General features: G+C 45.6%; 1 protein-coding gene across 1 annotated transcript; it reads right to left on the bottom strand.

The window, feature by feature from the left end:
- Positions 1 to 26118: 26118 nt before the first annotated feature.
- On the bottom strand, positions 26119 to 97976 carry UBXN10 (UBX domain protein 10). The gene is made up of 3 exons (XM_078643009.1): positions 97837 to 97976; positions 34408 to 34509; positions 26119 to 27112 (listed from the first exon to the last, which is right to left on the bottom strand). The coding sequence occupies exon 3, from the start codon at positions 27095 to 27097 to the stop codon at positions 26246 to 26248; it is 852 nt and encodes a 283-aa protein (XP_078499135.1). The 5' UTR covers positions 27098 to 27112; positions 34408 to 34509; positions 97837 to 97976; the 3' UTR covers positions 26119 to 26245.
- Between the last annotated feature and the right edge of the window lie 46203 nt (positions 97977 to 144179).

Below are 144179 nucleotides of genomic sequence, written 5' to 3' on the forward strand. Positions count from 1 at the left end.
CACGCAAGTGAAGCTGGCCACTGTCTATTAATCAAACTTCTTTTTCCCAAAAACATCAAAGAGCAAAAGTTTGATCAAAATTTGATTTAATCAAAAATGAATAAAATATTCTTTATATTAAAAAATAGAAAAATTCATATTTGTCTCCAACGCTAGGAAGGGATTTTTAATTCCTAACTATTGAGACTGCATGGAAACGGCTAGATAACATTGTATATACCGGTCACTGTACACATGAGCACCATTACCTACTTAATAAACACACCCTCATCAGGTCTCAACATAGTTCTAAGACAAATTCCTCTCAATTCCTGGTCACTGTGGCACAAATAGCTGGCAACACTCCAGAGAAATGCATGTTAAGTTCAAGTAGAACCAACTACCTCAGGGCAAGCTTCTAAGCACAAGGTTTCGCTCCAGCCAAAGCTACTGCAGTGTACAGTCTTCATCTGTCAGTTGGGCCTTCTTGGAGTTAGGAATCCTTCAGCTTTTTGTGTCCATGTAGCAAGTAACAACAAGGAATCTCCTTGACCCTTGGTGATGTGTTCCAGTTCCTGTGTACCAGCAAGAGCCAGTAATCCATAGTTAATCTTTTTCCATCTTTCAGAGTCATTTTTCTTCTAGGTGTTTTCTGCCCCAGTCAGGAATTTTCTGGAGAGGTGGTGGTGAGGTGTCAGTTTTACCCTGTGCACAGTCAGAGACTGGAGAATTCCAACATTCAATCCAGACTTCTTTCCCACAGTATCTTCAGCACTTCCTTTCTTGGTTTACTACAAACACTTCTCAAATCCCTAAAAGAAGATAGCTCAGACCACCATCCACCTGGAGGTGTTCTGATTGTATCCTAGCCATTCACCTATTGAGACAAGGTGCCCTCCCCAGTCTGTAGAGGCTGAAAAATATTTTCATCATGCTAGGGATGAAGCTAGAAAGTCTTTGGTGGCCAATAGATTGAATGACAGCAGTTACTGACAGCCCCATTTGGAATCTCCAAGTCAAAGGAAGAACTGTAAAAGCTGCCCTTTGTTCTGCCAGCTGTCTGTTCCGCTTCCTAGATGGCTAATCCTTGCTATGTGACCACTTGTTGAAAACATCCCTTTCTTCCATCTCCCCAAGGGCAAGCCCCTTTCTTCCAGGAATAGTGTCGCTAGCAAGCCAGTCAAGGATGGTTATTGTATCTCTAGAGTATGTCTGAAGGCAAACCTTTTCTACTAAAAATCTCAAAATCTCCTTTATCCTTTCAATTAGATGTTTGAAACTATGTGAAATATAGTTCAGGTACTGATTTTATTCATGTATAGGCCTGTTACTCTTAACTATTCAGGACCATATTGCAGGTTTTTTTTGCCCACCATGTGACCTCAGAAAGAAACCAGACATATGCAAAGAGGCGTTGGCACTGTTGAAAACAAACACTCTAGCCAAATTGCTAGGATTAGTCACATTTGAAAGGGAACACAAGCACTACCAGACTGGATTCACCCTATGTGGGCCCAATCAGCAGGATGCAGCTCATGCGTTTGGCACAGTGAGCATGGCAGGTCTCGGTCTAGGGTAGCATAAAGGGCAGAACAACTAGAATCCGGCCTTAGCAATTGCCAGTGGTTAAGGATAATTAAAACATTCCTTCCATCACCTTGTTGTTTGTTGTAGTAGATGGCATAAGTGCAATGGGTATGTCATGGCATGGGTCAAAGGTCACTGCGCTACTCAACACAAGCTGTGGTGCTTAAATAAGCCATACCTGGCCTAAGGTTGCTTCAGTTCCCCTCTTAAGGAGACCTGGCTTGGTAATTTGGGCTAAACCGTTCCTACTGTGACAGGACCAAGACTGATTTGCTTATGGGAGGTCTCATTCTAGTGTGGTACATTGGGTGAAAAATGATGGATGGAAAGTAGCCCAGAGCTATTGCCAAGGGCTAAGAATAATTCAAGCATTCTGTCCATCATCTTGTTTGTTTCTGTAAGCTTACAAGGCACACTTTAGGGGTGACCTAGTGAGTATATAAAATAGGACATAGTACAGGTACTTGTCCATGTGCTACTGCAGTGTTTTTAAATTGTAGCCCAGCCAGAGCACATTAGTACTTCCTGAAACCATTTATTTTTGTCAAATATGTTCCACACCACTGGTGCATTTCTTCCATGGGCTTACAGGAAAGTTAAAAAAGCCAATGAGGTGAAACCAATGCACAGTACATGTTTTGGGAAGACACACGCATTGTGCCACATTTTAGTAGTGGCATAGCACATGGTCCCAAAGCCATCAAATCTAGACAGGAAAAATGTGGGGTTACTGCAACAAAAATAATTTCCTTGTTAAACTATGGGAACATGTGTCCTCTTTATTAGGACAGGGGACTAGATAATATTGCAGAAACCTAGATTGACCATCAAAGATCTGATAGCTTTTAGGCAGAGGGTAGTGGTGACATTGGAAATGCATGCCTTCTATTTGGGCAATGGAAATGTGTGAAATATCAGCAAAAGTACAATGGTAGTGACTAAATAAATAAGGCATGGATCAGGTTAAGATGTGGGAAGCATGTGAAAGACCAGATATAATTTTCATTAATCTTATAGAACCTAACCCCAAGCTCCTGAGTGTTTCAAATACTGCAATCCTTTTGGAGATAACAAAGAAGGTGAACCAAGTTCTGAATAGCTAAATTGGAGTCATGAGATTGTGTGAAAGGAGAGTACCACAAAGACCTATTGTCTCACATGATATGGATCTGTTTGTTCCCCAAAAAGAAAGTCTTGATACATGGAATATATAGAACAGGATGGAACTCACAATGAGGATGATTTAAGAGTCTTAGAGGGAGGATTATATTTGGAGAATATCAATGGAAGCTGGGATGGTATACAGAAGATGCTTACAAAAATGAACATTGAACAAAGGTTGAAAGACCTCTTCCTAGGTCACTTTTCTTACTCTTGTTCATATATACAGTTATAGTGTTTGTTAACAGTACATGAATCTATTTGAGATCAAATGCCGACCTGGCCAGTGCTAAATGTTTTGTAATAATACAATGATTTTGCAAAATGCTCATATATTTATGAAGGCTTCTTGACGCTGAGCAGAAAGAGATGAGAAGTTGAAAGGCAGTGGTGATTTTCCAGGTTTTTAGAAAAGTCAAGTCTTTAGGTGTGTCCTAGAAGACAGTAGATGAGAGACATGCTGTAGCTCTAATTTAATCTATTCCATAGGACAGGTGTTAGACCAGAAGAAGTTGTTCCTCCAAATCTGCTTTTTTCTCAACTGAGGAAATTCAGGAGTGAATGTAAAGAGTACCTGTATACTCTCTTGCTCAGAAATATTTTTGAAGTCATACACAAGGATCTGTGTCCAAGGCACAGAGCATTTAAGGAAAATTTGGATGCAATGGGAAGCCAATGCAGTTTCATCAGTATAGCTGAAGCTTAACTAAATCTATGAGCAATGATAACCATCCCTATTCAGTGATCAGCCAACTTAAGATTTGCTAGGCTTGAAATCTTACTCATGATGCCCGAGATCGCACAATCCTATTTCCCATCCATTCCAGCACCAAAGCTTAAGCATTTTCTCCAACGAATGATTCCTGCAGAGCTGTCCGGCGCTCTTTCCACTACAGTCTAAATAATTCTCAGATGTCACCGTACCTTAAATTGTGCTGATATCCTGGCCAATCAAGCTTTCATCTTAAGTTTTTTTTTTTTTACTTCAGTTAAACTAAATTATTTACAGATTTTGGCATTGTTGCCTTTTTGAATAAAAACCTCCACAAAGTATAGCAAGTAAGGCCCGGTTGCTTGCCGTAGGTGAGATTGAAAATCCACCATAAGGGAGTTCACAGATATTCAGTCTTTCTCAGAGTCCAGCTATACCTCAGATGCCTGTCGACTGGATTCCAGACCAGGAAACCTCATCAATGGGCCTCTTCTGGGTGTCATCACGATAATATTTTGCAGATAACGTCTCAGTTTCTCGTTTATCTTACTGGGACAACAAGTAGCCTGAAGCACACACATGCACAGCAGCTTCATGCAATGCCCAGCAACTGAAGTCACCAATATATTTTGAATGGATCAAATCATCGTTTCCCAACAGATAGCATTGTACCATGTTAGCCTTATTGTCCACGTGGTTCCGTGGTCACAGCATCTCTGCACACAACAAATATTGCTCAGGATTGTCTAAGGATATCAACATTTGCATTCACACTATGCGGATGATGCAAGTCTACGTGTTAGCTGCTCTCAAGATTACAGTCCCTCAGGGCTCTTAGTATGCTATAGGGGTAGCAGAGGAATATTGGATTTAAGCTGAAGGGTACTAAAACTGGAATTGCATGCTACAAGAGTGTAATGGCTTAAAAGGACGACCCATGTGTCTTGTCAAGTTTGTATTTAGATTCCTGGGTGGCACTGGAATTCTTGAATTAAGGCTATGACATTAAGGTCTTCATTATAGTTATTTCGGAGAGGCAAACGTTCTCGGCTCTTCATAAATGCTGCCACAGCAGCTAAGTGTAAACGGATAGAGGTGTATGCCAATCCGACCTTCTGTAAATTAAGTAAGCAGCAAAGGATGCCTTGAACAGATGCTTTGACAGAGTCTAGGTGTTTCCCTAAGCATTAACAGGTACGTTTTCCACTTTGCAGCACAGCCAGCATGTATGGTGAATTTGTGTGCCTCAAACAGCATTTCCATACCCCACTGATAGTTTAAGGTAACCAAACTTCAGGAAAGAGGTGCTAGAATGCTAGTTTCAAATGACTGAGGGCTAAGTGTATGAGCTGACCTTGATTCTGTGTCAAGAGATCTGGTCTGAGCAGTAGTTCTTCATGCATTTATACAAACATGTCCAAGTTGGGGTCACCAGAAAGAGGGTCATAGATGCTTATTTCATTTTCATCACAACTTATCATATCAGAGGGAGAAAACCATAAGCACATATTCCAGACCAATGTATCCATGGTGCATTGCCCATAGACTGCAGGTGTGGGTCCCTGAAGATGAAGCTATGGCATATTGCTCAACAGTGAATAGATCAACTCTAGAAGTGTGCCATTTGTTGAAGTAATTGTAGATCATCCCTCACTCTGTGACATGAAGTCCATTCCTGACAGATTCTGTCCTAGAAGCTGAATGTGACTGCCAATGCCCCAATTCCATCTATTTTGGGATAGTGCTAACAGCGAAGATGAGTAAGTCCCCCCCCCCAATCCCTTGCTGTCCGTCTTTACCAGGACTGTTTTGCCTTGAATAAGAATGTAAAATGCTCCGAATGCCAACTGGATTGCTGTAAGCTCCAGGAAGTTAATAGGACAACCCTGTTGCTCCTGCATCTGAGCACTCCAAACAGTCATGTGGTTGAGATGTTCTCACCACCCCATAAGAGAGGCGTCTGTGGTAATAGTCACCTGCAGTTGAAGTTCCAGAAAAGGCCTGCACAACAACAAATTGTGTGGTTCCACCATTGAAAAGTGTGCTAATTACTGGGCTCTACTAACACTAGCTCCTCCACCTATGACCATGGTCTCTCTAGACACACTTACAGTGGACGCATGTATAAACCTCCCGAGGCTCAGCCGGGAGTTGATTTAGATCGTATCACTTTTTAAAAATATTGCTTGGAACTGCATAGAATTTTAATTCACTCACTTGCCTCCTGGCACCAGATCTTCCTGGGCAGGCCACTCCACTTACAGCGGATTTAGCGCTGCAAACCCAGTCTTGCTGACATTCTCGGCCGCCATTCCCATCGCAAGCCACGGGACACGCCCACTTGCGAGGCCACGCCCCCATACAGGTATAAAGCGCGCCGACTGATGAGCGTCGCCTGTTAGACTGTAGAACCTCCTGAGGCTCAGCCGGGAGTTGATTTAGATCGTATCACTTTTTAAAAATATTGCTTGGAACTGCATAGAATTTTAATTCACTCACTTGCCTCCTGGCACCAGATCTTCCTGGGCATGCCACTCCACTTACAGCGGATTTAGCGCTGCAAACCCAGTCTTGCTGACATTCTCTGCCGCCATTCCCCTTGCAAGCCACGGGACACGCCCACTTGCGAGGCCACGCCCCCATACAGGTATAAAGCGCGCCGACTGATGAGCGTCGCCTGTTAGACTGTAGAACCTCCTGAGGCTCAGCCGGGAGTTGATTTAGATCGTATCACTTTTTAAAAATATTGCTTGGAACTGCATAGAATTTTAATTCACTCACTTGCCTCCTGGCACCAGATCTTCCTGGGCAGGCCACTCCACTTACAGCGGATTTAGCGCTGCAAACCCAGTCTTGCTGACATTCTCGGCCGCCATTCCCCTCACAAGCCACGGGACACGCCCACTTGCGAGGCCACGCCCCCATACAGGTATAAAGCGCGCCGACTGATGAGCGTCGCCTGTTAGACTGTAGAACCTCCTGAAGCTCAGCCGGGAGTTGATTTAGATCGTATCACTTTTTAAAAATATTGCTTGGAACTGCATAGAATTTTAATTCACTCACTTGCCTCCTGGCACCAGATCTTCCTGGGCAGGCCACTCCACTTACAGCGGATTTAGCGCTGCAAACCCAGTCTTGCTGACATTCTCGGCCGCCATTCCCCTCGCAAGCCACGGGACACGCCCACTTGCGAGGCCACGCACCCATACAGGTATAAAGCGCGCCGACTGATGAGCATCGCCTGTTAGACTGTAGAACCTCCTGAGGCTCAGCCGGGAGTTGATTTAGATCGTATCACTTTTTAAAAATATTGCTGGCTGTTCACGCAATAACTCCTCTTGGACTAGTTCTTTCACTCAGCGCCGAGACACCCACGGGTAATTGAGCGCTTAACAAATCGCCTAAATAAAAATAAATAAACCTGCGTGCTGCACTATCACTATGAATGTATAAACTTGCGTGCTACACTATCACTATGAAAGAGGACATCATCGCCTACAGTTTCCTTATCACATACACTAAAAAAGGACAGTCTGAAAAAGAGACAGCAGCCAATTGAATGCCATCACCCTAAGGTTCAAAGGTTCAAAATAAGCTTTATTCGATATTCAAAAAGAAATATCATATAAGCATACATAGTTATAACTGTTATAAAAATAGACATAAAATTTCGGTTTAAAATCATCAATTACACAGTTAAAAAGTTTAAAATTCAGAAGTAAGAGAGGACAAAAGGCAATATTAAAAAACAGCATCAATATCACACAGATCATTCTAAAAATTGTTTGTAGCACACAGTTCATGGCATCCCCTTTTACCAAAATTTATAGTTCCATGTCGCTTGCCTTAGGGACGGGTAGGGTCGGGGGCCGGGATAAAAATCGTGCAAGTCCCATATGCGAATGGGACCATCTCCCTCTTTGGGTTGGGAGGATCGCAAAAAGGGGACAATATTCATAGTTTTGAATTTAATTAAAATAAGGCCGCCCGGGATGTCTTTGGCCGACGTACCAAGCCACCCCACCCTCCTGACCCTCAAAATGCCGCCATCTAAAGCAGGTGGCAACGGTCTGTGTTGTTTTAGCCAGGAGATGGTTTTATTTAACAAGTCCTGATGGGATTCAAATTTGCCCTGAATCGGTGCAGGGACCCCAGAAAGAACAGTCACGTAGGGGGCAGCTTCTGGAGGTAAATTGATCCAATTCCTGTGTTCATGTGCAAACCTGGGTAGTCTATGGGGTGCAGGTACGGAGTTAGAAATAATGCTGTTCTGGCCTCTTGGATTGGGTGGAGAGATGAGAGGTTCAGGGATTCGAGCTTTCATAGGTGTCGTGGGTTTGAAGTTTTCTTTGTTGCAGGGGAGAATAGAGTGAATGGGTGCGGCAGTTGTTTCAGTGGCGATAGGATTTCTAGATAATTTATTTTCAATACTAGTCAGCCTGTCTCCCAGCTCATTGATTTTTGTAATCAAAGGTGATAGTGTGGTTGTTAACAAAAGTTAAATCTGTGCCAGTAGGGTCAATTGAGGTGGTGAGACTGGGTCGGGTGTTTTATTCATCGCCTCGGTTGGAAAAATTATTAATGGTAAATTGGAGGGTTGTGGTGAGGGACTAGTGCACATTTTGTCTGTATTCACAATGTCAATGTCATTTACCTCATCGGCATCTCTGTCCAATATAAGGGGAGTAGATACATTCTGGGCGTAGTTCGTGCCACACAGGGCGTTCAACTCCTCCCAGATGGACATGATGTGTGAACAGTGCAATGTCAGAATCGGTATGAAAAAATACAGTACCTCCAACTTTGTAACAGCCAAATGGGGTGGCCCGTCCCGGCCTCTTCGTGCCTCTGAGGGCCACAGAGGGCTTAGCCCGGCGCCGTCCCGCGTGCGTCCCGCGTTGCGGGAGGTGTTCCGCGGTCTTGAGGCGCCTCCAGGCGCAGCGGGAGCGTCACGAGCGCGCCAGGACCCGGGGCTGCTGGGAAATGTAGGCGTTCACTGCCCGCCTTGGCCAGGAGAGTCCCAGGTGAGTCCCCGTGGCTCTGCTTGGTCCGTTGCCTTTGCCGTTCCCCTCACGGCTGGATTAGTGGAGGGATTGCCCGGCCGTTCCCCTCACGGCTCCCCGCCACTGCAGGTGAGTTCAAAGAATGCCCCCAGGCCCGCTCGGCGCTCCGCGGTCTTGAGGCGCCTCCAGGCGCAGCGGGAGCGTCACGAGCGCGCCAGGACCCGGGGCTGCTGGGAAATGTAGGCGTTCACTGCCCGCCTTGGCCAGGAGAGTCCCAGGTGAGTCCCCGTGGCTCCGCTTGGTCCGTTGCCTTTGCCGTTCCCCTCACGGCTGGATTAGTGGAGGGATTGCCCGGCCGTTCCCCTCACGGCTCCCCGCCACTGCAGGTGAGTTCAAAGAATGCCCCCAGGCCCGCTCGGCGCTCCGCGGTCTTGAGGCGCCTCCAGGCGCAGCGGGAGCGTCACCATCACCCAACTTTTGGCCTGGGTAGGTTCCCCCACCAAAGGCCTACCCAACAGAAACGTTTTGTGTTTCCATCATAGAAATGCATGTAAATTTCTGGGTTCTACCAATACTAGATGCTTCCAATGGCCCTCCCCTGTGACTATGACCTCGTCAGACACAGCTGCAGTCAAGATAAATGTAGACTTGCAGTCTGAAAAAGAGACCACAGGTACTCAAATCCCATGACCCTCTCTTGGTTTGGGTGGTTTTCCCCCACAATCTAATTTAATGTAGCCCATAGAAAAGGTTGGATCTTTGTGAAAAGGTAGGGCCGAATTCGACCAAGAACCCTTCAGTATTTGCCCGGCGTTAGCCGCCTCTCATACCATTCGAGATTACCAAAACAAAGAGGCAGGCGCTGGAGACGGAAGGCAGGAAACAGGAGTTTATTCCGACGGAGCAGAACACGTCAAATCAGACAACAGGGTATCTTCTCGAGGTGCTCTAACCGCATCTCTGAGGCCTGGCCTCTTATACGCAGGTTTATGGCTTTATTACATACACTGCATCCGTAATGTTTCTTTGAAGGACAGGAAAGACATCCTCGGAATCCCCGGTCCAGGCCCGTTCCCACACATATCTACAGTAGAGTTCCCACCCCGATCTCAGCATGTGGTGGTTTTGCGCAGCTGGACATTCCGCTGGGAACGGGGATGTGTGTGATCAGTCGGATCTTCGGGGTGCGAAAGCATTGATTAATCCCCGCTCCTTTGATGTGAGGCGAGGTCCTACTGTAGGGGGCAATAAACTGCATCTGTTGGGCTAGGTGATGGCCTGGGATCAGGCCGGACAATCGGGCAGGGAGGAAGAGGTTATCAAAAGGGCCTGTTCTTTGAAATGAGATGAAAGAGCGAGGGGGGTTCAGCACGGGATGTGGCTCGGAGACAGGGTTGCGTTAGAGGTGTGTTTATGGCCCAAGCAGGAGAGACCGGGGGCTGTCGGGGCGCGGGGGAATGCTTGCGAGGCCGGGGAGTGAGGGGGAGAGACACGCAGGCTATTGGCAGTGGGCAGAGAGGCCACGACACACAAAATGGCTGCCACTTACATGCATGATGGGGCCTAAAAGGGACAAGATGGCCTGGCCACTGTTTCACGATTCTCACTTTACTTTCAACAGTGGCTGTGGTGAACATAAATGAACGCCGCTTATATATACCTAATTTTAGTCATTTTCCACAGTCCCCAGTTTTTATCATAAGTTAGTTCATTCCTGTTCATGTCACAGGGGAGGATGTACAAGCTGACATTAGTTATACAATTCGCTTTGGTAGCCCATATGCATTACAGGCAGATGGAAATAATTCTGCTATCAATGCAGACAGAATCGTACATAACCATATGTAGTCAATGTGATGGGCGGGGAGACAGTGCATACAAAATTACATTAGCTGCGTCATACGTTAGACCTTGGAGGCGGGGACATTACATTAGACGATGTAGGAGATTCGTTCGAATATAAACATGATGTCATACAAAAATGTTCTGGCAGGATAGGGGCTATTATCACTTGAGGTCTGGACTCCATGGGGGTCAAAACTAGACAGCATGTTCATGTGCATAACTGGTGTTCTACAATCATCAAGATACAGAGTTAACGCCTTCTTAGTTATCCATGTACAGTTGGAAGTGACCGATGTAAGGTTTCGAAAGCTCAATTGGGTGATAATCAATACAAAGCGGTTGGGAGAGGAATTCAACTTAATACAAGGGACAGTCAAGGGGTGGCAATGTTCAAAAAAAGGGTTTGTCTTTCCAGTGTCTTATTACAGCGAGCCATCACTGGTAGGCTCTCATTGTTTTTCTTCTTTCGTTGGCACTGTTGAGCACCGGCGGTGGAGCTATGCGTCCAGCTCGGATTCAGATTTCGCGTTGCAGGGTGTGGCCACTCTTTGCTCTCGGACCACAGTCCTGTTTGTCCTGTTACCTAACTAATCTACCATAGGTACTTTAGCCGGGGTACCCGTATTCCGTTCTTCTTTCGGGACAAACCCTATTCTATCTTTTGTGCTGTGTTTCTTCTTTAAGTCAAGTTCAAAAACTCCATATGGAAAAAGGGGTGATGGGGGCGTGCTTTGGGAGGCCGAGGGAAAAGAGGGTGGAGTGGGATCAGGTCTGAAACGGACCAAGGAGGGCAGAAATTTCAAGCAAGTGTGCCCATCAATCGGGCACAATGGGCTGGGACTTTCGGCACGAGCTCATCAACATGTAGGGGCTTCTGGACAGCCCTTCTTTCCTTCACTTTCCACGTTGAGAATGGTGCCTTGTCCCGCAACTCTTTGCTCTGTGGCTCCACCTTGGTCGAGGTCATAGATATTCCCCGATCTGCAGCCAGGCTGTGCGTCACGTCCGGCCCCTCTCCTCCGACGACCGCACGTTATCTTTAAATGAGTACAAAAAACAAGTCTTAGAGAACTGGCAGGGGAAGATGTTTACACACTTTAATTTCTCTCCCAACCCCAAGTAGTTGGGGAAACGTTTATTGGTCACGATAGGGTGGATGCTTAGTAATCCTTACATCGGTGTATGCTGTTAACTCATGCATCATTGCTGTGGTGCAGGTCTGCAAGTATCTTTCTATTTTCAAACATCATGTCTGTCTGGTGTTTATTCCTGTTACATTCGCGAGCGTGGCAAGAAGTCTGATATCCAACAATTACATGGTTCACCGAATTCAAACCGGCTCCTCTAGTAGAGACTTGTGTTTTTCTAAAACAAATCCTGTTGAGCTATATTTTTCTTCAAAGTCTGCTAATTCATAAAAAGTGTGAAGTGCTTATTATCATGGGCTTACAGCTACCTTTTCCAGGGAAGGACATACGTTAAGCATTTTTTTCTCTTTTCTGACAGCAACGGCTAACTTTTATCAGTTTTTGGACGATTTATCTTTAAAAACAAGGTCATCAGCTACAGTCTTTAAGATTTTCTGGGACGGCTGGTTACAGAACTGGGACCATTCTGGAAAAACGGGGACGTTTCGGACATTCTACTTTTGTGCAATGGGCGGTGGTAATCCAAATGATGAGGGTGGTGTTACTAAAGCACTAAAACAAAAGCCACTGACATATAGTTCCCTTTTAAGGGTCAGATTAGGGGACATTAGTCGTCTTACCTGTCCTTTCTTTCTCAGCCAATTAAGTTCCATCATTTTACAGAAAGGAGAGGTAGTAATATGGCAAAATACGATCGTTTTGTTTCTGTCAATTTGTTCAAACACTGTCGTGTCTAAAGCCAATTATACCTGTGCCGGCGAGGTACAGTGTCGTCATTTATTCAAAAGGGAGCAAGGGAGCCCTCAGAGGGAGAGAGCGTCGTGTGCACCAAATAGGCTATTAGTACACGTACAACATAAAGAGAGAGAGAGAGAGAAACGTGTATAATATTAGGTTATTCAGTGCACACACATATAGACCAGTACGGGTCGGTTTCACGTATAAAACACAAGCTGAGGGAAAACATAAATTCATAGTTTACGTACACACAAATACCAGATAGGGTGCGACAGCACATACATCAAGTACGGAAACCTAAGACAGAACACAGAGCTATTTTGGGCAAAAGGACTTGTCATGCATGTTGCGTATTCTCAGTATTCCCTTTAATTCATTCTTATCTTATCTTATTGTTTTGGTAAAGCGCTACAGCTGCCCCGGCAATGAGGCGTCCCGGCGCTGGAACCCGGATCAGATCCTAAGCGTGGAGAGTCCATGGATAGAGGAAGGATTACAGGCAAGGGAATAGAAAAGTTTTCACTGCTTTCCGGAAAGCTGATAAGTTGTCTATCGAGCGAATGTGATGTGGTAGTTCATTCCACATCTTGGCTCCCAGGAACCTAAAGGAGCGGCCGCCCATGCGACAGAGTTTTATGCGTGGGACGCATAGAAGGTTTTGGTTGGACGACCTTAGGTTCCGTGACGGCGCGTAGGGAGTAAGAAGGGGTTGAAGCAGAGGGGGGGTGTTGAGTTTGAGGATTTTGAAGGTCATGATGAGGGTCTTGAACTTGATTCTGGAGTCTACAGGGAGCCAGTGCAGTTTTCTGATGGTCGTTCTGGCTGAGCATCTGCGGGGGAGGCCGACCAGAGTTCTAGCCGCAGAGTTCTGCACGCGTTGGAGTCGTGCTAACTCACATTTGTTGGCACCAAGAAGGAGCACATTGGCATAGTCTAGGCGCGAGAGGATGGTGGCTTGGATGATGAGTTGGCGGGTCTTTGCGTCAAAGAAGCCTAGTATGTGGCTGAGGCTTCTCAGTAGGCCAATACAGGTGCCGGCAACTTTTTTGGTGTGGGCTCGAAAGTTGAGTGAGTCGTCCATCCAGACACCTAAGTTTTTCACTAGAGTCTTGGGGGGAGGGATGGTACCGAGGGAGGACGGCCACCAGTGCTCGTTCCAAAGGCTGGTGTTTTTGCCAAGGAGGAGCACCTCTGTTTTTCCGCCATTAAGTTGTAAACAGTTCGTTGTCATCCATTGGGCGACCGCAGAGAGTCCGTTTTTGAAATTAGAGGAAAAGTTGGAAGGACCATCTGAGAGAGCGATGGCCAGTTGTGTATCGTCAGCGTACGATACTAATGTCAAGCCCCATTCTTTGGCCACTGCCGCCAGAGGCTGAACATAAAGATTAAAAAGAGAGGGGCTTAACGCAGAGCCCTGCGGGACTCCCTGTTCAATAGGGTGGGGCTTAGATAGAAAGGGGGGGGCAGAAACTCGAAAAGACCTGTTCTCGAGGAAGGATCTAAGCCACTCCAAGGCATGACCGGTTACTCCAAAGGTCTCCAGACGTTTAAGAAGGATGACATGGGATACCGTGTCAAATGCCGCGCTGAGATCCAGAAGGATCAGCGCAGCACTTTGACCGGCATCTAAGATCGTACGGAGGTGCTCTGTGGTGGCTAAGAGAGCAGACTCAGTGCTATGGCCTGGTCTGAACCCATTTTGTGATGGGTCCAGAATGTTGTTTTTGACCATGTGCTGGGATAGAGTGCTGTTAACATGCGCTTCAGCGAGTTTGGATAGCCATGGGAGCAGGGAGATTGGACGAAAATTCTCCGGTTTAGATGGATCTAGGGTGGGTTTCTTGATGATAGGCGAAACCCACGCTTGCTTCCAGGCAGATGGTACACACGCTGAAGTGAAGGAGAGGTTCAGGATGGCGGTTAGCGCTGGTAGGAAGAAGTTGAGTGACTCCAGGAATTGAGCCGGGCGCATGGGGTCTGCGGGGGAGCCAGATTTGACTCTATTACATAGTCTGATGAGGATGTCTTTGGAGATTTCTGGGATGTAGGTCAAGGTCGAGTAGCTAGGAGAAACTGAAGGATTGCTGATGGTACTAGGGTCGTGTTGGGGGAAGGAGGTGTAAATTTTCCGTACCTTGTCAACGAAGAACCTGGCAAGTTCTTCACATTGTTGCTCGTAGGAAATAGTAGGGAGGGGTGTTTTGCTGCTCTGCAGTTCTTGTACCAGTTTGAAGATTTCTTTAGCGGGAGTGGGACTAGATTCGATTTTGTTGGCGTAGAAAGCGGTCCGTGCAGCACGGATGGCTTTGTGATAGGTTTTCTGTAACAGAAGGTATTTAGCTTTGTCTTCTTTGTTGTATTCCCTACGCCAGAGGCGTTCTGCCTTTTTGCACTCTTTCCGTAGATTTTTGAGTGTGTCGTTGTACCAGGGGTTGGATGGAGAGTTACGACCTTTTGTCCATTTTGCTGGGATAAGACTGTCTAGTCCACCCGTAATCCACTCGTGAAACGTGCTATAGTTGGCGTTGATGTCAGAGTTGTTGTCAAGGTAGAAATCCCCTAGGGTCTTGTGAAAGTCCTCTTGAGACAGTTTATGCCATGGTCTTTTTAGGCGGCTGGTCGATGCCGTCTTGAGCCTGCTTTTATTGACCGGAATGGTCATTTTAATAAGGGAGTGATCTGTCCATCCCATAGGAAGGGGTGGCTCTGAGGTGAGTTCTTCTAAATTTGAAAAAACTGGGTCTAGGATGTGGCCAGCTAGGTGAGTTGGAGTGGAGATGAGAGGGTTGAGTTGTAGTGCGGAGAGGTCTGCAAGGAGTGTTTTGATCGTAGGGTCATTAAGTAGATCAAAATGAAGATTAAGGTCTCCCAGAATGGTAAAATTGGGGCTTTTGGTTATTAGAGAAGTTGTTGACTCAAGGAGGGCCTCAATGAATTTTGAAGAGGGGCCAGGTGGGCGGTAGATGTAGAGACCCGACACGGTAAAGTTAGGGTTTATGGTGATTTTGAAGAGGGCGCTTTCGGAGTCTGACAAATCTTCCTTAACAAAAGAACAGGAGAGCGGTTTTTTGTAGATTATAGCGAGACCGCCTCCTCTTCTCCCTCTGTTGATGGCCGACATCAAATAGTCGTCTGGTAGCATAAGGTTGGGAATGGTGGAGGTGCCATCGCGAAGCCATGTTTCACAGAGGAAGAGGATATCTGGATTTTCATCCAGGATTAGGGTATTAACCTCAAGGTGATGTTTGGCTAATGATCTTACATTGATGTGAAGTATCGTAATGGAGGTGGTTTTGTCCGGACCTAAGAGCTGTCGAATGGCGTGGGGTTTAGTAGTGGAGAAATTGCAGGTTTGGCATTGTAGGCAGGTGAAGCCGAGCTTACCTGTAATGTTAGCGCAATTTCTTCCGGGGTTCCAGCTATAGAGTGTCTCACTGTCGTATGCAAGGGGCGGTGACGGAATAAGGCCAGGGGGTTGAGCTCTTTGTTCTCCTTCCTTCCTAATAGTAGACAATTTTTGTTGGTAACCTCGCTTCAAAAATACTTACTCCTTCTTAATTGGTCGGACACTAGTCCAGTCGCGCTTATACTCACGGTGGGGTCTTCCAACATCTAGCAAATGATGATCCAAGCTGAGGTAAAGGAGGGGTGTCAGTCGGACGTGCGATGGTACAATTCTGACTTTTCTAGGAGGGTGGAAGAAGAAGGGGTGAATCTAAAAATAACAATATCCCTAATATCTGGGCTGAGGGGGATTTTGGATGAACCCCAACCCGGGGTACTCTTAACTTTTCTTATTTAGTCAGCACATAAATTGACTCACTGGTGCGCATTATTTTGGGTGTACATTTGGGATATTGGTTGGGGTTGGGTTCGTCGTACTGAAATAAGCCTTCGAGTTTCTGGTGTAGGCCACTCTCCCATTCGCTAGCTCCAGAGAGAGTCGTTCCTAAGTAAGGAAAGTGCTATATTTTTATTCGTCTTTCACATGCAGGTACCATGTTCGGGCTTAATTTTTCTATCCCATTAGCCGTTCGATCAACGCCTCAATCATACAAAAAGCATTCTTTTATTGACCCAGACGTGTGCCACACATACGCATTCATACCGTACAAATCAGGGCCCATGCGCACATTCATACCATACAATTTTTTCACGCTCCCAGAGATAGCTCCTACATATAATGTATCGTCTCACAGAGCTAGCCTATTTTCCTCGCGTGGAACACGATGCGATTTTAGGTCTTCTCCATACTTCAGCTGAAATTCCGATGTAACCTGCAAAAAAAAGAAAAAGAGAGGGGGGGCAGCGTTCAAAGCACATCAGCGCGCATAAACACGAAAATGTTTTTACCTACCACGTACTTGACTTATCTCTCTGGGATGCAGTCCCTCATGTCTCGGCATTGAAGCCCAGAGGAACTGGTAGTGCGGCAAAGATAACCAATGGTAGTCTGTTCATTACATAGATCGCCCGAGGGCGGTAGTACAGACCGCGTGTAAGAGAGGGTCAAAGGCCAGGGGTATTCAGTATAAGGTGGGGGGGTGACGGATTCATGTTTTCATTCGAGGAAAGGAAAAGGTTTACGGTGGTATAGGGTCGTTCCTGTTCGCAGATGATCTACCTCTAATAACGGTCCGGGCTGAACCAACTACTGAACAATGGGGAGAAGATAGGCATGACGGGTTACAATGGGGACAAAAGTCTGCACTACCTATCCTTCACTATCCGCAAAGACTAAACAGAGTATTGCGACTCTGTGCTTATTTGTGAATAACCCAAAAAGAACCAATTCCGAACGATCAATGTTCGGATAAACAATCAATCAAATGAGGGATAAAAATAGGCACGACGGATTACAACAGGGGCAAAAGCCTGCGTTACCTATCCTTCACTATCTGCAAAGACTAAACAGAGTATTGCGACTCTGTGCTTGTTTGCAAATAGAGAATGATCCAAAGAGAACCAATTCCAAAACAGTAAATGCTTGGATAACAATCAATCAAATGGAGAGGGAAGCAGGCACGACGGATTACAACGGGGGCAAAGGCCTGCATTACCTACCCTTCACTATCTGCAAAGACTAAACAGAGTATTGCGACTCTGTGCTGATTTGCAAATAAAGAATCTCTCAGAAACAATCAAATGAGTAATACTAGTATTTTCAAACAATCAAACAATCAATTCGCAATTTGTCGTGTTACATGACCTTACCCGGACCGCATGGACAGTTTCTCGTCTTCCGCTTCCAGCACCTGATCGTCCTCTATTCTCCGTAATTGCTGTGGCACTCCTGATGGTTCCCAGTCAGGACCGTAGAGCACTCGAGAGAGGTCTGCTCGGAACCAGTGAAGTTCGGATGATCGGCTGCCAGACGAGGGTCTATCGGGCAGGTGCACTTCCCGATCGTTGCAGTCGTTCACTCTGTCGTTGGGACCTCTCCCACTGGATCCACGTGTCGCTGATGGGCCCCACGTTTGGGACGCCAATTGTGAAAAGGTAGGGCCGAATTCGACCAAGAAACCTTCAGTATTTGCCCGGCGTTAGCCGCCTCTCATACCATTCGAGATTACCAAACAAAGAGGCAGGCGCTGGAGACGGAAGGCAGGAAACAGGAGTTTATTCCGACGGAGCAGAACACGTCAAATCAGACAACAGGGTATCTTCTCGAGGTGCTCTAACCGCATCTCTGAGGCCTGGCCTCTTATACGCAGGTTTATGGCTTTATTACATACACTGCATCCGTAATGTTTCTTTGAAGGACAGGAAAGACATCCTCGGAATCCCCGGTCCAGGCCCGTTCCCACACATATCTACAGTAGAGTTCCCACCCCGATCTCAGCATGTGGTGGTTATCGCGCAGCTGGACATTCCGCTGGGAACGGGGATGTGTGTGATCAGTCGGATCTTCGGGGTGCGAAAGCATTGATTAATCCCCGCTCCTTTGATGTGAGGCGAGGTCCTACTGTAGGGGGCAATAAACTGCATCTGTTGGGCTAGGTGATGGCCTGGGATCAGGCCAGACAATCGGGCAGGGAGGAAGAGGTTATCAAAAGGGCCTGTTCTTTGAAATGAGATGAAAGAGCGAGGGGGGTTCAGCACGGGATGTGGCTCGGAGACAGGGTTGCGTTAGAGGTGTGTTTATGGACCAAGCAGGAGAGACCGGGGGCTGTCGGGGCGCGGGGGAATGCTTGCGAGGCCGGGGAGTGAGGGGGAGAGATGCGCAGGCTATTGGCAGTGGGCAGAGAGGCCACGACACACAAAATGGCTGCCACTTACGTGCATGATGGGGCCTAAAAGGGACAAGATGGCCTGGCCACTGTTTCACGATTCTCACTTTACTTTCAACAGTGGCTGTGGTGAACATAAATGAACGCAGCTTATATATACCTAATTTTAGTCATTTTCCACATCTTCTGTGGCACAAATGCGACTTTTTGGCATGTACTGTGAATTCTAACCTGTGTAACAGGGATACTATTGTATGTGTGTGTGTGTGTGTGTGTGCGTGCTAGGTATTATTCACAGCTTCCACTCTATCAGCCAGCCACCAGGTAAGGGAAGACATGAATGATGTTTCTGCACCTATGTGCAGATACCACCACTAGAAATTTGGAAAATACCCTTGGGACTCTTGTGACCCCAAAGGTTAGGACTTTGAATTGGTGCATTGCCCAGTTACCACAAACCACAGGTAGCGATGATACACTGTATGTATGGGCATGTGAAATATGTATCCTTTAGAGAGACGCTCACCATGTGCAGAGCACTCGAATGACGTCCTCCAGGGTAGTAATTCTGAAGTGCTCCGACAGGATGTACCGGTTCAATGGCCTGTGGTGTGGCATAGACCACAGAATTCTATTCTTTTTGGGATAAGGAAGTACAGGGAGTAGAATCCTTGGCTTCACTGGTGTGGGGGGCATCAGCTAAATTGCATCTTTAGCAAGGAGTGCTTGTACACCCTGCTGCCATAATCGTAGATGATCTTGGCTCATTACTTAGCAAAAACATGGTATATTTGGTGCTATGATGTGGGATTAAGGGCAGTACCCCTGCTGTCCCACCAAGAGAATCAATTTGTCTGAGGGTACTTCCTCCCATTGTTGAAGGAAGAACGTAAATCTTAACAGGTATTGTGCGATCAGTGGGGATGGTGGGTGAGTCAATATGTGTAGGTAGACGCGCAGTTTTGCTGGAGCCACCACTACCCTTGCCTCTGCCATTTCCACAGCATCCACCTTTGCAGAAAGACTTGTGTCACTGGTAATATGTAGTTGAAATCCCTACCGTGGATAGAAGTAGAAGGCTTGCCACTTTCTCTTGCCTACTGCTTGCAAAAGGCAGACCTGGGTGTTTGGGTCTACACAGGACTCAAGCCGTTCGTAGTCTCTGTATCATTTTAGTTTGTTTGAAGCATACAGTCAACTTGATTACCAAACAAATGTTGGCGATTGAATGGGATGCTAATGAGGTGCTGTTCAACCTGTTTTGCAAAGCCAGACACTTTTAACCAACGTGTGGCGCTGGAACAGGATGCTGGTGTTTATTTCTTTAGAAGCAGTATCAGCAGAGTGCAGGGTACATCAAGTAATGGTGATGAAGAAGGGGTTCCCCTCCATGACATGTTCTTATCCCTCTTGGTATACGTCTCAGGGAGGTGCTTGACCAACTCCTCCATTTCTTCCCAGTTATAGTGATCATATCTACAGAGCTGTCCAACTGAACTGGTGATTCTTCACTGAGTGGCACTTTTTTCCTAGACACATCAATCTTCTTGCTCTCGTTGTCTGGAGAAACACCAGTTGCCTGAGCAAAAACTCTCTTTCTGCCAGTCTGTACCACCAAAGAGTACTGTAGGGTATAGCCCTGATGTAGACCAGGGCATCTAGCGCTGCCTGTATTTTTTCTCAACCTCTAGCATGGGTTATTACTGGACAGACCTCTCAGCTCAGAAAGGGTTTTGAATAAGAAGTCGCCATTCCACCACCAGCCCTGAGCTTATGTTTATGGTGTTGTGACACCCTCTGGATAGCTGGGCGATTCCCAGTGGTATTGTCTGGGGAGAGCCTTAATAGGAAGGAGCTCTAGAAAGGCATCCTTCTGAAATTCCATATGATTATCTTCCCAAGGATCAAACCCATCCCCGGGTCGCATAGGGTCTTGCTGTGTGTCATGAATATCTTTGTGGCTGCCGTGAACCATATGAGTGTGGCCAAGGGAACAGGCAGGTGTAGTTACTGAGGGGGGCGGGGGGGCGGGGGGTGATAAGAATTCATGGATGAGATTGAGGGCTAGTGAGAGGGAGCTGTGGTACGGGACTAGTGACCTTGTCCCTATAATTTTTCGGGATTGGAAAGAGCTGCAGTTCCTCCGATATTTACTCTTTAAAAGTGAGTTCCTCTTCTTTTTATCTGACTGTGAGGCATGGGTCTCTTCCTGCGGGATTGGACGAGCTAGTAGCTTTCGGTGGAGAAGGGCATAAACAGCTTTTGCTGCTTAACAATTGTGGCTCGTCTAGGAGCTTGAGGATGAGAAGGGGCTCAAGTATGATCTCTGTGTAGAGGCCTTGCTCAGAACAGCCTTTGGGGTTGGGTCAGAGTCGGCTTCCAAGGCTGTTTCTCAGAGACTCCAGGTCAAGCCAGAGCAGATGAGTTCGGAGGTTTGCGGCCCTACAGCAGAGGCTTTCCTAGACCAGAGAGAGTTTCTTGCTGCCAAAAGCCAGCCTGAAGGGGTTGTGTCTTTTGGCTCATCTCAGGGCTCACAGCACTCAGCTTGGCCTCAGTATGAGAACACTTTCGAGGAAGATGCTCGAGTGATTGTGGCGGAATGGAGGCTCTTGCAGTTGTTTCCGTCCAGGGCCCTGTGCACTGGAACTATGTGTGTACCACCACCGACATGTGAGGAAAAGACTTTGACATTTCGGTCTCTCTGAGCCGGCTGAATAGCTAGAGGACTTCCCTCTTCGTGCTTGGCACCTTTACGGCCCTAGGTCTGGGGCAGCAGATGGGTCGTGACTGTGTATTTTGTTTGGGGGGGGGGGGGGGGTCTGTGGAATTCACTGCAATATCAGATTCTTTTTTTCTCACTTTAATGCCTTACACAATGAGCAGGCCGACTCCTAGCGCTCTGAAGACAGGCAGGCTAGAGACCCAATGCTGACAGATCCATGGAAATTTGCAGATCCATTTAAGACTATATATTGATACATTTTCACTGCAATTCTCACGAATGGGATTAGTTGCAGATCTGCATTGCCTTAGGTGCTATTCATCACAGGCCTCCTTAATACACCTAGCATAGCATTGCCCTAAGGTTGCGGACCTCTGGAAGAAAGTCTTCTCCATCATTCTTACCATCACAGGTCACTCTCCCATCTGTTGTTCAGTGGTGGGCCTACTGGGATACATCCAGGATTACCCAACAAGTGCACACCGGCTCTCCGCCATGCTCCTTCTTATGACAAAAGAGCGAGTGGTGATTCACTAGGGCGGGAGACCTGTTCCCACGATCAAAGCCTGGTTACAGGATGTCACATACTGCAAAGAACAGCTTTCACACTTCAGGGAATTGATGCCCCTAAATTCTTGTCCGAAAGACATCTAGGAACCCTTCATGGCTTACATGCGCTAGCAAACCGCTATCCTATCCTCAACTATTGCAGCACACCCACAGATGAGCCCCACATAGTCCCCCACCCACTTTCAGAACAATATCTCCACTGGTGACTCCTAACCCTTCACATTTATCTAACTAGCAACCTGGTCGCCTCCATCTTGCGGTTTATGTTGCTGTATTTACATGTATCGACTGTCAACCTGATACTTGCCCCTTCTGGGGTGTTGTAACTGGGGACATTATGCAGAACCTGACTTAATTTACTGTGCTAAGCTATATTGTTCTGCCCTCCTTCCCTTCTTTCTTCATCCTCCCTCCCTTTTCTCAACTCTCTCGCCCCTCCTTCTCTTTCCTGTTTTCTTATTCTGTTTGAAGTTGTATAACAGTTCAACTTTGACTTAAAGCCAATAAATATATATATTTTTTTTAAAAGGCTAAATTGGAAGGGAATTTTTTCCATCAAATTCTCCTCCACAGTTATTCTAGATACAACCTGATTTCTGCTGAAGAAGCCGCGGCGAGGAACTGAATCCAAAACAGTCACCAATGCCTTACTACAGTCTTCCATCAGTAAGCCGAGTCCTTGGCGACTGGCACCAAAGGTCCCAGAGAAACAGTTGATGTTCCCATACCTGGAACTGGAACACCCGAACCAAAAGACATAAAAAAAACATTCTGAGTCTTTGTAATGGTGCATTGTTGTACGAAATCTGCCTTTTCTGCGTGGTCATCCCAGATTGTTTACATTTTGCTAGCTTTAGAACTCTGTGCACTTTACCCCTGCTAACTTCTAACTGGTATATTTAATTGGTTACAAGTTTCCTAGTATATGATGCTAATGCACCCAGGGGCTAGAAGGTAAATACTACTAGTGGATTACAGCACCTGTTGTACCTTCCACTGCAGTGGCAGTGTAAACACGGCCAATAGCCTGACTGCAACAGTGTAAATAATGGAATTTGACCTGTCAAAATAATCTCCTGTGACAGGTAAAAACCTCCCTTTTAAATAATAAGTCACCTCAAGTAAGTCCTGTAGCCAAAAGGGCAGGGTGCATGGTATTTAAAACTGGAACATGCAAAAATGTAATGTAAACTAATCCTTAGAGAGACTAGCACCCGTATGTTATTTTCATTGTCGGAAGGCAGGCTGGCTCATAGTGAAACACTAGGGAGCAACATTAAATACTAATATTGTATCTCTGGAAATGGACCACCTAAAAAAATAATTTAACTGTTGTTATTAGTTAATAAAAATCCAATTGAATGATAATGAGATTTTTTATAAATATTAAGGAAAAGTAACTTTCTAAAAGTTACCTTTTCCCTGCCTGAAGTTTCGGGATCCTAATCTCCATTTGGCTTGCTGGCTTTCCCAAGCCAGTAACTAGCCTTCAATAGGTGTGAAATTCTTCAAAGGCGCAAATTAGGCTGACCTGACTGGGCAGAGATGACTCCTCTGAACGCCACATAATATGCAGGGTTGGGACTGGGGGCCTTCCCTGCGGTCATGGATGCAGTAGAAGTGTACTCATGCAGTGGATTGTCTTACAGGACTATGTAAGAAGGCACAATGTTTCACCAGGATAAACCTGGTTGGTGTATTTGACCTATGCTACATTATAGTCAGCCTCAAATTGCACCTAGTCCTGGTCTACCATTGGAGCTTTGGGATATTTGGCGCTACTTCTACTTCAGAAGGATTTGAATTGTTCCATGAGGTGGATAGTCACTCACCCAAATAATAATCCACTTTATTACAATTATGGGCTAAGGGAGAACATCACAAGAGAATCTGGTGACAGAAGCTGCTTCAAACAAAACCAACTTGCAAATGTTCACTTCCAACACTAGATGGCAGGAGTTTTCAAAGCATGTGTATCCTAGACACATGTATGAACCAGACACTTCTCAACTCTCAGGGCTGAATCAGCAAATAAGTACAGGATTGCTAGTGAATGAGGGCAATGGCATGTTTGGATCAGCACTTGGCTGTGGTGAGTGTTATATGTGCTCAGGTCAGAGGATAATATGAGTCAGCAAATAGCAGATTTCTCTTATTATCTGTCTTGGATGGTGCTATGTATGGACTTTTGCTGAGCCTGTTAAAGTTTTCAGGACAATTTTCAGCTTGATCAGTTTGGGCTTGTAGCAGCATTTGGATCTGCTCAATGCTGCTTCTGGCCCAGTATGTGGCTCAGGCCAATGACTGATTTTGTTCAGTATGCAAATGGGATTTTAAAAAAAGGGTTACAACACTAGCTAGCTTTGGGCATTGCTAGACATAGATCAGTATCTGGCTTAATGCTGGATTGGGTAGGTTTTTCACTTGGATTGTATTTTTTTATTTAAATCAGCTGACCACCTGGGCTTCGGGTGGCACTGTTCTTGAATCAGTGCCTAGCTTGTCAATTCTCCAAGTAAGGGTCACATTTTTAAAGAGTTCACTATGTAAAGTCTTTGAGAAAAAACAGAGTCAATATTCGAGTTTTTATTTTGAAGTTTATAAATTCAACCTCAACATCAAGTGCAGTTTCTCTTGTGATTCAGTATATGTCAGAAATAAAGTGAAATGGGAAGGATATTAACAGTTGAGCTGGACATTATAAGCAATGCACCTGCAAAGGTGACCAGTGACAAGCTCAATCTCCAACATCACATGCATACTTCCCCAGTCTCCACCTACCCCACACCCTATCCATGGCTTGGAAGGCTGTAGATCCATCTAGCAAATCACAGGCCAAACATGTCCAGGGTTAGCTTCATGCTTATATTACGCAGGCTTGGCTCTAATTCATGATTGCATGCAGAACTGATCTGTCCCTTTCCTTCTTCAAATTGCAAACCTAGTCAGTACTTAGAACCATCTTCCAAATCGCACCTAGATTTCATCAGGTTTTGACTCCATCTCCCACAAAACAAGACAGGCTCCATAATCACTGGTCATTACCTCTGAAGTCCTCTCCTAAAGAACTGCCTGGAACAATCACCTTCATCGCCTCTTCCATGCAAACCTAGTAAGGCTCTGACCACATTTTCCTTCTAACATATGGACCATGACAATTGCCGACTCTATATTCCATATTGCATACATTCTTTGAATGTATGCAACCACATGCTCTCCTTTCCCCTCTGCATGTAGGTATGTTCAAGCTCCACATTACCTGCAGACCTAGTCTGGCCTTAGTTGCCCACCCACTTCACATACAGATCTGGCCAGACCTTATTTCCATCTCGCCAGTACTATTCAGTCCACTCTCAACATCCCCCCTCCAAGACAGACATGATGATGTTTTAGGGTAACTTCCTGAAAAACATGGAGAATGGGCGAGGCATTGGTTTCAGCTGTAATGGGTCCTTTAACAAAGCTTGTTTAGTCTTTTCTGTCCTGGGGTATGCTACATTTCCATGTAGTGGACTGTTCAGTGTCATAATAGAATGAAAACGATAAGGCTTTTTCACACTGAACTAGCCATCTGATGTCACCTTCCAAAGTTCACAGATTCTTACCAAACTACCCTCGAAGAAGTGTTACTTCGAGATGTTCATACATACAACTGCCCATCTTACAATCTAGACCAACCCCCATGCCTTAAAAATGTACAACCTCCAGCAAAATGTGGTTTGGCATTCATAACATTGTAGTCAAGACATACCTAGCAACACTAAGTCTTTGCACCTAAATACATTGTACGTGACAAGTATTGAAACTTTAGAGATGAATGCAGGGGTGCTAAAGGGCGACTCACAAAGATTATTTTGTGATATCTGGGATGAAAGTAAAAGTTCATAATGGGCTAATATAAGAGTACACTCTGGGGCGTGGGCATTTTCAGGTGCCTTTCAGAACCCTCGAGGTGTACATCAATCTTTAAAATAGACCAGTGTAAAGAAGTTATATGGTTGTAATGACAAAAGCAAGTTTCATTACCAAGGAGTAGCTTTCAAAACCACAGCTGAATATTAGGTTCTGCTCACTCATCATGCATCAGTCCTCTTTTCTATCAATGAAATCTGCGTTCTCTTGGCATCGCATGGTGCAAGCATTTACAGCTTCCCCTATTGCAAGTCAAGAAAATAGAGACAAAGGAGCTGGTCTTGCATAACTTGGGCTAGTCACCCAAGAGGTGACTTCTGATTATGAAGGGTGCATGCAAAAGAGGTCATTGTTTCAGGAGGGGAACTCAGTGTTTGGATTAGTGGTCACTTAGTGTGCGGGGGCATACATATTCACTCGTTGATTTTTAATCATTAAAACACACTTTTTAAACAATATTTTTCCTGTAGGACTGTCCCGCTGGAAGATCGCCAAGCCCCAAAATCAGGCTCTTCCATAATCTGTGGTATTGAGGGCAAAAGGGTGAGGAGTTAGTTGGCTTCTCTAGGGCAAAGCCAGGAATCTGTGCCATGTTACTCATTTTTCAGGACCAAAAGTGTTTAAAGTACCACACCCGATCAGTCTTGCTCTTTTTGTAAGATGCAGAGTACAGACTTGTTGGGAATCCCACAATCTTCCAGTGACTTGTTCAGGTCAGAGAAGCTCCTGCGTGGTACTTCCATAGTTTCAATGCTACATTTCTTATAACGAACAGTTGCCCTCTTTTCTGTCACAGCTATTATGGTTTGAAGAGTATCAGTGGGCCGAAAATAGCGCTCATATCTACGGCCTGATGGAGATCTCACAGCGAGAAGTAATCTTGGCTCCTCCAGTGGTTCCTCTAGGTCCAGATATGAGGAAGAACTTTTCTCGTTTGCAGTATCTTGCAGCTTCTCTGAACTAGTGGATGGTGTTGCCACAGGTTCTTTAGAGCTTTGTGCCCTAGCCTTACTTTTAGCTGGTCTGTCTCCTCTAAAGAACGGCTTTACCGGTATTTCCTGCAGTCTCTCTTTCAAATGTAGCTTGCTTGTTTGCTCAGACACATTGCTCTCAGCACTGTCTCCTGTCCCCTTTCTTCTGATGCAAGGCAAAACTGTGTACTTGTTCAAGGAAGAAGAAGGTCTAGATGGCATCTGCTGCAGGAGCTCAGGGAGCTCTTCCTGACTCATCCGCACATTAGACAGTTTCTTGCTGGTGGCAGAAGCAGAGTTACGCTGGCTGTGTGGCACTTCACTAGAAACACAAGCCGGAGATGGAGTTGGCACTGGCAAAGACAAGGGCTCCGCATTATGTGAGACTCTCACACTGGCTCTGGTGCGTCCTTTCGCAGACTTGGGCCGTGTCACGTGCATGGTGACTATGCTTGGCTGCCACGTGAAAACTTCAGTTCTTCCTGAACTATTGAAAAATTCAGGTGGTGCTATGGCCATTGCTCCTCAGGAAGCCTAAAAGAAAAAAAAAGAAAGCATGAGATCATAATATTTCTTTGGTTCACTTTTCTGGTTTCCTGTATAAGATTGTGCTGCAAATTTCTACTGCTCTTTCTACAGCACCTACTCGCTCCATGCACAGTACATCCCTGCTTCCTCTGCGGAATTGCGAAGAAGTTCACTTGACTATCTCATAGTTTTCTTACATCAGCAGAAGGAAGATTAAACTTTGAGAGGTTAGAGGCACGTCTCAAAAAGAACCTTTCATTCACGAGCAGGACTTCTGTGCTAGTTTCCTTCTGATTCAACAACAATATTGTTTCCGTAATTCAGCTTTTTGAAGTTACCTCTGCTGCTTTTTATTGTCATACTAGCACAGTTTACTCATTCCCTTTTATGCCTTTCTTTGAAGGGTTTGGTGTGCTGCCTCTTTGTAACTTACAGCTAGATTCATCAAAGTCCCGTTTTGCGAGTCTGTAATAGCGATTCATAAGGAATCGCTATTAAGGACTTGCAAAACGGGATTCATGTAGGAATTGCAAAAAATATTGCGATTCCTACATCTTCCTTATTTGCGATTAGCAAATTGCTAATCGCAAATAAGGAAAAACTTCCCATTCATTCCTATGGGCCTACAGGCCCATAGGAATGAATGGGGAGTTATTCCTTATTTGCGATTAGCAATTTGCTAATCGCAAATAAGGATGCGACTTCAAGGGTGCCAGGGTTGTCCAAAGGACACCCTGTAGCACCCCTGAAATGAAAATTTACACAGGTGTTGCGCACACACATGTCCAAAGGACATGTGTGTGTGTAACATGCAACTGAGAAAAATGCACTAAAGTGCTTTTTTCTATTTTTTCGCTATTTACCACGAAGTCAGACTTCGTGGTAAATAGCGGCCAAATATTGCGAATTCGCAATTCAAAATTGGTTAATGAATTGCATTTAAGGAATCTCAAATAGAGATTCCTTAAATGCAATTCCTCGCACAATTGCGAATTCTATAATAGCGATTATTGCATTTGGGATGATGAATCCCAAATGCAATAATTGCGCTCGCAAAGGGCCAGATTCTCAGAATCTGGCCCTTTGCGAGCCGATTTTCGTTTCATGAATCTGGCCGTTAGAACCTTGACTATTCACCTTCCATCTTTATTTTCTCTATCCTGGGTAAAACCAAACACCCTCACTTTTGGGTGGATATGAACATATAGTCAGTTTTTTAACACTTTTTCATACAAAAGTGATGTGGCAAATTAACTGTAAAAGGGAGAACTACATAGACCACAAGGCAATAGGTGACCAGCAAAGAAAAAAAAAGTCTACCAAAGCCAAGAACCACGCCTAAAATGTATTAGGGTTGGTTTGATGGAGTTTGGATATCTAATGGTGCTTTATAGGGACTAGTGGCATTAGGGTATGAACATTTAAATGATTTCAAACTGGTACTGTTACACTACTCTAAAAAGTTCCAAGACGAGTAAATCTGATATCCGTGTTGCACTAAATACTTCATGAGGAAACTTATTACTGCATTGATTACTACAGTGACCAAAATGCAATATGGGTGATGTATATGGGTTCTTTAAAAATAATTACTCGATGGAAATGTGCTGTTAAAGATAAAAAAGAAAATAATATAACTACAATGTCTATAATGCAGTGGGAGGCCAGAAAGCAAGAAGGCAATTAAAAACCTCAAAGAATACTCCTGTAAGTAGTGCTAGTTTGATTAATTGTACCAGAAGTCTATGTCTACATCAAAAGTTTATATCTAGCATGGTTCAAATCCAATACTAATTATTAGAGATCCACAGATATCAACATTTTGGTATTACCATAACAGTTGTCTCTGAAAGATGTACAACTTTAAAAATCTTTGAATACAGGTACACCCATATCCTGAGCCACAAAACCACCTTCATGCTGACAGAATGCCAACTCCTCAGCCGACTTGAAAGCAAATCCAAATCACTGCGCTATGCATAGTGTGCTATGGAAACACTCTGAAGGCAAGAGAGCAACTGACAATTTTTAAAAAAATAATATATCAGAGCAGCAACAATTATGAAATATAAATACAGAACCAAGTATAACAGCTAGACTTCACCAAGTAGATACAAGATCCAAACCGTCAAGTTTTTTTAAATAATTACTTGAAGTTCAGTAAAGATCGGGTAGTTTTCAAGGTATGCAAGACGTTATTCCAATCTACAGGGGTCATATAGGAGAAGGACTAACTTCTTGTTCTAGTCGTGTTGTATTTAGAAATTGCCAAGGACATGAAGGGCCAGATGTACGATGGAAAATTGAATGCACAAACGGGTTTGCGACCCGTTTGCGCATGCAATTTTCCTCTGGGCCGTGTACTAACACTATTTTGCGATTCGCAAAATAGTGTTTTGCGACTTGCTATCTTCCTAATAGCGACTCACAAGCCATGTAAGACAGTTTGGCAATCGCAATTGCAGTCGCAAAACACTCGCAATTTACTGCCCTCTTCAAGAGTGTGGTAATGAAGTCGCAAATGGGAAGGGGTCCCCAGTCGACCCCTCCCCCTTGGCAAAAGCAGGGGAAAATAGTTTTTTGGGGCAAGCAGTGGTCCCAGGTACCACTACCTGCCCTTAAACAAGCATTGGCATAGCCAATAGGTCTCGCTTTTGGGATCTTTCAAATACATGAAAGTGTACTTTTTTATTGTTTTGGAGTGCAATAACACCATTTCGCACAACAGGATACAAGCCGGGCATATTACACACGATTTAATAAATGTTTTCAGAGCTTGCATAAATGAACACGTCAGTTTCACTCACCAACAACAATAGTAATTACTGGAGCTGTTTAAGAACTTGAGGGCACACTGAAATATTATTACAAGTAAAACACTTAACAAAGTTGGATACGCATTGCTATGCCAATAAATTAAATAAACAAAAGCGGGGAGTTGAATTTAAAAATATAATCTATACCTGTGGACACAGTTTGTTGGGGAGGAGGGGTTCTGGCTTGAGGTGGACGCTGAAGGCAGCCAAGGGAGTGGTTAGGTGCCAGAACAGGGGTGCAAAACAGGATGAGTGCTGAAACAAGGCTGTGGAAATGTATATAAAAAACGGGTGGCAGCTGAAACAACTGCGCGGATAGCGACAAAACAACAGTTTAAGAAGAAAGCGGCGCTGAACGGGAGAAACAAAGTTGGGGCTGCTGTGTATCGAGTCGGAAGAGAGTGGGGGCGGAGAAGGAAGAGAAAGCCGGGGAGGTGGATTGCGAGGGGTCTCTGTAAACAACTGTTGGCGCAGCCCTGAAAGTGACGGCGCGCGAGTACACAATAGCAAAAGTGAAACCAGGCTGGCGAGTGGCAAATGGCAGCTGTGCACGTCGCGCGCTTGTGCGCGTAACGGCAAGCTGGTGGCCGCCAAAAGCCTGAAGGTAGCACTTTTTTAAAAATGCATCCGTTTTCCTTTAAGGAAAACGGGCTGCATTTTTTTTTTAAACTGCTTTTCTGAAAAGCAGTCCCAGACATGGAGGTCTGCTGAGCCCACCTGGCCACCATCCCTAGGAGGGACAGCCATTCCCAATGGGTTTGCAAATTGAGAGTGCCTCATTAATATTCATGAGGCTCGCATTTTGTGACCCCATTGGGAATCGCAATCAGTGTTTCTGACACTGTTGTACATTGTAAATTGCAACTCACAATCGAGTGCAAATTGCGAGTCGCAATTTACACTGGTCGTACATCTGACCGGAAGTATTGTGGCCCATAAAATGTACTTTTCACTACTACAGGAACGAGGGATCTACCATGTACTGAATTATTCCAATGCTAACCAATAGATCTCACAGCAGATCAGTGAGAATTTGCCGCTGTTGATATCAACCTGAAGGTATGATGCAACATCGCCTCTCAATTTGCAGTTGAAGTATTTACATTCCAAACAAGACACTGGAGGTCTCTATGGCTGTCTATGGACATCAGACTGTGCTTTCCCAAGCTTAAGGAAGAACTGTTCTCGCACCAATTTCTGCAAGGGCTTTGGACATTGAAGACTGTATGACACTGAGTTATACATGGGATTCATGGTGAAAGGAGAAAGAATCAAGTTGCTATTGCACAGCCATGCAGTCACACCTCCAATGAGTGTTAGAGTTGTGCATGCATAAACATCTCCGCTATGAGACAATCAATGTTTCTTTACTATATCTCCCCCCACAAAGAGTTGCTGATACGGTCCAGCAAAACTGCTTGCCTCATCGTCCATACTACATTTTGTTTGATGCACTTGCACCACAAATCAAAGCGAGGATACTAACTTACTTTTCTAGCCTCAAATTTTTTCATGTTTACTGAGCATTTTAAAATTTGGGATTTTACGTATTGCTTTTTCATTTAAACACACTTTATTAATCTGCTAATCTTATTTAATTTTCTAAGCAGTTGAGGAACCCCCGAGTAGGCTTCACAGATCCCCAGAACCCCAGAGTAGGCTTTGCTGACCCCAGTGGCCCCAGGACCACAGGTAAAATCCACTGTCTTAGACTGAGTCTCCACTGGTGAATGTAAATTGACTGATCAGGCCAAAGAGTAGGGATGGGGTGCTGTTCTGAGTACACCATGTGCCATGTTTCCCAATAACCCCATTCACACAGGACTTTCACATCAAATTAGACATTTCCGAAACTGCATATAAAATCATAGCCCACGTAATGAAGAAGACACAAAAAGTAACGTATCATGTACATTTATGTGGGAGTTACAAACTCAAGGACAGCTCTCACATGGTGCACAGAATATTTAGGGATTCATTTAATTGTCGAGGTGAGGTACTCCCAGTCCTTCCAAACCTAGTTTAAGTGATACTATATACACTCTCATATGTGGTCTTAACCATATTGCCCCCTATTTGCACCTACTCATTTACTAAGGAGATAGAGTAGTGGAATCAGGACGAAACCTGATTCACTAGGAATTTACTAATGCCAGGCTCCCCAAACCTGATACCAGCAGCATCCCTGCGCTAGAAGGCTCTCCACTAGTTGTAGGTAGTGAGGAGTACTATTCAGGAGGGACATTGCTAGGCCTTTAAGTTTGAACGGAAGGTCCACCATTCAATTCCCTACTTCAGGGAAAAGGAAAGTGTTTTAAGGATTACTAAACCAGTATATTTTTCCCACAAATTCATTTTTCAGACCATCAAGGCAGGGGCTAGAGTTAAGCCAGAACATAGGTATGGGATTTTCAGGTATGCAGAACCACCCATTAGATTGATCACCCTCTGCAATGCACCTGCATGCCTGTGTACTTGTCACTTACTTCCTAGACTTCAAAATGTTGTGCTGCCATCCAATTCTGGGTCATGGTGTAACTCGGAGATTTTGGAGGCAGGGGTTGGAAGGGGATCCACCTGTTCCGAGGCAACAACACCCAGAGGCTCAGGACAGGCATAGTGCCACAAGTTGTTCTCTTACGCTGCCCCCGGACTTTGTCCCAGTCACTCAGCTTCCATGCAGAGGCATCTACACACTCGTAAAGGCGGGATGAATGGTGCATGACGCTGATGGAGAGGAACGCAGGATAAAATAGTGATCTTATGAATGGTACGTGGCCTGAAGACTGATGTAGTTGGACAACTTTCGCATAGAGGTATTGCCAACATATATAAAGGAATACACAAGAAAAAAAGTTCATGGTTATAATAGTATTATAGGGACTCTGAGTGCAACCTTTACTGGCTAAATAAAGACAGGATTGAAGATGTTTCCGTTCTAACAAGACATTTAAGTGTACATTTTGGAGAAAAAAAATCTGGTGGCTAAACTAAGACAGGATTGAAGTTTCTTCCCCTCCTTTACAAGATATTTAAGGTAGTAAATCCGTGGTCGTTGCACTACTAGAACCTGGAGTGATCTCGGAGAACTTTTGGAGGTTTGTAAACGTGATATTGAAGACCTAATTAAGAGTAATTCCAGGGTATAGAGAACATATGTTGACGGGTCCTGATGAAGGTGGTTTCTATCGCTGTTATCTTCCACCGAAACGCGTTGACCAAGTCCTTGTAAAATCCCACTAACTATAGTGGTTTTATATTGGGCAATAGACCGAAAACCAACAAAACGTGTTAACTTGTCAAGATATATGAGGTTGTGACTGTATATGAGTGAGATAGAGTATTGTGTTTGGTTTAGTTCTCTACCTGGAGATACTAGTATGTGTATTAGTATGTGAATAATTAATATTGTACTATCATTTTTTGATGATAATGTATTTTGCGGTGAAAATAATTATTTGAAAGGAGTGTTAAATGAGTATATAATTTCAATAAAAAAATGAGAAAGTAAAATGAATGTGTTATTGTAGTATGGGTATGCCCATGTAATTAGAGGTTGAATCCCGGAAAAATTAGGAGGCCATGAGGGAGTTGTCTCATTGTGTTTGCAGTTTTTCTCCCCTCTTCTCCCTGACCTGAAAGTGATTGCTTTAGAGGGGGTCCCCTAAACTTTACGAGGCATCTACACACTACAGTAATCTTCTTTCCAACTAACTCCTTATCACAAAACAGACTGGTAAAGGAAGACGTCTGGAAAACCCTTGCACCCACTTTATCTATGACACTGCTACTTTCTGTACAATAGTAGCAATGCACTGCAGGAATCTGTCCTCCTATTGCTTTTTCTAGGGAACACTAAAAGGTATCCCACCCCTTCCAGGACATATGGGCACTGCCAGCTAAGTCGACAAACAGGAGCATACACACAATAGTATTCAACCTCTTTATTATGAGTTTCGCACGGTTAACCAAGTCACTTCACTTGGCACTGCCAGCTAAGCCGAGACACACGAGAATACACACAATAGTATTCAACCTCCTGATTATGAGGTTCGCACGGTTGACCAAGTCACTTCACCAGCCAGTCTATTCAGCCTCTAAGGAGGGACCTTTAAATATACTAATGCGTATACTACAGTGCATGAACAAAACACACAAAAACAACACATAAACGCACACAAGCATATAATCCTAGCACAGACAATAGTATAAATAAGAAGATGACAGAATGGACAGGGATGATGAAACAATAATGTCACAGGGAAATGTAGCAGTTATGTTGCCCAAAACTCATTAACTGGGAGGCAGTCCTGGACCAGGAAGATTTTAACCAGCATATGTCTTCCTTATTTTCTAAGGCTACTATAAAGATCTCCACACAAAATCAGCTAATGGCCGCTTGCACCACCTCCTGTCATCAGTAAAAAATACAGAAGATCGAAAAATAATAACTATCCCGCCAGAAAAGGCTGGAGAAACTCTTACCTTGTTGCGTGGAGAGAAGGTGCTCTTTGGGCTTTGCATTTTGAGGTGCTTCAGAGCAAAAGTCGCAGTACACTTTCAGTTAAGGGCTTGTCAGCACCATTCCTAAATAAGAAAATATAAACGTGCATGAAAGTAATTGTCACAAAAGTATTTTTACCAGTATAATTAATTAAACAAATAATGCATATTGTTGAATAGTGATCCATTCAAACGGGGCCTCATGTCTAGTTACTTCAAAGATTCACCATATAAAATTCACAATGGGTCCATAACCAAATAAGAAATCAAATTAATAGTAAAAGGAGCCTCTTTGATAAATTAAAGGGGACCACGGAGTGCAGATTAAAATGCAATTATCTTTACCTAGTCCAGTATATCGAACCAACAGGCATTCCAGAATGTTCCTTTATTCGATGATGTCTATATACATTTTCAGATTTATTGAGGCAACATTCACACACATTTAGCCTCATTTTTAGGGCTCGCTGCGAAAAGCTCGCGAAAGCGCGCTCTCGCAGAGAGAACTATAGCTGTCGGCTCAGCCGACAACGAGTGGGAATGTGGATACAAGACCTGGCCGCGCGCAGCATTGTCCCATAGGATAACGTTGGGCGCGTGCGCTTTTGCATGGCAAACAAAGCCGGATCGCGACGCGGCACTGATAAACAGGCTGGCTGCAGTTAGCATAGTGTGCCGCCTGACTTGTTACAAGTCTGGTCCGTTGCGGGCTGCTCCAAGCTTCCACATTTTTTAGATCCTTTGTCCCGTGCACGCCTTTGCAGCGCGGGCGTGTAACACAGATTTTATTTATCACCCACCGAAGTCACCGCTGCCGGCCCAGTTGAGCGCACTTTTAGAAGTTAAGAACCGTGCCCAGGTGCGTTTGAACAGCATTCTATTTGCCCTAAAAAACTTTGAAAGTAAGTGTGCCTGCCGCAGCCATGATCCCGGCAGAGCAGCAGTGATATACAGTCATTCATTTGTCCTGCTGCAGTTGCGGGTCTGAGGTTGCACTCACTTGTACCTGGATAGTTGTATTACCTCTAACAAAGAGAGCTCTGCCAGGGATCGCCCTCCCCGCCCCCCCTGTCAGTTCGGCAAAGAAGCGCTGGAGGGTTCATATCAGCGTCATCAAAGCTTTCTCCGTCGAGCCCTGTGAGATCTACCCGGGCAACGTGTGGTACAACAGCCCCTGTCAGACAGGTGCAGAGCGGAGGGACACATCTCTTTTTGTAAAATCATTTGTTCTGTTTACCAATAGGTTCTGTTGATGGGAGGGAGGGAGAGAGTGGTTGCACTTAATGTGTACCCCCGGCGCTAGTTCTGGAAGGCGCGTGCTTCCTCATACCAGTGTGCTTGGCATGGCATGGCGGGGGAAGGAACAAGCAGACCCATTTCAAAGACCACTGCCCTCCGCTCTCTGACAGAGGGTTCTGTGCCTTCGCCTCACAGCCAATCACGCTGCGCCCCAGTGTGTCTGACAAAGTATATAGCTAATTATCCTGCAGGTTACTTAAAGCCACGGGGCTGTCGGGCATACATTGCTTGCTGTTAGTCAAGCTCCATGAGTGCGTGCTCTGCCTGCACTGAGGGGGTTGGAATGTAGTGGAAAAATGTTTGACTGCTGTGCTGAAGGCCCTCGTTGCCTTCAGCTGACTGGATGCACTGGGGATGGAGAGAGGTTCAAGAACTGGGAAAGCATGTTTGCTTGTCGAGGAACACCACACATGGGAAACTCGTGCTGTGCGTTTTGTGTATGTGCACGGTTGTGTGTTTGTTTGCGTCTGTGTGTTGGTGGCCTCATCATATAAGCTGCAGGAGAGCACCCCCCAGGCATTCTGTTAGTTGCACGTGAAAGAAACCCGGAGCCGGTGACCAACTCCAAGCTTCCGTGGAGGACAGGTGAGAATCACTGCCTGGTGCTCACCGGAGGCGTCAGCTGTGTGAGTGGAAATGCACGTACAATAACCTGCAAAGCCAAGCTAATAAACCAACCTCACTGCAGTGCTATGTTGGCCCCACAGCAGGGTTTTAAGCGGGATGAAAAAGCTGGGGGGGGGGTCGCTCAAAGGGGCGTGGACAATCTAATTAAGGGCATTGCTTAAAAACATGTAAACTAAAAATCTTTGTTTAGCACAGTGTGCCACCCGACTTGTATTTTGCTGTTTCTGTCAGTGCATCCAGATATGACACAATAAGTAACATTATACCTACAAGTCTGGACTATTGGCTTTGTCAATGGTTGTTAGTTGCATAAGATTAATAAGCAGCAACTATGGCTTGTATTTAATATTGAAAACGCTTCCACTTAAAGCCCAGGTGACCCACCACAGTGTTGCTGCTTCTGAGTTTCAAAAAGAGAAGGGAAATCCAGAGAGAAAATGAACCTCTTTGAGTGATTCCTACGACGCTCACCTGGCATGATGTCATGCCGTAACTTCTCCACTAATGCGAAGTGAGCAGAGCACATGATGTGCCTGCTGTCACTGCAGTCTGAAAAAAAATGGACCGCCTGTGCTAGGGCACAAAACAGAACCCCATGGAGACCCATTTCCAGGCCTCCTTTAAAAAACTGCCGGTGCTCAGTACCAGTGAGACCCAGCCCATTTAAAGCCCTGGCCCAGAGACGAGTTACCACTGCCTACCTCAAATAACTTAGCAAAATATCTAAATCGTTGTGTGTGTGTGTGTGAATGTCACCAGACATAAAACAGCTCCGTGATGTAAGTTGATATTTCCGAGATGTTACAATTATACCATCGGCATAAAATGATAAATGAACCTGTAGTTCTATAAAATCAATGGATCCGGCACTGGGTGTACGCTCTGCGGCGGAGTAACACTCTTCACTTATTCGGTCTTTTCTAGGACCACATACGTTGCTGCACACACGGCTGTAATCCACTGCACAGGTCAGGAGGCTTTCCACCGTGGTAGTGTGGGCCCCACATTCTATGCAGCCCAGTCCGAAGGTCTTTGCTCTGCAAGTCTTCATCCACTACCAGGAAGTCACGATCTCTGCACTGGGTTTACATTCTGCATGGGTTAAAACTGTGGTCACATCCTGTGCTGCCCAGTTTCACGTTTTGTTTTGCACAATCACTCATTCGAAGCAACCCGGTCCCAAATTCCAAGCTGCATAGTCCCACATTTCGCAGTAAGCAGTCTACCATTCTACCATTCTATGTAACTAGGTCCCTCTTCTGTGATACATAGTTCGCTATTCTCCTGCCCAATGTGCTACCCAGTCCCACACTCAGCGCCTGTGTTATCCAATGGGCAGAGATGCACAGAAAGACACTTAATGCACAGCCACATCCTACGTAGCTTATTCTTTCTTCCGAGGGGCCAAAGACCACATTTTGCACTGCCCAGACTAGTCCAATGTACTTGTCTGTCCAGTCCCACATTCTTCTACGTGCAGTCTCACTCTCAGACTAGCGAGCCACACACTCTAGGGTGCATAGAATTTACATTATTCACAGGTGTAACATTTTGCCCTCCCAGACCCATAAGTCGTACTACTACATCACACCTTGCACATTGCCTAGTCCAATGTTTTGTGCTGCGGTCCCGCGCTCTGTGCAGTCCATTCTTCTGTACTGCAATGCACAATGCAATGTGCTGCATAGTGCAGTGCCACGTGTTTCTTTATGCAGTGCCCTCTCTCTGACCTGAATAGACTCGTATTCTGCATTGAGCATTCACCTTCAAACGGCTCTGTCCCATTCTCCTAACACGCGTACCCTATGCGTTGTCTCTTTGTGCACCAGCGCTTGTCAATCAGTGTACATTACATACAAGCATTACGAGAAAGAACAGATTCCTTTAAAATAGACCAGGCTATTGATATGCCATGGGTGAAGTTCCCTCTCACATTTGCTTGGTTTTGTGCCCACGAGAACACTTTGGTGTGCAGTGTACCATGTTACGCTTTGTTCTGTGTGCCACTGTGATTGTTGTATTTCATTGTACTGTGCACTTCACTGCCTGTGTGTGCAATCATAATCATATAGTTTCACTGCTAACATATTTCCATCTACCCTGCCCTGCCTGCGCCTTGCCCTGTATGTTGAGAGTGTTTCCCACATTCTGACTAGAACTTACAGAAAGATAATATAGAGGCATTTCATTTAAATGTTGGAGGTTTCAAAGCAAAATATGCTAGATTTCTGGGTGGTAGGGCAAAGTGGTACATGGTGGGCCGTGCCGCCGGGTGATGGGGGGGCCCCCTCCATGTGCTTTGCAGGGGGGCCCCTCAAGTTTTGTTACGCCACTGGTGTGTGTGTGTGTGTGTGTGCGCCTGCCTGCGTGTGTGTGTGCGCATGTGTATGTTTGAGACAGCCTGTATAAAACAATGAAAGTATTATGTAGGTAAGTTTCATGTATTTATTTTTTCATGTATGTGTTTATGGCATGCAGCCATGTTGCAGGAAACACTTCAAAATGCGAACAGAACTGCGACAAGAATCTGCTGCATCACTAAAAAAAATTACGGACTCTGTAACTTAACACTGCTACATGGAAAGGCTGGTGTTTTGTAGGCCATGTGTACTTTCTAGTGTAGTTGATTTGGAGTCAGATGTAGCTTATGATGCTAGATAGAACTGATGTTAACTAATTAAGTTCTTAGACGTTGCACGTTTGGTCTATAGGTGGAAATATCGGTTTTGGTGGCAATTTGAATTTTCACATATGGTACATGGAGGTTGATTGTGCTTCCTATAAGTGTTGCACTGTATCCGAAAACATTAAATAACTAAACGTGGCATGTGGCCATGTTGCAGGAAAACACGTTATTTATAAGCAACCTGTGTAAAAGAACGAAACTATTATGGCGCTATGTTTAATGTAGCTATTTATGTTTCTGTAACATATAGCATAAACTTTCCCTAAAGGGTGTCTGAGCACTTCATAATACGAACATAATTGACACAAGAATCTGTTGTGCTACGAACATTTTTTTTTTTTTTTTTTTTTTTTTTGAGGTTCAACACTGCTTTATTGCATGATATAGACCAAAGTACACAGCTGTTAGTGCCCACAACCCGGAGGCCGGCAGCGCAGTATACAAGTATAAACACAGCCTTGGAGTCGGCATCCCTGGGGCCCGACGGCGATGTATAAGCAAATAGAAGAAAAATAAGGCCATTCGGCGTTGTAGGGTTTTTAGAGGATGAGCTGCAGCAGAACAGTAGTTTTCATTTCAACCTGTATTGAGAGAACAAAAGTATAAATTACTCCCCAACATGGAAGAACCTAAGAGGCATTTCGATCGTCCTTGAAAGGTAAAAGAGGATATAATAACTGGCAAAGCGGTGAGGTAGTGTAGGTAACCAATGTAGTGTACAGTCTAGTGTTAATAGAGCCTTGGTTTGGTAGGGTCCCTAGTGAGTCCGGAGACTATGACCGGATCCCCGTGTCATATGTAGCGTGTCGAGATGTAGGATGTGTCTACAGGCATGCAAGGTGATTAGTCTAGTCCCTACGCATTATAAGAGGCATATTCTGTGCTAACATCTATGACATGTGAGTGTCGCAGCTAGAGTGCAAGGCCATTGCTGAGTCGGACATCGTGGCCTCAAGAAGGAGCAGTATCCCCCTCAGGTGCGTCGTCCGCAGCCGATCTTTGGAGCATGTAACATACCAGGGGGCCCCATATGTCTCTGGGTTTACAGGATGTAGGTAATAATTCAGCAAACGTGTTGTATTGGTCTTGACAATAAGTTAGGTCTGCCAGCCAGGTCTTGAATTTAGGCGCTCTGCCTCGGCCCCACCGACAGGCTACTTGGCGTTTAGCCAACAGTAACGCAATGTCGACAAACTTCCGGTAAGAGCTAGGGATCTGTTGCGTGTATCCAAGTATCGTCACCAAGGGGTCTACGGGCACCGTGGCGCCCGTCATATCTGTAAGGGCGTCTGGTACCCGCTGCCAATATTGCGCCACCTGCGGGCATTCCCACGCTAAATGTAGGATATCTGCATGACTGGCATGGCATCGCATGCACCGGTCATCATCCGCCAGACCAAATCTGAATTTGCGCATCGGTGTGTAGTATATTCGTTGTAGGTATTTATAATGTATAATCTTGAATCTGCTGCTGGCAGAGAGGCGAGAGGTGAGCGCGCTGCAGTATTGCCACTGCTCATCAGTAATGTCTGCAGCCAATTCAGTCGCCCAGCGCGCCCGGGCAGTGGAGTCCAGCGTCTACGTTGCGTTCCTGAGCTGACGGTAGAGGCCAGATACCAAGTGCTTCCCATCTCGAGAGTTCAGTAGAAAGTGGAGCGGGGGGAGTATCTCAGGTTCGTCAGGAAATTTGGGGAGAATGTCCCGCATCCCTGCGCGTAGACGCACGTAGTAAAAGAGATCTAGTGGGGTGTAGACATATGATCGGAAGAAGAGGTCCAACGTTTTAAATTGACCATTGACAAATAGGTCGCCCCAACAGGAGATACGTAGTGTAGTGCACAACACTCGGAATCCCTGCTCCTGTAGTAACGTGAGCTCCGGATGATAGGTAAGTGGTAATTTCGGCGAATAAGGTAGCTGGCATGCTAAGCTCCTGGCAATTCGCCGCCACGCATCCATCGTGCATGAAACAGATGTATTCGGCGTGGTTATGGATGATTCCGGGCAAAGGAGTAATCCTGACAGCGGGAGGGGTCGCACTATCCAGTCCTCCACCGCTATATGCGGCATGTAAGGAGTGGGAGCCATCCAGTGGTAGGCAAAGTGCGCCTGAGCGCACTGGTAGTATTTCTCGAAGTCCGGTATATCGAAACCTCCCTTGTCATAGGGCAAGGTCAGTGTGGCCCATTGAAGCCGTGATTGCTTGCCTCCCCAAAAAAGTCTGCGCAGTTCAGACCTTAGCGTCTTAAAAAAGAAAGCGCCGGGGAAATAGGGAATGTTGATAAAGAGGTAGAGGAATCGGGGAAGGATAACCATTTTAATTAGGGACGCCCTGCCGGCCATAGATAGTGGCAGGGTGAGCCAGCGGTCTACAGTAGCAGTTAGGTTCGTGATAGCAACACCGTAATTGGCTCGTAGCGTCTCCTCCCTGTCTCGGGAAATACGTATCCCCAGGTAGCGGAGATCCGTCCGGCACCATTCCAGAGGGAAATCGCTCATTGCCTCAGTAAGGGGAAAAAATTGGGACTTGGACCAGTTGATGTGTACTCCGGACATGTTCCCAAATACTATGAACTCTCTGAGCAAAGGATTGAGGTTTATCTCAGGGTGCTTGACATATAGTGTGATGTCATCCGCATAGAGGGACACATCAATTTGTCGCTGTAGGCATTGGACCGCGCCGTCCCGATGAAGTTGACGTAAACGGCAGGCCAGTGGTTCCACAGCTATGGCAAATAATAAGGGCGAGAGCGGGCATCCCTGGCGTGTGCCTCTAGTAATGTCAATGGACTGCGATAGGTGGCCATTGATCAGCACTCGCGCCGTAGGTCGGGTGTAAAGTAGGCGTATCCAGGACATGAACAAGGGTGGGAATCCCATGCGCGTCAGGACAGAGAACAAATAGGGCCATTCAACTGAGTCAAATGCTTTGGTCGCGTCAAGGAAGATTGCTGCGACAGGCACGTCGGGATGTACGGTTCTTAGAAGGGAAAACAGGGTGCGGAGGTTGTGCGATGTGGCGCGGCCTGCAACGAATCCAGACTGATCAGGTAGGACGAGTCTGGTCATTAGCAGCGATAGTCGAGTGGCCAGGACTTTAGCTAGTATCTTCACATCGCAGTTTAGGAGGGAAAGTGGGCGATATGAATTGCAGGAGCTGGGATCCTTATCAGGCTTCAGCAGGGACGTGATGACGACCTCACGCATAGAGCAGGGCAGGACCCCTTCGTCGAGGGATTCTGTGTAAACCTCACGCAGAACGGGGGCCATGGTGTCAATGTATGCTTTATAAAATTCGGCAGGAATGCCATCTAGGCCAGGAGCTTTACCGTTCTGGAGAGACATGATGGCATCCCGGATCTCATCGAGCTCGAAAGGCGCAGCTAGAAAGGCCCTGTCCCCATCGCTAAGCCAACATAATGCCACATCCTTCAGGTAGTCAGTGTAAGATGGTGTGTTCCCCACAGTAGAGGTGTATAATGAGAGGTAATGTGTCGTGAAGGTAGTGAGTATGTCATCCGAGTTTCTGAGTGTGGTGCCATTCAGGTCTGTGAGTTCAAATATGATATTGCGATCACATGTTGGTTGAGTAAGTGCAGCCAATACCCTCCCAGGCCTGTCTCCCTCACAGTATTTTCGGGCCTGCCAGTATTTGCCACGGAACTTAGTCTCTCTGGTAGCCTCCTCTTCAAATTTGGACAACGTTTCCCTAAAGGTAGCATGTAACACCGGATCAGGGTCATCCACCATGCGGCGTTCTAGTATGCCCAGCTCATCCTCCAGTGTGCTAATAGTACGACGGATATCGCGTAAGACCCCACTGCTCTTGGATATACAATAGCCCCTTATAGTGACTTTGAATGCCTCCCAAATATGTTCCACAGAGTGTACAGATCCTTTATTTCTGGGGAAAAACGCAGCTATCTCCTCTCCCAGTTCAGTCCGAAACAGAGCGTCCAACAGAATTTCAGGGCGGAGTCTCCAATGAGGACGTTGGTTATCCCACCCAGGAACACGAAAGCGAAGGACAACGGGGCTGTGGTCAGAGTACGTCCTAGGCAGGTGAGAAACCCCCTCCAGCTCCGCGGCAACCCCCCTGGAAATCAGAAAAAAGTCTAAACGTGCCCATGTCCCCGTGTGTGAGGTGAAATGTGTGCCCTCTCTCCCCACTGGGTGTACGTGCCTCCAAGCATCTAGAAGGTCCCCCTCAGCAATCACCTCCACCTGCGCCTCGCGAGCTCTAGGTTTATAGGAGCACACCCCATCAGCTCTGTCAAAGTGTGGCACGAGTGCCAGATTGAAATCACCTCCCCAAATGATGTGCCGGGATCCCGCAGTCAGAATTTTGCCCCACAGAGCGGTAAAAAAAGCAGGTGTGTCTATATTCGGTGCATAAACCACCACAAATGTGTAAGTGTCTCGGCCCAATCTGCCCCATAAGAGTGCATACCTTCCCTCCCTATCAGCAAGTTCTCCATACTTGTGAAATGGTACGGTCCGGGCCACAAGGATAGCTACCCCCCCTCGCATATGTGGAGTAAGAAGAAATAGATACGGTTCCCAGCCCACTTACTGGCAAAGGTAGCCCCATCTCGTGGCGGCAAATGAGTCTCCTGCAACATAACCACCTGAGCGTGGTGCCTATCGAGATAGGCCACAACATTTCGACATTTTCTAGCATCGTTCAGCCCCCGGACATTCCAGGACAAGCAATTTAAATGTACATTAGCAGTAGGTAGAGACATTTTGCAGTGCAAAGCAATAGCAGTAGTAACAACCAAAGCATAAAGCCGGGGTCTGCAGCGGCTCCCCGCTATTGACTGTTCGTAAGGACCATGCATAACCTCGTACAATCCGCCTACAGCATTCAAGGAAGTAAAGCCTCAACAAAAAACAGTCCAACCCTCCTCCCACCCCAGCATCCCAATCATGCCAGTAGCCAATGAGTCCCACCCAACTTTTCCCACCCCTCCCTGTCACCCCTAACCCATGTAGTGACCAAACAATTAGTAACAGCTTAAAGGGGAGTACCCTGAGGGGGTAAAACAGAGTGCGCACAGCCAACTCTCGGCTCCAGTTCGGACCGCCCTTGGTGGAGCCTAGAGCGAAGAGAGTGGGCCTTGGCGTACATTACCACAGGTGTGCAGATGCCATGCGACGACAGTGACCTTGTCCAGTGCAGGTGCCGCAGTCCATATGTTAAGTGAATGTCCAACCAAGTAGGGTAAACGGCCTACAGAGTCTCCGGGGACAAACGTCATTCGTCCTGTTCTGGTGGCAGATCATCACGTTCCAGCTCTTCTGCAGCATTCCGGTTCTCTTGTCGCTCCCTTCGGAGTGTTTTCAGGAAGTCTTCTACCTTTTGCGGGTTGGTGAAGAATCTTTGCCGTCCCTGAAGAGTGATGCGTAGTTTCGCCGGGTATAAGAGAGCATAGTCCACTTGGCTTCACGCAGTTTTTTCTTCACGGGCAGGAATTTGCGTCGTTCCTCTTGCACCAATGGCGTAAAGTCCGGATAGAAGGAAAAAGTGATTCCATTGTACTGCAAGTTACGGTGAGTTCGGGCTGCCCTCAGTGCTGTATCGCGGTCGCGATAATTTAGTAGTCTGGCTATAATAGGCCGTGGCGGCAGTCCTGGCTTGGGTACAGGCGCAAGAGAACGATGCGCTCGTTCTACGATGAACTGGGCAGAAAAAGCACCTTCACCGAGGGTCTCCTTAAGCAATTTCTCAATAAAAAGTTCCATCCTGCCCGTGTTGGTAGATTCTGGCACATTTGTGACGCGTATATTGTTGCGACGGCTACGAGCCTCCAAATCTTCATTCTTCGCCGCTATAATCCGGAGTAAGTTGTCCATTCGCGCTAGTTGCGTCGTATGCGATGCGGCAGTATCTTCGGCAGTAGGTATACGCTGCTCTGCAGTCGTGAGTCTCTCCTCATGACGATCCACCTTGTGGACCAAGGCGTCTAAACGAGCAGAGACCCCATCAACCTTTTCGACCACTGTCGTAAATCCCTGCCTCATTTCCTGAAATAGGGCTCGGAAATCCAGGTCCGTAGGGGGGGACGGAGCGGTCGCCGGAGGCGTCCCACTGGGTCCAGGGCCACCAGGCACCGATTTTGTACCCTTTTTGGCACCGTCAAAGCTCAGCTTCGCCTGACGTCCATCGGGGCGCCCCATGACTGTGGAGGGGGCAGGCCGCAGATACCACGCGCCCGAGTGGTCTGGTGACTCTTCGGAGGTCGCAAGTGGGCCGTCAGGCAGCGGTGGTCGCGGTCAGCCGCGGCAACTCTCGGTAAGGCAGCCGCCGGCAGGACCACGCGTCGCAGTGTCTATTAGAAGTAGGGCGCGCGTCCGGCGTCGCCCCCGCGAGCCCAAGGGACATCCGCGTTAGGAAGGAACAGTGAGGCCTCGCAGTCCAGCCGACAACACAGTATTCCTGAAAACGTGGTGCAGGCAGATCAATATCCAGGTCACAGCACACTCACTGGATTATCAGGTATTGTCTGATGGGGGTATCGTGTGATAAAGGTGCCAGCACAAAATTCTCTACACCCCTCAATGCGTGGGGCCCATAGGAGCGATGGCATCCTCCAGCGTGGAGTTCCTCTCTGCACAGGGCCTTAGGTGTGAATAGCTCAGCCGCAGCACTGTGACAGCCCCTGCAGGACGATGGGTCGGAACCTTCCCCAGGCTGACCTCGGCCTTCACATCTCTCCCCCTCCCGCCGGGTGAAGCACGGAGGTCTCGCCGCCAATCCGGGTGCAGAGGCTCGCTGTCAGCAGGGGGGTCGGCGCTAGTAGCGGACCGACTGCAGGACCCCTCCGATCCAAATTGCAGCGCGGGGCCGCCCCCGCTAGTTCAGGCGGTCGTCCGGCAGTGTGGCCCAGTCCCTCGCGGCCGACCGCGGCCTCGCGTAGGACTCCGCCCCCCGCGCTCCTCACCCGGAGATGTCAATGCAGGTCTCGGCCGTCACAGCGGCCGTCAGATCTTCGGCCCTGGAATCGGCAGCGGCTCCAAAGTTTGAACGGAGGTAAAGGGAGATAGCCTGCAGGCAGCGACGGGCTTACTTGGCGGGTCTGCACCCTGTAACGTAGGATTAGAAGGAGGATCAATGACCAAGGCACGGGAGCTACTTAATCAAGCGGCCATTCCGCTCGTGCGCCCTCTAGCGCCCCCGTGCTACGAACATTTTTACTAACTTTGTAAGCTAACACTGCTAGATGGGGAGGCTGGCTGGTGTTTTGGAGGCCATTTGTACTTTCTGTTGTAGCTGATTTGGGGATAGATGTAGTTTATGATGCTAGATAGAACGGGTGTCAGCTAATTTAGCTCCTGGACGTTGCAGCTTTGGTCTTTAGGTGGAAATATTGCTGTTTATAGGTGGAAATATCGTTTTTTGGTGGCAATTAGAATTTTCACATATGTTACATGGAGGTTGATTGTGCTTCCTATAAGTGTTGCACTTTATCCGAAAGCATTAAATAACTAAACGTGGCATGTGGCCATGTTGCAGGAAAACACGTTATTTATAAGCAGCATGTGTAAAAGAACAAAACTATTATGGCGCTATGTTTAGTGCGGGCGCTGTAGAGTGCGGGGCGCTGTAGAGTGCGGGGTGCTGTAGAGTGCGGGGCGCTGCAGAGTGCGCTGTAGAGTGCGGTGCGCTGTAGAGTGCGGTGCGCTGTAGAGTGCGGTGCGCTGTAGAGTGCGGTGCGCTGTAGAGTGCCGTGCACTGCGGTGCGCTGTAGAGTGCAGTGCGCTGTAGAGTGCGGTGCGCTGTAGAGTGCGGTGCGCTGTAGAGTGCGGTGTGCTGTAGAGTGCGGTGCGCTGTAGAGGTCGGTGCGCTGCAGAGTGCGGGGCGCTGTAGAGTGCGGGGCGCTGTAGAGTGCGGGGCGCTGTAGAGTGCGGGGCGCTGTAGAGTGCGGGGCGCTGTAGAGTGCGGGGCGCTGTAGGCGCTGTAGAGCGTGGTGCGCTGTAGAGCGTGGTGCGCTGTAGAGCGCGGGGCGCTGTAGAGTGGGGCGCTGTAGAGTGCGGTGCGTTGTGCTGCAGAGTGCGGGGCGCTGCAGAGTGCGGGGCGCTGTAGAGTGTGGTGCGCTGCATTGTAGAGTGCGGTGCGCTGCAGAGTGCGGGGCGCTGTAGAGTGCGGGGCGCTGTAGAGTGCGGGGCGGTGTAGAGTGCGGGGCGGTGTAGAGTGCGGTGCGCTGTCGAGCGCGGGACGTTGTAGAGTGCATGGCGCTGCGGGGCGCTGTAGAGTGCGGGGCGCTGTAGAGTGCGGGGCGCTGTAGAGTGCAGGGCGCTGCGGGGCGCTGTAGAGTGCGGGGCGCTGTAGAGTGCATGGAGCTGTAGAGTGCGGGGAGCTGCGGTGCGCTGTAGAGTGCGGTGTAGAGTGCGGTGCGCTGTAGAGTGCCGTGCGCTGCGGTGCGCTGTAGAGTGCGGTGCGCTGTAGAGGTCGGTGCGCTGCAGAGTACGGGGCGCTGCGTTGTAGAGTGCGGTGCGCTGCGGTGCAGAGTGCGGGGCGCTGTAGAGTGCAGGGCACAGCGGGGCGCTGTAGAGTGCAGTGCGCTGTAGAGCGCGGTGCGCTGTAGAGCACGGTGCGCTGTAGAGCACGGTGCGCTGTAGAGCGCGGTGCGCTGTAAAGTGCGGGGCGCTGCGGTGCGCTGTAGAGTGCGGTGCGCTGTAGAGTGCGGGGCGCTGTAGTGCGTTGTAGAGTGCGTTGCGCTGTAGAGTGCGTTGCGCTGTAGAGTGCAGGGCGCTGAGGGGCGCTGTAGAGTGCGGGGCGCTGTAGAGTGTGGGGCGCTGCGGGCGCTGTCGAGCGCAGGGCGCTGTAGAGTGCATGGCGCTGCGGGCGCATTAGAGTGCGGGGCGCTGTAGAATGCGTGGCGCTGTAGAGTGCGGGGCGCTGTAGAGTGCGGGGCGCTGCGGGGCGCTGTAGAGTGCGGGGCGCTGCGGGGTGCTGTAGAGCGCGGTGCGCTGTAGAGTGCAGGGTGCTGCGGGGCGCTGTAGAGTGAGGGGCGCTGTAGAGTGTGGGACGCTGTAGTGTGCGGGGCGCTGTAGAGTGCAGGGCGCTGCGGGGCGCTGTAGAGTGCAGGGCGCTGTAGAGTGCAGGGCACTACGGGGCGCTGTAGAGTGCAGGGCGCTGCGGGGCGCTGTAGAGTGTAGGGCGCTGCGGGGCGCTGTAGAGTGCAGGGCGCTGCGGGGCGCTGTGGAGCGAGGGGCGCTGTAGAGTGCGGGGCGCTGCAGAGTGCGGGGCGCTGCAGCGTGCGAGGCGCTGCGGGGTGCTGCAGAGTGCGGGGCGCTGCAGAGTGCGGGGCGCTGCAGAGTGCGGGGCGCTGTAGAGTGCGGGGCGCTGTGGGACGCTGTAGAGTGCGGGTCACTGCGGGGCGCTGTAGAGTGCGGGGCACTGCGGGGCGCTGTAGAGTGCAGGGTGCTGCGGGGCGCTGTAGGCTGCGGGGCGCTGTAGAGTGCGGGGCGCTGTAGAGTGCAGGGCGCTGCGGGGTGCTGTAGAGCGCGGGCGCTGTAGAGTGCAGTGCTATGTGATGTAGAGTGCGGGGCGCTATTGAGTGCAGGGCGCTGTAGAGTGTGGGGCGCTGTAGAGTGCGGGGCGCTGTAGAGTGCGGGGCGCTGTAGAGTGCGGGGCGCTGTAGAGTGCGGGCGCTGTAGAGTGCAGGGCACTGCGGGGCGCTGTAGAGTGCAGGGTGCTGCGGGGCGCTGTAGAGTGCAGGGTGCTGCGGGGCGCTGTAGAGTGCAGTGCTATGTGATGTAGAGTGCGGGGCGCTGTTGAGTGCGGGGCGCTGTAGAGTGCGGGGCGCTGTAGAGTGCGGGGCGCTGTAGAGTGAGGGGCGCTGTAGAGTGCAGGGTGCTGCGGGGCGCTGTAGAGTGCAGGGCACTGCGGGGCGCTGTAGAGTGCAGGGCGCTGCGGGGCGCTGTAGAGTGCAGGATGCTGCTGGGCGCTGTAGAGTGCAGGGTGCTGCTGGGCGCTGGAGAGTGCAGGGTGCTGCTGGGCGCTGTAGAGTGCAGGGTGCTGCTGGGCGCTGTAGAGTGCAGGGTGCTGCTGGGCGCTGTAGAGTGCAGGGTGCTGTGGGGCGCTGTAGAGTGCAGGGTGCTGCGGGGCGCTGCAGAGTGCAGGGCGCTGCGGGGCGCTGTAGAGCGCGGGCGCTGTACAGTGCAGGGCGCTGCGGGGTGCTGTAGAGCGCGGGCGCTGTAGAGTGCAGGGCGCCGCGGGGCGCTGTAGAGTGCGGGGCGCTGCGGTGCGCTGTAGAGTGCGGGCGCTGTGGTGCGGTGCGCTGTGCTGTAGAGTGTGGTGCACTGGTGCGCTGTAGAGTGCGGTGCGCTGTAGAGTGCGTGGCGCTGCAGAGTGCGTGGCGCTGCAGAGTGTGTGGCGCTGCAGAGTGTGTGGCGCTGCAGAGTGCTGTAGAGTGCAGGGCGCTGCGGGGTGCTGTAGAGTGTGTTGCGCTGTAGAGTGCAGGGCGCTGAGGGGCGCTGTAGAGTGCGGGGCGCTGTAGAGTGCGGGGCGCTGTAGAGTGTGGGGCGCTGCGGGCGCTGTCGAGCGCAGGGCGCTGTAGAGTGCATGGCGCTGCGGGGCGCATTAGAGTGCGGGGCGCTGTAGAATGCGGGGCGCTGTAGAGTGCGGGGCGCTGTAGAGTGCGGGGCGCTGCGGGGCGCTGTAGAGGGCGGGGCGCTGCGGGGTGCTGTAGAGCGCGGTGCGCTGTAGAGTGCAGGGTGCGGCGGGGCGCTGTAGACTGCGGGGCGCTGTAGAGTGCGGGGCGCTGTAGAGTGCAGGGTGCTGCAGGGCGCTGTAGAGTGAGGGGCGCTGTAGAGTGTGGGACGCTGTAGAGTGCGGGGCGCTGTAGAGTGCAGGGCGCTGCAGAGTGCAGGGCGCTGCGGGGCGCTGTAGAGTGCAGGGCGCTGTAGAGTGCAGGGCACTGCGGGGCGCTGTAGAGTGCAGGGCGCTGCGGGGCGCTGTAGAGTGCAGGGCGCTGCGGGGCGCTGTAGAGTGCAGGGCGCTGCGGGCGCTGTGGAGCGAGGGGTGCTGTAGAGTGCGGGGCGCTGCAGAGTGCGGGACGCTGCGGGGCGCTGCAGCGTGCGAGGCGCTGCGGGGTGCTGCAGAGTGCGGGGCGCTGCGGGGCGCTGCGGGGCGCTGCAGAGTGCGGGGCGCTGCAGAGTGCGGGGCGCTGTAGAGTGCGGGGCGCTGCAGAGTGCGGGGCGCTGCGGGGCGCTGTAGAGTGCGGGGCGCTGTAGAGTGCGGGGCGCTGTGGGACGCTGTAGAGTGCGGGTCACTGCGGGGCGCTATAGAGTGCGGGGCACTGCGGGGCGCTGTAGAGTGCAGGGTGCTGCGGGGCGCTGTAGGCTGCGGGGCGCTGTAGAGTGCGGGGCGCTGTAGAGTGCAGGGTGCTGCGGGCTGCTGTAGAGCGCGGGCGCTGTAGAGTGCAGTGCTATGTGATGTAGAGTGCGGGGCGCTGTTGAGTGCGGGGCGCTGTTGAGTGCGGGGCGCTGTAGAGTGCGGGGCGCTGTAGAGTGCGGGGCGCTGTAGAGTGCGGGGCGCTGTAGAGTGCGGGGCGCTGTAGAGTGCGGGGCGCTGTAGAGTGCGGGGCGCTGTAGAGTGCGGGGCGCTGTAGAGTGCGGGGCGCTGTAGAGTGAGGGGCGCTGTAGAGTGCAGGGTGCTGCGGGGCGCTGTTGAGTGCAGGGCACTGCGGGGCGCTGTAGAGTGCAGGGTGCTGCGGGCGCTGTAGAGTGCAGGGTGCTGCTGGGCGCTGTAGAGTGCAGGGTGCTGCTGGGCGCTGTAGAGTGCACGGTGCTGCTGGGCGCTGTAGAGTGCAGGGTGCTGCTGGGCGCTGTAGAGTGCAGGGTGCTGCGGGGTGCTGTAGAGTGCAGGGTGCTGCGGGGGTGCTGTAGAGTGCAAGGTGCTGCGGGGCGCTGCAGAGTGCAGGGCGCTGCAGGGCGCTGTAGAGCTCGGGCGCTGTAGAGTGCAGGGCGCTGCGGGGTGCTGTAGAGCGCGGGGCGCTGTAGAGCGCAGTGCTATGTGATGTAGAATACTGTGCGCTGTAGAGTGTGGGGCGCTGTAGAGTGTGGGGCGCTGTAGAGTGTGGGGCGCTGTAGAGTGCGGGGCACTGCGGGGCGTTGTAGAGCCCGGGGCGCAGTAGAGCGCGGGGCGCTGTAGAGTGCAGGGTGCTGCGGGGCGCTGTAGAGTGCGGGACGCTGTAGAGTGCGGGGCGCTGTAGAGTGCGGGGCGCTGTAGAGTGCGGGGCGCTGTAGAGCACTGTAGAGTGCGGGGCGCTGTAGAGCGCAGGGCGCTGCGGGGCGCTGTAGAGTGCAGGGCGCTGCGGGGCGCTGTAGAGTGCAGGGCGCTGTAGAGTGCAGGGCGCTGCGGGGCACTGTAGAGTGCGGGCGCTGTAGAGTGCAGGGCGCTGTAGAGTGCAGGGCGCTGCGGGGCGCTGTAGAGTGCAGGGCGCTGCGGGGCGCTGTAGAGCGCAGGGGCGCTGTAGAGTGCAGGGCGCTGCAAAGCGCTGCAGTGCGAGGCGCTGCAGAGTGCAGGGCGCTGTAGAGTGCAGTGCTATGTGATGTAGAATACTGAGTGCTGTACATTGTAGAGTGCTGTATGCCGCAGAGCGTTGTGTGCTGTAGAATGGTGTGTGCTGTAGAATGGTGTGGGTTGTAAAATAGTGTGTGCTGCACTGCCCCTGAACCAGTAAGAACAAAAACGAAACTTTAAAACTGCAACAAAGTAGCACACTGTAGAAGCTGTGTGTAAAACTGAAACTGACATGCTGTTCACAGTTGACGCGCGTGCGACCTAATCCAAGTCAAGAGCTGCGCGTTCACATCGCTTGTCTGCTGTCTGTTCCCCTTGAGTCCTTGAAAGCCAGAATGATTACAATAGTCTCGCTTTGCGACAGCAGGCCTTTGGCCTGCAATCGCAGGGCGAGACCTAAAGAGACTGAGAGCCTGATTTAGATTTCAACAGACGGTTTGCTCTGTCACAATGGTGACGGATATCCTATCTGCCGAAATCTAAAAAACAAATGCGAACTGGCCCCTAACACCATCCTTCCTTCTCTCCGTTTTTTGTAGAACACAGACCCATTGAATCGGACGCTAAAGAATATAAACATCAGTGCATTGCACACAAGTAAGTCCTCAGCCAGACAATCCTTCTCCCCTTACCTTCCGAATAAAAGAGAACAGTCACATCTGAATCTCACCCTGCAGGCACAAATTAATTAATTCAACACATCTCATTGAATGCAGTACACAAGATACTAAGAATGTAAGTATGTATGTTTGTATTGGCAAGCGACGGTCATGGTTATTGGTAGAAACTAATTGGTGTTGATTTTGGCATACTTAGACCGCTCTTTCTTCCGTCTGATTATTTGCAGATTTCTCCTCTCACTTCGTTTTATCACAAGGCAGAGGTAAGAATTAGTGTGGCGCTCATGCGATTTCAAGGACGTGCTCCTAGCTTTGACCCTAAAACACCTACCCTATGTCTTTCAGATATGTGGTCCTGACGAGAGCACCCCCTATTAAGGGTGTTCGAAACGCGTAGACCAGCCTTTTGCGACCTTAGGAAATCTGAAAAAAATAACAAACGTTCAAAAAAGTGGAACTTATTCCAAGGAAGTTATTGATTATTGTCATAACGGTTGCAAAAAAATGTACATTGTGTAAATAATAAGTATGAGTGGCTCTAGTGAGTCTGGGTGAATGAGTGTGTGGAAGGTGTGATTGGAGATTTCTGATCATACATTTGTAATTTTTGTAATGTATATGTGATATGTAACAAATTGATTTGTTTTTTGTATTCTTTGTGTTGATGCGATAAAAAATGAAAAATGTGGTTTCTTTGAAAAAAGTATAAATATAAAGATTTAATTCAGACAGAAAAAGCAGTCTTGTCAATATGGTGTTTTGTTTCACTATATTAAGTTCATTCATCCCAGAGAAATTTTGCAGTACTGGTATTTTTGTTTTGTTATTCAGCAGAAATCTAAATCAGGCCCTAAATTCGAACATAGAAATTTTCATCGCAACTTCATTCAGCGGATCCCCGACTACGACGCATCCTCCTCAAACACTACCTGCAGACTTGCCCTGCTTAGCTCTACCTTATCAGAAACTTTTCTTTAAAATTTCCTTTAATTTTGAATGTACGGGCTGACCGGGTCCAATACACTTCTTGTATGCGACCCGCGTTCCATCGCGGTCCGCCATTTTTTTTTGACCCGTTCTTGCGTGACTAGATGTCCGCGTTCGGCGTTTTGAGCTCTTAGGCACTAGAGTTTATGAAAAATGTAAAAAAAAATCATAACAAGTTCAACTGATTGGATTTTTGTTTTGGTGTCAAGAAATTTCTTACATTTTACACCATTTTTAGGTAGACCTCTTGTATATACTTTAGTATATATTTATATGTGTATGTAGTTTGTGGGCTCTGGAGATCAGTCCTAGGACTTGTCTGCTTCCGCTTAGGGACTTTTTATTCTGTTCAACTGCCTCTATTTAACTGTCTTGATAGAAAACGACCAGTAGAGGTCAGTAAAATAAGCAGATTTGTTTTCTGCTGAGGGACTTTCTTTTTTAAATTTTTTGGGCAACTGCCTCTATTTAACTTTATTGATAGAAAATGACCAGCGAGGTTAGTAAAATACCAAAATCACTTTAGCATTCTCTAGATTTTAGTCCAAAGAAATGGTCTTTCACGAGCACCCGTAGACAATAACTTTTTTTTGCAAATCTTGTATTTTCAGTGATAATACCACAAAAAGCCTTGATTTCATATTAAAAACAGAGCTTTGGACACTACCAGTTCCTGCTGAAAGTCAATATTTCTCTCCATCTGTTCTCATACCTGGCATGTCACGCAGTTTGGTGCTTACTTTCCCTCCATGTTAAAGAACAGTAGATATTTTAGCACCCAGTCTTATGTGCTGCATAGCCAAATACATATAAGGTCCCAAAGGCGAGACCGATTGCTTAGCAAATGCTCGTTCTAAATTGGTGTGGGATTTCTCTTGTGTTGGGTTTTCACTTTATTACTGTTTGTGTGTTGCATCAATACTTTACACATTGCCTCTAAGTTAAGCATGACTGAATGTTTGTGCCAAGCTACCAAGGGTTAAGCACAGGTTAATTTAGTGACCTTTGTGGTTCACCCTGACAGCAATTTTGGCTGTTACTTGAACTGAGGACACCCCTCATTCAACCAACATCACAATTTCTCACAGCTATGAATATCATATAATTGTTTAAAGAATGAGTCTTATTATGGGGTACAGTAGTTAAGATTCTCCATATGCTGCAAAGAACACTTGATCCTTCTTCTGCAGTATAGTAACTTTTATTTAATAATTGTTTATAATAGTGCAGTCAAGGCCTCAAGAGAGACAGAGTGCTTTACACATCAGTTTTGATATTACAATATTGACAGTTGCAAACAACATCTGTAAAAAAGGTAAGTAGAATCTTGCAATTGATATACACATTCAAAATTAAATTGATGACCACTAAACCTTATAAGAATATGTATGATACATTTATTTTATTTATTTATTTTTGACATTTGTAGAGCGCGGCGAATACCCTGAGGCGTCTCGGCGCTAGACCATTCATTTGTTTCCTAATTGTGCAGATAATTTCATTGGTTGAACAGCCATGTCTTTACAAGTTTCCTAAACTAAAGGAGAGAGGGACTCATCTTAATGTGTTGAGGAAGTGTGTTCCATAGTTTAGGAGCAGCCACAAGAAAACGGCGATCACCCCATGACACCGTCTTTGATCGAGGAACAACTAATTGATGCAACTCCGAGGATCGAAGATGTCTGCGGGGAATGTAAAGTTTTAGTTGATCCTTCAGAGTATGAGGTCCTTGGTTATTGAGGGTTTTGTAGACTATGCATAAGGACTTAAACTTTATTCGATTTTTGATGGTGAGCCAGTGATATTGTCTTATTATTTCTGAGATGGGGTGAAATTTGGCCGTTCCAGAGAGCAGGCGAGCCGCCGCATTCTGTATAGACTGAAGCTTGTTTATGACCCTGGCCTGAGCATCAAGAAAAAGTCCGTTACAGTAGTCTAGTGAGGACAAGACTAAGGAACATACCAGTGTTTTAATTAATGCCTCTGGGAGAAAGGGGCTAATCTTCCTTATCATTTTTAATTTGTAATGGGCCATTGTCGCAACTTTATTTGCATGGTCCATAAAGCTAAGGCCATTGTCAAAAATGACTCCCAGATTCCTGACCTTTACGGTTGGGATGGGGGGTGTACCGAAAGCCGGTGGCCACCAGCATGATGGCCATTCTGGGAGAAGAGGTCCAAAGATGACTACCTCAGTCTTCCCTGAGTTGAGTTTTAGACAGTTTGTGGCCATCCATGCTGCTATTTCCGTCATTCCATTTTTAAAGTTGTGGGCCACCTGTCCTCCATCACCCTTAATGGCCAGAACCAGCTGGGTGTCATCCGCATAAGATGTTAGGCTCATCCCGTATGCTCTGATGACATTTGCAAGGTCCGACACATAGATATTAAATAGTGTCGGACTAAGGGATGAGCCTTGGGGGACACCGCATGGCAGTGTGAATTGAACCGACTGGAACGGTCCAAGGGTGACCGCTTGAGTTCTCTCAGCGAGAAAGGAGGCAAGCAGGTCTATGGCAGAGTGACTAATGCCTAGCCTTCCGACACGATCGACCAAGGTGTTGTGGTCGACCGTGTCGAAGGCTGCTGACAGATCAAGTAAGACTAGAATAGCCGTCCCACCTTGATCCCTTATGGCCCTGACGTCGTCGGCAGCCTTGATAAGGGCAGTCTCAGTCCCGTGAAATCTCCTAAAACCGTACTGAGAATCATCCAACAATCGATGTTTCTCGATGTAATCTGAGAGTTGGGAATTCATTGCCTTTTCGGCCAGTTTGGCCAGAAACGGTAGACTCGCAATGGGCCTGTAGTTTTTGAGTTCATTTTTGTCTAGGCCAGGTTTTTTTTGTAAGGGTTTCAGTAAAGTTTTCTTTAGCAAATTGGGGTAGTTCCCTGAGGACAAGATGGAGTTGCAGACTTGTGTCAGCGTTGGTATAATGGAGTCCAGTACTGGTGGTAACACTGATAAAGGGCAGGGGTCTAGAGCAGAGCCTGTTTTAATTGTAGAGACTATGCTTTTTATGTGGTCATCTGTCAATTTCTGAAAACTAGTAAAAACAGTAGTCTGATGTGGACATGATGGAGCGACGTTCGTCATAGATGGTTTAGATGTGAAAGCTTGAAAAATATCGTCCACCTTGGTGAAGAAAATTTTTGCCAGGGCCTCACAAAGAGCTTGGGAAGGAGGGGGAATAAGGTCGGGGGCATTTCCTGCCAGTGTCTTAGTGATTTCATATAGGCGTTTACTGGAGTTTTTGGCATGATCTATTTGATTGGTATAAAATAGTTTTTTTTGCTTTAATGATCATGGATTTGTAAAGTGACAGAGCATCTTTATAAACTTTCTTGCTTGCTATGTCGTATGTTTTTCTCCAGCATCTTTCCAGGTTCCTGTTAATTTGTTTTTGCTGTCTTAGCTCGTTGGAATACCACGGGGCCGTTGGTCTTGATCTATTCCTGGACAGAGTTTTAATGGGAACGGTGTTTTCAGTAGCCTGAGCAAGCCAGGTGTAAAATTGTTGTGTGGCCACGTTGGAGTCAGTAGAAATCGATGGACTGGTATTGTCCAACTGTGTTTTCAAGTCAGCTGGATTGCTATTCTTCCAATCTTTAAAGGGGGCATGGTCTATTGTGGCGGGTTTCATATTTTGTAAGGAGTTGGTGGTAATTATACCGAATATGGCGTAGTGATCAGTCCACGGCATTGGATGGATGTCCGTTATTTGGAGGCCGTCCACATTGGAGAATATAGCGTCTAGAATGTGGCCGGCTAAGTGCGTGGCCTTGTCGACTAATTGTTTCAGCCCCAGTGTTTCCATGTCCGCTATAAGAGAGGCTGTATCGATTTGATCAGCCTGGTCTAAGTGGAAATTGAAGTCTCCTAAAACAGTTAGCGTGTTTTCTGTAGCTAAGGTTTCCATCATTGTAGTAAAATTGGCGAGGAAACCAGTTTTTGTCCCTGGGGGGCGGTAAATCAGTACTCCCTTAAAACTAGATAGTGAGCAGAGCTTTATTCTAAACTGTAGTGCTTCACAATGGATGGAGGGAATAGGAGAGATGGTGACGGTGAAGCGGTCTCTAGCTATGATCGCTAGACCACCTCCTTTTTTCCTGACTCTGTCCTGCCGATAAGCTTTATAACCGCTAGGAACCGCGGTGACTAAGTCTGGTTCTGATGACTCATTAGTCCAAGTTTCGGTAACAAAAAGAATATCAAGCTTGTTATCAGTGATGAGATCGGCTACTTCTTGGCTATGTTTACATAGTGAGCGGGCGTTGATGAGTGCTATTAGAAACGATTGTTCTTTAGTAATGGTCGAATGCTTAGAATGCACGATAGCTGTGTGTAAAGGGATAGAGTAGCTGCAGTGTGGGCAAGTCGCACCAAGGTCATGTGATGTGTTTGAGGGATCTTGTCGTGGGCAAATCGAGTCGGCCGATGGTCTGAGTTCTAACAGGGTCAATCGCGAGTAGAATAGGTCTGAGGTACAGGATAATCGGCCAGGGGGTATGGCCCTTGGCCCGGTTCCGGCGCGGACGGGCGCAGACGGGCTTGCCTTTGGCGCGCCCGCCCGCTGCGCGGACGGGAAAAGCTAGTGCCCTTATACATGGAGAAGTGGGTGGAGGGCGGGAGGGGTTCAACGACTACACCGCCACCCTTACCTCGCTCAAGATGGCTGCTGAGGTGGGTGAAGTGAGGTATCAGCGCGTGAGACACAGCGCTGTGGGCTGTGGACTACAGGAGCCTATGTGGGACCTCAAGGCGACGTTACTCTCGCTCCGAGGTGAGCGCAATGTTTAAAACAGGCAATTAAGATATTTACAATTTTTAAAAGCACGCTATTGTAAATCACAGCTTAAATTTGTAACACGCTATAGTAAATCACAGCGAGATTAGTGCACAAGATTAGGCAAAGAGCCCCCGGCTTCCGCCTCAGGGGAGAAAGTAAAACAAATGAATTTGCTGGCTGGAGAACTCTCCGCCCCTTAAGTAGGCTGGGAGGGCGGGAGGGTTCAACGACTACACCGCCACCCTTACCTCGCTCAAGATGGCTGCTGAGGTGGGTGAAGTGAGGTATCAGCGCGTGAGACACAGCGCTGTGGGCTGTGGACTACAGGAGCCTATGATTACATACTGCAACAGACCAACGGCAAATGTAATCATATGGGGGAACAGGAATATATTTCATAATAATGTTGGGGAGATTAACAATAGGCCCAATTGCAACAATATTCACCGGATTATTGGCATTCTTTACAATGAGGGAATCATTAGCTTCTGTCTAAACTGTCCCATGCACACACCTTTTATAAACAGAAGTAGCCCTGAAGCAGCAGACTTTTCAATTCTTTTCCTGAAGAAGTCAAGAAGATTTTGTCCTGGTGTTTAGTGGGACCATGGGTGCAAAAGCCTGAGAAGAACTGTTTCAGTGTCTTCGACTTTTTAAATGGTAGTATTTTACAAAGCAGGTAGTCTGCACCGTGTTAATCGTGCTGTCCCCCTGAAAAGAATGGTTTCTGAGTCAGGTAGCTTGGTGTAACAGAGAGGAGGGTTTTATATGATGATTCTGGTCCCAATGGGTCACTGTTACAAAAGTAATCAGGAATAAGAACACACAGTGGCGTCAATCCAAAACCATCATTAACTCTCATTAATCAAGTATCTATGCCTCACCTTCCAAAGGCGATATTCAATCTATAAATCCACCCAACTATTTCTCTCCATTCCACCTTACCAATGCCCCAGTGAGCAATCTCACAAACAAAAGTCTGGGAACCCTGGCAGTCAATACTAGGGCAAATCCTGGCTCCCCAGCCTTCCGCTTCTTCCATCAACCCAAACTTGTCCTTCAAGTCTCTTTGTTCTTCCTCCACTACCTTCATACTCATAACAAGCTGACCTCTTCTGTCCAAGAAAATCATTATTAATCGCACGCACCTCACTCATCTCTCCAAAACTTTACCATCTGCCTTATCGCCCACACTCACAACACCATCAAATCACACCTATACCGTCTGGCACAGTTCCAGGACCCTGCAGGTGAATTCTACACACATATTCTCCTCCCCTCCTGCTGAGAGTAAGCATCAACCTCTACAATTGCTCCTTAAACTTAAAATCCTCTCCTATCATCCCAATGAGACTGATCATTCTACAACCAGCTAGTCTTTATCCTTATCCTGTGTAACACTAGATACCTAAACAAGAACAATTTCCATATCTATCAATTTACAATTGACTACAGCCCAGATGCTCTTTTCATCACTGAAACTTGGCTAAGAGATCATCCATCACCTATATTACTTGAAGAAATACCTTCAGTCCATCTAACTTTCATCAGAAACTGCTGACTAAGAAGACCAGAGGTGGACTAGCTGCGGGTATTCAAGAACTCCTTTACCAAATCAAGCCTCCATGAATAATTAGCCCCCGTAGAATAATCTTTGCTCGTCACCTTCACCTACCTTAAATTCATTCCTATTTATCCACTAACCCCTTTAACATAATCCAGCTTTCCCACATGCTCTCCTTGATTTGGCAGTTTACATTATAAAAATTGTTCACAATTACCCTAATTTATGCGCTCAAGGAGACTGCAACACTTACTTCAACAAGCAAGAACTTCACTACTCCTCAGGCTGTCTTGCTCATCTCAAATTACTCTTCGTCCACTGACAAATGGCACCACATACTGGACAAACTCTTAATTAATCTTCTCTTCACTAGGACTTATCACAGTCGCAGGAAAGGTACTTATTAAATAGAGCGACTACTAGATTCTCTACTTCAACATCAAGCTTCCAGTGTTGCTGATGGGTTCCAGAATACCAGAACACTCTATGGACTGTGTAAGAAATCAGACCCCTGCCCACTTTCGTTATGAATTTTCCACATCTTGATCCATCAACTTCAGGATGACATTCAAACAGTTTAGTATCTCTTTATTTACTTAGAAAGTTGTACAGCACATTCAATCTCTCCACAGCACTATATATTTAAAAAAGACCATGTAAAATCAGCCAGGAAGTTCTTGGCAGGCAGTAAAACGGGATTAGAGGTTACCAGAAACTGTGCCTCTTGGGGTGTGATCCATCCTTACCTAGTGACCCGACTCCAAGGTTACAAACAGAGATCAAGACTCTGGTTGATGAAGGCAATGCTGAAGGATGGATCACACCCCAGGAGGCACAGTTTCTGGTAAACTCTAATCCCGTCATGCCCGGGTTTTACTGCCTGCCAAAAATACACAAGGCAACTAGGCCTCCCCCTGGACGACCAATTATCTCAGGGATTGGCTCCCTTTTGGAACCACTATCCACTTTTGTGGATTCTTTTCTCAGGCCATTAGTCAAAGAAATGCCCACATACCTGCAAGATACGGCTGACGTACTCAGGTTGTTACCAGAGGTGCACTTCGACATCGGGACTGACCTTCTGGTCAGTTTCCATGTCGAGTCATTATACACCTGCATTCCGCAGGAGGAGACCTTAGAGGCCATTAGATCACTTTTGGATTCCCGCGTGATTTGAATAGTATCACCCCCGTCAACTTTATTATGGAGTGTGCCAGACTGGCAATGATGGAGAACTATTTCAAATTTGAGGATGATATCTACCTCCAAACCTCAGGGACATCCATGGGGAGTATTTTTGCCCCCAGCCTCGCCAACCTCTACGTTCACCTGTTTGAGCAGGCTTATGTACTTAACCATAGCAACCCTTACTTTCGTCAGGTGTTGCTATGGAAAAGATACATTGATGACATCTTGGTGATATGGCGAGGCACACCATCTGAAATTGTAGCCTTTCATGGATGGCTTAACGAACAGAACCGTTACCTCAAGTTCACTGTGGAGTATAGCCAACAACAGTTGCCATTCCTAGATATCTTAATCTTCGCAAGTGGTGGTAAGCTCGAGAGTGAACTGTATAAAAAAAGAATGTCGAGGAACTCACTGCTTGTGTTTAACAGCCATCACCCACGAGCCCTACGTGAAAACCTTCCGGTAGGACAGTTCCTGCGTGTCCGCAGAAACTGTTCATCACGACCTCTTTATGAAAAACATGCTGTACAACTGTCCAGACAACTCCAAGAGAGAGAATATCCTTGCCATCTCGTCAAACGAGCATGGAAACGGGCTTCCAACAATAGTCGGGAAGCACTTCTGGAGAAGAAAATTGAAAAACCACCATTAGAGAGACTGACCTTTGTCAGCACTTTCAGTGTCCTCTCGAATCAAAACCAGAAAACCGTCAAACAACACTGGAATATTCTGAATGTGGCACAGACTGCTGTTCCACTACCTCTCTTTTCCTTTAAAAGAGCCCCCAATCTACGTGACACCCTGGTTCACACTAGGCCGAGAATGCAGACAACAGAATTCAGCAATACACTGTGGAATCTTCCGCCTGTGCGAGGTCATTATCCTTGTGGATCATGTAGCGCATGTCCACAAACTTACAAGACCGACCAAGTGGACATAGGCACAGGCAGACCGTGGTTGCTAAGAAAACACACTAATTGCAAAACGGAGGGCGTCATATATATGATAACCTGCCCTTGTTCACTTAGATATGTTGGTCATACCACTCGGAAAATGAAAGTTCGAATAAGTGAACACAAGAGCACCATCAGACGTCAAAAACAGTCAACCTGCCTGACTAGTCACTTTCTTTCTACTAAACACCAAGCAGAGCACCCATATATTCCATCACACATCAGCGATATCTCGAGATATCTGTTCGTGAAAGAACAGAAGTGGATTTTCAAGCTTCAGTGTGATATCAAAGGCCTGAATGACGCCATTCCCTGGGTCTCCCTGTAGCCCTAACTATAATCATTTATGTCACTATGATATATGGTTTTCTGCCAATATCACTTTTCTAACTCTGACTGTTGATAATACACAACTGTACCATTACACCATGGATTACTTTTCTCATTAGTACCATCTTACTTACATTCAATACTCTACACTAACATAGTTAGGTATGCCTTGTTACACTTGTAGTGCCTGACAATTCTGCCTATTCAGTGATCATCCATAGAGTATACACTTGTGCACAACGGTGATGCAAATATGGCTATTAACCGCTGTGTACATTAGAAGAAGTAAATAACTCATTGGAGCAGATAATTGCCTCTACTCGTCACTTTTCTAATCCTCGTCTATATGCCCATCATGGCCATATACAGCTCGTGCACTACGATCTACAATTACCTAGATCGGCGCATGCGCTGAGCACTAACTATGATTCCTTGAGTGCGCGCGTTGATCAGCTATTGGGCGCGCATGCGCGTTGATACACACCCTCCCTCTAGGCATGCGCGTTGATCAACATATGAGCGCGCATGAGCAAACACAGTAGCTTTGTTTTGCTCATGCGCAGATGAGTAACGCTGTCCTGGTGATATGCGCATGGGTTTACGTAGATACGCACTGCCCAGGCCCGGGTCAATGTGGCTCGGCACATGCGCTCTGTAGACTTAGAAGAGAGTAGCGCGTCTAACTCTTAATCTAATAAGCATGCGCATAAGAGAAAACTGCGATTCATGCGGTTAATTGGCCGGTTTCATGAGCTAATTTGACCAATTAGCACTAGTATAAATATGGAATAGGCTGTCCTGTCGGTACCTCCACTTCCTCTCGGACGATCGAGAGAGGTACCGACGGACAGGTGAGTCCCTGGGGGCTAGGTAGCTTTGATCTTATGCCTCTCATGCTCCTTTCTGACAAAAAGAACAGGCTTTTTCACCTAAGCTGTAGTAGCCTAGGTTCTATGCTTGACTTTGGCTTTTTCTAAAAACATCGGTTTATTTTCCCCCCTAGCATATCTACCAATTGCCACCTTGTGGTTAGACTAAGTAAGACAGGAGGGGCTGTCACATTTTGCCATTTTCAATCAAACATTGGCGAAATCACTTAGAAACTCTCATTTAGTCAACAGATGTGACAGGAGCTGATCCTGTAAACAATCGGTTCATGATCTGATGGTGTGCTGTCTATTACTTTGTAAATTAGGTCTTTATGCAACGCCAGTGAGCTAGACACACTGTATGTTTCCAATGTGTGTCTTCTTCTTTTGCAAAACAGAGCGGGCCTCAATTTCCCGAGTAGGTTGCCGGGTGAGGTAAGGTCTTCTCCCACATAAAGCTGGGGGAGTATCTCAGTAGAGGGTAATTCCTCTCTGTGTGAGAAACAGAATACTCTAAAGTTGTTGCTAAGTATAAATGTACTTATGCATGTGTGTTGTTTGTACAGTTTCTGTGTGTCTTAAGTGGCTATATATATATATATATATATATATATATATATATATATATATATATATATATATATATATATATATATATATATGTGAATTGCAAGTTCTTCCTTTTATGTTACAACAGGAAAAGAAAATCTAGCTCTCCTGGATACATTGGGGCTCCAAGGTCCATTGAGATTCCTGTATTGTAAAGTATCAAACTTTCCCCTTTTCTTTTTCACTACGCTATGTATAAATTGCAGTAGCTGTTCCACCTTCGGGTCCTGAAGAAAGCCGGACAATTGTTCCATATGGCTGAAACATGTCGACCGTCCTGCACAGCGCCACTTTGTAGTTATTAATTTCCACTACAGGGCGTGGTTTTAACTTTGACACTCTAACAATCTCCATTAAACATATTTTTTGTTCGAGTACTCAATTTTATCTTCACTGTCACTAGAGCACTGCACCCTATCTTCTCCACTCTTCGAGCATTATCTTGGCTAGAGTATCTGTGAATGATCCATACCCGCACCGTCGCTTGAAGGTTTGGGCGGTAATAGGATCAAGCACCAACTCCCACATGACGATACTCCGCCAGTAAGGGTGGTCGGATGGGAATTTCTCAGCCAGATATGACTCGCTTCATATAGTATGTTGTCTCTTCTTTCCATAGTTTTCTGTACAACAACACACACTGTTTGACCAGGTATCCCTATTTTGTGATTTGTGATGTCAAGTAGGGGAATGGGATACTAGGTCGGTAAATTTCCCCTTGACCCCCTTATATAGCATTTTTGTGAGCAAGGAAGGGCCGTGCCATTTTAAAAGGGGCAAGAATGGGGCACGCTGAGATATCTAGATGCCACACATTGCAGGAAACACGTCACTAGGTAGGAGGAGACCCACCTCATGGCTCTTTTCTGGGATAATTGTGGCACCACTGGCACCCTGCCCATCAGATCACGCTGGAATCGAAGAGAGGAGCGAGCAAACACTGCCCTGCTGCCTTTAACCAGCACATAGAGAGGCTGCACCGATACTGCACCTACTGCACTTTTGGGCTAGTGAGATTGGGACTGTGCCTCTGGCTCCTGACTCAGGGAAAAGTTTGTTTCCCGCCTTCACCCACAGCAGTGACTCCAAGGATCAGTCAACTGATCACCCTGGACCCAGCTCCAGGGACACAAGAGGTGAAGAGCCCAAACTGACAAGTTGGTAGCACCCGCATAAGTTTTGCTGTTACCAGTCACACAAAAGAACAAATCAGAGATTGCCAAAAGTTGCACCCATTTCTGCCAGAATCTGGAGTGCTATCAAAGTCCGGATTTGTCATATTTCAAGTGAACCCAATCTCAGTGGAAAAAGTCCGACCTCATCACCTGTGGATTGAGAGACCACCACAGAGACAGCCCCAGTCAACTGCACCACAACCAGAGTATCCTTTGAGTATCTTCCACCTGTATCCTCAGCATCAAGACCACTCTATTGATGTATGGCGGTTGTCTTGTAAAGTTTAGAACTTGCTTTAAAAATGCTCTGGTGGGCAGGTACCTGTCCAAAGTAATCTCTCCGGCCTCTTAGACCTTTCCCTACCGGATTTGGTCACCCAACCTGGGTCGGAGTCGTCACACTAACTAACAAATTTGAAAAAGTTGACAGCATTTTTGTTGACCAATGCTTATTTGTGGTTGCATGAAAGCTTCTAAAATCTGTATCTCTGGAACTCTCCGGTGGGTTTTGATGATCAAGGTCTCTAAAAATGCATAAAAATATGGTCTTTTTTTTGTATCCTTGTTGTTTCTCTTTATTTGTGTGTGACTTTCTTATTCTGTTGTTAGGTGCGGTTAGATGCTTTACACCAAGTTCCTTTTCCAAGCCTTGCTGCTCGCAGCCACAGCTACCCAGGGTTGAGCTAAGGTTAAATAAACAATACTGAATAGACTCAGGATGGTATTTGCAAGTGTATTTCATGATAATGACTCATATCCTATAGTCCACCCAAATTCTCACAACTTTTTTAGACAAACTCACAATCAAGATTATTTTTAAGCCAGGACTGTGGCAAGCCAGCGAAGTTGGTGGGCGGACTCCCTTAAAGCTCCCACGGTGCACCAAGGAAAATCCTAATTCCGCCGCCATCCTTACTGTAATTAGAGCAGGAATGCTATGACTTGCTGACATTCACCTTCTCTACCCTTGACGACAGTACTGTGAGCGGCCTGGGACGCAGTAAAGCCGTGGACAGACATAGCAAGGGACGTGCGGCGAGAGAGTTGGCTCGCACTTTCTCTGCCAGTCTCACATCACCCCGCCCCTCTCCTGCAACGGTGTACCGGTGTGCTAACATCGACCCCACGGACTGGGGTGAGTCTTCCACTGCCCCCCTGGCCCTCCCCCCCCCCAGGCCCCTAAGCCTGGATCGCCTTGGCTGGCCCACAAAAGACTGGGCGACAGCCCTGAGGAACAGAGCGCCTAACCCCAGAGAGCTTCACACCAGTCAGGCGCCACCATGCTGCGGGAGCAAGATAGCTCCGAGTGCAGCCTTCAGCAGGCCCGCAACCACAGATTCAGCAGCCTGGAACAGAGGTGGGTGGAGGACTGTGTTTGATGCGGGCGCAGCTGGCACCAATATAAGAACTGTAGGCTGCAGTTTCTCCCCGCAATTCTAGTGGAAGAGCGGCTCATCAGTGAGCCGGCCCTGGGGGATCACCCCAAATACACCAGTGCTGCACACCCGACTCTTTAAGGCTGCCCTGTCAGTGCACCTGATGCTAGCCTGCATCACCACACTGCTGTGAGAACTGGACCCTGAGAACCCTCTGGTATTGGGACCCACTAGGGCAAAAACTGGGGGCAATAACTCAAGTCACACATTGCTGGGATAAAGTCGCTGCCCACGTCCCCATCCTATGAGATCTCTCCTGTCATTATATTGATACCAATGCATTAGGGCCACAACAATCTGGCCCTGCAGACTTTCCTTTGTAATTTTAATGCCCTACTGCTCCTCACTCCCACAGTGCTGCATGCGAACGGCAGAGGCTTGGTCATAATAAGTGGCCACATGTTGGGCACTGAATGTGTCGGTGAATCTGGGCCTAACACGCAGGGAAACGTCACCTCACTGCTGGGAACCACTTAACACCTGCTTGCCACTCCGGGGCTGACTCGCCACCATACATCCCAGCCAAGGGCTTAGTTTGCCCTCCTGCTTCCTACCTCAAGCTTTCACTATAAGTGGACTGACACCTACGACCACAGACGGCAGGCCGCCAAATCAGTTTCTCTCTCCACCTTTTCGCTGGAGTCTGTGCTCCACTTATTGTACTCAGGCGATGTGCTCCTCCCCTCCTTGAAGAACTATTATTGAGCCACTGATGCATGACCCAGCGCAAGATACCACCTAGGGGACTCTCTGACATTAACCGCCTGTCCCAGGGTGCTGTGTCTCACCTGACCAGTCTACACTACTTACAACAGCGGAACAAAGCTGTAATGTTAAGCTCCAAAGGTACAGACTGCCCCAACACTAAGCCGTGGCATCTCCCAATCAAGGCACGTTCAATCCGCTGGCTCGCCTGCTTCCACAAGAGTGGATTACATCCCACATGCAGCACTGGTCACTGCTCCAGACAAATGTCACGTATTTTTACAGGAAATGGGGGATTCAAGAGATGCCATTGAACACCGTATTGGCACACTGCCGACAAACTTGGGCTTACTCCGCGATGAGCACCCCAAACTATCTGACAGGGTTAAAGTTGCAGTAACACAAATAGCAACTCTAACTCCACAACAGGCGACCCATAAAGTTGAACTGGATGATCTGTGCTCTCAGCTGCACCTTTCACATGAAAACGCCGAGGATGCGGAGGGTTGAGCAAGGTGCATCACTATATGATTTGTTGGACTGCCCAAGGGTACAGAGGGAGCCAACGCTACTTTGTTTATCTAAAATTGGCTGCAGACCACCGTGGCCCCCAGCGGCAGCAGCTACTTAACAGTGGTGGGCGTGCGGGTTCTGAGTATTTTTTTAAAATCTCTTACCTGCCTGCCAGCTGCTGCCGCCTCTTGGTCCTCTTCACCCGCTTCCAGGACTCCAGGGGCAGAAAGCAGGAACAGGAAGCACCAGACTCCAGACTTCCAGACTCCCCTAGCCAATCACGCTACTGACAGCAGCTTTGTGATTGGTCTGAGCCCCAGGGTTTGGCACTCAGACAGGGTCTGGGAGCTTGGTCTTGTTCCCCACCCAAGTTGTACAACACAGCCTGTTGGAGAACATGCAAAGTGTGCATGAGTGTTTGGCCGGCCTATATGGCCAGCCAAACAATCACGCGCACATAAGAGAGTGATCACCACTACTTCCCCTGCTCCTCTGTCACATCCAGCCCCACCCCTAACCAGCTGAGAAACAACGGAAAAATTAAAATTATAATAACAATGCATTATTATAATTTTATTTTTTCTTTTTTGGCCTGCTCACAGATCAGTGGGGAGACTTTCCTCCGCCTTAGCAGAGGCGCCATCCTTGGTGGCCCCACAGGTACTTTCAGCCTTGTTCACCAAGGAGAGAACACACATAATGCCCACACGTTGTCCACCACCAGGGGCACCTACCAGGCCCATAGTGGTGCGTATTCTAAATTTTAGAGACCAATACACTCTTTTGCAGAAGGCCAAGGAAAATGCTCCGATCGTCATTGATAACACTAATGTGGCACTCTTCCCCGACTACAATTTAGCAGTTCAGTGCAAAGGAGCATCATTTCTAGTTGCAAAGAAACAATTCTGATCAGAGGGTTTAACATATGCCCTAATGTTTCCAGCACGTCTGAGGGTAGTACACGACCAGCGAACTCTGTTCTTCGACACCCCTGAGTTAGTATGAGACTGGTTGGAGAATCAATGCCCATCGCCTCCCACACCCAGAGATGTCAGAAAGAGCCTCAATGCAGGCCCAACGTCGCCAGCGTGGGAGTCCTCATTGACTCCAATCCGGAGCTGCCCCCTCTCCCCAGCAGGCTTTAGAGGGGCGACAAGCAGTTATAGCCACCGTGACTTCGACACGATTACAACTGCACCTGCCTCCAACCTGCTCATCTAGCAATACCGCCTTGGACGTGGACACTAGCACAAGTGTGGGCATCTTTGCCACCGTGCCACATCAGACAAAGTGATCTGATTTTCCTAGCATCTCCATTTTCGACCCTGATGTTTGGCACTTTACTGAAGGGGCACACTTATGGTATTGGAAATGTAAAGCTGTATCCCTATGTAGGTTTTTCCTTTTTGTTAGGTCTCGCCTATGCAGCGCGCATGTGCTGCATAGGAGGACCTTTAGCCGTCGCTCTGGTTCTTTTCAAGCACACACTCATGCTTGTGGTGGCATCCACCTTGCGGGAGGGAGCAGGGGTGCGCCACAAGCACGAGTGCAGTGCTTGAAAATGAGCAGACTGCGCACGCGCGTGCAGGCAGCACTCCCAGGCTCTATCTCGCTTTCTCTCTCCTCTCGCTTTCTCCCTCTCACTTTCTCTCCGTCTCTCCTGCTCTCTCTTGCTCTCTTCCACATTTTCTCCTCTTTCCATAGTGTGTTTGATTTGCATTTTAATCTCCTGAAGTGCTTCTGTGATCCCAAGTACTTTTGAAGGACTGGTCTGTGTTTCCTTAGGCACAAAATGTTAGTTTTTACAACATCATACAATTTTTGACATGCCTTAAATGGCATCTTGCTGGGATTTTTTTTGCTGCAGCTTGCTATGGCGAATTAATCGGAGGCATTTGTATCTAAGGAATCAAGTAATCCTTTCAGAATTAAGTTTTAAGTCAAATCGGTTATCCAAGAGCTTAAAAATAAATTCCAGTATTTGCCACTGAAGCTTTATGAGTTCAGGTCTTTGTTCATTGCTTCATCAGTGCTTTGCGTTCATATATTTTATTCAGTTCTGCTGTCGGTGTTTGATACAAGCACAGAGATGCAATCTCAGTGATAGATTTAGTTGCCTTAAAAATACATTCCAGTATTTGTCACTGAAGCTTTATGAGATCTGGTCTTTGTTCATTGCTTCATACATTCTTTGTGTTCATATATTTTATTCAGTTCTGCTGTTGGTGTTTGATACAAGCACAGAGATGCAATCTCAGTGAAAGATGTGGTTGCCTTCTGTAAGGTGTTTCAACAATGTTTTGATAATTTGTCATCTTATTATAAGAAATACCCGTTGTCCAACTAATATTAATCCGCTCATAGATGGATATATATATTTTGTCCGTTTTCGTGCACATCACTGTATGTTAGTCAGTTGCTTAGCGTTTTAACTAATCATCGGATTTGTCCCAGTCACTCTGACATCTTTATTAGATGATCGATTAAATCAAACCTTCAGTAACCTAGAGTTTTATTTTATTTTGCGTCCGATGACGCCAAACATTTTTGAGTGTGATTATTATGGGATGTCGTCTTGTGCAAGAGAGAACAAAGCGCTGTTTGGTTCTCCTTTTCACCCAGTACATTGGGCTGATGGGGAGCGACTATTCCACCCTAGCGAGTCACCGCCTTGAGAGGTCATGTGGGGAAACTTTATTTCAAGTGCGCAGAAGATTTACTGTGTTTTCTGGGGCCTCCCATTATAAATAGGCAGATGTTCACATCTTCCTTCCACTGAAGGTTGTTTCTTGGACAGAGCTTTTCTCACCGGGCAGGCAACAACAATGCCGGTTTTGTAGTGGTACCTACCTCTTGCCTACCCACAGACCTTTGTTTAAACCATACATGAGCTCGATTGGGTGCAGCTCATTACTCGCCTGCCTCCTCCCTCCTCAAACCTCCCACGCTGGCTGGAACCGACACGGGGAAGAAAGGGGAGACCCGGTGACGCAACTTCGGAAACATGTTCTCTATTTCAAGGAAATCCTGTACCATCCCTTGCCCAGGCACACACTAGAAAGAACACCGGCTGATGAAGTTATTCCTATTAACAGCGCCGTCCCCGCTGCTGCAGTCTCTCTCGCTCTCTCTCTCCCCCTCTTTCTCTTTCTCTTTCTCACTCTTTCCCTTTCTCTCTCCCTCTCCCTCCCTCCCGCCCCTGCTGGCAACTGTACATTCATGCTTTATAGAAGACTTGGCTACAGGCTACTGTTATCCTAATTAAACTCCTTTCTCTATATCATTTGATATTACGTGCAAGTCTGTGGCTGCAGTAATTTCTACCTGTCTTTTGCCAGTGATTCATCCTGTTTGAAACATGGAAACTGTTGGAAGACCAGAATCATGCTGCAGTGACATTGGTCGTGAATAACCCCTCATTGGAGACTTGATATTAAGAAAGCGCCTTGCTTAATGCTTTCAAGTAAGCTATTCTTTAATTGTGAGAACAAACTTGTCCTGGCACCCCTATAAATATTTGATGGTAGCAGTGTCACCCCTCTGATTCTGTTGGATGCCTCTGTGGTGTCTGTTATTTTCCATCCGCCAAAAACTAGTCCGCCACCATCACCAGGGTGGTTGAAGTAAAATGTTTCACAGGCGATTTCGGTTCTTTTTTGTTGTTACAGCAAACAAATATTACAATGTACACTAAACTAAGTACCATGCATCTACGATTCAGACTGAGGATTATGGCCACTAATTAAACAGCACATGGTATGAAATTAGAGCAAAAGTACATTGCAGCCCTCCTCAGGCATTACACTGCATATGCTAATAAGTTAGTTAGTCCTGTCCACTCAACTAAGTGATCGTACAACACCATGCATAAGAACCAATAAACAATTTAAAAAGTTGACAATGGTTTAAACTATAGAGACAATATGAAGCGAGTAAAAAAAAAGTAAAGAGGAAAGAAAAAGTCAACAGTGCAACTTCCCAAGTGTAGGACTAATATTGAAATTACAGATCCTGTGGGTACCTTGATTTATAAAATCTTCCCTCATCCCAGACTGCCCTAGTCTAATCGCCCCCATTGGCAGGAGGCATTAGCGTCACTCAGTCAAAGGGAAATCCCTGGGTGCACACTTGAGTATGGACTACTATATTTCCATACCTGTCTATCTAGGCATTCATTCATCAAATTTAAAGAGCTAGGCTAGTATGCTCTGAAAAGAATTTAAATTTCCACACTAAAATTCGAACGTTCACAGTCTTTTTAATTAAAACATAAGAGAATTTACATCAATTAACAAATTAAAATTCCAAAGAGCGATCTTTGAAAAAGTTATTTTAAAAGGAAAAACAAATAATCACAACAATCCATTACAATTCATTACATACATTCAAGAATTGAAATCAAATTTTAACCATCCACGTAATATAAGGCAAGAAATTATCACAATTTTTAACAACCCCCTACACAATGTGGCTAGCTGATATCTTTACCACTGTTAATTACTGTATCCAAAGGTCATTAATTGATCAAGGAGTGACGTCAAAAGTACCACTTATATGTGCGTATCAGTTGCTCACTAGACCTATCTTGGATTCTACATAAAAAGAGTGCGTCGACGCGTTTCGGTGCACGGAACACAAGATACTGTAGCACCTTCCTCAGGACTGCCGTTTCTTTGGGGTCACCGGCTTCAAGGAGCATTAGCGTCACCCCGAGAGGTGGCGTTGCTCTGGTAATTTTCAAGCACACACTCGTGCTTGTGGCGGCATCCACCTTGTGGGAGAGAGCAGGGGTGACCCCAGAGATCTGCTGGCTGGGCGGGTGCCAGTTCAGCCCAGCCTGCTGAAAGAAATAAAATAAGAAAACAAGCATTGGCATAGCCAATAGGTCTCGCCTTTGGGACCTTATAAGTCTTTAGCCATGCAACAGTTTATGTTGTTGCACCAAGGATATTGTGCTGCATTACTAAATACTTATAAGGCCCCAAGGGCGAGACCTATTGGCTATGCCAATGCTTGTTTTCTTTCCTGTGGCACCCTGACTTGCATTTGATTGAACAATTGCTACAGGTTGTCCTGTACTTCTAGTCCGAATAGCTGCCCCCCACAGCAGATGCTACAGTTTATGCTCAGTTGAGATGAGTTTGCTGTTTTGTTCCAATGAATGTTCCCCGCTTGACAGAGGATTGGGATGCGATTGTTGGTTTCTCACTTTCTGTAATAAATTGTGTATTTATATTCCGGGGAGTTGAGGGAGGTTTGAAGGGGGGTGTTATCACTTATGCTTTCCACTCGTTTTATAAGTTGCAAACACATTTAAAATCTTAACATGGAATGTCAGGGTATGGGCTCAGCTCACAAACAACACAGTATTGAGTCTCAGCTTAACTGCCGCAAAGCCCACTTTGTTAATTTACAAGTGACCCACATTTCCTCAGCTGAATCCCTGAAACTGTGCATGAAGTGGTAAGGGCAGCTGTTTGCTACTACATTTTCAGCTATCACATGTGGAGCAGTGGTTTGGGTGCGGGCTTGAAAACTGTTTGAGGTTGTGGAGACTAAAATAGATACAAATGGTCACTACGTGTTTGTCCATGGGCACCTGGATGGTAGGCAACAAGAGTCGGGTAGTGTCTATGCCCCAAACATAGAAAAATATGACTTTCCATTGCATCTCTCCTCTGTGCTGGCTGACTGGTCCTACTTAACCTATGTGGTCGGAGGAGATTTCCACACGGTCATTGATACACACCTAGATTGCTCGCCCCAAAGTGCTTCATCGGTTAAGCGATCTAGGGCCAGATGTAGGTAAATCTATTTTACCGACTCATAAATACCGAATTTTACCGATTCGGTATTTATGAATCGGTAAAATAGAATGAGGGAGATGTAGGTAAATCCAGATGTGCATTTACCGAATCGGTAATATTCGGTATTTACCGATTCGGTAAATACCGACCGGTAATGCCCATTCATTCCTATGGGCTTTGAAGCCCATAGGAATGAATGGGTATTTACCGAATCGGTAAATACCGAATTTCACAAGGGTGCAGGGGGTGTCACTTTGACACCCTCTAGCACCCCCAAAACAGGGTCGGGTGCCATGTGGCAGGCATACATGCCCCAAGGGCAGGTCTGCCTGTCATATGGCACAGGTGTGCATGCACACATGTGCATGCACACCGGAATCGGTATTTTACCATCAAATTGATTTTGTTGATTCAGAAGAGTCCCACCTACATATCAAATTTTCCGATTCGGTATTTTACAGAATCGGTGAATTTACCGATCGGTAAATTTACCGATTCTGTAAAATGACTGGCCCTACATCTCAAAATCCAGGTAACTGGCCACCTACATCTGGCCCCTAGGGTGTTAAGAGACTGGGCACTACGATGGTCATTATCAGATGTATGGAGGGAGGTTCATGTGGGACTGAGAGAATACTCATTCCAATCCCCTCCACACACACTGAACTTCCGTCTAGACTGTATTTTCTGCCCCTCATATGTTAGCAAACATTACTGACTCCACTTGCCTAGGTAAAACCCTGTCCAATCATAACCCACTAGAGCTTACCATGTCCTGGGGCCAGGTCCCTACCCCAGTCCCCACATGGCGTTTACAGCCTTTCCAATCAGGGGCCATGGTCTTTAATGATACCCTGGCTACTGCCATCACTAGTAATTTTACAGGAAACACTGGTACCACCTTCTCCCCTCCGATGGAGTTGGAGTCATTCAAGGTAACCATATGCTTGCGTCCATGTCTGTATTGTTGGGGGCACGACACTCGTTTGTACGCAACATCAAACACACTGAAACACAATTAGGGGTACTTGAACGCGTGTCCGCCCAAGAGGACTCTTGCGCCGGTGATCTGCAGGAATGTTGCATTCAATATGAGGAACTACTAAAGCGCCTGTGGGTCATAGACTACAGCTTCTACATACAGAAGCTACATACCGAGGGTGACAAAACAGGAACACTTTTGCCATGTATGATCCGCCCGAAATTGTCCCCTACCTCCATTTCCTCACTGCACACAACAGCAGGAGCCTGATGCACTACACAGGAGGAAATCAAGAAAGCATTTAGGGATTACTGTTCTCACCTTTGCGAACCTCACCCTCACCATCCCCACTCTGCCATAACTACCTTCCTTAATGGCCTATGGCTGCCTCAGGTAACCTCTGACATAGAACGAAATTCGCAAAGCCACAAGCGAGCTCCCCTGCAACAAGACTTCTGTATTGGACGGACTACCGGTCGAATTCTACGCCACCGTCAGTACCCGTTTACTACCACATTTAGACAAATTTATGGGGGGCTGGCTTCCTCCCACCTACCACTCCCCAAGCACTAGTCACATCCCTACTCAAACCCAGTAGGCACGTCCTCTTACAGGCCATTATCTTAATTAACAACCAAATAGAAGATATTACTCAAAGTGCTGGTGAAAAGACTACTCCCCATTCTACTGGACCTGATCCATACCAATCAGAATGGTTTCATCCCTCGCAGCAATACCTCCTTAAATATCAGCCTATACCAGGTAATGGAGGTGGCTTGAGCCAACTACCCTGCCATTGGATGCTGTTTCTCTCTCTCTCAATCTTCAACAGACATTCAACACCCTGGGGTTAGAGTATATGTTTGCAACACTAACTAAATTTGGAATCCACCCATCCTACATCAGATGGGTCAAACTCCTATTTACAGACCCTACAGTGAGAGCACAAACGGGTCCCCACATATCTTCCACTTATCCCATATTTCGCAGCACTAGGCAGGGGTGCCCCTTGTACCCACTCCTCTTTGTGGTGACAATGAAGACCCCGGTACAACGCATCAGGCAGATGGCAGACGACTGGTGTATTCACAAGGGCCACAACATCATGCAGTTTCCATGTATCCGGATAATATGATAACATACATACAAGACCTGACCATGGATCTGAAGCCCCTAGCCACCCTGCTTCAAACGGTTGGAATTTTCCCTGGCCTTTATGGTAATCACCCCAAGTCCCATGCATTCTACTTTCAGGGCCACATACTGGGAGATAGTATGCCGATGTGTGCAAGTAATATTCCGGTACCCTCACATACATTCTGTTACCTCAATATACATATTTATAGGTCTACCACTGATCTGTTGGATGCTAAACTAACTAATCAATTCCTTCCAACGGAAATACGATTCTGGATCACTGTGCCCTTCTCAGTGGCGGGACGTCAGACACTCTCCAAGATGGTGATGCTGCCCAGTCTATTATATTTTTTTGTTAATCTACCTGTAGTGGTTCTTACAGCATATTTTAGATAGATTAACACTCTACTCATAGATTTGGTGTGGAGTACGGGGAGACGCAGAGAGAGCCTACCCAAACTACAGCGGTCACTGAATGAGGGTGGAATGGGCGTCCCGGAATTTCGGACTTATTGCTACCCAGGCCAGCTGCAGTGGCTGTCCTACTGGGTGGCAGGCTTTCACCTAACCGGAACAAATTACACCCAGGGAACGCTGCAACTGGGCAAACTACACACATTATTGCTGCTGGGTGTACCGACCCCCCCCCCCACCTACCACTACTCCTAGGCCATGAGCTTACATATTGGAAACAGGCTCTTAAATACACTACTGACCCCTCCTGTTTCGGACCAAACATACCACTGTGAGGACTACCAACACCAGTGGGTCACTCATTTCCCTTGGGTTGAAGCCCTGGGAGTCTGCGGGTATGCAGACATTGAGAGACATGTTTGCGGTTGGAGAACTCATGCCACAGCAGGCTTTATCCAGACTGATGGATTGCCAAACTCTCTCTTTGCAACCCACACCAATATCTCTCAATATGTTCGCACACACTGGGCACCAATGGGGACAGAACCAGAGTCACACTCCTTCATCCACGCAGTATTTGAAATGGGACCTGGCAGGCACCAGGCAAATCTCAATAAAACCCCTCTGAACCTGTTGGGAAGACGACTTTGGTTGTGCCCTACATGACAAAGAATGGCAATTCTTCAATAAATATTCTAGTAAGCTTCCCTATAATTCCCAGTTCAATTTTATTCACATTTTACACCTCACAGACGGCACAAAATATTCCCCACAGTACCCCAAAGTGCCCTAGATGTCATGCAGACACAGCAGACTTATTACGCATGCTTTGGATGTGTCCCTCGCTTAAGGTATACTGGGCTGCTGTTCACTCTGCCTTAGCAGACCTACAAGTGGGCCAACCGCTGGAATACAGTAGAGCACTGTCAATTAGGTCTGTACTCACACCCAAGAATTCTAAAACGATGTCACGCTTGGGCCCGTCGCTCCTCCCGGCCAAATAGCAGATTACCAGACGTTTAAAAATGCCCTCAAGCCGCCCCTTCCCCCGCCCTTGCCCCCCCCCCCCCATTGGCCAGCTGGCGTGAGGAGGTCATACATTGGGGCACAGCTGAGGGACACCCATTGTACAGGGGAGAGTACCGCGGGCTCCAAAAACAGCCCATAGCATTAGTATGGGATGGTCTCTTAGAAACGTTTAATTCCCAAACAGTGATGGTTAGCGGCCTGCTGATACGGGGAGGAATTCACCTTGTAGATATTTCAATTACCCTCTGGCAAACTCCACGACTGCTGTCATGAGGCAGCACAAACCTACTGTGTTAGTGCTGGCGCACGCCCTCCGTAGAACTTACCTAATAGGTCTCCCCTCCCAAGACCCTCCTACTAATATAATTCCCTAATAATTACAAAGAACAGAAGCCCAGCTGGGGTTAGGGTGGGGGGTTAGGCATGAACATTTTGATTGAGTTGCATTACCTCAGTATAAATAGAATACACAGCCTTTGTTTATCTCCTGTAACAATCTTAACATCGTTTATGTGCTGTGCCACCCATATTGCTTGATACAAAGAGTACGCTGCATATATATTTGAATGTTTAAAATGTGGCTAATGATTCACTGTATGCGATGTATCTTCTTTTATACAATAAAACGCAATAAAGTTTGTTAAAAATGTTTTTTCTAAAGATTATTTTGAACCCAGTGCATATTCATGCTGGAAGGCTCAGAAATTGACAACAGGAAGAGGAAGAACTAAAAAGAAAGATGAAATGTCTAAATAGCAACTCATTTGGAGTACCTGGCTACCCAGAGGAGCCCAAATCAATTCATTTAAATAGTAGCTCTGTCTGCTAATAACTGTCTACCACTCTTAAAAATCTACCCCCATGTATTTAAATGGAATATTTCAAAGTCTAAATCTATCAATATTTTACTATTTAAACTTAAAGTGGTATTAAGATGATGCTGGCTTCAACAGAGAATCTCTCTCATTAATTATTTTTAATCTTTTAAAAATGCATTATGCTATAAATTACTAAAAAACAATACTTCCCTTCAATTTTTTAATAGCGAGTTTCATATCTGCAATAGCCCTCAATATTATTTACTTCACAATGAATCATAGGAAAGGTTTTTAATTCAACAGCTCCAATTGAAGCAACATGATGTAGAGGAGTGCTTCACGTTTGTCATAAATACACAAAATTAGCACTCTAGTTGTTTGTTAGAACTCTCTGTGTCTATCTGATGTCACTGAGAACCCCCAGAGACAAATATCCCCTTGATTCACTATTAGCCATCTATAATTGCTATCCATCTATAACTACCTACTGGCAGTCGTCAGTAGGTAGTTATAGTTAAGACCATGTTTCCATAGGAAAAACGTTTTTTGACTTGCCTCTATCTTTGGCGCCGTTTGATGAATCTTCACAAAATTTTACAAAAAAGGTGTCATAGTGAGTCTTGTTGTGCATGGAATGTTTCAGGGTGATCCGTCACGCAGTGGCTGAGAAAAAGGGAGGGTGAAGGTCCAAAAAAGCGTGTTCCCATGTTTATTCCCTTAGGAGCTTTGAACACGACTACAGCCTGAACTGCTGGACGGATTTACATTAAATTTGGCAGACAGATAGATTTGGTTACGCAGATCAAACTTTCACTTATTTGGTGTAAATTCGTTCAGTCGTTTTTGAGAAATTTGAGGAAATCCACATTTGGATATCTATGATAATAGCTAATACGCGAATGGCTGCCAACACTTCAACCAGGAAGTGTCTGTAGTCATCTTGGGACTCTACTTCAGCCGAATCCCCCGCAAAAAAGGGAAAAAAAAGGTGCAAGGTAGGAATAACCTGACCCCTAGGCTCTGGTCTTGCAAAAAAAAGCACCCTTTAAAAAAAAAAAAAATTGCTGTGAAATTCCAATAAATTCACACCAAAATGAAAAAGGAAAAACAAGCACAGGCTCCCAAGCTTGTTTTAATTGTAGCCTCTGGATGTCCGAGTCCAGGGAGCATGCAGGCTTTAATGAAAAATGGAGGGGGGCACGTGGCCCTCCTACAAAGGCTTATAAATGCCCAGAAGACCACCACTTCCGCGGGGCTAATTTCAATAATAAGCAGGGGAGACGTGTGGTCCCACCCTGGGCCGCTGAGACCACCACCTCCCCAGGTCTACATATTTTTTTTAAATGGGGGTGGCCAGCCCGTGCAAAAAGAATGGGAGCTGCATGCCCCGCCCTCCCTCCTGGAGCCATTAAAGACCCTGGGGACCGCCACCCCCCAGGGACGCCTCTTGCTATGTCCCAGGGTGTCCAGCCCCGGGGCATAGCTGTTTGCTTCTGCTCCAGCTCCCACCAAACAAAAAGAAAACACACTGGTTCCAGTGGGCAGGAGCTTTCAAAGTGCTCCTGCCCGCTGCAAGCTGAGATTTCATCTCTTTCTGGGGGCAGGGAAAGAGATGAAACGACTGCTCTTTCACACAGGGAGCTGCATTTCCAGCAGCTACCTGTGTGCAATAGCAATGCCGTCTCCCGTCGGATGCGGGGAGCCGAAAGGACCGTGGGGGCCTTGAGGCTCCCTCCGTGGTCCCTTTGCACACTGGGTACCCTAGGTAAGCTCCATGGCACCAAGGGAAACATGGCTGGGCCCGGGGATGGAGGCCGTGTGACCCACCTCCCCCATTACATTTTGGCCATGCCCCGGGGATGGGGTCACCAGAGCCAGAATCGGCCCAGGGAGGAGGTCCCCCCTTCTCTGTTTAATATATATAAATTAAGGCCGGGCCCCGGGCCGAAATTGGCCAGGGACAGGGGCCACGCAGCCACCTCCCCTTTTCATTATATATTTATTATGGCCGGGATGGGGACCTTCGAGCTAGAATTGGCCTAGGGAGGGTGCACGCGACCCCCCTTCCCTATTCAATTAAGGTAAGCAGGTGAATGCATGGTTGATCTATTAAAGTGCAACCTGTTCCAACGTGATGAATTAGTTGTTTCCTGGCCTCTCCTGGTGAAAGCACACTCCAGGGTTTTCCCTTTAAATTACTACTACGAGTGTAGTGTGCAAATGTGCAAATCATCTGGAAGCTCCGCCCTTTTGGCCTTGCCCCGTCCACCTTAGTAGTATGCAAAGGTCTTCCCGCCTTTTGCCAGGATGATGGACAGCATACCTAAAGGCACCGCGGCATGTTTCTCGTCGATTTGGTGAGGAGTTCTTGATGCCGAGGAATATCAGGACATATCAACCAAATAAAGAAGCACTTACTTCATATAGTCAAGAGCAAAGACCCTTGTTTGATGGAGATTTACCTTTTGTAGTTTTATCACATATTTCTGGATAAAGGCCCACAAGTAACAATCACATTGCCTAAACGTACACAAGGTCAGAGGTGACATTTCCTCATGCTCCATAACGCAGAAGTAGGTAGCACTTAGTGATTAACGAGTAGAAACTACCTTAGGTAGCTATTTTGTGCAAAACTGTGGCCTCTTGGTGGATAAAAGAGCAAGTGCAGTTCCTTTGTGGTCACTCACACAGCTATGGACATACCCACAAAGACACTTGCTTGGACACCCACTCATACACTCACATGCCCACTAACAGACCCACTCAGACACTGATAAGCCACTTACAGACCCACTCACACATGCACTCACAAACAAACTCATACACTCGCTCACTGACTGACTCATACACTGATGTAGGCACTCGCAAACCCACTGAGACACTCTCACTCCCACTCAAAGACCCACTGAAACACTCACTAAGACACTCATGCAACCACTCAGACACTCAAGCACCAACGCACAGACCCATTCAGACACTAACACACCCACTTACATCCAGTGAGACACTTAAGCAGCCACTTCCAGACCCACAAAGACACACACACCCAGTCACAATCCCATTGAGACTGTCACACACTCACTCTCACACCAACTGAGACATTCATGCACTCACTCACACACTCACTCTCAAAGGTTACAGGAAGGAAATAAAAGTTAAAAAACCTTAGAAATTCCCTTTAAAAAAACCAAAGGTTACAAGTACATTATAATTAGTAAATAACATTTTTTTTAAACCTTAAGAATTCACTGAAAAAACAAAGGTTACAGGGACGTTATAGTTAGGCTCACATTTCACTTGTGCAAAACCAGTAAAATTAAGCGGTTATAGTTACCTGAGCTAACTATAACTTACACCCCTGCAATGCACTGCCTATGACCTCACATATTACATCACTCATGACATGGTCAGAGATATCACTGATATCTCAAATGCCATCATCATCAGCACCACTCACACACCCGTATACAAGCGCTCATACACCAACTCATGTACCCACAACAACCACTTGCATACCCATGCGCAGTCCCATACAAATACTCACACAACCACTCACTCAGCCAGAGAGGCACTCATACAGCCACTTACTCACCAACACAGCCACTCACATAACTGCTCACTCACCCATACTACCTGCTCATACAACCAGTCACATCCCCATACAGTCACTCACAGAGCCACACACTCCCCATACAGCTACTCACGCCCACTTATTCACCTATACAGCCACTCACACACCCACTCACTCACCCATACAGCCTCTCAATGCAGCCATTCACTTTTCCATACCACCACACAACCACTTTAATACCCATTTACACATCCATACAAGCACTCACGTATCTGCTCACTCACCCATACATCCATTCACACAGACACCCAATCTACAATACAGCCACTCACACACCAACTCACTTAACCAAACACCCCCTCATATAGCCATTCACTAACCCATACAGCCACTTACACAGCCAGTCACTCACTTGTATAGCTATTCAGTAACCCATTCACTCACCCATACAGTCACTGACATACCCACTCACTCACCAATACAGCCACTCACATAGCCACTCACTCATCCACACAACTACTCATACACCTACTTATGCACCCATTCAGCCACTCACACACCAACATAGCCACTCACACACCCATACAGCCACTCACACGCCCATACTGGCACTCACACGCCCCTACTGGCACTCACACGCCCACTCACACATGGATACACACAGTCAGACACATAATATAGCTTTGCATATATGTTTAGCACTCATAAACTTTTAGAAAACAATCACACTCACTGGATGATGTCATGATGTCATCAGTTATATCACTTGACCATGTCATGAGTAATGTAATATGTGAGGTCATAAGCAGGGCATTGCAGGGGTGTAAGTTATAGTTACCTCAGATAACTATAGTGTCATAAGAAACACGCTAACAACTTTGTGAACTTCCCCCAACTTTTAAGGGTCTGATTAACAAATAAACAGTACTTACACATAGGAAAGAGCACTCCCAGGTAGTTATTTAACAGGGGTGGGATAGGGCTTCATCTTGGACCCTTTGACTCTACCCCAATCAGTAACTACAATAGAGTGCCTTCCACTCGGATAATATTGCTAAATTATTCCACATTAAGCAATGCATTTAACAATATCATCAACAACATAAGCAAATAATGCAGCCACATATGTAATCTAAAAACTGTATTTTCATATTGTAAATAACATTGCTTTTCATCTTGAATTGAGATGAAACCTTGCATTACACACACTCAAATGACATCACTACATCAGTTAGAGAATGCAGAAATGGATTCCACCCATTTAGCCCACCAGGAATGTTTGCTTTTGGCTACCCAGTTTTTTTTATTTTTACTGTGAGCGAGTCGCAGTACCAGAGTCTCGCTCACGATAAATGTGCGGTAATTGTACTGAGCTTATTAACTGCAAATGTCCGCCTTATAAAACAAGGCAGCTGTTGCGTAGGTAGGGTAAGAGGCACTGGGCTTTTTACACTACACATGAACACATATGCACACATGTACAGGTTGTGTGTGTGAGACTATTGTTGTGCACAGCCCAGTATCTGCCTACAGGTAGCCTGTCGCAGAAGGGACTGTGAGGATTAGTACTGACCTGGGGTAAGGCTTTTCGAATAAGTAGGCACTAATAGCATATGCCTGTGGTGCTTCACTGTATTATATATATGATGGGTGAAATCTGTCTAAAGTACAGTCTAGCTTCACTTAGGTCTATATGTTCCAGCAAAGTATCAATAGAGCTAGAAACATGCAATGTAAGAAATTGAAGTATTAGTTGAGGAGGGTGAGAACCCACCTCAAATATGAATCACAGTCCTTGTCAGGGTGAACCAAAAAAAGTCACAAAATAAATGTGTGCCTAATCCCCTAGTTGCTTAGCTCAAAAGCAGTCAAGCTTAACTTAGAGGCAATGGGTACATTATTTATGCCGTAGTCAAAACAGTAATAAAGAGAACACAAAACAAAAATCCCAAACCAATTTGGGAAAATGGAGTACATTTTAATTTAAAAAATGCAACAGAATGCGATAGTCTAATGAGTAAAACCGCAGTTATTAATTTTTTAAGTTTAAGGTTCAAAATAGCACCAAGAAGTATTGAGCGCCAACTATAGTCCTCTGGTTGAGCTTGACTTGAAAAAAGGCAAAATATAAGGCAAACCTCGATGGAGCGCAGGACAGCTATGGAGACCAGGTTAGTCCTGATGAACAGTTATACCTTCAGACTCTCTGGAATGAAAGTCAATAATCTTCAGCAGTGTAAGGCAACCAGTAGTGGCAGAAGAGGGATCCTTTTTGTCATATAGCCATTGGACGAGGTCTGACTGAAGTTGTGACTTTTGGCGGAGAAGCACTGAGCAGGAGACATTTGAATTCCATGCCCAGACAAGGTCCCTCACTGGCCGGAAATTGTTCACACCATCGTTCAGTGAAGTATTCTACCTTCAGACTTTGTCACTTTTTGGGAACTAAGCTTCCCACATTTGGCAAGGCTGCAGGGTGTAGACAAAGAGGGCTCCACAAAGCAGGGGCAAATTCTCTGTGAAGTCCCATTGGATCAGATTTGCTGCAGAGAAGAATGGAGCAGGAGCAACCTGAATCTTTGGCCCAGCGGCAATGCACCTTTGTTGGATCGGCTTGGCAAGCTAGCCCCGGACCCTCGCTGTGATCAGAGGAAAAAGCTGCAAAGCATTTCTAAGTCCCACGTTTCAGGAAACTTTATGAAGTGTACACTTCATAAAGCCAATGGTCCAGGACCTTGAGGATAGCACTTGGGGGTCAAGACTCACTTCAGCAGAGTCCAGCAAAAGGGTCCAGGACAGGCTCAGTTGTAAGGGGTCAGCTGTGCAATTAAGGAAAGGCCTCTGGAAACATAGGTCCCTGTTGCTTAAACAGGAATTCAGCCAAATGACACTTTGAGTCAATTCTAGGGCCCTGTGTTCGAGGCAAGTAGGTCAACTCTTACTTCAGGTTCTTCAGCCATAAGTGCAGTCCTTCCATTGCTTCACAGATCCAGGAATGCTCTCAGGAGGGTACCTGGGGTGCCACATTTACACCGGTGCCAGTCTGTGGGTGGGGGAAACGCCAGGCCAATCTATAAACAATGCAGTAAAGGTTTCCAGGGGTGACACTACCTACTTTTGCAGCACTTCCTGTGTGATTTAATGTACATTATCCCACGAGCCCTTCTCTACCTAAATCCTACATGGCAGAACACTTCTTCCCATGCTCAGAGCTCCCTGCGCTCACCCATAGGTGTGGCTATGGAAGTAGGCTAACCCTCCCCTGTGGTCACGCCACACCAGTTCTGGGTCAGTTCCTCCCTTTCACTGGGTTTGGAGCCAAGCTGATCAGAAAGACAAAGGGAGGCAGGCCTAGGTGTGAGCCACATGTGCCAGTGACAGGGTAGGAATCCTTTGAATCTCAGGAAGAGGCTTGCACACAACCCTCCAGGCCATTCTGCTCAAGGAAGAAAAACACCTCTCCAAACTACCATCCTTTCTCCACTTTCTGAAGCAATCCACATCTCACAAGAGGGAAGCCATTCAACAGTCAGGTGATATTGGACACTAGCGGGAAGGCACATTTACATATGGCAGGAAAATGACGACTTTCTAAAAGTGTCATTTTAAAAAAAGTAATACAAAATCCAACTCCATCAATAAGTTGGGTTTTAATTTACTAATATAATGAGCCCGTGAGTCATTTTTGTTGCTGCTCCCTAACTGAAATTAAGTATTATCATTTTCAATAATGTAACCCAGTGTTTTCCTATGGGAGAGTCAGCCTTGCTTCAGTCAAAAACAACTTTGGGGTATTTAACTGCCAGGACATGTAAAAGATTAAATGTATATGCCCTACCTTTTAAATACAGTGAACCTTGCCCTATTGGGATTTAGGGCCTATCTCAGGGCTAACATCTAAGTACCAGAAAGGTGTCTTTTGCCAGGTCGTAATGGCAGTATAAAACGTATAAAACTCCACACAATGGCTTAAGGGGCAGGCCTGGAGACATTTTTCATAGTTCTACTTTAGTGAGTGGCACAATGAGTGCTGCAGCTCACTTGTAGCATGCAACTTACAGGCCCAAGAAACCCATAGTACCATATACAAGGGACGTATGATAAATGATGTATGCCATTTCTACTATATTTAAAAGAAAGAACACAAGCACATTACCACTTATTGGGGTGCTCTGTGAAAACTTACCGAGGGGGCATTTGTTGTACTGCACGTTCCGGACCCACTGCTGGGGGCATTGTTGTTCGCGCTGCTGGTTTCCTTGGTCCCCCTCCCGCCGCCGCAGCTCTACACCAACGCTGCACGGATAGAGAGGAGAGGGGGGACTACAAGACCCGGGAGCCTTTGCGGCGGAAGCCGCCACCGCCCTTACCGCACCGGGAGATGCATAAATTACAGGAGAGCCCTGGTGGAGCGGGTGCTCTGTGAAAACTTACCGAGGGGGCATTTGTTGTACTGCACGTTCCTAACCCACTGCTGGGGGCATTGTTGTTCGCGCTGCTGGTTCCCTTGGTCCCCCTCCCGCCGCCGCAGCTCTACACTAACGCTGCATGGCTAGAGAGGAGAGGAGGGACTACAAGACCCGGGAGCCTTTGCGGCGGAAGCCGCCACCGCCCCTACCGCGCCGGGAGGCGCATAAATTACAGGAGAGCCCCGGTGGAGCGGGTGCTCTGTGAAAACTTACCGAGGGGGCATTTGTTGTACTGCACGTTCCGGACCCACTGCTGGGGGCATTGTTGTTCGCGCTGCTGGTTCCCTTGGTCCCCCTCCCGCCGCCGCAGCTCTACACCAACACTGCACGGCTAGAGAGGAGAGGGGGGGACGACAAGACCCGGGAGCCTTTGCGGCGGAAGCCGCCACCGCCCTTACCGCACCGGGAGGCGCATGAATTACAGGAGAGCCCCCCGAGTCGCGGGATCGCGCGCGGGTCGCGCCGGGTTAAGCCCGGGACAAGGGCCGGACCGTCTGCGGCCGTCAGAGGCCAGAAGAGGCTGGGCTGGGCCACCCCTCTAACCCATAAACCCGGACATAAAGTAAGCTGAGCGTTTCACATATGACATTGAACTATAGACCTTGCTGACCGCGTCATCCTTAAGTTGTGAGGGGGATACCCCCGGAGAGCTTAGTAGACGTATTACAAAATGCATTGTGGATGTGAGTGTTCGTGTCAGCTATAGCCTTATTATCTGCAAGCTTAATCATTGAAAGCGCTTAGTGGATTATAACGTTTTCTAAGGAGCGCAATATTAAATTAGGGCTATGACGTCAACCAGAGCAGAGTAGGGCAGAAGGCAGGGATGGGAGGAAGTGTGGTAGGCACCTTGGATGCCTTTTTAGTTAGAGCTGGTTCGGTGCTCCAGCATGAAATAATGCTAACAGAAAAAAGGCTGCCACTAGGAGTCTACGCAGCTCATAAAAGATCCTCAATGGGTAGCATTCAATTAGCCAAATCACCGGTGACAGCTGCTCAACCCATAAGCCTCTTAAGTACCGATCCCACTGATCAGTCACAGGGGGACATGGGGGAAGTAGTGCTAAGTCCAATTATGGACTCAAGATTTGGGCAAAACTCTTGGTCACCGGAGTCAACCTCTCCCCAGGAAGGTATTGTAACCGGAAAATTAGAAGACAGGAGTTTAGTACCCTCTACCCTACAAAATATGGTTAGCCCTCCGGATCAAACCTCAGTCATTGCTAAAACCCTTCCCCCCCATAGATAAAGGGGAAGCTTGTGATGCCACGTCAACCAGGCCGAATAGGCCGGCCCGGGAATGTATTGGTGCAAGTGGAGGATTGGGTGAGCCCTTAAGCAAAGCGGGCAAGGGGTGGCCTAGCAACTCGGTCTCAGAATAAGACAAAAAGGAAAAGTAAAACTCAGAAGGCAAAAACATCAGGTACTGCTGATGTTGGGGAGGATCAGGACCAGGACCAGGTTGCAAATGTTGATGCTAATGATTCATGTAACCCAGGGGGTAACCAGGCCTTCTGGGAGCGCATGGAGTCATTGATATCATCTATTAGGGGGGACTGTGTTATTGTTAATTTTAGAACACCAGAATTTGCCCAAACAACCCTTGAAGCACAAGATCATTCCTCAATTACTTCCTGTATTGCAGTTTTACCATTGGTCTACTTTTATAGGCCCACTGCAAGACTACAAGGTGGGATTCATTCTATTCCAGTCTTTAACAGTTTTGAGGCTCTCTCCAATTTAGATGAACAGGGTTGACTGCAGGATAAGGACGTCCTTGTGGCAGGGCGGCCAGCAGCGGGGCTGTTGGCAGAGGGGAAGTCCCTGGCAATGGCGCCTGAAAATGAAGAAGCGGTCGTACGCCAGTTGGTACTACCAAACCCGGTTAACATAGTAGCCTTGGAAATAAAACATACAGGGCATACTGTATTTGAGAATAAGTTAGAGATTCTATCATGGAATATTGCCGGGTTGCGGTCGAAAAGAGGGGATATAAACTGGGAGGCCTTTCTGTCAACGCACCATATTATTGCTTTGCAGGAAACCTGGGACGCTAGAGATCCTTACCATTTGGATGGTTATCATTCCTTTAGCAAAAATGCTGAACCATCTGTAATGGGGAGATCGAGGGGGGGGTCTCTCGTTATTATTCAGCCTCAAATTATTGTACAGACCAGAGCTTGTAGCCACAAGTTCCCCAAATATTTTAGCTGTTAAACTTGTTGGTGAAAATCTACCTGCAATGTTGGTGGTAAATTTTTATAATTATTTTACCAGGAGAAATGAATTGTACCATTTAAGAGCATTATCTGTTTTTTTGGATGATTATGATGTAAATAATGATATGTCCTACCATCTTTTAATTCTTGGCGATTTTAATATTCATGTTGGTCATCTTAATTCCTTACAAGGTATTGAGCACGAATACGGCCCGCAGGGGGTTACCCATTTTGAGCATACGAAGAGCGGGACGTGTCTGGAGAGTGCTTTATCTGCTCATTATTTGTTTTGCCCATCACAAGTAGAAACCCTGTGCCCTGCCCCAACATATATAGGCCAAGGTCACCAAAGTATCATTGATTATATCTTCGTATCATGCCCTTTAATGGATTTAATAGGCTCTTGTTGTGTTACACAGAATGGTCTGAGCGACCCTAATCCCCTTACGATGGACATTAAAATTAAGGCCCTTAAAAATGAGACACCATTGGCGCTTATTTCAAATTCCAATATAGCCACCATATGTCAGGGTCGTAGGTTGAGATGGGAGGCAATTACCCCAGCTGACTTCTTAGAGAACCTGTATAATAGTAATTCTGAGGATTTGAGCTTATGTTTAAATGCGGACTCTGAGCCAATGGTAATCCTTGGTGCCTTTGAGCGTATTACAAAACAGTTAGCGGTAAATTTGACTCGGCAAGGTAAACCAAGGCCCAAGAAATTTAAAAACTGGTTTGACCAAGCTTGTATTACTGCACATACGGCACTTTTGGAGGTGTTAAAAGAGCCTGGCAGGGGTACAAGTAAGATTGTAGAGGCCAGAAGGGATTATAAAAAAGCAATAAAAGTAAGAAAAACCCAGCTAAAAAGCATGGGATGAACTGAGCCAACCGAGTGTTCTGACAAGTAGCACCCATTTCTGGAAAGTGATCAATAGCCCATTATTTGATGAGACAGTTAACGCAATTAAAGACTTTCTCATCCTCCCAGAAAGGTGGGTGGAACACTTTAGTGGCCTGTACTCTGAGACCAGTCAGCCACCGTTCTTTCCTTGCGGGGAATCTTTACAGGTCCCAAAAATTATTTTTACCGAGGAAGAAGTAATGGAGGCGTCAAAGGGGAAAGCACCGGGCCCAGACGGGGTACCGGCTGATTTATAAAGGGCCAACCCTAGTTTATGGGCAAAGATTTTAACTTCTGTTTTTAATGCAGCCTCTAAAGCTGGTCTACCAACGTCTTGGGGTAAAGCAGTTATAGTCCCAATATTTAAAAAAGGCTCAAGAGAAGATTGGGCCTGTTATAGGCCCATGTCACTCTTGGATTCAGCTGCAAAGATTATGGGAAAAGCCGTACTAGCCCGCTTGACAGATTGGCTGGATAAAAACTCTGTCGTCTTGGACCTACAGGGAAGGAGTCCAACGGGCCAATGCCTTAATTTACATCTGGTCTTAGGAAAGTACACGGTCGCAAAGCAGGGGGACATACATTTAGCTTTTATGGATTTGTCCACTGCTTTCGACCTTGTGAACAGGGATAAGCTCTGGGCTTCCCTATATGGCATGGGGCTGGACCCTGTATTGATATCTTTTCTGGCTGATATCCATGAGAATACTACGACAGGGGTCCGATATAATGAGAATGGGAGTCTGACAGATGTTTGGCCAGTTAAGCGAGGGGTAAGGCAAGGATGCATCCTTGCACCCTTGCTGTTTACGCTTTACATTAACAACTTGGGAGACAAATTAATTTCATCTTGTAAGGACATCCCAAGAGCTGGCTCAAAAATGATCCCCGCATTGTTATATGCAGATGATGCAGTTTTAGTGGCAAGAACGGCAAGAGTGTTACAATTGCTTTTCGATTGTTTTATTAATTTTATGGATTCTCTAGACTTGATAACCAATTTTTAATAGGCACACTCTATGTCAATAGGTGGGGGACGGGCAAAAAAGGCAACATTTTTCTGCAGAGGGCAGGAGCTCATTAAAGTCTCAGCCTTCCCATACTTAGGGATCCTTTTTGATGATAGAAGGTCATGGGTCACGCAGCGCGCCCATAAAAAGAATACTCTTGCCAGGGCGTCGGGGGCTTTGTTAGGGTTTGCAAAGCGATTAGGTTGTAAACCACTCATGAAAATTTATAAGGCAAAGTGTGTCCCAATGGTGCTATATGGGAGCGAGGTATGGGGTTACACAGATGCCAGCGAAATCCAAACAACAGAAAATGTTTTTTTAAGAAAGGTGTTGTCGCTCCCTTCATCTGCTGCTACTTTTAATATTCATGAGGACCTTGGGGATGGCTATATCTCAGACCAGATCGCTGTTGCCCCTTTAATAGGTTGGTTGAGAATTTGGGCACAGCAGCCACCAAACCTAAACCAATTGATTATTACAAGCCTGTATATCTTTAGACAGAGCCCCTGCTATCCCGTGGATCCGTTATATTAAAACTCAAATGGATTCACTGGGCAACCCTGATCTGTTCACGAACCCCAGTGCATTAGGCAAGACGGCTATTAAGGCCGTAAAGTCTCAGTTCCTGAACAGGGCAATGTTAATGAGGGAGGAAGGGGAATTGGTAAAACCCTCAGTCAGGAGTTTTGTGATGCTGAGTATAGGGAGAGAAATCCAGCCATACTTGACCTATATAAACAAGCCATACCATCTGTTTGTTTGATTGAGGTTCAAGTATAACATGCTCCCATGGTTATTATCATTCCCGAAAGGTTTTTCTAAAGAAGGGGCTTTGGGGCCTTGTCCCTGTGATAACTTTTCCGAGCAGAATACCTTACATATGTTTTTTTTCTGCGACTTTTATGTTTCATTACGTAAGAAATGTATTTTGCCATTGTTAAGGAGCTGTAACTTTGAGCAAGTTAGACCAGCGATGGCCTACTTGCAAATGCTTGGGTCCTCAGTGGTGTGCTTTGGGGTAGCTAGTTACATTACAGGGGCCATCAGGCGAAGAAACAAAGTACAGCTACAATTGTAACCGTCCTCTACCTTTTTATCTGTTGTGATTTTTAATAGACAATTTGTGGTGTGACGATTTAGTTGATGAATTATTGGATTTTAAATGGAGTACTCAAAAGGTGACAAACTTTTTAACTTGCATATCTGTACACCAAGTGTTACTTTTAAAAGGTGCTATGTAATTTATTTGGTTTACGTTTTGACAGTATTTGTTTATTTGTAATATGTTATTAATATTATTTGTTGTTTGTAATGTGATTGTTTACATCATGAAATATTGTCCTGTGCTTTGATGGTTTTAAATTTTAACCGAATAAAGCAAATCTTTGACCTTTGACCACTTATTGGCAGAGATAAAATGCATAGAGTCCTATGGGTTCAGTAATAGAAAGCAAACATCTGGGATGACCCAAAAAGAGCAAAGAGCAAATTTCCAACACCCAAGTTTGATTTTGCAGTCCCCATTAATCCATATACACACCTTAAGAGAAATCACGGTTTATCATATTTTTCTGGTTCAGCTCATAAGCAGATTTCAGGCCTTTGACCCTCCTACTGGAAGAAGTTAATTACTCTGCTCCCCAGCAGTCGTATCAAATATCTCCCCACACAAAAGAGGAATCAACAGTAATTCACTCAGCTCCTGGGAAAGGGAAGGGAAGAAATAGAAGATTCTGGAAATGGAGAGGATGATGGCAAAAAGAAACCCAGCTGGACAAAGAAGCCATCTGATGCCCTGCAAGGACGGACTAAGGACTTCAAACCCAGAAGATCTCCAGGACCAGGAAGGGGCTCTCCAGGGCCAGGGACACAGGCCCCCTTATGCCTCCTGAAGGTCAGTTGAGGGAAATGACCTACTGAGGGAAGTAGGAGGGTTACCCTATGGGTGCACTATATTATCCCACATGGGCATAACTATTTTCTGGTGCTTGGTGTGGCCCAACAATGGCAAAGGCACCACCAACAAAGGTTAAGGACTGTATTTAAGGGCTGCAGAAGTTCAGGAGCCACCTCAACCCCATAATATATTTACAAACACTAACCCTAAGTCTACTTGGGCCCTCCAACTATGACCCCAGGAAAGGTTTTTCTTGTTTGCAAGCACTTCTGCTCTCGGGTTCTGAAGTGTAGGGACCCCTTGTGGTTGGTCCCAAGGCTGCATTATGTGGCCTATAGTGAGTGAAGAAAGCATCTGGCACACCTGTTTTCAAACTGAAATGCTTTATTGACAGGATTACTGATTAACACTGGAATGCTTATATTTATGATGAATGCATTTGCAACTAATAGCCCAATTTCTTACACAGTATATATCGGTCAGACACGGGCAAAGAGCCACCACCGACCTTTGCAATTGGTGACTCAAAATACTTTGTGCAAAGCGTAACATGCCCTTGTGGATTTATTTATATAGTAAAAACAGGGCACCTGTTAAAACCGTGATGAAGTGAACATAACAGGAACTTGGGGACTATGACCAACAAGTCACAGTGTAGCCTAGAGCCATGTTCTGCTGCCAGGAATTCCAACATGGGCGACAAGGTCAGGCCTTTTCCAGCCAAAGGTAACTTGCTAGTCATTCGAGACGATGCGTGGTTGGTAGATGGTGCAGATAGAATTAAGGGGCATGGCATCACTGGAGAAGAGGACGCTGGAAGCTAGTAGTAAGGGGGAAGACCCGAGGAACGTGTGCAGGGAAGTTCCCCTTCGGCGAGTTCAGGGCTGTTTGCGGCAGCAGCCTTGAAGACAAAAAACCTCTGGAATTAGAAAACGTAACCATAGGAAGTACATGGGTTCCACTAAACATGTGTGAAAAACCCACTTTCCAGAAAGAGAAATAATATTTTCAGAGTCCTCTCATCCAACAGGGTTTTACCCCTAGGTGGCATGCTTCATCACTGTGGTCCTCTTAATCCGTTGTGGACGTAGGCATGCTGTGAATTGCGAACTACGTAGGAGCACTTAGTTCTTGGAAAATATGTGGGGCATACTGGAGGTATTCAAGAAGACTTAATCCCCCAACTTACAACGTGCCATGGGGCATGTTTGTACAGTGGTGCAGGGAGGGGTCAGGGCCTGATATTACAAGTGTGCAAACACACCCCCTCGCGCGTTGTAAATTGGGGAATTAAGTCCCCTTGAATCTTGAGGGTCCCTGGGGGCCAAGTAGCCCACCAGGTACCACAAGTAAGTGCCGCAGAGCTGCGTGGCAGAGAGGTGGCCCGAGGCCTCGCCCCTTTTTACAACACTCGGCAAAAGCGGCTTCGGGTGCATTACTGGTGGCGCGAGGAGGTCCTCTTGTGTCCTGAGGACCTCAGGACACATGTTGACTTCATCCTCCGTGCAGTAGTGTGCCAGAAGTCTACTTTGCAGCGTGGTGTAAAAAAGGGCGTGGCCTTGGAACTACTCTCTGCAATGCAGCTCTGTGGCGCTTAATGGTGGTACCTGGTGTGCTACTTGGCCCCCAGAGACCCTCAGGATTCAAGGGGACTTAATCCCCAAATTTACAACGCACCAGGGGGCGCGTTTGCACAGTGGTGCAGGGACGGGTAGGGGCCTGATATAACAAGTTAGCAATCTTGCTGTGTGGGACTTACTGGAGGTAATAAAAGGGGTAGTTGGCCCCCCAAGGTTGACGTTGGGGGCTAACTACCTCTCCTGCTACCTCCCTTGCTAAAAGGTGTTTGGAAGCCAAGCTCACCTTTCTCCACCACTCTAAAAACGAGTCTGCTATGTTATAGTTAGAAATTAGCATTTAAAAAAACCTTAGAAATTCACTGAAAAAAACATAGGTTTCAGGGACGTTATAGTTATTTGGACATTTCCCTCAACCATAGAAATTCCGCCGTTATAGTTAGTTCAGGTAACTATAACTTGCACCCCCGCAATGCACTGCTGATGACGTCACATATTACATCATTCATGACATGGCCAGTGACATCACTGATGACATCTTAAATGACATCACTTAAGACATCACTGATGTCATAAGTGATGACATCATCCAGTGACTGTGTTTCTTTAAAGTTTAAATATGTATTATATATATATGCCAAGGTGTATTGAAGAATGAGTGGGTGTATAAGTGTCTGATGGAGGATTTAGTAGGTGTGTGACTGACTGTTTAAGTGAGTGATTACATGTGTCTTACTGAATGGCGGAGTGTCACGCCGGTAGTTTGGAGCTCTTATGGAGGTTTTCACCCCAGCATCTGGCTTACGTGGTACGTTTGACCGGTTTCCAAAAGCCTGGCCTGACTTCCCTTTTGAAATCGAATCTGTCAGAAGAGTTTACCTCCCCCTTGGCCACAGCGCCTTGTAACCAGCCAGACAGCCCCTGGATTTGTTTAATGTGAAGCTTGCCCTACCCCGTCCCCGTCCTGAAGAAGACCCACTTTGTAAGGGATACTGACCCTCCTACCTTCTCGGTCGAAACGTAGACCACTACCCCTAGACCAACTTCTACCACAAGTGTGATTTACTACACTATTTTTAGAAGTATGGCCATGTAAATAATTGTCTGATTGGAAAACAGGGGACCCCTATAAACTTAATAGACTTGCTATACATAGGGAAAAAGGTACTTTAGAGAAAGGTCTATAGCTAAGTCAAATTGGCTGTGAGAACAACTTCATAGGAAAGCCCATTCAATTATCTCATACAGTTATGACCTATACATAACATATTTAGAAACACGTAATTCAAATTATATATCATTTTATTTTTATAATCATGTTTTCAAAAAGTATATATATATATATATATAAAAAAATTCAAATATAAAAAAAACCTTTGTTGCAGAACAAAATGGTTCTTCTTGCTACTATACACATTCAAATTGTTACCGTTTGGTGCAAGGAAGTGCTTGATACAGCCTGTGTGCTACATGGAGTGTGTTGTTGATGGAACGGTTTTATGTGTTTTGCTGTGTGGCATTGCAACCGATTGTGGGGTGTATTAATCAGGCTGCAGTTTACATCCTCATCAGGTTTGTAAATTGTTCTCCTTATTGTCCATGAGTTAAAGGGTGTAGTCCTAACAACATGTTGTGCATTTTCAATGTCACAAGTCAAACAAGTGGATTAGGAACAAGAAGATAAGCTTTGACTGAGGATCCTAAACACCAGAGAAGAGGAAAGATCGGGATGCAGGGCACTGACAGCTAGATGATGTAATAACTGCAAGCAGACACAAAGGTTTGTTCTAAGACCCGAGTTTTGACTGTTTCAAATGTATGGTGCGACCTAAGTACAGAGAATAAATCCTGCAAGAGAAAATTCAACTTTTGTCAACTTTGATCAGGAGGGCAGTGGCAAAAGCCCTACCAATGCTGCAAAGAAAAATCAACTATGCCAGACTTTTATCCTCCCCAGCTACTGGGCAGTCTTACAATACCCTTTTACTGCAAGGATGATGTAAGCTGCCTCATTGAGACCTGCATGAACAGTCTGTTGAGAAAACCACTGTGGGTAAAGATTGGTCTCCGGGAAAGTAACTAGCTACAATGGCAGTGTTTCCCACCTTACACTGTCTCCATTTAATGGTGGTCTAGTAAACTCAGGACTTGACCTTCCCAATGGATAGGGTACTATTGAAATGACACAAGAAGCCTACAAGAAGTCAATCATTTTTATCAACATTGGTATCTAAACTACAGATTTTCCATAGACTGTATGTTAATGGCTTATCCTGTTTGATTTACCAAAAAGGTTACAGCCATCTATTTTTCTCTGCTTTTAATCCCTGCTGCCCCAAAAAAATCCATTTTCATACACATCCCGGGCAAATGGTCAAATAAACGACTATTGATATAAATTTAAAAGGAGTCATTGCAAATCTTCTTAAAGCAGTCATATTCAGAGGAAGCATTACATACAAGCATTGGCAAAGTCAATATTTCTCACCTTTATAATAAGAGTACCAAACTGTCCGCTTTGCCAAAGCTTTTTTGTTAAGATTTTTTTTTTTAAAGATACAAGAAAAATGTTTTACAAAACTGGAAGAAAAGCAAACAGATTTATTAAAGCATCTCAAACTGTACAATGGCCTAAATATTTTCAATTTTTATGTTTGATATTGTTTATTTTTCATACAATTTTCGCTTAGGAAACTCTGGACAGAATATAAAAAGAATAAGCAAGTTAAAGAAAAACACTTGCCAAGGCCCAATTTACTTTCAAAAGGACTCAGAACTGAAGAATGCTCCAATCTTTTGATCCTCTGCAGTAGCCCATTGAGCAGATTTATGGAATCCAGGAGCAGAAATATCTCCTTTTCAGTCCCGCTAATTACACCTTCGTCGTCAAAGGCCAGCTGAGTGAGTACAACAGCCAGCCCATCCCTCAGCTCCATAAAAGCCTTTGTGTGTCAAGGCCTGAGCTTTTGTACAATATGTGAAATGCAGGCGATAAAACAAAAACAATCCTTAAAGTAGGTGCTTTAGTCAGACCCTGGCAAAAATATACCTGTTGCTGTGCTTTTACAGGCAAGCATGATGAGGTTAAGAGCAACACAGAGCGAGGGGAGGGTATCTGAGGAGAGAAACTAACACACGAGGGAGAAAGCAAGAAAACATATGCACTCTCATGGAGTGCTGAACGGAAAAGAAAAAAGTAGTTTTCTAAATGTGAATCAGTTGAAGGAAACAAGTCAGCCAATCAAAAATATGGCAAAGAGGATATGCTCCAGGGGAGGGACAAACACAAGAAGAGGAAGGCAAGCTGTTGAATAAGAAGCATGCCAATGAGAGTGACAAAACATCCAAACAATGGTAAGCAATGGGAGGGCTGTAACCCACTGTAAGCTTTTGGAATGGTCAACAAGAGGCTTTTGACTACACACAGCTAATCATCGGTTCACCACTCACTTAAACCATTAAATCACTGACATCCAAACACAAGCCAGAATCTTCGTGAACACTCTACTGAAAGTCGGATATGCATCTACCTGCATAGGAACAGCTACAAACAGAAGACGCAAAAGGTTAATATTCTCACCATGGTAAAATAATCTGATACTGCAATAGTGATCAATCTGCTTCTCTTGAAAATGCATTCAATTTAAAACATCAATAAGCTCAATAAAAGAGGTACTGGTGTCTGCATTGCCTACAACCATTGACTGAAAGCACAGCAGGCACCTACCTCCTACATAATAAAGTTACAACCCAAGCCTGTAAACACTAATTAAGCAATAAAACAAAATGTTAGTGATAAAATAAAAGTATACACCCCTAACAGCGTCTTCGGAGTCCCCAACTCTAAGCAGAGTGGTCTACACGATTACTAATCAGGAGCATTGCCAAAATGTGAGCAGGTTCAGAAGATTAGGGGCGAGTTCAGGACTGAAGTCTGGACAAGTCTTTGCCACTTAGAGCAGTACCTTAAACACACAAAAGGGAGAATTTGTCTAACCACAGACAATTGTTCTTTTGGACCCTGCCATATGAAACTTAGTATTGACCATACTTCAATAGGAACAGTCCAACCCGAACTGCTAGCCCAGTTCCTCCCTGAAGTGGAACAGAAGCAACCTAAGACCGGTTTCGCCCTCACAGGGGCTCGTCAGTCAGGAGTAGCTTGGTTCCAGTGGCACAGTGAGCACAACAAGTACATCAGAAATGCTATCTAGACTGGCACTAAGTGTGGGCTACCGTAGGGGTATGGGCACAAATCTGTTGAACTATTACTTTAAAATGCGTGCCTAAAACCCTATGAAATGAAATGAAATGAACATGCTTTATTGTTAGGAAGCCATTTAAAAGTAGAGTGCTCTGTTCTGTTCCTGAGGGTGGAAGCAATCTAAAATGCTGTGAACCCAGAATCAGAGTGTGTCTATATGAGATGGACAAAAAGGGATGCCATATCCTAAACACTTTATCAAGCTGGGCAACTTATGTAGGGGAGTGTAGCGGAAGAGCAGAGTGTCTCATTATCTAAGATGCAAGTATCTCCCTCATCTGTACCTCAGCCACTGCTCAACTTAGTCCTGCCCACTCCCATTACCCACGCCCTGCCCCTCTTCGCCTTCGTTATTGTCCTCGTCCAACCTTATCTGGACCACTCTTTGTATTAGTCACACATACCTCTTCACTTCAAGCGTTCCTACCTTTATTCTCTTTGGCCTAGCCTCAGACGCTTCTTTCGTGTTTACCTCTGCGACGGCTTTTAGCCAAATCCATGGCCAACTCGCTGTAGCTCAAGACTTGGCTCTCTTTATTAACTGGGTTTCGAAAGTCTTTTCTCTCTATTCCTTACATGCCAAATCGCCCCCGCCAACTCCTGAATCACAAGGACATATTCCGAATTTGGACTTTACCGCGCGTCTCCCGTAAGAACCCTTGAAAAAACATAGGCGAGGGGAGGTAAACCGGAAAGGATAGCCCTCGATTCCCATTAGAGAAACGTATCTCTTAGGCGTCCTTAGCAACCACGCACCATCACGTGACACGCACGTCAGGTCACAGGCTGAGCGTGATCTCCGAGTCACTGTTCCGATACATAACCTTTCAGTCAGATGGTGCTTCTGCCTCCATTACGCATGCGTAAGCCATTTTATGCGCATGCGCCTATGTAACGATCGCCTGTTTATGTCAACATTTTATGCTAATTAGATGAAACCTAATATTGGGTTCACTAGCTATGGGAAGGCTTTAACACGTCTCTGCTATGTGGCTTGAGGTGGCAATCACTTATTCTCCCCTTTCCTGAAAATGAATGTGTAGAGAAGGAAAGAAAGGGGTTTGCACCGTGCAAAGAGTTGGTGCAAATTTCAAATCTCAGCTGTACACAAGTGGATGGATCTTTTACTCAGATTTAGGCTTAACCTCATCAACAGTTTAATAGTATAGCTATAACAGTGAACCTGCATGCCAACATTCTAAAACAGAACCTGGTCCCTTAAACGTGTTTCTGGTTTCATAAGGCATTTGTGAATTGTGATTTTTTTTTTTCATTCATTAAAACAGGAGCTTTCCAGTCGCGCCAGGCAATTTGACTGTGTGTACCACGCATTCATTTTCTGTTGAAAAAACTTTTTGTGCATCTGAAATATAAATTAAAGGAAAAACATGCCTCTGGTTGCCAGTGTTAATACACTTTCTGCAGAGATCAGATGAGAGAACTTCAACAGGGGGGAGAGTGGGTGCGTGTATATAATCCACATTTGTAAAGCGCGAACAATCACCCGTAAGGGTCTCTAGGCGCTGGGGGCTGTTGGGAAGATTAAGCAAGCTATTGCCCAGAGTCACATGGTGCTGGGCTAACCTGCCGCCGGAGCCGGGGATCTTGATCCCCAAATTCCAGCGTCAGTCGCCCTGGCCGTAGTGCCACACCTCTCCCATATGATTCACCCAACTAGACTTGCAGCCCAGAAGTGCCAAAGGAGTGTGTCTGGCAGGCTCCGCACTTGCCTTGAGAAAGTGTCTTCCAATTTCTTTGGTAAATTCTCTGTGCTTGGCTCACCCAGACGCTGGCACCAGCAAGACCAGAGAAGAAAGTGAAATACCTCTTTCCTCCTGCAACCATGCAGAATATATGGTGTTACGGGTAAATGTTGTTGATTTAAGCGTCAACAATTTCCATCTGCTGGGGAATTCTGGGGGGCCAGAAGAGCAAAGAGCAGTGAAAGTCAATGACTGTTCTCCCTGGTGTCTATAGACATCCTGCAACGTGCCCACCATTTCATGCTACCCGCTCTGACCAGTAAGTAATGTACATGAGTAAGGTGTCTTGCCAATGATCTTACCGCAGCGGGTGTGGTGCAGCGCGGCTCCAAAAATTCTTCATAAACCTTCACCTTAACCCACGGAGCTTTTTACTATTTTCTCACAACTGGGCCCATAACTCTTACCGGGTGCCGCTCATTGTTTGACTCTCTGCCTGTCCTAAGAGGATTGCTACAGGACGCCTGTTACCTGCGTGCTCCCTGAGGCAGTGTCCGCTGGTGGGAGCGCTCCGCGTTCGGCGGTGAGTTAACTCGCTCCCAGCCCGATACCGCCCAGGTGGAGGCCTTGGAGTGTTTCTTAGTGCAAAGGAGCCTACCGGGGGACTGCGAGGCCCAGCAATCACCATTCCTCGCAGCTGGTGCCTCTTCCCCCGGTGACCACGCTGTGGTATCGCTGTGTCATGCCTAGAATCGGGAACACTGCTGGGTTCCAGATTCCAGGGTAGACAGTTGAGACCCAGGCTTGTGATTAGGAGTTGGACTGAATTCACTGAATAAAGATTTCTCCTATAAACTACCAAACCTTGAGGTAGCTTCATTTCACTGGCGACGTTTGGGTTAGAGACCTTGACACCGAAGCCTGGAGTCCCTACCTGCAACGTGAGAGGTGCGTTGTAAACGGAGGATCACGAGTCGTTTTCGGTGCCTGTTAAAGAAGACGGCGCCGAGCTGCGGACAGGAGCTGAGCCGAACTGGAGAAAATCCCGCTATTGTGCGCCCTTCCGTGAGTGAGGAATTACATTTTGATCAATTTCAGCACTTTCAGTGCTTGTTGCGCGAGAACTTGTCAGCGCGAGAGCCCGTCAGCATACGAGGCATAACGAACGAATGCGCATGCGCGTGACGTCACGACGTGACAACACGCATTTGGACACACGGCGGCCATCTTTTGGGCTAATTTCCATTGAAAAACAGTGTGGATATGTAACATCGCGAAGAGAACATCGTAATAGACTATTCAAAGCGAAAATAACCTGCATAATCTCAATAAACCACAGAAACAAACATTTTAACAAGGCAACGATAAAAATATATAGGAAAAAAGAGTAAAAAAAATAAAAATAATTGTTTTTTACTTTCAACATTCAATATATTTGCTTCATAATTCAGTACATTTAATTTAAATATGGAAGGTTTCTCTGCGCCTCCACCTTTCCTACCAAGTCCAGGTGATCCAATTCTAGAATGGAAAAGGTGGAAAGAGGGTTTTTGTGCTTATATAGAGGCAATTGGTGGTGAAGACTACACCGACAAAAGGAAACTAGCAATTTTGAAGCACTGTTTAGGCGCTGAAGGAAGACATGTCCTCAGTCATTTACCTGTTGATTCGCGCAATGTAACATCTACAGAGCAAGTGATAGATGTTTTCGAAGAAGCCATCAAACAATTGGATAAACAGTATATAAAAAAAGTTAATGTGGTAGTGTCACGTCATAAATTCTTGAGTAGGGGTCAATTACCAGGTGAATCTATTGACTCATTCATAAATGACTTGAGGATTTTAGCATCAAAATGCAATTATTCAACCTTTCATGATCAAATGTTACGAGATCAAATGGTCCACAAAGTTGCTGATGTCAAGCTTCAAGGAAAACTTTTGGACACAGAGGATCTAACTTTAGACAAAGCGTTAGATATCGCTCATCGTTTTGAAAGCATGAATCTGGGTGTAAAAGTACTTACAGAAAAGAAATCAGCTGAGGTGAATGTTATTAGAAAATCTAATCTTGAAGAAAAAAATTCTTTTAGAAGTAAGAACCAACCATTCCAAGAGAGGAGAGAATATGCATGCTTCAAGTGTGGAAATCCAGATCACCTGGCGAATGACAGGAAATGTCCAGCAATTGGACAATTTTGCAGATATTGCAGATTAAAAGGTCATTTTAGTAAAATGTGTAAAAATAAGAACAAATTTAATGGTAAAAGTTTTGTGCAAAGGAAGAGTTCTAATGAACATGTTAATGAAATAGATGATGATAATTTAGAAGAAGAATTTCTTTTTGCTGTATATGAAGTTAATGAATGTGATAAAGACTCTCCATACTGTACAGTGGATATTGGGGGGAAGAATATCAGTGTTATGGCAGACTCTGGAGCAAAACGTACTCTCATTGGAGAGGAATGGATAAAAGAGTTTCCAGGTTTAAAATTATCTCCTCCTGATATAAAACTACTTGGGTATGGGAAAAAGCCCATTGAAATTCTTGGTTTTTTCACAACAACCCTAAGTTTTAAAGGTAAAACCATTAATTCCAAGGTTTATGTGGCAAAGGATGGTTCAAGTTTGTTGGGGTGGCCTCAGCAGAGAGACTTAATGATGAAATTGGATCCCAACCATCCTGATCAAGTGCTTGGCTATTCAGACCTAGTCATGAATGTAGAATTTGATCTTGGCCATGAGTGTGAGAAAAAATTTCCATCTGTATTTTCAAAAACTGCATTAGGTCTCTTAAAATTTTTTGAACACAAAATAATTCTCAGGGACGATGCCGTACCTAAGGTTCATAAAGTGAGGAATGTACCTTTACATTTAAGGGACGCTGTGAAGTCAGAACTCAAAAGATTGTGTGAGTTAGACGTTATTGAGGAAATAGAATCTTCAGTTTGGTTATCCACGGTCGTTGTCGCTCACAAGCCAAACGGCAAAGTTAGACTTTGTGTAGATTTAAGGGATTTAAACGAGAATGTATGGGTGGATAGACATCCATTGCCTAATATAAATGAAATGTTTACGAAATTAAAAGGGGTATCCATTTTTTCCACGCTAGATCTGTCTAATGCATACCATCAGATTGCATTGCACAAGGACAGTAAGCATTTGACATCTTTCATCACGTCAGAAGGTGCTTTCAGATACAAAAGAATGCCCTTTGGTCTAATATCGGCATCTTCTGTCTTTCAAAGGGTGATGCATAATCTTTTTAAAGATTTTAAAAATGTTTTATACTTTCAAGATGACATTTTGATCTTTTCATCTAATCCATCTGACCATTCTGAAATACTGTATAAAGTATTATGTGTGCTGCAAGATAGTGGTCTCACCCTCACAAAGGAAAAGTGTAAATTTGGTGTGTCTTCTGTTGACTATTTGGGACACACTATTAGTAAAGAAGGCATTTCCCCAAAATTAAATTTAATCAAGGCCATTGAATCAGCTCCAGACCCTACGAATAAAGATCAGCTCAGGTCTTTCTTGGGGCTTGCCGAATATTACTCCAAGTTATTCCCCTGTTCTCTGACAAAACTGTAAATATGAGAAATTTGATGAAGAAAAATGTTCATTTCCTTTGGGATGAAAGTTGTAAAGAAGAATTTAAGTTGTTGAAACAGAACATTGCATCTGCTCCTGCTCTGGCAATGTTTAATACTGCTCATGGTTCGTTCCTCATTACTGATGCTAGCAATGTGGGTATCGGGGCGGTTTTAATGCAGCGTCAAAAGGGTCAAATGGTAACAATTGGGTTTGCCTCGAGACCTTTGAGAGATGCTGAATGTAAATATTCTACATTGGAAAAGGAAGCTCTTGCTTGCTGGTGGGGCATAGAATATTTCCGCAAGTATGTTTATGGTACTGTTTTTAAACTCTGGTCTGATCATCGTCCTCTAATAGATTTATTTACTACCAAAGGTTGTGGAAAAGCAACATCTAGAATTGCCAGGTAGCAATACAAGCTACATGATTTTCATTTTAAAGTTGAATATATTCCTGGTATTAGGAATGTGTTAGCGGATTGCTTATCTAGACTACCCGTGCCTGATGACAATGTAGTTGAGGTGGACAATGATAATGATAACGTAGTGTCAATATGCGAAATTTCCAAAGGTTGCATCCGTGAGGATACATGGAAATTAGCATGTAGTGGCGATCCTGTTTTTAATGAGATATGTAATTTTGTGAAAACTCAGTGGCCACACAAAGACTTGTTGTCTGATGGCATTCAACCGTTCTTTCATGTTGCCCAAGAGCTATCTGTGGTTGAGGGGTTATTGTTTAGAGGTTTACAACTGGTGGTGCCTGGCGAATTGCAGTCTAAGATTTTGGAGATGGCTCATGAGGGTCACCCGGGTATGACATCTATGAAAAGGAGGATCAGGAGTGAGTTCTGGTGGCCAGGGATGGACAAGTGTATAGAAAGGTACGTCAGGGACTGTATGGATTGCTGCTTAAGTGATAAGTCTCAAAAGCATGTCACGTATGAACGTCTACCCGTTTCTAGACCTTCACGGGTTTGGGAAAGTGTATCCTTAGACATTGCTGGTCCCATGTCATTCAACAAGAACATGATGTATGCGATAATCTTGGTCGATCAATTGTCTCAGTGGCCTGAGGTAAAAATGGTTTCAAGTATAACGTCTGGTGTGGTGATCAAGTTTTTGAATGAAGTATTCGAAAGAGAAAGTTTCCCTGAATCCATTACAACAGACAATGGTGTACAATTTGTCTCTCAAGAGATGAAGGAGTTTTTGATGCGTCATGGCATAAGACACAAACGTGTGTCAGTTTATTATCCCAACAGAAATGGTATTGTAGAGAGGTGGATCAAGGTGTTTAAAGAGGGTCTCCAATTAGCCTTACGTAATGGTAATGATTGTAAGCAAATCATTAGTGAAATTCTGTGGTGTTACAGAAATACGCCAAGAAGCATGGGTGATCTCTCACCGTTTGAGAAGATGAGGGGGAGGAGGAGTGTCTCCAACATGTGTCAACCTTGGATGAGGATGCTAGATTCAAAGAAGACTATTGATAACGATCGTTACTTACATGCCAATTCTTCACTGTTCAGTGTCAATGATTGGGTGCGTGTTAAGAAGAGCAGATTAGTCAGGTCTGGGGAATCACGATATTCGGATCCTTTATTAGTCAAACGTGTTGGTCGACAAGTTGTTGAACTTTCAGATGGCAACGTGTGGAATATGTCCAAAGTAGTAAAGATTCCCAAGTGGTTGTGGCCTAAGGGAACAACCTCAGAGTGTAGCATGCCATCCAACTCGGGATCCTCCAACAGTGCCAGTAATTGGAGAAAGTTCTCTGGTTCGACATCTCTGCAGTGTCCCTGAAAATAAGTTCTCCTGTACTCCTGATTCTAATACTGTTCAACGAACACAAAGGAAGTGTCTCACTCCTGTGCGGTTTAAGGATTATCATCTTTATAGATAATCTGATTTGTTCATCGTACTATGTAATTTCTTGTTATTGATGTTTTTGTTTTCAAACTCTATAATCGAATTATACTTTGTATATCAATTCTTGTTCTGTCATTTTCAATTTAAAATGTTTCTTTATTATTCTTTACGAAGGGGAATGTGTGGTATCGCTGTGTCATGCCTAGAATCGGGAACACTGCTGGGTTCCAGATTCCAGGGTAGACAGTTGAGACCCAGGCTTGTGATTAGGAGTTGGACTGAATTCACTGAATAAAGATTTCTCCTATAAACTACCAAACCTTGAGTAGCATCATTTCACACGCCTCCTAATTTCTCTCTTCATCACCTTTCGCGACACCCGCTTCGCGGGTGCCGCTCATTGTTTGACTCTCTGCCTGTCCTAAGAGGATTGCTACAGGACGCCTGTTACCTGCGTGCTCCCTGAGGCAGTGTCCGCTGGTGGGAGCGCTCCGCGTTCGGCGGTGAGTTAACTCGCTCCCAGCCCGATACCGCCCAGGTGGAGGCCTTGGAGTGTTTCTTAGTGCAAAGGAGCCTACCGGGGGACTGCGAGGCCCAGCAATCACCATTCCTCGCAGCTGGTGCCTCTTCCCCCGGTAACCACGCCTCCTGATTTCTCTCTTCATCACCTTTCGCGACACCCGCTTCGCGGGTGCCGCTCATTGTTTGACTCTCTGCCTGTCCTAAGAGGGTTGCTACAGGACGCCTGTTACCTGCGTGCTCCCTGAGGCAGTGTCCGCTGGTGGGAGCGCTCCGCGTTCGGCGGTGAGTTAACTCGCTCCCAGCCCGATACCGCCCAGGTGGAGTCCTTGGAGTGTTTCTTAGTGCAAAGGAGCCTACCGGGGGACTGCGAGGCCCAGCAATCACCATTCCTCGCAGCTGGTGCCTCTTCCCCCGGTGACCACGCCTCCTGATTTCTCTCTTCATCACCTTTCGCGACACCCGCTTTTTCGGGGATGCTGGTCATTGTTTGACTCTCTGCCTGTCCTAAGAGGATTGCTACAGGACGCCTGTTACCTGCGTGCTCCCTGAGGCAGTGTCTGCTGGTGGGAGCGCTCCGCGTTCGGCGGTGAGTTAACTCGCTCCCAGCCCGATACCGCCCAGGTGGAGGCCTTGGAGTGTTTCTTAGTGCAAAGGAGCCTACCGGGGGACTGCGAGGCCCAGCAATCACCATTCCTCGCAGCTGGTGCCTCTTCCCCCGGTGACCACGCCTCCTGATTTCTCTCTTCATCACCTTTCGCGACACCCGCTTCGCGGGTGCCGCTCATTGTTTGACTCTCTGCCTGTCCTAAGAGGATTGCTACAGGACACCTGTTACCTGCGTGCTCCCTGAGGCAGTGTCCGCTGGTGGGAGCGCTCCGCGTTCGGCGGTGAGTTAACTCGCTCCCAGCCCGATACCGCCCAGGTGGAGGCCTTGGAGTGTTTCTTAGTGCAAAGGAGCCTACCGGGGGACTGCGAGGCCCAGCAATCACCATTCCTCGCAGCTGGTGCCTCTTCCCCCGGTGACCACGCCTCCTGATTTCTCTCTTCATCACCTTTCACGACACCCGCTTCGCGGGTGCCGCTCATTGTTTGACTCTCTGCCTGTCCTAAGAGGATTGCTACAGGACGCCTGTTACCTGCGTGCTCCCTGAGGCAGTGTCCGCTGGTGGGAGCGCTCCGCGTTCGGCGGTGAGTTAACTCGCTCCCAGCCCGATACCGCCCAGGTGGAGGCCTTGGAGTGTTTCTTAGTGCAAAGGAGCCTACCGGGGGACTGCGAGGCCCAGCAATCACCATTCCTCGCAGCTGGTGCCTCTTCCCCCGGTGACCACGCCTCCTGATTTCTCTCTTCATCACCTTTCGCGACACCCGCTTCGCGGGTGCCGGTCATTGTTTGACTCTCTGCCTGTCCTAAGAGGATTGCTACAGGACGCCTGTTACCTGCGTGCTCCCTGAGGCAGTGTCCGCTGGTGGGAGCGCTCCGCGTTCGGCGGTGAGTTAACTCGCTCCCAGCCCGATACCGCCCAGGTGGAGGCCTTGGAGTGTTTCTTAGTGCAAAGGAGCCTACCGGGGGACTGCGAGGCCCAGCAATCACCATTCCTCGCAGCTGGTGCCTCTTCCCCCGGTGACCACGCCTCCTGATTTCTCTCTTCATCATCTTTCGCGACACCCGCTTCGCGGGTGCCGCTCATTGTTTGACTCTCTGCCTGTCCTAAGAGGATTGCTACAGGACGCCTGTTACCTGCGTGCTCCCTGAGGCAGTGTCCGCTGGTGGGAGCGCTCCGCGTTCGGCGGTGAGTTAACTCGCTCCCAGCCCGATACCGCCCAGGTGGAGGCCTTGGAGTGTTTCTTAGTGCAAAGGAGGGGAGCCTACCGGGGGACTGCGAGGCCCAGCAATCACCATTCCTCGCAGCTGGTGCCTCTTCCCCCGGTGACCACGCCTCCTGATTTCTCTCTTCATCACCTTTCGCGACACCCGCTTCGCGGGTGCCGGTCATTGTTTGACTCTCTGCCTGTCCTAAGAGGATTGCTACAGGACGCCTGTTACCTGCGTGCTCCCTGAGGCAGTGTCCGCTGGTGGGAGCGCTCCGCGTTCGGCGGTGAGTTAACTCGCTCCCAGCCCGATACCGCCCAGGTGGAGGCCTTGGAGTGTTTCTTAGTGCAAAGGAGCCTACCGGGGGACTGCGAGGCCCAGCAATCATCATTCCTCGCAGCTGGTGCCTCTTCCCCCGGTGACCACGCCTCCTGACCCCACGTACTTCAACAACAAAAGCCCCACCGCGTCGCGGGACGCGCGCGGGACGGAGCCCGGGGCGAAGACCGGGCAAAGAGCGGGCCGTTTGAGGCCGTTCGAGGACGTAAGAGACTGGACTGGGCCATTCTTTTTATCATTCTCTCTCCCTTTACGTTTTTTTTTTTTTCATATTGAGACTTTTATTCCTATTGTTTAGTGGAAATGGTGGTGACCAGGGGAAACAAAATCAAAGCCCCGGGTAGTGTGGGCAAACTGCTTGGTCCCATGGACGAGTTTATCACTAAGGCAAACACGTTCATAGACCAAAGCATATCGCAAATAGAAGGAAGGGTCTCTTTAGACCTGGCATTCGCCAAAAGATCCTCATTGGGTAATTTGGCGGAGGCTAGATCACCAGTCCTAGGAAACACGAATGCAGAGGTAATGCTGCGCCGAGAGAGACGTAGTCTGCCTTTTACCGTGGATTTATCAGTATCCCAGTTCGCAGACTCTCAGCTCAGTTCTGACCTAGAAAAAACACCAGATCTAGCCCCGCAAACCCCCTCACAAAAGTCCTCCCTGGAAAACAATTTAGCAAGGGGAAGGAGGGAGGGGGCGATAAGTAAGAGAAGGGATGTCTCTAATCATCCAACTTTAAATAAGCCGGCTCATACACCTAGTGTCCCACAAGATCGATCTGTTAGAGCAGATCAAATAGTAGTCCCTGTCCTAGTTCATCATTCAGAAAATGAAACACCCATTCCGGTAATTTTGGACTCCCCAACCCTTACACAGTCCTATAAGGGTTCAGTTGATAGGTTTGACTCCCAGTTGCTGTTATCTAAGATTGCTGATATATTCAAACAATCTTTGCTACCTTTAGAACAACGATAAGCACAGTTGGAATCACAGATCTCAAAGTTTGCAAAAATTCAACAACCTAATCATTTACCAGGGCCACAAAAAACAGGGGATAATAACATCAAAAAACCACTCCCTACAAAGACAGCAAATGCAAACCCGAATTTACCAAACGCTCAAAAGAAGACGCTTCATATAGCAATACCCACTTCCTCCACCACTAATACTACACCGAACCCAATCATTCCACCAATCCCAACCACCACACTGATTTCATCTACCATCCCAACCAATACCTCTTTACAGACAAACCTTCAATCACCAACTACACCTGCCCCAAATATAGTGGTACCCGTCAAAACCACAAATAAAACCTCTACTAAAACCGCGGTCTCTCAGTTTCCAGCCCCCAATTCCTCGTCCGGTAGGCCTAGAAGAAATACTGTCAAAAGCTATGGGGCGCCAAGAGCTCCAGCTGACTTCCCACCTGAGGCCTCACCTTACGTGGTGGTCATGGCGGGTGTCCCTGAGCTAACAGACTATAATGCGGAACCCAGTTGGTCCCTAAAAAACAAGGCACAGCATTGGCTACAGACCAATCGCCCCATCCCTTCAACTTGGCACGGAAGGATTCGGTCTGTATTAAGGGCTCCATGGGTGGGCAATACCAGAAAAACGATCCCAGGGGACTGTATTGTGATTACCTTTCAGGATCCTCGTGCAGTAGAGTACATTTGCTCCTGGGAAGACACGGTCGCAAATGGAGGAATTAGAATTAAGCCGCTTTCTTTTTTTTACCCTTTTAGACAATTAAATTGTCCCCCAAAGGAACAAGACCCTCCATGGGCTGTTCCAGTTCCCCGACAGGTTGAGTCCCTGAATACCAGATACTACGGGGCCCCTAGACACTACGAGCCAGACTACTCTTGGCATACAGTGGGTTCACGTTATCAGGGGGGAGGTTGGAAAGATAGGAGGCCATACATACAAAGGCCGGTACCTAGAGAGCCGCCTCGGTGGGATTCTTGGTATAACATCCCGTTGACAAACAGATATAGTGGACTTGAAATGGTCGATTGACCACCAAATGAAAGTGAACCCATTAAATCCAGTGCACTCCCTAGCATTAAGAAGTTAAATATCTCCGTGCCACCCACAGAACTTGATGTAGAAGTAGACGTAGCTCATTTAAAAGACGCGACACCTTACATACCCATTCTCTATTGGAATGTAGCGGGACTACGCTCTAAAATTGAGGATGGGATGGCATTAAACTTCTTGGAACCCTATAAAATAATTAGACTCCAGGAGACATGGTCTACAGTAGAGCTTCATCTACCAGGCTATAAAACCTATTTCATTCCAGCAGTAAGTAGTATAATAGGTAGACCCAAAGGTGAATTAGTAATTTACATTGCTAACACCTTATCTCAGTTAAAAGTGGCTACAGTGTTCCAAGATTCTAATCATCAAATTCTTTCTCTCTCCTTGGTTAACAAGGAGACAACTTTTCTGATCAATCTATATAATAACTTAAATGAAGATCAATTCATCATCCTTCTCAGAAGCGTACAGGAGAGATTAAAACACTTTTATCAATGGAGAGAGAGCCATGGGGTAACCCATTTAATATGGGGAGGAGATTTCAATCTTCATCCTTGCCCAATGACGAATTCACACTGCTGTGGGATAGTGGACGAATTTGAGATCCCATTAGTACACTTTACGCACAGTAAAGCAGGGAATGCCTTAAATGCGGTGCTTTCGGACTTGGACCTGCAAATTGCTAATTGTCCAAGCGCAGATTCAAATTCACTTAATCCGACCTATGTGGGAAGAGGCTACCACACAACAGTTGATTTTATTTTTCTGTCTCCAGGCCTGCTAGGTATAGCTAAAGACTTTCAGGTCATCGGTAACTCACTTAGTGATCACTCAGCGCTAAGGATACACCTTTATTTACCCGTGTATAAGCCCCAAAACTCGGTTATAGTAAACACTCTTGCCCAGAATAACCTAGAGATAGGCAAACAGAATGGCTACACGATCAAATGGGGTAAAATCAACCCCACAGAATTTACAAATAAACTGATCAAACAGGCTTATCCAAACATATTAAAATGTCTGGACCTCTCGTCAAGTCATGAGGAAGTCCTAAATAACTTTAAACAAATTTTAGAGCAGATTAAGGAATTACTTTCATCTAAGCCCAGATCAAAACATTCAGCCAAGAAAGGGTGGTTCACCCATAATTGTACAACTGCCCTAACTAAACTAAAAACGGCCCTACATAATGAACCTAGGGACGTAGGTCAAATTCAACTTCTAAGACAACAATACATTGGGGAACGAAAATCGAGAATGACAGAATTGAAGCAGAAACTCTGGGATGATCTCCACAAGAGTGCTGTTTCAAAAAACAGTGAGCTCTTCTGGCGAACAGTTAGAGCCCCATATCTCACTGATAATAATACCCCCAGGATAGAAGTCGCCATAGACGAATACACATGGGTTGCACACTTTTCCGAGATTTTTAAAAGCAGTTCACCCACAGATATATTACCCTCAAAAGTACAGTATCCAATCCCGCTCCTGTTTGACATTCCTGATCTTTTGCTAGCATTGCAGACAAGCAAAACGGGAAAAGCTCCAGGCCCTGATGGGGTCCCAGTGGACTTTTTTAAAAACAATGTAGATCTCTGGGCCCCCATGATAACAAGAGTATGCATAGCCGTAGCAAATGAGGGAGTTCTAAATTCGTGGACTAAGTCCATAATGGTCCCCATTTTTAAAAAAGGGGACCGTCAAGAAGTGAAATGCTACAGGCCCATCTCATTGCTGGACTCGCTCGGGAAAGTAGTGGGGAGAGTAATCCTAGAGCGTCTCCAGCAGTGGAGTGAGGACCGTGGCATCATTTCCGATCTCCAATTTGGCTTCAGAGAGGGGTTCGGAACAGTAGAACAGGCCCTCAATCTCACCTTAATAATGGGAAAATATACTCAGGCCAAGCCAAATAAGATATATATGGTCTTTGTCGACCTGTCCGCAGCGTTTGACTGCGTATCGCATGCAAAGCTGTGGACGGTCCTACGCCAAATGGGAGTAGAGACACCTCTCTTAGATTTTCTGAGGGAACTCTATTCCGGAGCTTCGGCCAGAGTGCGATTTGGTCTGAACGGCGAGCTGACAGCCCCGTTTGGAGTAGAGCGTGGAGTCAGGCAGGGATGCGTCCTGGCCCCCTTCCTCTTCTCACTCTACACTAACGGCCTGGAGGGTGAGATGTTGAGGGGGGCTCACGACCTCCCACGCATAAATCAGCGCCTGATTCCCGCTTTGCTCTACGCGGACGATGCGGTCATTCTTGCGCGCACGCCACGCGAGCTTCAGCATTCTTTGAATAGGTACACTACTTTCATGGGTAATCTGGACTTACGGGTAAATGTGAAGAAAACCTTTGTCATGACATCAGGCAATGGGAAAAAAAGAGCTAAGGACATATACTTAGACAACCAAAAGCTTGAGGTAACTCCCCAATACCCATATTTGGGTATCATGATAGATGAACGCATGTCTTGGAAGCCAGCAGTCGAAACAAGAGCCCATCTCTTTAAGAGATCAATAGCGGCTTTAACAAGTTTCTCTCAGAGATTAGGAAAAAGGGCCCCAGTAGAGCTAATGAAAATTTATAACGCCAAATGCCAGGCTATTGCTTTATATGGCGCGGGAGTCTGGGGATACACGGATACCAGCTCCATACAGAAGGCGGAAAATGTTTTCTTTAGATTTCTCCTAGCTACCCCTAAAGGTACCTCAACTTATGCCATACATTTGGAATTAGGAGCATCCTACATCTAGGATTTAATTAAAACTGAACCATTGATGCTGTGGCGGCGTATTTGGACTTCTGACAAGAATACGCTGACTCAGTCCATTATAGCCGACACAATGGCTCTTGATAAATCCTCCAAAGTAAAATGGCTTTCTTATATAAGAAATTTTCTTAAAGATCTTGGGCTGGAGAAATACTATTTTGAACCAGAGACTATAATGGACCTCTCGAAGAGAGCCCTTAAACAATTAGCCCTAAGACACTTGGAGACCTTAAGACTGGCATCGGAATCATCAAAAACAGCGGTAGTTCACGCGAACATGATACAAATAGCCTATGGCATTCATCCGTATCTAACACTTCAGATATCGATCTATGAGAGAATGCTAATGACTAGATTTAGGCTGAATACATTTTTCAGATTGGTTGCGTTCCCACTGAAAAACGGTTGGGAAGCAACTCTTCCACCCTGCCCGTGCGACGGAATGTCAAAACAGTCCAATTTACATATGAGCATGCTCTGTAAATTCCATCACCCTCACAGAAAAATTTGGCTACTCCCAATTTTGAGGAGTTGGGGACTGAGACAATGTAGGCCTGCATTTCTCAGACTCCAAATGTTGGACTCCGAAAAAGTTTGTTACCTTGTGCTTAATTTTTTAAAATGTATTGTGAAGCACAGGAAAAATTTATAATACTCGGAAAAATTAACTCTTAACCTGACCTTTGATGAAATGGTTTTTAAATAATTCCTTAATGTCTAACTCGATACTTTTATGAACCTTCTAGAAATTATGTGTTCCTTTTACTTGCTAACAGTCTTTTTTTTTAATGTAAAAATGTAATGTGTATTATCAATGTCTCTTTTATGGTTTTTCCTTTTGTGAATAAGCCGAATAAAGAAGTTTATATATATATAACTCTTACCTTTCATTCACTCACACATTTATTCTGCTCAGAGGATTCACTGAAGACTAAAAGGAGAGCCGCGGTGCTATAGCGGAGTGCCTAAACTTAAAATGTATACGTTATTTACAACTGCAGTTTTATTTTTAATACCATGCGTTTTCTAAAGGAAAAAGTCAAAACACCCCTCTATTAATTTTCGATGGATCAGCGAGTAAAAGTTAACTAAAGGACAACAAGACCTGCTTAATTCTCTATTTATTTTATTTTTATTTAGAGATTAAATCTCCTAGCATGAGCTCTATGTTTTTACTTGAAGGAAATAATTCAGTTATGCATTAATAATCCTCAAAGAAAAGTTACATTCAAAACATTTATTTATAAGCATGACAGTTTAGGAAAATAAGTTAAAGGTATATTACCCAAATGTAGAGACGCAGACATCAGCACAAAAACAAAATAGTTCCTAAAGAAACACCTCTCTATCTCTCTCGATGTTCCCTTCTCATAGGACTTCGCACCCCTTCAAAAGTTAAAGTTCAGAAAAATTTCCCTGCGCCATAAGAAAAATTGCGTAGACCGACAGCATCTCGGGGTGCAAAGATTAGGTTGAAAAGCAAGCTCTCTTCAAAGTCCCAAATGTCCTCTTTTATACCTTTTTTCACTAACTTATCTATCTAAATTCGTAACTCTTATGTCCTAGAATGTCCGTGATTGGTCAATTTAGAGTTGGATGAGCATCACCCCATCGCTTTACTGTTCCATTTATGCGAAGTCATCCTTATGACTAGAAAAATAGTGGTGCTATTGTTCAAATGTTTACTTTCTTCGAAGTGTCCTTTAAATTGTTATTCGGTGTCCCATTCCCATGAGCTAACTTGCTGACTTCAACAAACTTAGCATGAACTCCATGTGGCAGGCCGCGCTGTCCTTGACCCATACTGCTCAGGCACAGGCAGCTCGCGCTTCCAGTTGGCACATGTGTACTTAGACCGCCACCTCGGAATTACAGTCAGCTTTCATTTTGTTTCGCTCACACAGGCCTCAATTTAGGAACTATTACAGAAACAAACACAAATAAACGTACATTTATGAAATAAAGCCTTTCTGTTTACCTCTCCCTTCTAATAATATACCAGTTAGTATTTACCTAGCTTTAAGCAACACATATGTGTGTTTTTACTTACCAATCTTCATGATTTATGCCACATATAAACAGACAAGCACATTCATGCAATTTTCAATTAGATTACGACAAATACGTACCCTTCATGACACAATATACGACAAATTAGTAAATTATGCTTGGCAATTTCATGCAAATTATTATCCCACGTGTATGTGTGTGTGTGCATTCTATTCTATGTTGATTAATTTCAAAACCACACATTTAGTACATATTATTGTTACGGAAAGTTAATTTTACAAGGGGTATACAAAAAAGTTTATTTCCACCTTGCTCCATCAACTCTCCCCTTTAGTGATTTTATCACAAATATCTCCCAAAATTTAGACATTTTTTATCTCAGCATGTTTCAAATTCTTTTAATTAGTACGTGTTATATTTCTGTTTCTTCTAATTTCTTTCTATCTTGATAAAACTTTTCTTTAAATTGTTCCATCTCAATATCACCTTTTTCTCTTTCCCTGTCTTGTTTTTCTTCAGTCTTTTTCTTCAAAGACCTTTTGCCAATTCTTCCATGCCTACATTGACAACTTAATCTCAGAACTTAGATCACTATTATTATTATAGTTACTGGTATTAGTATTTTCCCTATAATAGATCTACTTATTTCATAAAACCAATTTTTAACTGCTGATAAACCTCAACCAAGTTTCTCATAAACACCTTCAACTTCCAGTGGTTCTATTGCTTTATGCAATTGTGTAATATTTGTAATATATCTCTCAATGTTCTGACTTTTATCAGGAATGTAGGTACAACAGTGTTGCACCTTTAAAATTCCACAAACTCCTCCTTATTTTGCCAAAATTATAACTAAAGCAAGTCGATTTTGCATTACCATACTTCAGATAGCAAACATTTCAGTGTTAACCATTAAAAATCCTCCAGCTGTGTCTGTTGACAATCTGTCTACTATTGTTGACAATCAGTTTGCATTAAATGATATGCCTACTGCTGGTATTAGTGCTCCAAAAACATCACCTATTATTTCAATTACACTTTCTCTTCTTCTACGGCTTAGTGGTTTACCTATTTCATGAATCCCATTCTTACCTCTATCAACATGAACATTTTTAGGAAAGACAAAGCCAAGATAGCACGAACCGTACGAGTGATCTGGTAACCTATAACAAGCTTTGTTACCACACAGAAAATAAATCCCCGGAAAAACGGGGTCATTTCCACCTTTAAAACCCCATCCCCCTTTGATATTATGAGTATCTTCACATTGACTTGCACCCACAAAATAATTGTCATACACAGTGTCATCTCTCTGAATACATAATTTCCCTAACAATGGTGTATCTATATTTATAGCCACATTTACATTATGTCCTTCAATATTATCATCTGAAAATGCCCATTTTGTAGATATAGTCTGCTTCACTTTTTCTCGTTGCTTATATTGTTGTCTCCTTTCCTCAACCATATTTAGAAAAACTATCTCTTCATTTCTCATTTTACAAGTCAAATTATGTTTAAAGGCATAATCATGTGTCAATTCTTGGGTTTCTAAGAAATATCCTCCAAAAACTTTAGCAGGCTTAATTTGCAACAATCTTCAATTTTGTAAATACATAATCGGAGTCAGAATAATTCTAATTTTCCAGATCTATAAAATAAACTTGTTATTACACTACAGGTTACTCCATATGTTAACGGTAAATGGTGGTATGTCACACCTTCGGAGACAGATGCTGGCAGCTTTACACAGACATAGTAATCGCTGGCATCCATTGCCCTCACATATTCAGACAATAGTCTTGAAAAAATATTTCTAGAAAAATCGCTGAGCGACTTAGCTTGATGAATTTCAGGTCTATATACATGTCATTTTTCATTTTTAAATCATCATTTTTATCTTTCAAACTCTCATTTGCTTTCAGTTTTTCAATATTGGGTCTAAAAGGAATGGCAATAGCAAGAATTAACCATATTAACATTAATATTCCAGTACAAATTAACCACATTCTACACCATTTTCTAAAAATTGAACATTTGGATTTAATCACTTCATTAGTAGCCATTTATTTTTTACACAGAAATTTTCACAATCTTTTTACCTTCAATTGTCTCTTTTTAACCTTGTTTTCACTTACAATTTTCCCTTCAAGTTCAATTACCGCTTCTGTCTATATATATATATATATATATATATATATATATATATATATATATTTATATTTTATCAAGCAAAGCCCTCGAGCTTTAAGAGGTCACACGACGCACTGCCAGCCATCCGGTTTTTGTGCCTTGTGATGCATGCAGCTCTGACCTTCAAATTAAGATTAACGATGTCCGACGCGTTTCAAAGCTTCAGCGCCTTTTCATCAGGGACTATGCACAGAAGGAGAGAATGTCTTCACCACAACTCCGTTTTCTGCCCTTTATTGCAGATAGGGCCGCCTCAGTGGGCGTGGCTTGGTCCTTCTGTGCATAGTCCCTGATGAAAAGGCGCTGAAGCCTTGAAACGCGTCGGACATCGTTAATCTTAGTTTGAAGGTCAGAGCTGCATGCATCACAAGGCACGAAAACCGGATGGCTGGCAGTGCGTCGTGTGACCTCTTAAAGCTCGAGGGCTTTGCTTGATAAACTATTAGTGCGGTTGCCCTTGGCCGTGACGAGAGGAGCACCACCTTCCCTTTCGAATTGGATGTTTAATCGAGAGAGAAGGGGCCACAGGAGAAAAACTGCTTTTCATCTAGTAGCACGAACTGCCGATGAAAATTAAAAGCATGCAGTAAAGACTTTCGCCTTACTCAAAGGAAATACTTTTTGATGATTGACAGAAGGTGGGAGCTCACTCAGGGCGTTAACCTCTCCTCACCACTACAGGACTACAAATACCAGCTCCATGCTGGTTACCTCGACCAAGCCACGCCCACTGAGGCGGCCCTATCTGCAATAAAGGGCAGAAAACGGAGTTGTGGTGAAGACATTCTCTCCTTCTGTGCATAGTCCCTGATGAAAAGGCGCTGAAGCCTTGAAACGCGTCGGACATCGTTAATCTTAATTTGAAGGTCAGAGCTGCATGCATCACAAGGCACGAAAACCGGATGGCTGGCAGTGCGTCGTGTGACCTCTTAAAGCTCGAGGGCTTTGCTTGATAAACTATTAGCGCGGTTGCCCTTGGCCGTGACGAGAGGAGCACCACCTTCCCTTTCGAATTGGATGTTTAATCGAGAGAGAAGGGGCCGCAGAAGAAAAACTGCTTTTCATCTAGTAGCACGAACTGCCGATGGAAATTAAAAGCATGCAGTAAAGACTTTCGCCTTACTCAAAGGAAATACTTTTTGATGATTGACAGAAGGTGGGAGCTCACTCAGGGCGTTAACCTCTCCTCACCACTACAGGACTACAAATACCAGCTCCATGCTGGTTACCTCGACCAAGCCACGCCCACTGAGGCGGCCCTATCTGCAATAAAGGGCAGAAAACGGAGTTGTGGTGAAGACATTCTCTCCTTCTGTGCATAGTCCCTGATGAAAAGGCGCTGAAGCCTTGAAACGCGTCGGACATCGTTAATCTTAATTTGAAGGTCAGAGCTGCATGCATCACAAGGCACGAAAACCGGATGGCTGGCAGTGCGTCGTGTGACCTCTTAAAGCTCGAGGGCTTTGCTTGATAAACTATTAGCGCGGTTGCCCTTGGCCTCGACGAGAGGAGCACCACCTTCCCTTTCGAATTGGATGTTTAATCGAGAGAGAAGGGGCCGCAGAAGAAAAACTGCTTTTCATCTAGTAGCACGAACTGCCGATGGAAATTAAAAGCATGCAGTAAAGACTTTCGCCTTACTCAAAGGAAATACTTTTTGATGATTGACAGAAGGTGGGAGCTCACTCAGGGCGTTAACCTCTCCTCACCACTACAGGACTACAAATACCAGCTCCATGCTGGTTACCTCGACCAAGCCACGCCCACTGAGGCGGCCCTATCTGCAATAAAGGGCAGAAAACGGAGTTGTGGTGAAGACATTCTCTCCTTCTGTGCATAGTCCCTGATGAAAAGGCGCTGAAGCCTTGAAACGCGTCGGACATCGTTAATCTTAATTTGAAGGTCAGAGCTGCATGCATCACAAGGCACGAAAACCGGATGGCTGGCAGTGCGTCGTGTGACCTCTTAAAGCTCGAGGGCTTTGCTTGATAAACTATTAGCGCGGTTGCCCTTGGCCGTGACGAGAGGAGCACCACCTTCCCTTTCGAATTGGATGTTTAATCGAGAGAGAAGGGGCCGCAGAAGAAAAACTGCTTTTCATCTAGTAGCACGAACTGCCGATGGAAATTAAAAGCATGCAGTAAAGACTTTCGCCTTACTCAAAGGAAATACTTTTTGATGATTGACAGAAGGTGGGAGCTCACTCAGGGCGTTAACCTCTCCTCACCACTACAGGACTACAAATACCAGCACCATGCTGGTTACCTCGACCAAGCCACGCCCACTGAGGCGGCCCTATCTGCAATAAAGGGCAGAAAACGGAGTTGTGGTGAAGACATTCTCTCCTTCTGTGCATAGTCCCTGATGAAAAGGCGCTGAAGCCTTGAAACGCGTCGGACATCGTTAATCTTAATTTGAAGGTCAGAGCTGCATGCATCACAAGGCACGAAAACCGGATGGCTGGCAGTGCGTCGTGTGACCTCTTAAAGCTCGAGGGCTTTGCTTGATAAACTATTAGCGCGGTTGCCCTTGGCCGTGACGAGAGGAGCACCACCTTCCCTTTCGAATTGGATGTTTAATCGAGAGAGAAGGGGCCGCAGAAGAAAAACTGCTTTTCATCTAGTAGCACGAACTGCCTATGGAAATTAAAAGCATGCAGTAAAGACTTTCGCCTTACTCAAAGGAAATACTTTTTGATGATTGACAGAAGGTGGGAGCTCACTCAGGGCGTTAACCTCTCCTCACCACTACAGGACTACAAATACCAGCTCCATGCTGGTTACCGCGACCAAGCCACGCCCACTGAGGCGGCCCTATCTGCAATAAAGGGCAGAAAACGGAGTTGTGGTGAAGACATTCTCTCCTTCTGTGCATAGTCCCTGATGAAAAGGCGCTGAAGCCTTGAAACGCGTCGGACATCGTTAATCTTAATTTGAAGGTCAGAGCTGCATGCATCACAAGGCACGAAAACCGGATGGCTGGCAGTGCTACGTGTGACCTCTTAAAGCTCGAGGGCTTTGCTTGATAAACTATTAGCGCGGTTGCCCTTGGCCGTGACGAGAGGAGCACCACCTTCCCTTTCGAATTGGATGTTTAATCGAGAGAGAAGGGGCCGCAGAAGAAAAACTGCTTTTCATCTAGTAGCACGAACTGCCGATGGAAATTAAAAGCATGCAGTAAAGACTTTCGCCTTACTCAAAGGAAATACTTTTTGATGATTGACAGAAGGTGGGAGCTCACTCAGGGCGTTAACCTCTCCTCACCACTACAGGACTACAAATACCAGCTCCATGCTGGTTACCTCGACCAAGCCACGCCCACTGAGGCGGCCCTATCTGCAATAAAGGGCAGAAAACGGAGTTGTGGTGAAGACATTCTCTCCTTCTGTGCATAGTCCCTGATGAAAAGGCGCTGAAGCCTTGAAACGCGTCGGACATCGTTAATCTTAATTTGAAGGTCAGAGCTGCATGCATCACAAGGCACGAAAACCGGATGGCTGGCAGTGCGTCGTGTGACCTCTTAAAGCTCGAGGGCTTTGCTTGATAAACTATTAGCGCGGTTGCCCTTGGCCTCGACGAGAGGAGCACCACCTTCCCTTTCGAATTGGATGTTTAATCGAGAGAGAAGGGGCCGCAGAAGAAAAACTGCTTTTTATCTAGTAGCACGAACTGCCGATGGAAATTAAAAGCATGCAGTAAAGACTTTCGCCTTACTCAAAGGAAATACTTTTTGATGATTGACAGAAGGTGGGAGCTCACTCAGGGCGTTAACCTCTCCTCACCACTACAGGACTACAAATACCAGCTCCATGCTGGTTACCTCGACCAAGCCACGCCCACTGAGGCGGCCCTATCTGCAATAAAGGGCAGAAAACGGAGTTGTGGTGAAGACATTCTCTCCTTCTGTGCATATTCCCTGATGAAAAGGCGCTGAAGCCTTGAAACGCGTCGGACATCGTTAATCTTAATTTGAAGGTCAGAGCTGCATGCATCACAAGGCACGAAAACCGGATGGCTGGCAGTGCGTCGTGTGACCTCTTAAAGCTCGAGGGCTTTGCTTGATAAACTATTAGCGCGGTTGCCCTTGGCCGTGACGAGAGGAGCACCACCTTCCCTTTCGAATTGGATGTTTAATCGAGAGAGAAGGGGCCGCAGAAGAAAAACTGCTTTTCATCTAGTAGCACGAACTGCCGATGGAAATTAAAAGCATGCAGTAAAGACTTTCGCCTTACTCAAAGGAAATACTTTTTGATGATTGACAGAAGGTGGGAGCTCACTCAGGGCGTTAACCTCTCCTCACCACTACAGGACTACAAATACCAGCTCCATGCTGGTTACCTCGACCAAGCCACGCCCACTGAGGCGGCCCTATCTGCAATAAAGGGCAGAAAACAAAGTTGTGGTGAAGACATTCTCTCCTTCTGTGCATAGTCCCTGATGAAAAGGCGCTGAAGCCTTGAAACGCGTCGGACATCGTTAATCTTAATTTGAAGGTCAGAGCTGCATGCATCACAAGGCACGAAAACCGGATGGCTGGCAGTGCGTCGTGTGACCTCTTAAAGCTCGAGGGCTTTGCTTGATAAACTATTAGCGCGGTTGCCCTTGGCCGTGACGAGAGGAGCACCACCTTCCCTTTCGAATTGGATGTTTAATCGAGAGAGAAGGGGCCGCAGAAGAAAAACTGCTTTTCATCTAGTAGCACGAACTGCCTATGGAAATTAAAAGCATGCAGTAAAGACTTTCGCCTTACTCAAAGGAAATACTTTTTGATGATTGACAGAAGGTGGGAGCTCACTAAGGGCGTTAACCTCTCCTCACCACTACAGGACTACAAATACCAGCTCCATGCTGGTTACCTCGACCAAGCCACGCCCACTGAGGCGGCCCTATCTGCAATAAAGGGCAGAAAACGGAGTTGTGGTGAAGACATTCTCTCCTTCTGTGCATAGTCCCTGATGAAAAGGCGCTGAAGCCTTGAAACGCGTCGGACATCGTTAATCTTAATTTGAAGGTCAGAGCTGCATGCATCACAAGGCACGAAAACCGGATGGCTGGCAGTGCGTCGTGTGACCTCTTAAAGCTCGAGGGCTTTGCTTAATAAACTATTAGCGCGGTTGCCCTTGGCCGTGACGAGAGGAGCACCACCTTCCCTTTCGAATTGGATGTTTAATCGAGAGAAAAGGGGCCGCAGAAGAAAAACTGCTTTTCATCTAGTAGCACGAACTGCCAATGGAAATTAAAAGCATGCAGTAAAGACTTTCGCCTTACTCAAAGGAAATACTTTTTGATGATTGACAGAAGGTGGGAGCTCACTCAGGGCGTTAACCTCTCCTCACCACTACAGGACTACAAATACCAGCTCCATGCTGGTTACCTCGACCAAGCCACGCCCACTGAGGCGGCCCTATCTGCAATAAAGGGCAGAAAACGGAGTTGTGGTGAAGACATTCTCTCCTTCTGTGCATAGTCCCTGATGAAAAGGCGCTGAAGCCTTGAAACGCGTCGGACATCGTTAATCTTAATTTGAAGGTCAGAGCTGCATGCATCACAAGGCACGAAAACCGGATGGCTGGCAGTGCGTCGTGTGACCTCTTAAAGCTCGAGGGCTTTGCTTGATAAACTATTAGCGCGGTTGCCCTTGGCCGTGACGAGAGGAGCACCACCTTCCCTTTCGAATTGGATGTTTAATCAAGAGAAAAGGGGCCGCAGAAGAAAAACTGCTTTTCATCTAGTAGCACGAACTGCCGATGGAAATTAAAAGCATGCAGTAAAGACTTTCGCCTTAGTCAAAGGAAATACTTTTTGATGATTGACAGAAGGTGGGAGCTCACTCACGGCGTTAACCTCTCCTCACCACTACAGGACTACAAATACCAGCTCCATGCTGGTTACCTCGACCAAGCCACGCCCACTGAGGCGGCCCTATCTGCAATAAAGGGCAGAAAACGGAGTTGTGGTGAAGACATTCTCTCCTTCTGTGCATAGTCCCTGATGAAAAGTCGCTGCAGCCTTGAAACGCGTCGGACATCGTTAATCTTAATTTGAAGGTCAGAGCTGCATGCATCACAAGGCACGAAAACCGGATGGCTGGCAGTGCGTCGTGTGACCTCTTAAAGCTCGAGGGCTTTGCTTGATAAAATATAATATAATATAATATATATATATATATATATATATATATATATATATATATATATATATATATATATATATATATATATATATATATATATATTCCTTTTGTTGCACTGTTACACTTGGAAATCCTTTTCTTTTCTTTGTGTTACAGTTTAGTCACTTTATTTTTCAACACCTTGACAATGCAAGTTCCCCTGACTGCTGTTTACTTCTCTTATTGGAGGCAGTACCATGTAGGTCCACTCAGTTGATTTATATTTTTGATTTGGTCTCCTCACTCTTTTTGGCCTTTGCACAACTTCTATTTTCGTTCCCAACAACTCCTTTTTACTGGTTATTTCATTTACTTGATCCTCTTGTACTTTTGCTTCGTTTTCCAGTATAATGTTCAGTCCATCAATTTCTTTAGGCCAATTATCTCCTTTTCTTACTTTTTTTATTTCAGGTTCAGTAGTGTTTCGCTCCACTCTCCAAGTTTGTTTTCTTGAACCTCTCCTCAATTGAGTTTCGTCATCACTGTCGTCAGTTTCTGTTTCAGATCTTTCTATAGTTTCATTTATAATGAATTTGACAGGATCTGATTCTTTTTCGGAATTTAAATTTTCTCTGGTCAGTTCTTTCACTCTGTAAGGAACTTATCCATAGCTGGTACTTGGAAGCTCATCCTCATCGTGAGTTATTTCCTTTTCACCAGTTTCGAGATTTCGGTTCCTGCTTTCAGAACTTTCAGACTGTCCTTCAGTATTTTCTGAATTACCAGTTTTATTTTCACTTAGCTCAGTGTCCTTACTGGTATTAGTTTCTACCAAATCTCGACTTACTGGTTGATCTTCAATATTTGGTATTTCAACAATTTTATTTTCTCCTTCTGATGCAGAGCTAGTATCTGATATCTCCGGATGTCGACGAACAGGTCGAGCTTCAGTATCTGGATCTTTTTCTGGTTCACCCTCAGTGTCTGAATCAGTGGTGCTTTCACTCTCCTCCTGCAGATTTTCAGGCTCTGGCACACGAATAGTGTAACTGGCGTGCACCCACCTTTTGATTCCAGCACACTTAACTGCAGTGATACTAACCAGAATAACTTGTCGAGGTTTTTGCCAGCGAGGCACTAGACAATTTCTTCTCCTGTGAAATTTTATCCAAATAATAAACAACACAAGAAAACTGGTGGTCTAGAAAAAAAGAAAGAGAAGTAGACACAGAACAAGGGTACGAGCAGGACCAAAAACAGATAATTTGACTGTCTGACAATTAGTTGTAGTAAAAAGGAGGCACCGCCCTATCCGTCGATACCCCAGGTTGTATCCTGAGGCAGGGTTTCTCCTGGCATGAAGTCGCATTTGCGTCATTATCTTTTTACTACCACTAATTGTCAGACAGTCAAATTATCTCTTTTTGGTCCTGCTCGTACCCTTGTTCTGTGTCTACTTCTCTTTCTTTTTTTCTAGACCACCAGTTTTCTTGTGTTGTTTATTAGTAGGATTGGGGATTGGAACTGATGCTTATGACGGAACGGTTCCGTCATCAACGTCGGCTGAGCTGTGCTGATGACGGAACCGTTCCGTCATGACCACACCCGTTTTTTAGAACCTTCAGCACAGCGCGAAAATTCGCGCCGCGCTGAAGGTGTTAAATACTTTCCCTATGATCCCTCTCTCTCCCTCTCCGGGAGTTGAGTCCTGTGTGTTTAACTTTTATCCAAACCCAATCTCCAGGGACTAGATCATGAGCTGGATGTTTCTCTTTTGTTTGTGACTAAGTTCCCACCTGATGGAACACAGAAGTTACTATTTCAGACAGATTCTTGCAGTAATCCAGTATAATATCATCATTAATGCTCAACAGTTTATCAACTGGTACAAATGCTTGTCTCATTACTCTTCCTATCAAAATCTTGTGGGGACTTAATCCTGTTCTTTTGTCAGGAGTACTCCGCAGGATCATTAGAACAAGTGGCAGTGCATCGTGCCATTTTAGTCCTGTGGCCAAACAAATTTTTGCAATTCAGTTTTTTATTGTTCAATTTACTTGTTCAGCCACCCCTGAAGCTTCTGGTCTGTAATCACAGTGCAACGTTTGACGAATGTCCAGTGCTTTACAAATCATTTGCATTAATTCATTGTGAAAATGAGATCCACGATCTGTTTCAATAGTTACTGGGAAACCGTAGCGTGGTATTATCTCACGTAACAGGAGTTTGGCAACAGTCACTCCATCATTCCTCCTAGTGGGGAATGCTTCAACCCATCGTGAGAATAAACAAATGATCACAAGTACATACCTAATTCTGTTACATGGTGTAAGCTCAATTAAATTTAACTGCATTCTTATAAATGGACCTCCCTCCCGTCCTATGGTTCACAAACTCACAACAGTTTTTCTTCTTGGGTTCCGTTGTTGACATACAAGGCATCTCTGACAAAGGCTCTCAGCAATTACTCTAAACTTAGGATTGTACCATGTCTGCCTAAACATTCGAATCATGACGTCTCTTCTGATATGGCTTGACCATGATACATTCGGGCCATATTTGAGATCATGTTATCAGGCATTACTGGTCTTTCATCTTTGTAAACCCAGATTTCATCCTCTTCTCCTTGTCTACATCCTGCTTGTAACCAGTTATCTTTTTCTTCTTCATTAGCCTCTTCCTGCATTTGTTTTACCTCCTGCCATGTCTCCACTACTGTGGTTAGCACCAAAGCTCTTGAAACATGTTCAGTTTGCCTATCCTGATTAATAGATGCAAGCTTTTTGGCACAGTATTTTGCAATTGAATCCACATATTTATTACATGAGTAATATAATCATCTCCTTTTTATGAGCTGCGCATTTTACAACAGCTATCTTATCTGGCAATTCAATGGCATCAATTAACATTTTCACAAATTCAGCATTTCTAATGGGGATCCTGCTGAAGTCATATAACCTCTATGGGACCACAGTTGACCATAATCATGGACAACCCCAAATCCATACTGACTTTCAGTCACTATGGTGATCCTCATTTCTTTTCCCAACTCACATGCTCGAAATAGAGCAATCAATTCTGCCATTTGAGCTGAACGCATTCCTTTCAGACAAGATGCTTCCAAGACATCTGCTACTGTACAAACAGCATACGCAGCGCTCAGTACACCCTCATCTGTCCTCAGACATGATCCATCAACGAACATTACATAATCAGATTTAGGTAAAGGTACATCTTTGATATCAGGCCTTGGTTTAGTGCAATATTCTAGAACATCCAGACATGTGTGATCCACTTCATCTCTTACTTCCACATTCATAACATCAGGTAATAATGTAGATGGATTCACGTTTACACACCTTAAAATTGTAACGTTGTCTGCACCTAGAATTGTCTTCTCATATTTTGTCATTCTATTATTGGTAAGGTACTGTGTCTTGGTTCTAGTGAGGAGAATCTCCACCGAATGAGGTACATACACTCTCAAAGGAAATCCCATCACTATACCTTCACTTTGTTCAAAACTCATACTTGTAGCAGCTACTGCTTTTAAGCATCCCGGCAACGCCCTTGCAACGGGATCTAAAACAGCAGAAAAGTGTGCTATTGGCTTTCTCAGTTTTCCATGTCTCTGTATTAAAACTGGCAATGCACATCCTTCCCTTTCACTGCAATATAGTTCAAACTCTTTTTCATAATCTGGCATTCCCAATGCTGGTGTTTCACATAGACTTGTTTTTAGCTGCTCAAAAGCTTCCAGTTCTGCCTTATTCAGTGTTATTGGGTCTTTTGCTTTTGTCAATCTCTGTAAGGGTTTAGCTATCAGTGAAAATCCACTAATCCATTGTCGACAGTATCCAAGCATTCCAAGAAACATTCTCACCTGTCTCTTTGTTTTTGGAGGTTTCATTCCTTGTATCATTTTGATTCTTTCTGAGGTGACTTGTCTAATTCCCTTAGCAATCTTGTGGCCGAAATATTGTACTTCTTTCTGACAAAATTGTAACTTTGATGGTGATACTTTATGTCCTTCATCTGCCAGATAATTTAACAATGTAACAGCGTCTGAAACACATACATCTTTGTTTTTGACGCCAATAGCAAATCATCAATGTACTGCACTAGAACTGATTCTCCAGGTAGGCTTAGATTTTCTAATGATTTCTTTAACAATTGATTAAAGATTGAGGGACTTTCAGTATACCCCTGAGGAATTCGGCACCATGCCAAAATACGGTCTCTGAATTGGAACGCAAACATTGGTTGGCTTTCAGGGTGTAATGGAACCGTGAAGAACTCATTACATAGATCAATGACTGTATACCATTCTGCATCATGTGGAATTTGATATAGAATTACTGCTGGGTTTGGCACAATTGGACAACATGGAACAACTATCCTAATTACATTTCTCAGATCCTGTACTATTCTGAACATTCCGTTAGGCTTTTTCAATCCCATTATTAGTGAATTACAAGGATTGCTTTCTATTTCTCTCAAAATCCTTTGCTCAATCATTTTATCTATTACTGGTGGTATTCTTTCAATTGTTTCAGCTGTCATTTTGTACTGAGGAATATTTGGATAGCTTATTCCTTCTTTCAAAGAAACTTTCACAGGATCTACATTTTTCATCAAACCAATATCTTCTCCTGTGAAATCCTACACTTGCTCTCTGAGTACCTCTTTCAATTCATCAGGTATTTTCTCTCGATCAAACACAGGAAACATACTATTCTTTTCTGCTTCAATTAGTGTCATTGTCATTTTATACAAACTATCCTCATCTGGAGTTTGAAGCTCAATGCCATCTGGTGAGCAATAAGTGGCACAGTTCATTTTACACAGTATGTCCCTTCCAAGGAGATTTACAGGACTACTGTCACACACTACAAATCGATGCATATCTTTGAAATTTCCAATCTCTATTTTAATTGGTTTTGTTAAGGCCATTTTAATCTTCTGATTAGCTACATCTACAACTTGAATGTGTTCACCCGAGAGAGGAAAATTTTGAATTTCCACTGATCTAACAGTAGAACGGGTAGCACCAGTGTCCACTAGAAAAGTCACATCTACATCATTCACCTTCCCATTCACATATGGATCAGACTGATCTACCGCTAGAGTAGCGCCAAGCATGCACTCTTCTCCCTCTCTCAGGCCCCGTCAGAAACTGTCATCTGACTCGCTTCCGTCTTCTTTCAGCCAATATTGCGGACTCACATGCACTCTGTTATTTCTTGTTACCCGTCTCCTGAGCAGAATCCTGTCTCAGTACTGTATGTCTGTAGGTGTACATTGTGAGGAAGTGGAGGTTGTGGCACCTGACACTGTGGATTAACTACCTGTTGCTGTGGCGATGGTTGTTGAATTATCTCATTCTGCACCTGCGGATTTAATGATGTATTTTGCAGATTAACTTTCGGTGGATACTTACACTGTTTCCTCCAATGTCCCATCCTACCGCAATTATGACATGGATATTTCTTCTTTAATTCTTCTATATTTCCAGTTAATTTTGGCCTACTAAAATTTCCTTTTACTCTATTTTGGTTCCTTTCTGTAGCTTTATTTTCTAATTGAGCTACTTGATGCTCTGCAACCTTTACTTGTGCCCACATTGCTTTCTCCTTGAGTTTCCTTTGTTTTACATTCAATTTCATCACTACAGTATTTTTAATTCTCAAGACTTCGTCCACGGAACATTACTGCCATCCCATCAAATTATGCTTAATCATATCCCCTAATTCTGGTCTCAATCCAAAAACGAAGCGATATACAAAGTGACTCATGTCCTTTTCATTCAATTCCTTATATCCACTATACTGTTTAAACACTAATAACAGTCTTTCATAAAATGCGTCAACTGACTCTTTGGCTTCTTGTATTGTCCTGTCTATTTTTACCCAATCTGTTTCTTTTGGTGGAATTTTATTTTTCAGAAACACTATCACTTGCTCATATTTTCGCATTACTTCAGGTCCAGGAGCACCAGTCACTTTATCTCATGGATATTCTTCTTTTGGCCAATTCATCGTAATCTTACACTCTGACCACAGATCAGCTGTTACTACTATGTCAAATAACCCATCTAAGTCTTCCCATAAAACTTTTGAAACTTTCACAAATGGATTTACTTGCCTATACCCCTCTACTGGCTTCTCTCTCAATCTGGGAAAATCATTTGTGAATGATAAAATATCTTGTCTACTCCAAGGTACATGCACATATCCTCCTCCAGGTATTTCTCTCATAGGAAATTCTTTTACCACTTCTTCCTTTTCTCTTACTGGAAACATTAATGTGGATTTGTCACTGCTTTCCTCTCTTTTCTTTGTCCAAATCATTTTCCATTTATCAATATCTCCCCATTTTCTCAATAACACAATTCATTCTTTTATTTGAGTAATTCTCCTTGCTGTATTCATGTTTTCTATATCCTTGTCAGTAAAATCCACTCTATAAGGTTTCTGCAATATTTTGTATTTTGTAAAATCCAAATCCATTTCACCCGCTAAGCTTTCAAATCGATCATGCATGCTTTTGGTTTTCCACGTAATACTCTTACACATGAATGTGATCTCATCATCCTGATAATTTGTCAATCTCTCTGTACCAATTGTTCCAATTATTAGTTCCTCCATATCAACTTTTAGCCTTGCTACATCTAACAATGTTGGTTCCGTTTCTTTCAGTTTTAAGGTTTTAATCCAATCACTTAATTCGTGCTCTGTTGGCCCTACTGGAGTTTGTGTTAAATCGATTTTCTCTACACTTTCCTCAGGAGGTATAGAACCAGACTCCGCTCCTGTTGAAAATTTATACTGGAGACTCTGATTAAAAGTCAAATCTGGCGGTGTCATTTGGTTGGTATGTTTAATTTCTGACAAATCCGGGTAAACCTTTTCTTTTACTTTTTGTAAACTCTGATTTAAAGGAATAGTTAAAGATGGCTCTTTTATCTTCTTGTTTTCAAACACTGGGATTACAGGACCTATTGTTACTGGAACAGTTACAGCTTCTATATTTTTAGTAAGCTCCTGTATCTTTTCAGTTAATTCATTTGTTGAACGTATATATTCAGAAGTACTCTTGTTGTTCTACTCTATTTCCAATTCTCTCCATTCCATTCCCTTGTTTAGGCGTCCCAGTATATCTAGTTCTGATTAATGGAACATCCAAATCATATCTCATTTCTACTCTCTCCGGGAGACCTCTGAAGTTTGAGAATCGTTTTGGAGTTTCTGCTAGTCTATCCTCTAACTGTGAGGCACTTGGAGTTGTGCCCATAGAATTTGCTTGGTATGGCGGTGGTCTCCTATCTAGGATCTCCTCCAACACTGCATCCTCGGACCCACAATCCTCATAACTCCTTTTTCCTGTTTCTATATTATTCCATTTTTCTGTTCATTTTCACCCTTTTTCCTCATCTACCAATCTAACCGGATACATTCCTACACACATGTTAGCATTTCTCCACCTTCGCATTCTAGTCTCATGCGTTGCTCTCCAAAATCCACGACCTCTATTTCTTGGTCCTATGTAGTCTCCAAACCTTTCTTGCTATAAATCATGCATTTCATCTTCCCACTCAGCTAAGGCTTCAAATTGAGTTGGTCTGGGTCTTGGTTCAAGCTTCATCATCTTGTCTCTCAAGTTTCTTAACACCGTAAGACTGAAAGATCCTTCTTCTGGGAAAGCTAATGCACCATCATTTCTGGTATACCTTGCCCAATTTTCTAACCATATACATGTATGGTAGCCATATTTTGTCATCATGTATGATGCAGGCGTTTTCGGCGTAGGAATTATTTTTCCCTCTCTAGTTTCAATTAATTTATCCTTTTTGAATACATTTTTCAATTTTTGAAACAATGAAGATTTCTCTTTCTCCATTCCGTAATAAAATTCAATTTTGTTATTAACCTCCTGTCTTTTCAAAAGATCGCTCACTCTTCCGTAAACTGCCTCGTAACACCAGCCTATCACAGCGCGGTTCACAAAAACGCACCAATTAGAACAAGGTACGTTTCATTAGTGCGCAACCAATTATTTTGCTGCTGTTACTGATGCACCAATCACCCCTTACGCTGTCTTGGTCACGGGGACGAATCCCAGCGCAATACCTTTGATTTCAGCCCTGCTCCGGTTTCTGCAGACCCCTCCTTTACAAAATTTTATCGGCACACTGTATTTACACTTTTATACAGCAAAATCAGTTAGTAACTACATAAAACAACTCCATTGATCTGTTTTGCTAAAACCAAAAGGATAGTTCTTCAATCACGCAAGAATTCTATATTTCCAGTAGACAGCGCTTACCTCTTCCCTACCACAGAATTTTTACTTTTGCTGATAGAGTAGCACTTCTCTCTACTTTACTCTTCTCTCAAGCTTAGGTTAAACTTTATTACTCTCTCGAGGTAGAGTTTTAAGACAGAATACACAATGATCCCTGTACTCAGACCCAAGATTTCACAGGTTGCCCTCGCTATACATTCACCACTTTTACACGTAAAGGTCCCTAAACTTGTAACATACGACAATGTCACCACTTTGAAACAGACTATGTGATGTGCAACTTCACTTGCCACACTTCCTCTGCCTGCAGACAGAGTGACCAGCTTCCCACACTTTCCGTAAGCCTTTTCCAGACTACATATTACGTAATACGAACTCAACAGATGTTAGTCCAAAAGTTCTGTACATCAACATTCTATATATTCTACTCTACACATCATATATCCTAGTCAACCTATAGCAACCTATGCTCTGCTACCAAGTATTACTGGTGCAGCGCGGCTCCAAAAATTCTTCATAAACGATCACCTTAACCCATGGAGCTTTTTATTATTTTCTCACATCTGGGCCCATAACTCTTACCTTTCATTCACTCACACATTTATTCTGCTCCGAGAATTCAGTGAAGACTAAAAGGAGAGCCACGGTGCTATAGCGGAGTGCCTAAACTTAAAATGTATACATTATTTACAACTGCAGTTTTATTTTTAATACCATGGTTTTTCTAAAGGAAAAATGTAAAACAGCCCACTATTAATTTTTGATGGATCAGCTAGTAAAAGTTAACTAAAGGACAACAAGACCTGCTTAATTGTCCATTTATAAAATTTTTATTTAGAGATTAAATCTCCTAGCATGATCTCCACGTTTTTACTTGAGGGAAATAATTCAGTTATGCATTAATAATCCTGAAAGAAAAGTTAAATTCAAAACATTTATTTATAAGCATGACAGTTTAGGAAAATAAGTTGAAGGTATATTACCCAAATGTAGAGACGCAGACATCAGCACAAAAACAAAATAGTTCCCAAAGAAACACCTCTCTATCTCTCTCGATGTTCCCTTCTCATAGGACTTCGCACCCATTCAAAAGTTGAAGTTCAGAAAATGTTCAAAGTCCCTGCGCCATAAGAAAAATTGCGCAGACTGACGTCTCGTGGTGCAAAGATTAGGTCAAAAAGCAAGCTCTCTTCAAAGTCCCAAATGTCCTCTTTTATACCCTTTTTCACTATCTTATTTCCTAGAATGTCCGTGATTGGTCAATTTAGAGTTGGATGAGCATCACCTCATCGCTTTACTGTTCCATTTATGCAAAGTCACCCTTATGACTAGAAAAATAGTGGTGCTATTGTTCAAATTTTTACTTCCTTCGAAGTGTCCTTTAAATTGTTATTCGGTGTCCCATTCCCATGAGTTAACTTGCTGACTTCAACAAACTTAGCATGTACTCCATGTGGCAGGCCACGCTGTCCTTGACCCATACTGCTCAGGCACAGGCAGCTCGCGCTTCCAGTTGGCGCATGCGTACTTAGACCTCCACCTCGGAATTACAGTCAGCTTCCATTTTATTTTGCTCACACAGGCCTCAATGTAGGAACTATTACAGAAACAAACACAAATAAACGCAAATTTACGAAATAAAGCCTTTCTGTTTACCTCCCCCGTCTAATAATATCCCAGTTAGTATTTACCTAGCTTTAAGCAACACATATGCGTGTTTTTACTTACCAATCTTCATGATTTATGCCACAAATAAACAGACAAAAAGCCAATTCATGCAATTTTCAATTAGATTACGACAAATGCGTACCCTTTATGATACAATATATGACAAATTAGTAAATTATGCTTGGCAATTTCATGCAAATTATTATCCCACGTGTATTTGTGTGTGTGCATTCTATTTTATGTTGATTAATTTCAAAACCACATATTTAGCACTTATTATTGTTATGGAAAGTTAATTTTACAAGGGGTATACAAAAATGTTTGTTTCCACCTTGCTACATCAGGTGCCCCGACAGTTGACAAACTCAGCGGCAGACTTGACCAGTGACTTTCAACAGAGTGCCCGAAAAACAACCAACAGCGACAGATCATCATGAGCTGGGGCCCGTTACTTGGTGTTGTTTATGTTAAGCCCACACCCTCTTTTATTGAATGCTGCCAGAGCTACACCTGTCTCCTAGGATGAGAGGCTGCCAGAGAAGAGATGAATTTTTTCCCTCCCAGAAACAATGTATCATCATCAAGGCTGATGAGTCTCAGTCACCATAGCAACAAGTGGGCCCAGGCCAGCAGGCTAAAAATCTAACAATTTCATGGGGCAGTCAGGGCAGCACCACACAAGTGCCAAAGCTTGCCCAGGCTTCTTTCCTTAAAGAGCTTATTATCCCCACAGTGTCTTAAAAGCGTAACTAATGCATTTTAGAGCACTGATGCGCACTGATGCGCACACCTACACTAAAATGCGTTATCTAACCCCTTATGTGTTGTACTTGGCAGAGCTGAACATGGGAGGTTTGGAAGAAAACATTGGGGGAATTTATTTTCCCGATTGACTTACATTGAAAAGGAGGAGATTATAGAGGTAACAGCTAAAATAAAGCCCTTTGGGGATTAAAAAAGCGCGAGTCTCCTGTCTTAATCAGGTCTGTTGGCATGTATGTGTGAAGCACATTTGCCCCAGAAGAATGACAAAGACTAGTAGATTTGAAAACCATGAACATTTATTAACAAATAGAAAATCAAAAATGCAAATCAGTCAAATTAGTCATAAATTAGTAATCATGTAGTTACAGCGTAAATCAATGTAATGTGAGCAAGTCAGAACAGCAAATACAAAGCCAAAGTAATTGAGGATTATTGTAGGCAAATCATGAAAGATTCAGTTCCCCTAAAGGGAAACTTTGTGGTACTAACCTGAGGTTTTTTAAGTGAATTTGCGGATGTTTAAGCAGCAGATGTCAGCAAAAAGAAGCCTCTAAGGCAGAACCAAATGATCTTTCCAATAAAACGAAGGACAATATGTGTTTGCTTGCGAGATTAACTCATTGGGCAGGGATAGGATATGCATGGGTACTCGAGAGGCATATGAGTCTATGCCTTCATAAGTGGACATGAGCAAATCTGTCTAATTCAACAATGTAGTGTCTTGTGATTTAGAGATGACATGTCCCTTTTGGTTCCTGATGGACTCCGTAGAATAGTGTGTGTAGGCCACAGAATTCATGATATAGAATGTTCAGTTCACAGTTAGATGCTTATGAATAAAGACGTGTAATACCGAGTTCTGTGTGTGGTGTGATCAAAGGTTGCTACAACTGACAACCAGATAGGGGATTATGTAAACCCATGACCCGAAGAACCAAGATTGCTCTCCTGGAGAGTTTGCAGTGTTCTTGCAAACTGCTTGTCCGTGCCATGTGTGCCTCAGTCAAAGTAAAAATCGTTGGCAAATGTGGAGTCAAACCGACAATGCAGCCAGTGCCAGGCCTGTGAAAAAAGGGAAGGTCTTAGAGAAAGTGTGTTTGTCGTCAGCTAGAAAATTGATGAGAAAGTTGAGACAAGAGGTACTGCGCCACAACACAACACTGAATTCTCATTCATAAAGTATGATAACGCTAAAGGGAGAAGACAACCAGGTACAGTGAAGCGCTAGAGGCTATGCTAGCTGAGTGCGAGAAAGCTCTAAAAGCAGAGACATTTCTAACAGCAAGAAACACTAAAGGCTGTGACAACCAGGTACAGAAAGTGCAGCAAGCTGTGACAGCCAGGTACAAGACAACGCTGTGAGCAGAAGCAGGTGAACGTAAAGAAACGCTAAAGGCAGTAGAAACCTGAAACAATGCAAAGAGGTGAGAACGGTGAAGAACAAGTACAAGTACAGGTGGGCACTAGATGCTGCAGGAGCAAGCTCCACTCTCGGTAGCAGAAAGTTCCAGAGATTATGATGCTACTGCATTCCTTAAACCACAGATTCCCTTTGACACTGCCAAAAGGCAAAACATTGGTGACAGATGGCTGCCTGGATCAAAGTTATTGATTGATGTGCTAAAAGAAGCACATGACAAAAAGAAAAATAAATAAGTGAAGAATTTGGCAGGCGACGGAGTAAATGAAGTGAATAAGAAAATACCACAAGGTGATGAAGCAACAAACCATCAAATCAAAGAAGCATTAAACACCAAGTTCAATCCAATGCTGAATGTCGACAATAAAAGGTTCATTTTCAGTCGAGAAAGGAAGAGAGCTGGGGTAATGATATATGCGTTTTTAGAAAAACTTGATTCACTCATAAAGCATTGCTAGTTGAATGGGTTTTAACGATGAAGAGGCTTAACGTCTCAGAGTAATAGATGGTTGCCTTTCCGATTCATTTAGGCGACAAATGCTGATACACTCAACTTGAAGCGAGTACTCATGGCTGCCAGAGCAGAGGAGAGAGCTGATAGACAGGCAGTTGACATGGAGGCCGGAATGGCCCTAAATGAAATATCAGCGCTGAGTGTGAAAAGTAAGTCGGCCATAACGTAACATCTTCCGCCATAACGTGATATCTCCCGCCATTGGTCAGGTAGGCAAAGGCTGCAGGAAAGAGAACCATTTTGTAACAGTCTGCAAAGCGAGAGTAAGATTAAGTTTGTCACATCGAGAAAACAAAATGGAGGCAAGATTAAGTGTGTCACATTGAGAAAACAAAACGGATGCAAGAAAACTCCAGACGCGACGTTCTACGCACATCCACAAGGCCCAGCAGCAACATCAGTTGAGGCACGTAGAAACTGAACGATGTGCATTGTTGTCAAATTCTTCACCTAAAAGTTAGCCGCTATCATTGTCGAACGACATGGAGGTAGATGGGTGTGCGATGTCAATGTTGACTGCCGGGTGACATGCACATGTGGGGTTAGCTTCTTGCAAGGAAGAAGGCCAGTCAGAATTAGGCCAACAAGTTAAAGTGTGACATTCATTTGGACACTGGGCCAAAATCACACTGAAATTGAATGGGTGCTCCATACCTTCTATCATAGACAATGGAGTATTGATAAACATTATGCTGGTGGAGGAGTATAATGAACTGTATCCAGTGTCCCGTTTAATTCCTTCTAAAACAAAATTATATACATGGGCTTATTCAACACTAATGCTAAGTGAAGGTTCATTCATAGCCACTGTGAAGCATAAAAATGTAAAGTACAATTACCAATTCATGTCTTGCTCGGCAATTCATCGAGCTCATATTTACTCAGCTTCAGGACTGCTCCTGACATGGGACTGATTTCTGTGAACTACAATGGCTATACCTATCATGAGGTAGTGAATCAGTTTCCATCTTTTTTTCATGCATTAGAAGGCTTAAGACGATGAAAGTTCAACTTCACATAAATGGGCACGGTTATCATGTTGCTCAACCACATCGTTGAATTATATTCCATTTACAGGAGGCTATTGTGAAAGAACTTGATACCTTATTAAATCATGACATCATTAAGCGATCCACTGGTCCAACGCGGTTTGTATCACGCATAGTGGTAGTACCAAAAAAGGACAGTGGAGGAGATGTGCACATCTGCATTGATATGCGCCAAGCTAACAAGGTGTTGTAACGGGAACGGCATCCAGGTCCGCACACTGCTGACATGATTGTGCAGCCGCCTTGATTTGAACAAAGGGTATCACCAGTTCAAACTAGAAGAGAACTGTAGGTACATTGCTACCTTTTCAATTCATATTGATTTGTTTAAATATAAAAGGCTAAGTTTCGGAGTGTTATCAGCTGCCATACTGTTTCAGGGGGTCATTCTTCACATAATACAACTAGTCACAAATTCTTTCAATTACAGTGATTACATACTCGTTTTTGGGGCCACACAAAAGGAACATGATAAAGCTCTGACAGAAGTGTGTTGTATACTTGCTGATGCCGGACTCACTTTAATTGTGGCAAAATGTAAGTTTCATCAAACCAAACTCAAGTTCTTTGGCCATGTCTTTTCTGATGAGGGAATGACTTCAGATCAGAACATCATCTATTGTCATCTACTTTTCCTCAGGATGTAACGATGTTGTGATACTTCCTTGATATGGCCAGGTATTGTTCCATGTATATTCTTGATTTTGCCACTATAAGTGCCCCCACGAGAAACCTAAAACGAAATGTTGCATTTAAAAGGTCAAGTGAATGTGAACAAAGTTTCAAGAAAAGCAAGCATGCAATTGAGAACGCAACTGAAATGGCGTGCTTTGATCTGAAATTTCAAGGAGAGGGTTGATCTTGATGCTAGCCCATTGGGATTGGGTGCCATCCTGCCCAGAACACTGGACATCCCAATGGCCCAAGATACATTTTGACTTATGATAGCCGAAGTTTGTCAACAACAGAACATGCTAATTCACAACCCCAAAAAGAAAGCCTAGCTGTAGTGTGGGCTTGTGAACATTTTCATGTGTTCCTTTATGGAAATCATTTTGCAGTTTTCACTGACCACCAAGCACTAAACACCATTTTTGGCAATCCTAAAGCCAAGATGCCTCCTCGCATTAAGAGGTGGGGATTGCGATTACAGGAGTATGATTATACGATTCTGCATCGCCCCGGAAAATATCAAAACCCTGCTGACTACTTCTAGTATGTGCCAATAGTGTTATGGCACTACTTCTAAAGTGACTAATGCCTATGTTAACTTCATTGTGAAATCTAGTACCCCTGCTACTGCCATATTGGTAGAACAGACCATTGCTGCCATGAGTACTGACAAGGATTTGCCAATCCTCAATGACCACTTCATGATGAACTTGTATACCAGAAATTAAAAAATGTGTAAAAGGAACTTTCAGCTACTCCAGAAGGCATAAACGTATGAGGGTTAAGAATTGTGATACCTGAGAGTTATTGAATTGGCCCATGAGGGACACCGTGGGGTTGTTGCTACTAAAAGAGCTTTACGAGACAGAGTGTGGTTTCCGCATCTTGATGAAAGAGTTGAAAAAGAGTTAAAGGGCTGTCATTTATGCAACTCTTTGTCATCTAAGCCCCCCACATCCATTGAATATGTCTTATCTCCCAAAGCATGCATGTGAGAAGATTGCCATTGATTTCTTTAGAGCCTTGACAACGGACACTGTCTACTAGTAATTGTTGATGAATATTTCTGTCGTCCTCTGGTGGAAGAGATGTCAACGACTCATGACAGAGTCATTGAAAGACTAGAAAGTATTTGTGCAACTGGGGTGTTCCTTCAATTTTGAAATGTGATAATGACCCTCCTTTCAACAGTCAGGAATTTAGTGACTTTCTCACACATTTCTGTATCAAGCATCAGAAAAGCACCCCTCTCTCACCACAGGCAGATGATGTGGTCGAGAGATTTATGAGTACCCTCAAGAAGAACGTTCAGTGCTCTGCGCTGGAAAAGCTTGAACTCAAATCAGTTCTTCAATCTACACTTCAAAGCTACAGGTTCACTCTGCATTCTGCCACATTTGAAAGCCCTGCCACTTTAATGTTTGGGAGAGGCAAAGCCACCACAGTGCCACAATGGACTAATTAGAGATCTATTAAAATTGACAAACTTTGCAGTGCTGACTTTTCTCACAAACGTCACACGAAGACCTATTAGGACAGACTCTGCTAAGTGTGGAGCAATGTGTTCAGCAGAGGAGACCAAGTGATCGTAAGGCAGAAACAGAAACGCAAGTCTGATGCTCCCCTTGATGCTGACTCACTAAGGGTTGTGACCAGTAAAGGACACATTGTGACTGCTCACCGTCCTGGAAAGTCTATTACATGAGATTCTTTGCATTTCAAGCACCTGGCTCACCTTCACCTACTCCAAATGTCAGGAGTGAGAAATATTCACCTGAGAGTCCAGAGAGCCCAATGACTGTACAGATTTCTCTGTCACCAATGCCTGTCATGGACCCTACTCTGATATCTTCTCATCCTCACATGACCAGATCTGGGTGATTGATTTGAGCACCAAAACTACTCATTGAAGAGTTGTAAAGTATATATATATATATATTGGGTCCCTGCTTTGTTGGATTTGTAACGGCCTCCCAGGTCGTGGATGAAGGCTCACTGCTGTCCCGGCGGGTCCGACGCAGCATCACAGAACGCTGCGAGTAACGGAACAGAGGCAAGCTGGAGCCTCTAGCAGGGGGAAGCCAGTTTGAAGCTCGAGGCAGTGTTCAAGCAGAGGAAGTGCCTTCGTGAACTTGGTGCACTTTTAAAAGGACAAAATTGACTAGAGGAGACGCACCCACTTGGGTAAATTATCATGCACTACGAAGCCCAGAATGCCGTGGAGCCACGCCCTGAAGCGGGCGGGATTAATTCTAATGGTGCATGAATTTAAAACGCCTCTTCCTGTCACCGCAAATGCCACTGATGAAAGGACTTGTTGTTCTGAAACGCGTCTGGCTATCTGATCACAGGTGTGTGTTTTACGAAGTGCTCCTGCTGGCAAACCACCAATAAAGAGCCTATTTTAACCTCTGGGCAGCCTGTTTCCATATTGGGTCCCTGCTTTGTTGGATTTGTAACGGCCTCCCAGGTCGTGGATGAAGGCTCACTGCTGTCCCGGCGGGTCCGACGCAGCATCACAGAACGCTGCGAGTAACGGAACAGAGGCAAGCTGGAGCCTCTAGCAGGGGGAAGCCAGTTTGAAGCTCGAGGCAGTGTTCAAGCAGAGGAGGTGCCTTCGTGAACTTGGTGCACTTTTAAAAGGACAAAATTGACTAGAGGAGACGCACCCACTTGGGTAAATTATCATGCACTACGAAGCCCAGAATGCCGTGGGGCCACGCCCTGAAGCGGGCGGGATTAATTCTAATGGTGCATGAATTTAAAACGCCTCTTCCTGTCACCGCAAATGCCACTGATGAAAGGACTTGTTGTTCTGAAACACGTCTGGCTATCTGATCACAGGTGTGTGTTTTACGAAGTGCTCCTGCTGGCAAACTACCAATAAAGAGCCTATTTTAACCTCTGGGCAGCCTGTTTCCATATTGGGTCCCTGCTTTGTTGGATTTGTAACGGCCTCCCAGGTCGTGGATGAAGGCTCACTGCTGTCCCGGCGGGTCCGACGCAGCATCACAGAACGCTGCGAGTAACGGAACAGAGGCAAGCTGGAGCCTCTAGCAGGGGGAAGCCAGTTTGAAGCTCGAGGCAGTGTTCAAGCAGAGGAGGTGGCTTCGTGAACTTGGTGCACTTTTAAAAGGACAAAATTGACTAGAGGAGACGCACCCACTTGGGTAAATTATCATGCACTACGAAGCCCAGAATGCCGTGGGGCCACGCCCTGAAGCGGGCGGGATTAATTCTAATGGTGCATGAATTTAAAACGCCTCTTCCTGTCACCGCAAATGCCACTGATGAAAGGACTTGTTGTTCTGAAACGCGTCTGGCTATCTGATCACAGGTGTGTGTTTTACGAAGTGCTCCTGCTGGCAAACTACCAATAAAGAGCCTATTTTAACCTCTGGGCAGCCTGTTTCCATATTGGGTCCCTGCTTTGTTGGATATATGTATATATATATATATATATATATATATATATATATATATATATATATATATATATTACCTACTGGCGGTCGCCAGTAGGTATATATAGTTAGGATTTTTTCTCTATGGGATTTTTGAAAATTCTATGTCTAATAACTTTGCCGTTTGTGGACGGAATTGGCTGAAATTTTCAGGAAAATTGCACATTTTGTTTCTGAGCAGCCTTTGAAAATTTGGGGGGGGTTCGTCAAGGGGGGGCCAAGAAAAAAGGGGGGTCCCAAAACGCGTTTTTCCCATGTTAATTTCCATAGGGCGGTTGGCCTCACTTTTAGCCCGAACGGCTGAATGGATTTGCACGAAACTTGGCAAAATTGTAGGGACTGGTAGCCCGATGTGCCTTTTGTAGGTCTCAATATATGTGCTCCAGTGGATTTTGAGAAATTAACGTTTAAAAAAAGATATATATCTGTAAGCGCGGACCGGGCAGCGGCCTAGGACGCGTACTTTTCGCGCAACGGAGCTTTGTGAAGCGAAGCTGATTGGTTCTCCGGCGTCTGTCAACATTCCAAACAGTCCGTAGTGGCCGCAAACAGTCCGTAGTGGCCGCCATCTTGTCTCTCGGTAGGATCGAGAGACAAGAGGAGGCCAAAGCGAAGGGGCAAATGACCATAAGGGGGAATAGTAGATCCTCGCTGACCCCCTAGGTTTGATGTGGAGGTTTTAAAAGGGCCCCGCGGGGCAAAAAAAAAAAATTATAATAATAATCTTACGGCTGAATGGATTTGCACGAAACTTGGCAAAATTGTAGGGACTGGTAGCCCGATGTGCCTTTGCTAGGTCTCAATATATGTGCTTCAGTGGATTTTGAGAAATTAACGTTCAAAAAAAGATATATATCTGTAACAGCGCACCGCTTCGCGTACTTTTCGCGTTACGGAGCTTTGCGAAGCGAAGCTGATTGGCTCTCCGGTGTCTGTAAACATTCCAAACAGTCCGTAGCGGCCGCCATCTTGTCTCTCGGTAGGATCGAGAGACAAGAGGAGGCCAAAGCGAAGGGGCAAATGACCATAAGGGGGCATAGTAGATCCTCGCTGATCCCCTAGGTTTGATGTGGAGGTTTTAAAAGGGCCCCGCGGGGCAAAAAAAAAAAATAATAATAATAATCGAACGGCTGAATGGATTTGCACGAAACTTGGTAAAATATTAGGGACTGGTAGCCCGATGTGCCTTTGCTAGGTCTCAATATATGTGCTTCAGTGCATTTTGAGAAATTAACGTTCAAAAACAAGATATATATCTGTAACAGCGCTCCGCTTCGCGGAGATAAAATTATATCTGTATTACCTAGCTGTTGCTAACACCAGTTAGCGACGGCTAGTAGGAGATAGCGACCATCTTGGGCCCCACTTTGCATGTGAGTGATATTTATCACTAATGACATGCAAAGTGGGCATGCCAAGATGTTAGCGACTGGAAACAGTCGCTAACATCGCTATCTCCTATTATCAACTTTTGGAAATATTCGAGATAAGCGCGAATATCTCCAAAAAGTAACAGCTGCCCTGAGCAGTTCTTAGCCATGTTATCCTATGGGAGGTGGATAACATGGCTAAGAGGATTAGCTCGGTAATGCATGAATATCGCTGAGTTTTCAGCGATATTAATGCATTGCGGTCGGTTTTTATCGTATTTGCGATAAACTTTGATAATAGCAAGGTTTATCTGCGATAATTTCTGACGGTAAAAAAATCTTTGCAATGCATCGTTAGGGATAAATATCGCTTAACTTTGGTAATATGCCCCAACGTCTGTTAACGTTCGATTCGAAGGAAATCAGGAAGTGTTGAAAAACATTGTCTGCGCCATCTTGTCTTTTTTCAAATGCCACACTTTTGTCGTGCACGGCAGCCATTTTAGATGCCTTGACCAGACCCACTCTGTGCACGCTGTCGATCCTTAGCATGGCTCCCCACCCTCGCAAGCATCTCCCCCAGGCAGTGGTCACCCCCGCTCTCTGTCTTATGCATGGGTAATAAACCTCCCCCCATCTGCGCTGCTCTTTCCTGAGAATCACACCCTGTGCCCGCCCGACACCTCCCTTTCGCCCTATTCACTACTGCACCCTCTGACACTCCTTTTCCTCTGTGTCCGATTGTCCAGGCTGGTCCTAGGGTATCAGCTAGCCCTGCAGATGTAGTTTATGGCCACAGCTGTAAAGATTCACCCCTCTTCAAAGGAGTTATAGTAGATCAAGGCCCACACTCGATGAGATCCGTCACAGCAGAAGCGTTGCTATTATCTGAAAACCATCCTGTATTGTGATTGGGGAGGGGACCGAGCGTGAAGCGGAAGATTCCAGGGATGACTCTTTGTACATCAAAGTTTTTACAATTATGTGTCACATTAAAAATATATAGCACTCCGACAAAGTAGTAAGATTATAAAACTTTAATAATTTATAAATATATACAAGAAAACAAAAATAGTAATAACATATAAACATTTTTAGGGAAAAACAACGAAGTAGCGGTCGGCTGTGCGAATAGTCCCAACGCAGCACAACGTCCAGATTTCCGGCGTGGGGCGGGTCATCAGTAGCAAACTGTTGTGCGAATAGTTCCAAGGCAGCAGAACGCGCTGAAATCTAGATGACACGAAAGTGATGTCTAGTAAGTTGCCACCCAGCAAATAACGGCGTGGGGCGTCGCGGGGGGTGGGTCTTCAGTAGCAAACTGTTGTGCGAATAGTTCCAAGGCAGCAGAACAATGGCACCAAGGTGATGTCCAGTAAGTTGCCGCACTGGTTTTGGTATCCTACAATGCTGCTCCGAATAACGGCGTGGGGCGCCCCGGGGGAGGCGGCGTGAACGGGCCTCTCCAGGTGGAGTGTCATCTGTTGTAGTGGGGCGCCCCTTTACCGTTTCAGTTGCCATTCCGTCCGTTTTTGGTCCACTGTGTCAAAAGCCGCAATTCAGCTGAGTTGCGCCCACTCTTGCGGTGCAGCGATAGGCGGCTGTCACAGGACTCTCAAAATGGCGGCAGGCTCTTTCCTTTTTGGGCCTGGTCCACTGAAATGGCCCTGGGACACCTTGGAAATCGAACGCTTGTCTGCTAGGTCTTGGACCCCATTCTCGAAAGCGTCCCCTCCGCCTTGAGAATTCATCAAAAGTTTTGGGGGCCCCGACTCCTGCAGGCTTCTGGTGGGGAGCGGCTGCCATGATTGCTCGCGGAATGACTACGACGGAGCTACGAGATGGTGGTGCTCTCATGCTGACGCCAGCTTCAGTCTGAAACATCCAGAAACAAGGTGGGGCTTTCATCGTTTGGAAAAAAAAAAAGTTTTCATCCAATGAAAAGTGTTGTTTTTAGGTCATATGATCAAGCCTTCCATCATTAGGAAACCAAAAGTAAAATGAACCAATGAAAAGTTTTATAAACAAGTCACATGACCTGTTATGCGGCATAGGGTATAAAATGCGGAGAAAATACGTTGGCACGTGAGGCGGCGTCAGTAGCGGACCGATGTGCGAATAGGCCGAAGGCAACACAGCGCGCCAAGATCCGGATGGCACCGAGGTGGTGTCCAGCAAGTTGCAGCACTGGTGTGGCCATCCTACAATGTTGAAAGTCGGCGTGGGGCGCCCCGTTGGCCTGTGAGTTTGCGTCAGTAGCGGACCGATGTGCGAATAGGCCGAAGGCAGCACAACGCGCCAAGATCCGGATGGCACCGAGGTGGTGTCTAGTAAGTTGCCGCACTGGTGTGGCCATCCTACAATGCTGAAAGTCGGCGTGGGGCGCCCTGTTGGCCTGTGAGATGGTGTCAGTAGCGGACTGATGTGCGAATGGGGCCAAAGGCAGCGCAACAATATTTTCTGACTGACACCACAAGGCGCTGAGATGCCAAGATCCGGATGGCACCGAGGTGATGTCTAAGTTGCGGACTGATGTGCGAATGGGGCCAAAGGTAGCGTAACAATATTTTCTGTATG

The sequence above is a fragment of the Lissotriton helveticus genome, chromosome 5_1, assembly GCF_964261635.1.
Source record: "Lissotriton helveticus chromosome 5_1, aLisHel1.1, whole genome shotgun sequence".
NCBI lineage: Eukaryota > Metazoa > Chordata > Amphibia > Caudata > Salamandridae > Lissotriton > Lissotriton helveticus.

Excerpts from the sequence above, each read along its gene's own strand:
- UBXN10 (XM_078643009.1), bottom strand. The coding sequence starts at position 27,097 with ATGGCCATAGCACCACCTGAATTTTTCAATAGTTCAGGAAGAACTGAA.